Source organism: Mytilus trossulus, chromosome 10 (genome assembly GCF_036588685.1).
Source record: "Mytilus trossulus isolate FHL-02 chromosome 10, PNRI_Mtr1.1.1.hap1, whole genome shotgun sequence".
NCBI classification, from domain to species: Eukaryota; Metazoa; Mollusca; class Bivalvia; order Mytilida; family Mytilidae; genus Mytilus; species Mytilus trossulus.
In genome coordinates, this window is record NC_086382.1 from 41,607,647 (window position 1) to 41,741,995 (window position 134,349).

Sequence of the window (134,349 nt, forward strand, 5' to 3'; positions counted from 1 at the left end):
ATCCTTATGTGTCACTGAAGCTGGAAGCTGTCAGGCCACACAACTAAAGACTACCACAAGATGACAGAAGATATCCTTATGTGTCACTGAAGCTGGATGCTGTCAGGCCATACAACTAAAGACTACCACAAGATGACAGAAGATATCCTTATGTGTCACTGAAGCTGGATGCTGTCAGGCCATACAACTAGAGACTACCACAAGATGACAGAAGATATCCTTATGTGTCACTGAAGCTGGATGCTGTCAGGCCATACAACTAGAGACTACCACAAGATGACAGAATATATCCTTATGTGTCACTGAAGCTGGATGCTGTCGAATCACACAACAGGAGACAGAAGTGATAACCACTCCTACAAGATGACAGAAGTGATCCCTATGTGTTACTGAAGCTGGATGCTGTCAGGCCACACAAACTAGACTCTCACAATACGACATGAGTGGTCAGACTACACCAAATAGATGGAAGTGATACCCTGGATGCTGTGACCCTGTCAGACCACAACAAATAGTGACTCTCATGAGATGACACCAGGGATACCTCTGACATCATCCAATGACTGTATCATAACCTTGTAAAATAACAATAATAAGCAAAATATAATTCAATTTTTATATTATTTCTTTTAACTTTTCAATAAATGGCAATTACATTTTATAAACAATCTACTTCTCTACATATCTATGTAACAGAGTGTTTTGACACAAATAATTTGACATCTTACCTAAATGTATAAATCAGACAAAAAAAGTAACAAATTATACAACCAGAAATATAACATAAAACTTTCTCCTCATTCATTTGATCTATATATGCCACCTTAAAAGACGTTACTGTGGATTCAATATTGTAGGATACCAAATTTACATGGATTTTGTGGATATAGATTAACCACACATTTAACGACATCAGATCATATGCAAATTTGGGCAAAACCCTGAAAATTGGAAACCATGAAAATAAGTGAATCTACAGTATGAGATAACAGATTGGCTCATCTGGTTGTACTTTGACTACTTGTTTTAGAGATATAAGGGAAATTTGTCTGAATTCACATTAGGACAAAATTGTGAAATATATTCCTTGTGAAAATTTAATAATGGTAAAATCAAAATCAGGGACGAAAAAAACAAGAAAAAGTAATTCTGTAAGAGTGTTGGCCCTAGAAATTGTAAAATTTTAAGTCCATGTAAGTTTATTTTACAGTACAATTATCTATACCTAATTGACAGATTTTCCATTCAGTTTCATTAAATATTTCTTGAAAGTAAAATTTGTCAAATGGAAAAACATTAATATATGAGCAAGTAGCCAGGAGTACAAACTATTTATGATGATCTTTGAAAACTTTCAATGGCATTTTAAGATGCAGTGTATACTTATTATACAGGGAGATTCTGTAAGTTTATTTTTCATAGCTGAACATTCTTTTGTTTATATTACTCTATTTTGAATCAACAGCACTACAAAGAATGCAAGCCTCCTCCTTCCTGAAGTTGCATACAACCACAAAGACAGAAGACTTCTACTATTTTGCATTGTTAAATTAACATTCAGTATAACTGTTTTAAAATATTTATAGGTATGCTTTATGACCCTTATTTCCAGCTTATAAATTTTTAGTTTTTAATCCTGAATGCCTAAATGGCTGGAGAAATATATCCTTATAATATACACATATGATTCAAAAGTACATTTACAGAACATTTATTAAAAGGGAGATAATGTTAAAAATCATATGCTAAGTTTTAAATTATCTCCCTTGTTGCAGTTTAAACTTGATACTTTGGTATCTTATTATGATATATTAACTTTTGATTCATATTTTTTTTTCTACATTATATATTTTTACAGTGACACAGTACTACTTTTTAATCTTTATTCCAGTCAAATAGTTATAGTATAACTAATCGCCGTTTTTGAATATCATAATAATATAAGATAACGCGTGACCAAAAGATGCATGGATTAAACGAGTGCGCAGCACAAGTTTAATCCATAGCGGAGTTCGGTTACAAGTTGTCTTATTTTTGATATTCAAATACGGCGATTAGTTATACTTTTTATTACATTGGCTAATGCTGTTTTTTTTATAAAACTAATGTAGAAAATGTAAGGAACTATATGGTTTCTTACGCATTCACAATTTGTTTTGTTCTGAAGTTATCGAGGACTTGACAACGCCTATTGTTGTATGACGTCAGAGAGTGAAATAACCACGTTTATTTCACATGTGAAATTATCGGTTTTTATTTGACTGGGAAAAATGTATTTTATTGCAACCAATGTAATAATGTGTTTTAGCTCATCGTAGTTCATTTTTTTGTACAATAGCAAAATCATTAAGTTGTAAAAAATGATACAATGAAAAATATTAATATCATAATTATAAGTAATTTCTTATTGACAACATATTTGTATGAAGCAACTTCTCTATGCAGGACTTTAGTTATTAAAAATTCTAAATTAAAATATTATATTTCTTTTAATATGTTCCAAAAAAAAATTGGTTGTTGGAATGAAAATAATGTATAATATATCCTAACAGAATCTAATAATCTAGCATCTAACATATATGTGAATGATATGGGGAAAACTTGGCACAAGATCCGTTCATTATACAAATTTACAACCCAATCAAAAATTCATTCATTCACAAAATCTGACTAGCTTCATTCAAGCATCACAACACTTAAACAACAGATAAAAAATCAATATTTATAAAAACATATAAATAATATACATTGTTTTCAGTTTACTAGACAAGTTTCTTTAATATCCAATATTAGGTAATTATTATATTAAGGTCAACTTTGTCTGAGGGAGATTCAACCGAAGTTTCAATACAATGATTTTCCCATGTCAAGTTAGACAGAATGTCTCTATAAATTAATTCCAATACTGTAAAGATACTTAAGATACCTTAATGATGATGACGAGAGGTTTCTTTTTATTTTATGCAATAATGTATTAAATATAAAAGTTATGTTGAATGTTTTAGGCTAAATATATGCAGTGGTATACAGAGAATATCAAATAAATGGATTATAAGTTGAGAAGGAAAACAACGAAAGTGGTGTATTATGTTGATTTTACATCTTACAAATAAATAAATGTTTATTTTTAAAAAGGACTTTAGTCAAATTTAATTTAGAAAATACAACATACACACAATTAAAGCTCTATTACTAGAAATAGTTTATATGATTTTATCTAATAGATCTACTGACTAAAAAAGAACCTTTCAGTTTTAAACTTTTCAATGCTGAACAAAATCTTGAAATCTTTAGTTGTCAAGTTGAAAGAGTGATTTTAACTATTTAGTTACTAAATGTCAGATAGAGAAGATTGATATGATTCAAATTAAAATGGTGTGAGAATATAATTACAGAATTTGAGAAATACTTGTGAACATACTTAATATTATTTGCTGGTATACATATACAAGTTTGATCAAAGGCAGTGACAATTTAGTGATCAATCATTTAACATAAGTATTAGACTTCTTGACAACCTATCCATGATAAAAAAGAAATGATAATGGATAAAATCACCAAATTAAACAGCACATGCAGATGCATACTTATTTTAAAACAAAAGTGTGTGCAGAATAAAGGGAGATAATTCACAAATTTTATTTACTCTTACATTTTTTAAATTTCAAACAAAGAAAAATCTATTTTATTTTTCTACAGAAGCAGCATTATGCAACTGTTAAGGGTCATTGTTGTTTTTTTTGAGTTATAAAAAATGTATGTTTGTGTTTATATAGTGTCATATAAAATTAAGAAGTTATGGTATAATTGCCATTGAAACAACGCTCCACCAACGGCCAACTGACAAAGAAATTAACATGTATAGGTCACTGTACAGCCTTCAACAAGGAGCATAAAAATGTTGATATTACTTTTATTAACAATCAAATATGTTCATACATGTATTACCCTGAGAATTAAACTCTGAAGTTTTAATGTTATCTGGGTTTATATTTGTTTTATGAAAAGTGATGAATTATATGTCATACATATATAATATATGCCAAGAAACAAACACAGTTTTAGAAAACAGAATATTTTTTTTTTAACTTGTTTCTCAAATGAAAAAAAGGTAATTTAACATAATTTCTGTAACACTTAAACAATGCGCTCCTTAAGCTTTCTAACGATTTCCTTAAATTATCCAATCATCTTCTCAGGAATTGACACGGATGACTTACAATGACAAGTAAATGATTCAATGACACAAGATCACAAGAAAGACGGCAAGGTGAGCACATATTTCAAAAAAAATTGTGCATACATGAACAGAAAGAACCCGTTACAATAGAGTGCTAGCACAATAAAAGATTGTGAAAATGTGGGATCTTAATTATACCTCACATTCTTTTTGACAAAACTGTAAACCAACTTATTTTTGTGAGCGATTTTTTTTCTAATTTTTGCAAGGAGAAAATAATTTGTTACTTATATGATTAAACTACAAGAGGAATATTAGAAAATTGTGAAATTAATTAACCACAAAGTGGACTAAAAGGGATAAAACTCCAAATAAAGTATCTGTGAAAAAAAGTTGGTTTACAGTAACAAATATTAACCCTTGACTTTATTAACTAAAAAACGATATGTCTTGTTATTGCAATATGGCACAGGATCTTTTTAAATCAGATGAATAGGTGTAAGTAAATCATTATGGTCAGTTTGAAGCACTTCCTTATTAATCTATTAGTTGACAGCACTTGAAAGTCATCTAACCCTTCCATTTTCGGGAGATCCTGAAAGTGACTTAAATGTATATGAAATAAAAATTTTATATAGTAAAACATTATATGTATAGAAATACATTGTTTTTATAGTTTAAATATCACTTGTACATTTTACAATGATTCTTAACAGAATATGAAAAATTCTTAAGTGATGAGAGGTATAAATAAGTCCTCACAAAATTAACTTTAACCTGGCAAAGTTATATCATGTCAACCTGGCAAAGTTATACCATGTGACAACCTGGCAAAATAATTGTACCATGTGACAACCATAGCAAAGTTGAATCATGTGACAAAATCAATTTGACACTTGATAACATTGCCCACCATTCCCCGGAATAAATAAATAAATATTGAACAACAATAAGTATGATCGTATTCTCAGCTTGCTGTTGTTTGTTTCTGTTCGTCAGAATTTCCTGTGGAATCTAAACCACTATCTACTTCATTGTCCTTTTTATCTGTTTCTAATTCAAAGTTCTGAAAGATAACATTGAACATTAAACATATTTTATATGTTTTTGATTCAGAGCACTTGTTATAGTCAGTTAAACAGATACATACATGTTCATACAGTAAGATATAAAACATTTAAAGATAACAATAAGATAAAATATGTTTTGACCCATGATCTCATATGAACAATTATATTGAAAGTTTGTGCTTTCTTTATAAAATTAATGTAAGAATTCTTTTGAAGAACTTTGTTAATCATTGTTTTGAAATAGATATCTTTTGATTCATTTTATTGAGCTGCTGTCTCACTTATGTATATGTCATATCTTCTTAAATCCATGTTTTCATTAATAACTTAAAACTTGAATACAGCACAAGCTTTTATTTTTGTTATGCCCACTTCTCAGTATAAAATTCTTTATGAAAACAGTTGATATGACTTCATTCTACAACTACACAATTTGATGTGAGTTACTGCATTCAGGTAAAACAGTGAAGAGAAGCTTGAACATGACACAAAGACGAAGATCAAACATTTTATATCTACTCCAGAGAATTTCTTTTAAAAAAAGGGTCGTCTTACTGACTTAAGAAATCCTACATTACCTCTAATTCTCTCATGATTTCATCCATAAAATCTGTTGAGTTATTCTTATATGCAACTGCTGCTCGTATAGCATCTTTAAATAACTGAAAAATATAAGGTTTTACTCTTACTTTTTATGTAAGAAATAAAAGTAATGCTTTTACTAATTATTTAAATGAGACATGATGAACATGAATAATTTAAATGAATGTTTACTTGAAATATTCTGGTGACAACAATGCATATTTTTGAACTAAATTATACAAATTTTATATATCAATGTCAACATCTGGTTTACATTCTTTTCTCCTTTAACAAAGTTTTCTATTTAGATAAACCCATTTTTTTCTTCTAACAACAATTTGAAACATGAAAATAATAAAGTAGGCATATATTTACATGCTTTTAGGAATTATTTTTTTCTAGACGTGTAATTATACACCATATATGTAACCTATTTTGAAATAAACAATGTCTAAATACTGTCTCAATTAGAAATGTAATTGCATCTTCTTTTATATAATCATTTATTCTATTATATTCTTACCCTCACAACATTGGTTCCATCTGACGCAGAACAAAAATAAAATGGCATGTTGTGTTTCTTGGCAAAATTAAATGATTTCGTAGTCACTGACACATCAACTGAAAACACCATTGGAAATTGTAAAAGGTTCTCATAACAACTCATACTGTGGATTCATTATTATTCTTTTGATACCAATTTTTGTGGGTTTTATGGGTTCAGAAGAACCACAAATTCAAATGTCCAACAAATTACAAATTGTATACTTGCTTTGAATGCAGAGACTGGCAAATCCACGAAAATTGTTACCCACGAAAATAAATGAATTAACAGTAAGAGCTTGCTGCTGTAATTTCTAAGAGATCAAAATGTTAAACTAAAAGTGAAAGAAGGTATCTAAGAAAGTAAAGTAACCTACAAGCTGACTATGTAGTACATGTATGAGTTTTGCTCATTATTGAAGACTGTAGAGTTAACTTCACTGAGTTGTTACAGGTTAATTCTACAATGTCTGGTAGAGAGTTGTCTCATTTGCAATCATACCCCATCTTCTTATTATATTTTTAATTTGAACTAGAATGTAAAAAAAAATGGTGCTTGTCATAAAATTTAAAGTTTGTTGAAATTGTTCTGTAGAATTCTGTAAATTTCTAAAATAATATATTCAGGGAGAAGGAAATTGTCTGTTTGTCACCTTATATAAAGGAACTAAACAAACAATCAGCTATTGTGTGTCAGATTTTTTTAATTTAGAAATTGTTGTGAAAAACTAAACTTAATTGATAAATAACAATGATCTTTATTCATACATAACATTGCAGTGATATTGAATGTACAAGTCTATAGATAGAATAAAATAACATGTAATATATAAACAAAAATTTACCATCAATTTTATTGGCAGCACATAAACAGGGTATTTCAGGTCTATATTCTCGTAACTCTTTTAACCAGTTCGGCAGATTCTTATATGTTACTTTTCTTGTTGTATCAAATACCTGCAAGTAGAAATTATTTTGATTATTTAAATGTATCAAGATTTTATCAATCGTTGAAGGCCATACATTGACATATAATGGTTTACTTTCTTTTAAATTTTTATTTGGATGAAGAGTTGTCTCATTGGCACTCACATCACAACTTCCTATATCTACCTACTCTATCTCTGGTCTATACCTTCCATTGTCAAATAAAATGACAAAATTTTCCTTCAGTTATCAGAAAATGTGAGAATTGTTAATAATTCAAGGTCTAGACAAATTTTTTTGGTGGTATAATTTATATCTCGCTGTTTATGCTACCTATTTTTGCCAAAGAAATGAAACATTTATTTATGGAGTTACTTTAATTTGAGACTGACAGAACGAAAAACTTTAAATACATAAAACTTTTTCAAATGCATATAATCAGACTCAATCTGAATTTGCATGAAATACTTACACCAACCAAAAAAATCCACCACAGACTTGTGACAGATTGGAATCAATAAACCACTAGAAAAGTTAAGAGAAGAAGTAGTATACATTTGTACTTACAATTATACAGGCATGTGCTTGATGATAATATGAAGGATGCATGTTGTTAAATCTTTCCTGTCCTGCTGTGTCCCAAAAATCTACAAATTATTCAATATTTTAAAATCTAATTTAAATTAAATGCCTTTGTTCCTTATGTACATGTATATATAATTGAACTCATTTCAATGTGTAGACTTTTCAAGTTAATTTACAAGTCTGAAGAACAGAAGCTTAACTCCTTTACCAAACTATAGAAGCTTAAAATGTAAAATGCATCAATAAGTAGTTCATAAACACAAGGACGTTATACATGGCAAGATAACTACTGTTCTGGAAAAATATGGTCACTGTCTTGTCAAAAATCTTTAGATTCTATAACAGACTGTTGGCTGACCTTGCTTGCTGTAAATGTTTCCACAGAAAGTCCACTAAACATGATTTGGTTGCATAACTACAAAAATGTACTACTACAAAATCATAATTGAATAACAATGAAATACATTTTTTAAATGTTCACTACTCAAGGCAAAATTCAAAGTTGCAAAATAGACTGATAAAATGTAGTCATTTTCATCAGGGAGCCTGCCTGAATATTCAAAACTTTAAAAAAAAAAACTAAAAAAAACAATAAAATATCTATCATTGCATCAAAATACTTACCAACTGAAACTTTTTCTTTATTGACTTCTGTCTCGTAATTGAACAACGTTAATGCAAAGGTAGATAACTGTTGAGGTTTACTAAAATTGTGGTTAAGGACATGAATAATAATTAAACAACTATGTAACTAATAATTAGGAAAACAAGAATTCAGATGTAAACCTATACAGACCTTCATACAGTTATGGTATGGAAACTTCTATATTTGTGAAGATATATTGCTTTTAAAGCACTGTTGTATTGCTGTTACATAGACATATATGTCTTTTGATTGAGTTAAGCCATTTCAATGGATATTTTATAGTGTGTCTGTCTATGTTGTGAAGTTACATTTTTGTTTCAGATAAGGTTGGTACCTATCTTTAACATTTAAACCTGCTGCATTTGTTTGCACCTTTCCTAAAGTCAGGAATCTGATGTTCAGTAGTTGTCATTTGTTGATGTGGTTCATAAGTGTTTCTCATTTTTTATATAGATTAGAACATTGGTTTTCCCGTTTGAATGGTTTTACAGTATTCATTTTTAGGGCCCTTTACAGCTTGTTGTTTGGTGTGAGCCAAGGCTCTTTGTTGAAGACCTTACTTTGACCTATATTGGTTTACTTTTACAAATTGTGACTTGGATTGAGAGTTGTCTCATTGGCACTCATAGCACATCTTATATCTAGATATAATTTTAGCTTTTTATGCTCTGTTGTATTGCTGTCTCAAAGACATATATACATGTATATCTAATCTCATTTATTAAAATCAATTATAGTAAACTTGTTTTGACTGCATTGAACTGTTTACTTGCAGCTGTATGAAGCTTTACATTTTATTAATCTATTAAGGGGTAAATTGATCACAACAAATCTTTCAATGTTTTTCAGTTTGTTGCCTGTAATATTAATGGTTCTTGTTCTTTGAATCTAATGCTTATAAAGGATACTATCCATCCATCAAAAATCTTTCAACTAACCTACAAAAGAAAAAAATTATTAATATAAACAGTTTCTATAGTAAAAATAAAAAAAGTTTAAACTATTCACTTTATGTGCATGTTGAATAGAAATTTGTATTAATAACAGACATAGAACACCCAACATAGTAATAATGGTTATCATTAAATAGAATTTTGATTTTATCATTTACAAAATTTATTCCTATGGTTAGAAAAGAAACTGTTGCAAATAACATCTGATTATTGTCTGAATAAAGATTAAACGAAGATTGTTTCCTACACTCATAATTTATTATTCTTTCCTAAATTTTTAGATTTCTTTTTTGAAAGCCTGTAGAAGATTGTATATTTTTTGTAATACTAACAAACACCAGAAATACATAAGTTATTACTTGGTACTTATTCTAATTTATTCATGCTTAAATTTTGGCATGAAATCTTTTTTGCTGGCTAGAAATTTTTGCACAGTTACAAAGCCTAACCTTATTGTCCTAAGCATAAAATACCAAATGCGGTAAAATTTGGCAAACACGATATTCTAGATAATTTAAATCATAGATTCGAGAATTGTGTCAATCCAAATTTACATAAGTTTCAGAGAAAGACGCACATTGTATTATGGAAATTCTGGGAAACCATTTTGAAATCAAGTAAATATTTGCTCACCTCAAATGAAATAGTATTTTATTTTGTTATTTCTTTTGATATACTATCGTAGGTGGGGCATGATAAGAACTATGATGTCTGATTGATAAATGGATCATTTAACTGATGATTGGCATTTAGATTTTACTGCAATGGTAATTTATTCACAGATATTCAGAGATCTAAAAAAATTAATGTGTACGGTTTGGAAAACTACTTTTTGCTGTAAAAAATGTTCATAGATCATTAATTCTCAGACTGTACACACACATTGCAGACCCATGGCTCATCAGTGACATATCGTAACACACAAACCAGAATTTACATGAAATGACAAGCAAGTTTACCCAAAATATATTGTCTACATAAAATTGGTGGGGGTCTAGTGAAAAATCTGAAGGGTCTATAGGGGTACAAAAAATGATGGTACAAATGCCCAGGATTGATTACTGTGCAAATCACATCATTTGAATTCTAAATGATTTTATAATTAATTCGGGTTATTTCTAATGAATTTGGGTTATTTCTAATGAATTTGGGTCCGTTCACATTAATTCATGATTGCCATTTAATACCTGTTCACCCATTTCTAACTACTAAATATTTACTAAAGATTTTTATTTTTTTAACTTTATTGTAAATGCGATTTTTTCAACTTCCATTCACCACTGTCTGTTCTTGTCATGCTATTAATTTCACATCAAGTTAAGTGCATGCTAAATGTACATTTTCTGTAAAGCACTTTTTTAGGTAATGTATAAATACAGAGACATATAATACAATTGTATTATATGTCTCTGATAAATACAACCAATATTTTAATTCAAAAGTGTTTTATCTTCATATAAAAAAATATTTCTGTGGCGGATTATCATGCACTGGTCATTATTAAGTACTGTCATCTATTTTTACTATCCACATTTCAGGAGAGAGTTCACAAAAAGTGTGATTAAACAAAAAGGGGGATGGTATTTGTGTTTGTAAGTGGTTGTAGGTTAGCAATCAATGACATATACAATCGGTGTTCGTCATCCTAGGCGATTTTTTATTTTTTGTATATGAAAGTAAATGAAATATACTTTGATTTGCCAACAGCACTGTCTCCTAAGCAAATCACTTTGACCTTAGTACAGCCATCATCACCGGCTTTGTCGTAGTCAGGTGCAACATTCGCCATTATCGTTATTGCTGGAATGTGGCGCGAAGCATTCTGGGATATGACATCCGTACTGGAAATCCCCTTTCAATAAACGGCTGTTAAAATACAATATTATTTCTTCCATTTAAACAATTAAAGAATAAACCAAAATAAAAACATGCTTAAAACATAAAGAGTTCATGGAAAAAATCACGACCATAACGCTATCATGCAAGCATTGTTCTCAACACTATAATGGGGGAGAATCCCAAATTTTCTATAAATATTATTCTATTTTTAGAAAACGTCGATTGGTGACGTGAGTTTTCCGTCAACGGGTTTTTCAGTTAGATATTTTTGTAAACTTCCGGCGCGGAAAATTCAAGTTTGCAGCTTTGAAAGTGTTGTTACAGAACACAATGCAGCAGGTTGCAGTGCTCACAATTTATGCACCTGCTGAGGTGTAAGTTAAGACTGATTTTCTCCTATTAGAAATATTGCCTATTTATACAGAAAAATCAAGCGCATTTACAGTTTAGTTTTAGTTTAAACATATTTATTTATCATGTTTATAGTGGATTGGGAAACAAGTTTTGCAACTTATATTAATCCCTTTCCACTTTGCGGGTGCGAGTGCTGCCTTGTAGCGGCATTAGCCTACTCTTTTTCGAAATCTACAAGGGTGTCTTTAACGTGCAAGAGATGTGGCTCTCTCTTAACACGGGTCAGCCATTTATCGTCCCTTTCCGACGGACTATCATCATTTCCTCAAGACCATACTCGCAGATGGTGCCAAAGGAGAGCCGAAAATTGAGTTCCTGAAATTTTCATCCCAAATGGGAATCGAACCAGGAACCTATGTGTTAGTAGTCCGATGCACTAACCATTACACCACGGCTCTCTACATTACACCATGGCATTTACAGTAATATGATATGTAATTTGTAATTGTCAAAAATCAATCTTTATGATAGAAAAATAAAGCAATAGCCAATAAACCTAGTCCAAATAATTATGACGTCTATAGAAGGTATTTTAAGTTTTTGCTTAAATGCCTTCCTGCCATGTAAGGCGTCAAAGAAAAAATATAATAGTCTTTCAAGATGTAATAATTATTTGGACTACAATAAACCTAGTCCAAATATTTACAATGAATTATGATGTCTGGCAAGGTTATTTTTTTATTTCTGAGACGCCTTATTACAGCTACATGTATTATTTCGAAAGAAAAAGAATATTGCCTACTATGCTTATGTTATTTAACACATGGCTTCTAACTCTTTTATTAGTAAAGAACATTCTCAATTTCAGCCAAGGCTTTACATAATTTACGGTTAACCACCTTGGAAGGTTTTGAAAAGTATTCTGAAATAATATTTACAATGAACAAAACTAAAGAGCATTCAAGCCAGTGCACATGATAATTTTTAGAAATGTGAATAAACCTTATCACTAATCTCTGCTGACCCGGCCGCTTGAACTTTTGACACATACAAGAATCACTTTTTCATTGTGGCGTCAGATATTTTGTTTTATGACGTTAAAATTTTACAGGAACTTGTGTGATATCCAGTAAGGGCGAACAAATAGCAATAAGGTGTATATGTCAGTAATGAATGTAAGGAATTCTCATTTTATCATTTCTGTCAAATTTTTAAGATATTTATGGGTTTTTTTGGTGGTGGTTGGTATAAACTTTTTTTTTTAATATATATACCCATGAATTATAGTTATTTGAAATAGGAAATAACCCCTGTTATGTAGTTTCAACAAGATCAAAGTGTTTAATGAAATGTATAAATTTGCTTCAGAGTTATTCCCCTTTACTCAGTTGATTTAAAAGCCATAATATTTTCTATTATGATGAATCATTAAACAGTGATATTCTATAAATTCTTAAACTTGCAAATTATCAATTTTGAAATATGAATTCTTAAATATCATAATTAAATTTGTATTCATTGTAAATTGTTATATTGAGAAAATTTCCAATTCAACAGGTAGATGTAATTTCAGTTTGAAATGACAGGAGTTAGAATCACATTATATAGGTAACAGCTGATAGTATATTGATTATTTACAGGTATGAAGAAAGGAATTCTCATATGACTTATACTGTCAATACTTATACATGAGTATTTATGATTTCATTTTCTAGTTTGTAGATGTGGTGAAATAAAAACAAATCGGAATAGTACATGTATGTGAATTTGACTAAAGAGCTTGTGAAATATAAGGTCAGTATAGTATTTTTTTCTTAGAAGAAATTATGATATTTTCAGTTATCTTCTTTTAAGGGTGTGACACTTTAGTAAAACTGATAGAGTCTAATGAGTCAGTGTTAAATCAATTCCTGACATAATTTGAACTGTATGACAATTAGATGATGATGAATAGCATCCTAATTATGCATCTTACTTCTTATCCAAAATAATGTGAGTACCCTTTTTTTTTAGGGATAGATTTTGATTAGTTTATCACAACCATATTCTTGCAGTAAGCTTGACCATATATAAACTTGTGTGATTTCTAGATGCAGGCATTTATCACTAAAAACCAAGTTTGGCATTAACAGTATATATATTTATAATTAAATTTTGGGCCAGGTGAGCTATTGCCATCATTTTACTTCTGGTGTCTGTCAGTTGTTTGTTAACCTTCTTTTAAAATCTGTTCCTAGACTGAATCAATCAATGGATAGAAATCAAAGTTAGTCTGCTTCATCTTTAGAATATGAAGTTGGGGATTTTCGGTGTGGTTGATCAACCAATAATGTCATTGTGGCTAAAATTAGAACATAGAGGTCATGCAAACAGCATTGTTTTGCTAATATCTAAAAAAAAAATGTATAGATTAGAGAAACAACTACCTCAAAAGAAAATAGTAAGAAGCTCTAAATATTAGATATCAGTTTTGCTATTTAGTAGTTCTTTGAAACTACATATATGGTAAGGTTAAATATAAATTAAAAAGAAAAAATTGGTATGCAACAAAATGTACAATACATGTATATATCTATATGGAAAATTGTTGAAAATCATAATTTACTGTTTTAAAGTATTTGACGTTGAAATATTGTATGTTGACTTCAGCTCATTTTTGTATTCTATGGCATTTTCATGAATACTTTCAGAAGTGAGGCTCAAATTGTTAATGAATGTAAGATCTAACTACCCTTAAAATTTCAGAAAAAATATGTCTAAATGTTTTAGAGTTATTGCCCCTAAAATTTCTTTTCTTCCGAATTTTCATTTTTTTTCCTGTTTGAATTCTATATTCTAGGTTAAAACATCATCAGTGTCAAATGGAGAGCAGGATTTACTGACTCCTTCAGAGCAATTGAGATCCCATTTAAATTTTGTGAATGTTATGTGGATCAGTCATTAGTTTTCATATTAGCTATCCTTCGTCGTCATCCTCCGTCATCGTTAACTTTTTACAAAAATCTTCTCCTCTGAAACTACTGGGCCAAATTAAACAAACTTGGCTGCAATCATCATTGGGGTATACATGTTTAAAAAATGTCCGGTGACCAGGCCAACCAACCAAGATGGCCCCCATGGCTTAAAATAGAACATAGGGGTAAAATGCAGTTTTTGGATTATACATGTAACTCAAAAACCAAAGCATTAAGAGCAAATCTTACAGTGTTAAAATTGTTTATCAGGTCAAGATCTATATATGTGCCCTGTAATTTTCAGTTGAATCGGACAACACGTTGTTGGGTTGCTGCCATTAAATTGGTAATTTTAAGGCTATTTTGCAGTTATTTGTTATTTACTTGAATAGTATTAATGATAAAGATAAACTATAATCAGCAAATATGTTCAGCAAAGTAAGATCTACAAATAAGTTCATATGACCAAAATTGTCAATTGACCCTTAAAAGAGTTATTGCCCTTTTAGGACAATTTTACACAATTTGTTTATCATGTTTTCTAACTTTAAAAAATCTTTTCTTCTAAACTACTGAACCAATTCCAAAAACTGCATTTCAAACCCTTTTTAATAAACATTAAACAAAAACCAAAAAAAATATGATGAAATTGGACACTTAAACTCTTATATGTAAGATAAATACTAAAAAATCAAGGTGAGCAATTCAGGCTCTTGAGAGCCTCTTGTTGTATATGTACTCTACAATTTCATCAAATCTAACAACCTGTTCTGGAGTTGTTGCCCCTTAAATTTTGATATTTTTACTTTTTTAGCAGTATTGGGTTGTCATCTAAAACAACCTAGATTAGAATTGTTGATTGCAATAATCATCAGTAACTCAAAAATAACAAGTAAATGAAAATTAAAGGCCTAATCCTCATTAGAAGATAATTAATTTTTCACTGGTCAGATAAACAATACAGAATGAGACAAGCCTTTTGGTTTTGTAACAAAGGAATACAGTTTCAAAGATGCTTACCTCATAAGCTCTATTTGACATTTGCTAAGTGAAATTTCCCCTTATAAATTTTCATTATTTTAGTATTGTAATTAGTAGATCTCAGAAGAAAAACCTTGCATTGTCTCACAATATAAATATTAGTTCTACATGTACATGGAACAGGATAGTAAAGCTTTGTCAGTGTACACTTTCTAAGCTATATACAAATAAATTTTATATTCAAAGACAATATATATATGGTTAAGACTAATGTCCTGTTGTGCCTATACATATATTTTATTTGAAATAAATGACTGACTTTTGGAGATAGAATCAGTATTGCAGTATTGTGGAATAAAATATGTAAGATATGATCAACCTTTAAGCAGAAGGGCATTATGTGTTACATTTTATTATTGTAATTTTCATGTTAAAGTACTATTTGGTTAAGATATGCATACAGATATAGGTCCTTTCCTTGATTTTCCTTCTTATCCAAGTAATACTTGCCACTGTATGTTTTGCAAACAACTTCTAACTTCGCAAGAGAATATTTTTTTATTTGCTTGAAACTGGACAGTTTTTTAGCGTAACAATCTCATCAAAGGGCAATAACTCTGAAAAGAGATTTTTCTGTGAACTTCACCTTCTTTTTGAAAGACTATAGAGAAACTGTTTATTGCTTTTTTCCACGGCAATGTCAACACTGTAGACACATGACATCATCGTCTTTTTACTCTACTGTCACAGAAAAACATTCTCATAGGAGTACCTTTAAATTGAGAATTATCACATACATGTACAAAGATCAAAGCAAAATTTAAAAAAATAGCGATAACAGTACATACTAATGATAATCCTCTTACAAATAATACAACATGTGTCTGCTATATTGTATATGTATATGATATATATATAGGTTAATTTTAACAACAAGTTTAGATTGAAAACAATGTTCATATCTATAATTGTGTTGGATAAAAACAGCATTTTTTTTATACATGTGCATGCAAAATAAATTTTGTTTGGTAGAGGAGTCTAAATACATTAAAAAGACAACAAAAATGAAAAAGTATATTTTAACACAAGCAGGTCAAACAACGGATGTTCTTAAACCTTGCTGACTGTCGTTGGTGATTGCCAAATAAACAGATCACTAGATGTAACTGAATGGATCTTAATTATTAATTTAATATCAAACAGAAAACAAAAAAATTGGAGAAAAATGCAATACTGCAAACAAAAGGTACAAAAATAAGTAAATGTACACAATAAACTGGTACCATGCATCCTCTCATCATATACTTCAAGAAATTATTTATACATTTGAGTCACTACGACCTACATTTTATATTTTAAAATAGGGTTACACTTTGCATTTAAGTCCAATATTATTATTTCATAGTACATTACATGAAAGATAACTATGATAGATGCTACCAACAGAAATATTGTGTGCGTGACTAACTTGAAGCTTTGGGTTTATTTGAGCATCTCTGATACCCTTTTTGGAACTTGCCTTTACTTAACTTTTGTGTAATACACACATTTCAGGATATTATCTTATTATTATACATGTATTCGTTTATATGTTTCAAATTATACCTTAAGTTAAATTTAAAAATTTATTTTAAATTGATTAAATGATTATAGCATCTTAGTTATATGGATGCTTTTCTTGTTTGTCATGGTTTTCTCAGGGTAAAAAACAAGATAAGTTTCAGATTATGTGCAGTGTAAATCAACACATCATGTACAATGTTTTATGGACCGTTAAAATCATGTCACATATTTTAATATTGAAGCATGATCAGACCATTGATCATACATACTTTGCTTGAAGACATGGGCATCTGGTTTTACAAAATGAGAAGTTTGTCTGTAACACATGGCCTATTATAAGCCTAAAGGAATTTATAAACAGTTAGCTAGATTTTTTAAAGTATAATTTTATCAAAAGTTTATGTTTTTAAGCTATTTTTTTTTTATAATGTTAGTATGTTCGTGGGGGATTTAATGCTTGCTTGTTGTATATAAATATCTGCTCTTATAATGCATAATTTTCATACAAGGAAAACATTATACTTTTGTTCGTCGATGGAACGGACATCCTACTTGTTTTGAAGAGTCTCGTGCACATTGTTTTAAACTGTCAAATGTAAAATAATTACAAAGTTACACCTAATGTTTTGTATGTTTTATTTTGACACTAACATCAATTCATATGTTGTGTAATATGTTTTGTTTTTATGCTAATTTACAAATACATTGAACACAATTATTTTAAAGATGTCATTTTCTGTTTTAAATTTTCTATAATTTGAAATCATACATCTATTTAGACAGGTACATATTGCTTTTTATGGAATATCAATGACTTACTGTTCTTCGGTGGTCTCTGGGTAGGGTGCTTACCTTAGTTGCCGGATATCCTGGGTTCAAACTCCACCTGGGTCAAATCAAAAATGGGGAAAATTAAGGTTAACTCTCTCTGTCTCTCTGGTGCACTTGACTTCAATCTTATTTAATTGACTAGGATTGTCAGTTTTCTTATAGTGGTTTTCTCCAAGCGCTCTTGCTTCCTTCACCAACAAAAACTGGCCGTCACTAAATAGCCTAAATGCAGTGCTTAAAAGTGGCGTTAAAACACCAAAAATCAAATCAATCTGTGACATCACTTTATTTCTGAAAAGTATTTCATATAAGTTTTCATTCATTTTGAAGCCCTTGCTGACTAATCAACAGAGCAGGTTTTTTTTAGTTTGAATGTGCATAGTTGATTGAAATGACATGGATATTTGTTCGTGGTCATATTTGTGTTTTTATTTTCTTCGTTTTTTCCACAACAATGTCTCAGATATTGATTAAGATACAATATATATGCATACAGCCTTGTAATTTATTATGTATGTTAACATTGGAATGACTCACCCTTTAGCATAAACTTAAGGTAACATGACCAAAATTTTATGGTTTATTGTCTTAGAAAATTTCAACTCATAAATCATTTCTAGGATTTAGAGTTACCTTCCCACCAAAAACAATTAGGCCACTATGAGCTACATTACATGCTCTATATAGTATGGGGTAAAAACATAAAAAAATGACAGATTTTTTCATTTTTTGCCTAAGTATGGATCATATCTTGCTATTTCCAACAAAATATATAATAAATGTTCTATATATGTCACACCAAGCTTCTTTTCAAGCTAATGTTGTGAAAAATGACACATTTTTTAAATACAGGAAAGGGGGAAAACTTTTTTAATGTTCACAGAAAGAAAACTTAAAGACAGAATTTTGTAATAGAATATGAGAAGATATTTATCTGTAATAAAATGCTTTTAGAAAATTACAAAAAGGAATGTTATTAATATTTTTATCAGGACATGAAAAGTTATTTTCTGTTATTCGTGATGTTTTTCAATGAAGTGGTCATGCAAACATGCTTGTTTTAAGCCCCTTGTGAATTTCACACGTTTTAAATTACTGTGAGACAAACAATTAAATCAGGGCTATATTCTTTCCTGGTATACTAATACATGTCACCATTACCTGCTTGATTATTTTTACCTTTTGTTATTTAGAGGAAATCAATGGTTTTATGTTAGGTTACCATGGAGATATATTCTAATGAGAATTTCTTTAGTAGAAATTAGTTATAAATAGTGATTTTATGGTATTCATTACAAATATTGAAAACCATTTTAAGAGGTAATTCATTATGTAAATTTTGCTCCAATTACATACTTGAGGTCTTTGGAGATTTTCTTATTATAAAGGTTACTGTAGCCAGTTTTAAGCTAAAACTGGAATCCAGGAAATCAGACCATTCAGGGGTGACACTTAGGGTGCTCATTTCCAAATCCTAAGACCAGCCAGAGTTTTCAAAAAGTGGTGGTTCAAAGTTTTTTTGCCACTGAAATCTTGCAAAGAACCAGGACAATTTTGTTATTTTTGCCAAAAAAATTGATACAAAACATGTAAGAGTGAGGACCAGCAGATTTTCTTCAAAGACCACCAGAAAGAAAAATCATGAACCCCTTAAATCTTGCTTTTTTTGAAAATTTTCACCACATTCCATCTTTTTTTACATTTCTTTTTCAGACCAGACTATTTTTTAATTCCTATATCCCATACACCCCTTTTTACCCTTGAATCCCATACCCTTAAGTGTTGCCCCCTCGTCATTATGCTATTTCTTTTTTTTATTATTATTAAAAAAGACCAGAAAGATATCTGTAATATTTTACCAAATCAAAATATAAATCAAACTAGAAAAACAATTCATGAAAAAACACATTGGTCTTATTGTAACCTATGGGTAGGGTGGAGTCTTTCTACAGGTAACTTAAGGTAAAACAGCTTAGATGGATGGTTTATATATGTAAGGATATACTTCACATTAAACATGATTGATAGAAAAATTGATCATTACCTTGTCTGACCAGAGGTCATTTTAGTAGATTTTTATTAGATTTGTATTTGTTGTTGACCTGATCATAACTGATTTTATTGGGATATTGCTTTAGTAAAGATGGAATTATGTGTATTTTAGAGTTCTTGTTTTTGTTTATGTTTTAAATGCAGAATAAATTTGTGTCAACCATACAGTATTTTCATGAGGTAACCATAATAGAGCATACATCAAAATCAAAACAAGGATTTTACCCAAAAAAAATCACAATAAAGTGTTCTGCTATCAAGCATAAACACACTGCCAATCCAAAAAATTGACATTTTGTGACAATTCAGGATTAGAATGTTGTGATCATAAACATTGATTTTTGTTTATTTTGGTATATTGAATAGTTTACTATGGATCTTTTATTACAACATAACATGCACAGGAAAATATGAATGACGAGACTTAAATTTCAAAACATGAGAGGAGTAATTATCACAATAGATTTGCATATGATTCCATAATTACAATACCATACTGAATGTAATTCTGTTCATCCTATGGTCCTTTCATTTTGACATTAAGTCAATAAAATGCAAAGAAATAAAGGATAAACAAGACTAATTTTTTTTTCATCTTAATTTTTTTATATTTGTTGATATTTTCTTTTGATCGAATTTGTTTTTGTATTTTCCAGATAAACCATTAAGACAAAAGGGCCACTGCAACTTAACATAGTCATACAGTTACCATCATTAGCTGGATGCTTAACTTTTTAGAGAAAAAAGGTACATGTAAATGTTATTTGTTTTTCATAAATACAACCAATTTTACACAAGGGACATAAAAAACCACAATAATATCAATTCGAATGGATAACTAAGTATTACATAAGAGGCAGATCTATTAAGACCAACTGTGATTCTATTTTATCAGTAAAATATAAACAAAAATGAAATATGAGGTAGATATGATGAGATAGATACCAGTCTGCACCAAAAACTTTTTAACTTCTAGTCCGAAGACCAATATTCTGACAACTTTCTTCTTAGTCCAAACAAAGTTTTGCAAAAAATTACTAGTCTGAATGAAATTTTACTAGTCTGGGGCATCAGAGTTAGTGGCTATAACCATATTTTTAAAAATAGCTTATTCAAATCCATGCATGAAATACTTGTCACTGGACATTAAGCAAATCAATATGAATAAAAGGTGGTGTGAGGTATGCATCAGATGGAGCCAACCTAATAACACATTGAGATCACATGATCAGTAACAAATGAAATCTGGAGATGAAAAATACACATAGAGTCTTCATAAAGTAGGTTTGCTTTCCTTAGTATCATTGTTAGCTACATGTATGAGGTTTTTATACCACTTAATTATTAGAATCAAAATTAATTGACCAGATGTGAGAAACCATGTTATAAAACTTCTGCTGTATAATGCAGAAGTTAAACGGTTGATTGGTTGTAGGAAATCACAAACAGGAATAATTAAATGAGAAAAACTGCTTCTCATGCTTCAAATGAACCAATTGTATTTAAAACAAATTTAAAGGAAGAGTTTTTCAAACATAACCAATTTTATTTCCTCTGGAAAATGCACATCAAAATCTGCATTTGTTTGTCTTACATATCACATTTTCAATTGAAAAAATTGCCAAGGTTAAAACTAAGGATTTTTATAGTAAGATCTTAATATAGAAATCCTTGTTTAAAAAACAGAGAAGGGTAGAAGAAACTATAAATTAAAAGTGAGAAATTATACAGCTAGTATACAAGAGTGAAATTAAATATAAACAAGATAACATTCAAGAAGAAGGCATCAAACATAGCGCAAGACATCACATATAGCACAACAATGTCAAACGCTTGATAACTTTTATCATAAGGTCAATAAAATTAGATTGATGACATAAAATAGTGTTTATATCACCCTTTCATTTTCCTTAAGGATCTAATCATATCTGTAGATAATTCCCCCTACTCATACCTGGACATATGCTTGTTACATAGGTCTCAGTTTACCTGTACGACTGGAAGGTAGAAATCTTTGTTATTGTTTCCTGAATAATTCACTAAATACGTTGTGTTTCATGGAAATATACGTGTTATAGTTGTGTTTGATAAGGATTTTATTTCTGATTTTTTGTAACAGGATAAATCACAAAGGAATATTTGATTAATTTGCATTGTTTAAAGTATGGTGAATTGGTGAATAATGATGATGATGGAATAAGAAGATCGAAAAAAAGGTATGTTATAATGTAAATTATGGTTTGTAAATAATTTATTTCCATGAAAATGTAGATCTTATATTAGTATTGCTAAAACAATTAAAAGACTAAAAATGCAACCATTATACATGTATATAAATTACACTCAGTGCAGAAAATGAATGATCTTTTGGGTTTTTTATTTATGCCAGAGTAATTCATAATCTTTTCAAATAGCATTTTGCAAAAGCTATGACTTATAAAAGAACATACAACTCTAATCACAAGGGTTGTAATATTGTTTTGAAAGTGGTTGTATTGGTTTCTGACTTTATTTTGATATACTCATTTTAGGTATATAACAATCTATATAATTTTCAATATTTTTTTTCCGTGTAAATTGAAGTTATTACATTTTATACTGATCATTAAGGAAGAGATTCTAGGGTCTCTTTGCAGTGAATTGCAATTGGGAGTCATTTATTACAATTCGTTTGTTGATTTTTGCACGTAGTTTGTTATCAATAAAATTTTCTGTCACAAAATAATATCAACAATAAAATGTTCCTTATACATGACAAGAATGGTGTTGCCAAAAAAAACTGGTCTGACTAATCATCGGAAAAATTCTAGTACAAATGACACTATTGGTTGCAAAAAAGTGTTAAAAATAATATGTTGATTATAGCGGTGTTTTTATATGGCTCTTGTGAAGGAAAAAAATAAAAGATATAAAGAAATAAATTTCTTCCAAAAAAGCTTTGGGTTAGATTAGTTATTATCAGATGGTGTTTTTTTTCTGGAATCTCAGAAAAGTTTCATATTATCCTTGAAGAAATAAGATCTAAATAAATCCTTGTAACCTGAAAACCTTTCTGATATTAGCAGCTTAGTAATATTTATTTCGTAGAGATCAATTTTTCATCTTTGTGTTTTTTTAATATTCATTTATTAATGATATTTGAAGCTTATTCACCTAAGGGTGAAAGGTTGATTCATATTTGCGAATAAAAGTCATCTTGTCTTTACAAAACATTTTGACAAAGTAAAAGCTTTGATTGACAGTTTTACACCTTATTTTGTAATAAATTTTCTTTATTGACACATAATATAGTAACTTGATGTCCGTGTAGATAATAGCCTTGGAATAGTTGTAAGATGAACTGGTATTTTATTTACAGTCTTCTGGAAGAATGGAATAGTTTACTTGATTCCTCTAATTTGGGTGTGAGAGATGGAAAATTTCCGATTTCTGATTTTTCTAAGCAATCTGATAAAAACCAATCCATCTAAATGTTACAAAACATGCTGTTGATGTTTTGTAATTAATTAACCAGTGATTAATCAGGAAAACATTTTCAATAACTATTACATTGGTAAATTTAACATATTACTTGACATTGATGAAGTAGGAATAAATTGTATAAGAAAACATATTTTTTATAGCTGACTATGCGATATGGGCTTTACTGATTGTTGAAGGTGGTATGGTGACTTATAGTTGTTAATTTTTGTGTCATTTGGTCCCTTGCAGAGTGTTGTCTCATTGGCAATCATACCACAGGTTTTTTTAATTGTCCAAAATGCTATACATTTTTTTATTGTTAAAAAACCACATTGACGTTGATATTTATCTTTATTCCTAACAAACTCTTTAGTATAAGTATTTTAAAGTTAGAATTTCATGATTTTTTTATTGCTAAATATAGCATAGGCACACATCATCATCCACAGTGTCCTGGGGTCCCCCCTTTTTTGTGGGAAAAATTTGGTTGATTATATAGGGAATCACTGAAGCATGACTATAGCAGGTCCCATCTTAAGGCAGTCAGTAGCCCCCCTCCCCCTAATAAAAAGTTCTTGATCTGCCACTGTATAGTGTTAAAATAAATGTAAAGAAGCATATATAAACACTGTTCATAATTTCATAATAAAAATGAATAAAAGTAGATGTTAGAGTTCACCAATGAGACAGCAACCCATTGACACAGACAACCAAAAGACACAAAAAAGTCAACATAGAGTGCTACTATTTCACAGTTAAAGGGGTCTATGTAATGTGTTAAGCTCCAGAACTTCACGTCTCATGTTAACCTTTATACATGGGTTTGAAATGTCAAAGTTAAGAGATAGCTCAAGTATGCTAAAATCTAATACAAATGAAGCATTTTTTTTAATGGCCTGCTAATTATTCATTGAAAACAGAGAAATGAAATAAAAAATCTGTAACAATTTGTGTGGCCTACACACCTTCCTGGATTTACCTTCAATAGGAATGTCTAATTAAAATTTGAAAGCCAATAATGTATAAATATTTGAGGACATAAAAGAATAAGAATAAGCAGTGGCGGATCCAGGGGGAGGGATCGGGAAGTTGGAACCCCCCTCTTTTTTGGACGATCAATTCATTTGAATGGGGACATATAGTTGGACCCCCCCTTTATCCTGGGTTGGGAACACACACACACCTTTTTAAAATGGTTGGATCCGCCCCTGATTAGAATATTTATTATTCCAATCAAGGGCTCTTGATGGGCATCATAACATGTACACATAAAACAATACATCATAATTTGTAACAGAAAAACATATATGACCAAAAGAGACCTTTAAAGATTAACCAAGAAACCATCAAATGCTTGAGATCAAATGTCAACATTGCCTGAGGAAGATGGAACCTTAGTTAACATAGAAAATAAATGAATGTGAAATATTTCAATAAGAGGCTAGAGTTATTTGACAAAAGAAGCTTATCATATGATGTTCTATAGATGAATGTGAAGAAGGGGCTTTAATGATAAAAGTTCTGATTTTTCCAGTTTGTTTATGATAACTTTATAGTTGTGAAGGATATAATTTCAGGCAGTAACTGATAAAATGATATTGTTAAGTAGCTGAAAAGTATAAAGTTATGTAAGGGGAGATTACCCAGCTCTATTTAGAGTTATCTCTGATAAAGGAACATGGTAACATACGTAGATTGTTGGTAGTTTGGACAGTTGTACAGGAATAAAGATCATTCTGATATTACGCTTGTTGATTCAAAATTAAATTTTTCCGACAATGATTTATATGTCTATAAACCTTTGAGTTTTTGAAATTTTTCAGCAATGGTGTCTGTTATTACAATGCCTCTAAAATGCTACTGCTGCAGTTGCTGAACTGATATACTGTAAACCAACTTTATTTTCGCAGATACTTTATTTCGCGTTTTCCCCTTTGTAAACTATTTCGCGGCTATTTAATTTCACGATTTTTTAATTTCTTGATATAAAATTGAGAATGGAAATGGCGAATGTATCAAAGAGACAACAACCCGACCATAGAAAAAACAACAGCGGAAGGTCACCAACATGTCTTTAATGGAACGAGAAATTCCTGCACCAGGAGGCGTCCTTCAGCTAGCCCCTAAACAAATATATACTAGTTCAGTGATAATGAACGCCATACTAATTTCCAAATTGTACACAAGAAACTTAAATTAACATTATAGTTTAATAAGTTTTACATATTCGCGACGATTTATATTCGCGTTAATTTTCTACTCGCAAAAGTCGCGAAAATAAATCGCTCGTGAAAATAAGTTGGTTTACAGTAATCTACAATAGTTCAATGCAATTCCGTTCTATGTAATGGAATTACATTAATTATTTAAATCATCAACAAAACAAAAAATATCCCTAAGTATTGTAGGTCACCAAAATGCACTAGTGTTAAAGTGAAGAAGCCATAAAACTTTTTTAAAGTGTATTACACTCTGGAAATACTCCAAGAAAATAAAAGTGGAATATTTTTCTAACGTTCGCTCTTCTTTCTAGTAAAAGACAGAGATTCGTAAGATTTTGTTTTGCTGAGTTTCAACAACAAAAATTTCATTCCCCATAAAATCAAGTTCTAAACCCTGACGTTCTATATATTTGCTCAAAATTGATATTGTGAAGTGTCTGTATGAAATCAATGGCAATATATATATATATTTTTTTTCAGTTTGAGTAAAATTGCAAGGTCCTTAAAAATAGATGAATTCTTGGTGATTTGATGGGTCAAAGAGCTAAGTGCTTTCCCTAAAGTTTTTATGTCAAATGTTGTAAATGACTATTTTGTACTGTCATGACTTTTTGTCAGTTTTGAGAATAAAATGCACGGCATAGATTAAGCATGTCTGAGGATTAGTGAATTGTACCTATATATGACATTGCATGCTGACTTTATCAGACTTTTCTGAAAACTCTTGTTAAATGCTTATTTATTTCTATTACTGAACTGAGCAACAACCAGTGCAATAGTTGAACTGAATGAACAGTATAATACCTATCGTTTTAATCTAAAGCGGTGGAATTCTTAAGCTTACTCCGCTTACTGTTAGATTGGCGATTTCTTTTGAAGGAAATTCCCTGTTGTCAAATACAAAACAATTTTTACATTTTCACATAAAAATAAATGACCATGTTTACTGTAAATAAATGAAATGTTGTGATATATTGTACTACTTCTAAGGTGATTTACAAAAACACATTAGATGTTTATGTCTTTTAAGGATCAAAAGGCATAAAAAGAGATCAGGGGGCTAATGGTGAGGCTTATCTGGGAGAAATATAGTTCTGAATTTAATGTTAGATTTTACATCACAATAAAATCGAATGCAGCTGTTTGAATAGAATTAATGTATGAGTATCATAGTAAGCAAAAATATTGAATGATTGTCGAGGTAAATGAATGTCCAGTGGCAAATATTGTTTCATACAATGGGACAAGAATAAGTTATGTTGTATATTTAATTACTTTGATCTTCAAAGTAGTTTAGAATGGGTAAAAGACCTGCTCAAATAATAGGATTGTGTGTTGGGTATGCATGGTTTCCTGGGAAGAAATATTATCAGTGCCATGAATAATGTTTTACATACTTTGGTACAAGTATAAATTTTTAGCATTACAAGTACCTGTATGTTAATAAGTTTGATCTTAAAATTTGATGGAATGGGTAACAGACTGGCTCCATAAAACAAGGGTGTGTTAGGTTTGGTCAGAAATATTATGTAATATGCAACTACAATGACATTCTTTCTACATGCACCATGCATTTATAGTGAAAATTTGCTGAAAGAATGTGACAAAGTCTATTTGGAATAACAATTATGTGGAGTTGTTGTGATTATCTACTTCAGGAAATTGTTTTCCTTTCGATATGAATTTAAGATGTTTTGGGTTCTAACTTGAATTTAGTTCCTCCTTCCTTAAGTTTTATGATAAATTGTTGTGAAAGATTGTTTGCAAATGATACTAACTTTAGTAAATTATTTTTCTCCAAAAAACAGTTTTGAGAATAAATTTCAGATGTCTTCTCAGTTCTATAATGTGAATTTGAATCACCTTGACTCATTCTCTTGGAAAGCTGTTGATAATTTTTACTGTTTTTATTTGATCTGTAACTGTATGAATAATATTTCTGCACTGTTGAATTAAAATATTTCCTGTGATATGATTCATATAGGCATTTATGAGACTATTATCTATGTAAATTTCAGTCAGTTTTTCCAGAAAAAATTATTAAGGTTTTTAGTAAGACTTTTTTTCTTTAGGCTACATTTTGATCTTGTATAAATTTTGATAAAAGTTACCTCTAATGAAAGCGACTCAAAACAGGATTTTTGAAATTTCCTCTTACTTTTTTGCTATCATCATTTGACCATCCAACCAGTAAATTTAGAGAACTTATAACATTTGAAATAGCCTACATTTTGAGAAAATTCTGTGTTTAAAGATTTTTTTTAAAGTAAATAATCAATAAACTTCTAAACTGAAAAGAATATTTTAGTAAAAAAATATAATTTTAGCTGAATATTTCAATTTGCCATTGCCAACAATCAAAATAGGACAGTCATATTCGGATTAAGACTAGTTTTCACCTTTCTATCAGGTACATATATGACAGGTATTTTCTCAGAGGTTATCAGCCTCTCAAAGTTCATTTTAAATGTTTTTCAAGTGGACCCCCATATCCAGTATTTTATGCTATTAATCCGTCAGTACTTTTATATTCATACGCCAGTTAAAACCTTGTAACATAGTGATCACTGATAGATTATGACTACTTTGATCTCCTATGGGTTTTGATATGTATACTTAGTTGTTTTATCTGGCAGTATTTCAAAAACTTTTAATGCATTGAAATATGAAGATAGTATGACTTTTGCACCTCCAGTTGTAAAGAGTTAGATTTTATGGTACTTCAAATTTCAGTATATTACATCGATGACTTAAATTCAGTTAAATGCATCGATACAAATTTTTGAAAAGTAAATCCATTAAGAATACTTTATCAGAGTAATATATTGAGAGAGGACCATTTTAAGATTTTCATGCTTTGAAAAGTCCTTAACCAATCTTGGTCAATAAAATTTGGGTAGAACTTACTTCAGGGCCCTAATTGTGTACCTGAAGAGCAATGAGACATTTCTACTAACTGCATGTCAGAGTGGGGATATGACCTTTATAGGGACTGCGGGATCAGGTGTTTTTAAGCTCAGGATTTCGGGATTGACCCTTTCGGGATCTGGGAATTCTATTTTTTTGGAATTTCGGGACCTCGGAATTTCGTGTTTTCATGTCGGGATTTTGGGATTTCATGTTTTTAAGCCTGGGATTTCATTATCAGGACTGATTGTTGGCTGACAATGTTTAAACAAACCAAATTAACAAAACTGCTGTACTTCTTTCACTTTCTCCAAAAAAAAGTAATGTAGCTGAAAATTATAAATTGACTGTATTGTAAGTTTGGCCTGAGAAGTGTAACATTATAAAATATTCAAGACATAAGTTATATGTATACATTGTACATTCATAGATATTCAGAAATGTCCTTTGTTCTTCTGATAGTATTACCCCCATTGGCTGTGATCTTTCAGATTAAATGCTGGATTACCCATCACTAGTGTCTTGATGACTTTGTGATAATAAAAGTATTTACATAAAAATTCATTTAATTTAACATAATTTTTTAACCATGTTAAATATATATGGAATCCAGAGATGTATTGGGGATGAATAATAATATTTAATATGAATGAGTTGAATTCCTGTATTGACAATAATTCTTATGAATATATATCTTTCATGAAAATTACCCTTAGTGTATGTATGACCTGTATTATACATAAAAGAAATACTTTTTTAGGTTACTTTTACAGTGGAAATAACATTGTTGCAATGTGTGTACTGTTTTACCATTTTCAAAGTATGAGCAGAGCGATGTTTAAATATGTTCAGTTTTCATTGTTCGATCTTTTTCACAAATGCTATAAGCAATAGGTTTACTGTGTTGGATTGATGGAATGACTTTTAGGTGTACTTCTCAGTCTGTCAGGTTTCATCTGACCTTGACCTCATGTAAATGGATCATTGACTGAAATGTTTCTGTGATATTTGTAATTAAACCTTTATTTTAAGGCTTTTAACATAAATTCAATGATCAGTTATTCAGACAAGAAGTGTGACTAAATGAATACATTTACATCATTATTTCAATGTACAAAGATGTATTCGATTTCAAAAAGAGCTAAATAAGTTATAGAGGTATGGTAAGATTGACATTAGACAACTATCTACCAGAGATCTAATTGTGTAGATTTTATGCAGGTTTCTGAGAAATATGCTCTCTATGATATTTGACTAGATAAATAAATAATTCATGTCTTTATCACAATCTTCTATGATAATGCTTGCCATTAGGAAAAAAACCTTAAACAACTGAATATGACACTTTTTGGTGGAATTTCTTGATATTGAAAATAAATTTTCTGAATGGTATTATTAGTGGTATCCGTAATTTCTTTTAATGAACGCTTAAAATATGAGAACTATTCTTTGAGGTTAAACTCATTACTAGCACCATGGAGTTTGTGTTGAATAAAATATAGATTTTTTAAACGAAAAAAAAAAGTAAACTAAGTATGATCCATGTTGTGCTGTTATACCACCATTCCAGACAAGGGGGAGAGTTGGACACTTGACAGTGTAAACATTTTGTGTTACAAAATAAAGAGGCATCTTTTTTCTTCAATTTATTTATCTGGAAGTTAGTCAATCCTTAAAACCATCTAAAAGAATGACTAGATCTGTTTCAAAGGGATTAGTACCCACTTTCATCCTGATATGAAATGATAATATAAGTATTTACATATAAAATTTTATTAGCATAAGGTGACTTTCATTATTATGATGCTTAGCTTCCAGGGTATTGTTTACAAGTTATTAATTTATCAAATTGCTGTATCATCAATGGTTGTCCTGAGGGTTTTTCTCTCATACAGACGGATTGAGATTTCTATAGTTTCGCATTATTGTTGATGATAAAGTGTCTTTTGAGAGAGGTGAAAGTTTGAGTTGAGTCTCTTATTAGACTGTGTGCTGAACTTGTTGGGTGACTGTCTGTAACATTTATATGTTTGTGCATCACCCTATCATATGTGTTTGTTTGGTTAATATCTGATTGACTTTTTTGGGGTTCTGTATTTAAAAAAAAATAGACATTGTTTAAAACCTCCCTTTTTTCAAGTGCTTGATGTATCTCAAAACAAGACCAATGACCAATCTTTATTTTGCCTATTAAATTTTGATATATCATACATTTTCTGATTTAAAAAGATTCTTATTGTAAAGATATTGTTCTTTTTTAATAAAACCGTCCTTCAGGGTTAACCAAATTAGATCCAATATTATTTTGATTTTTAACTTTAGGCTAAGAGAAAAAAAATCATACTTTTACAGGTCAAGGCTGAGCTTTCACAAACAGAGAAACCCTAGTTATTTTATAGGAAACAATTTGAATAAATCTCTAGTGGATCTAAAGTAATTCATTACATCAGAGACATAATTGATGTCGTCTGATTATACATGTACTGCAAAATGAACTGGTGCATCATGGGTAATGAATGTTTAACACCTGTTTGCAGTCCCTATGTAACTTTATCTTTTAGTCATGTCGAAAGAGTTACATTATCAATTAGATATTTTAAAGTCAAGAAAATAATTGACCTTTTATGGATCATAAAAAAGCTTACTCAACATTCAATAGAGGTATTTGACTTAAAATGGTCTGCCATTCCATCTAAAGATTCACTTAGTGTAGCGATATTAAGTGAACGAAACATGGGATCCAGTTTATAGCTGACTCTGACATTATGGAACATTGCAATCCTTAAACAGTGAGTTTTTTTCAAATATTGACACTCACGCTTTTTACAGAGGTGAAGAGAGAGGAGCTAATGACCATGAATATGGTAAACTGCATGTGGATTCATTTATTTTTGTATCAATTTTTGTTGATTGAGAAAAACTTGCTTTTTCATGGATATTTGATTTTGTGGTTTAGAAATTTCTGTATACAAAGCCTATGTGATATTTGTAATTAGTTGAACATTTGAATTAGTGGTTAACCTGTACCCATGAAACTTACGAAAAATAGTATCTAATGAATAATAATGAATCCACAGTATAAAAGGTATTTTAGAATACATCATTTGAATTAGATTGATAGCTTTTTGAATGGTCAAATCTTGTGCTAAATATATAGTTATAGAATATAAATCATTCTTAAAGTTCAAGTTAATAAATATAAAGTTATTGTTGGTCTTTTTTTCTATCCAAAAGTGTAAAGAAATGTACAGTTATTTAATAAAAAAAGAATCTGTTATGACTCCAAAAGGTGGAGTTTTCAATTGTAAACTAAAAATATATGCATCAGAAATAGACCTTGTCATCGGAAGAAATATATGGCACAAATTAATTAAATCTGTTCACCTTTGTAAGTCATAAATTTCAGGAAAAAAAAAAATACATGGAAAATATGTTAATATGTAAAAAATTGTATTGATTATTAATTTTACACCTGACTTCGTGATGTAGGTAAATTACTTATCACCAATTAGATATATCAACTAGTATCTCAATTGTTTGTAAAACAATTGAAAGGTCTTTCCTGTAAAAGTGATGTTTTCGTAATGTTCTTAGTACTACCTTTCGTTTGATATACGACAAGCATACCTTCTCAAAATTTTCGCTCTTAACTTCTAATGACCTCATCCGCCTACATTTTTGAGATTGGAAGTATGATATATGTAACATAGAGTAGATGAGCTTTCATTTGATATGCGACAACGCCATGTTCTAGAAAGTTTGATTTTTGCACTTAATAACCCTATTCAACTTATTTTTGGGTTGTGGGAAATTTGATATTTCAAATGTACACATCATGACCTTTCATTTGATATACAACAACCCTACATTAAAAGAAAATTAATTTTTGCACTCAATAACCCCATCCAACCCATTTTTGGGAAACGTCAATTTGAAATTTGAAATGTACGCTTTATGTTCTTTCATTTGATATGCGACAACCTTACCATCTGAGAAATTTGAATTTTTGCACTAAATGACCCCAGCCTTCCACCTGGGATGAAAAAGAGGTTTGAAATTTTCATTTTCAAGTAGAGTTTATTGAGACCTTCAATTTGATATATCAGTTGACCCCATTTGACAAAGTGTAAAAAAAGATGCAATATCGACGATATAAATAGAAGTTATGAAACTTACAAAGTCAATGCAAAACATGAAAATTTCAAATTGATTTTTTTGGTGTTTTTTACAATGAAATGTTTTTGGTATTTGGTTAAGCATATAATTAGGTTAACCTCTTAAATTTCGTAAACATTTCAAGTGTTAAACTAATGTTGATTCAGAAATATATGCCACTGCACGTAAAATTTCGAACTGCATTATTTCTAAAGCGACAATAGATATCTCCGATCTGTTAAAAGGTAAATGATCTACAGTTAAAGGACACCATTATATAAAAAGAATTGGGATGATTTCAAAGTTCACCAGGGTCAAAATTAATCATCAAATATATGATGCAATACCAAACTTGAGAACCAGAAGTCGTGGAGACATGGGACTACCACCATTCAACTCAGCACCACTTGACCTTTCAAATATCACAAGGTCAAGGTCATAGTATACTGTGAAGGTCAGGGTAAAATTTCATCATGACCTGACATTGACCTCAAATTGAAGGTCTTGAATTACTGATCATTTTTGCAGTTTATAGTAGGTTGATATCTGTTACCTTCAAAAAGATATACACAAAATACTATATTTTTAAGAATCATCCAGTTGTAACTTTTGAACAGACAGTCGGACATTTTTGGACTGATCATATAAAATGTAGAGCTTGTCGAGAGGAACAATTTATACGCTGTATGTATGCAGCAAAGTCTTATCGTTTTCCTAATATGTAAGCTTGAAATTGCGGCGTAATTTTTTTTTGCACTTAGTGACCTTTGACCTTGGGTGCATAGTAAAGGTCACATGAATTACAGATTATTGGTGAAGGTCCCAAGTCTCTACGACTTCTGGTTCTCGAAATACAATTTTTCTAAAATTATGTACAATTTTTCAAGGGGAATAACTCCTTATAAGGATTAATAACAAAATGATTGTACATGTTCATTAACATTGCCATCTGTTCTTGTACCTGTTGCTGTTTTCAAATCGATTCTAGCTTGAATACTTTTTGAGAAAAATGTAAAAGAAAGAAATTGATTCAAGGGGACATAACTCTCATAAGGGATGATGAAATCCTTAGCAGCCTCATATGGTAACACATCATGATAAGATCTAGCTATTGTCCAAATAAGGTCATGATATCTTTTAAAACATTTAAGGGGGGCCATGTTGAAAAAAATCAATAAAAGGGAGATAACTTCTAAAGGGGATGATGAAATCCTACAAAAGTTCATCTTGTAAAAGTTCATGATGAGGTCTATCGATGGTCCATATTTGGTCTTGATAACTTCAACAGGAAGGGGAGGACGCCTTGTCAAACAAATGTTGGAAGAAAAAAAAGAAAAAAAAGAAAAAGAAAAAAAAACATTAGAAAAACAATAAGGTCTTTCCTCACGTAGGGGAAAGACCTTAATTAGGTCCCTTTTATTTATGGTATATGTTACCTAATATCACTTTCATTTGAATTAGTCAGCTAACAGAGAGCCACAGGTCATCTGTAATATACACCTGGGATTTTTATCTTTATATCCTCTCACATTTTTATTGCCAATTTTGAGGTGAGGTCAACTTTATAAAATTTGTGGGTGTGTTATGCTATTGGAAAGATGTTCAGATAGGTGTATTGTGATAAAATAGAGAGGGATTGTTTTTGTGGTGCAGGTTTAACATGCTTTGAATCACTAGGATACATGTTGGATATGTACTTTTAACTTGGTACATGATAAGTGTGGGCTTTGATATTTTACATGACAGACAGATAATGTTGTTAAATTGAATGGAATAGGACATAAAATTACGAGTAAGTTGTATTAATTTTGTTTTCTTTCTTTCTTTCTTTGAATTTTGCTTTCTTGTAGAGACTTAAGTGTCTCTAAATTAATATTTTTTAATTTTAACATCATAATGTTCATTATGGTTTTGAACTCTTCTTTTTAAACCAGAACCTTCAATACCGGTATACCATTATTTAGTTTTTTTTTTCTTCAAAATAATAAAACAGAAAAAAATCACTTACGATAAGATATATGTGAATAAGTTAAACCAGTGTTTTAACTCCAGGCTTTATGCATTAATCTGTGGTTAACCATAAAAGCCTGCAAAAGCTCTAAATACATGTACCTACAAAATTTATTTGCACCACCTGAAAATAAAAAAAGGTTCTTTTACATTTCTGTATTTGATTTTGATTTCAAAATCTACATTTTGTTATATTTATATACTATTCATTTACACCTCTCCAAGGCACCTTCAACATTATGTTACTGTAATATGCCCTTTAAAGGACTAGTTTCCTACAAGAATTACCAGGCTCGTAGCCAGGAATTTCCAAGGGGAGGGTTCGTTGGACTCACAAACTTGACTTTAACAGTCACAATTCGAACAGAACATTGACTTTAACAGTGCTTACATGTATTTGTTTTCAAGGGGGTGTTTGTTCAAACCCACCCCCCCCTTGCGAACCTCCCCTGGCTACGGGTATGATTACACCATTCCACAGCACTATTACGTTGTATCCTGTGTAAAATTCTAAATCATGTTACTGTAATATGCCTTCATGTTTAAAGGACTAGTTTCCTAAAAGATGTGTTGTTAGTGTGAAGTTTGTTAAACAAAACTTAGATTAAAAAGAACTAAATTTTTTTTTTTTTAAATAAGTATATACTAGTATATATATTAATGAATTCTATTCTTCCTCTGACAAGGCTTCAATGAGATGAATTAATAAATAAAACACTTTTTTTTTTATTAAAATGACAAAAACATAATTTTTTTCCTGAATTAAATGACAATTTGAAAAATAAATTAAGCGCCAAGCTGTTACAGAGTCACATGCAGTATACATTGCTGTTTAGTATAGGGATTACATAATTTTTCACAAGTTACAAACTTTTTGATTGTTTATCTGTCAAGAAAATAAACAGATGAATTACACATACCATTTACACAGAAACATGGGCTCCATGCTTGTTAAAACCATTAGTCATATATACCATGTTAGGTTAAGCAGTACATTCGTCTGTACTTTCTATTGATAATAGAAATGATGCAAAAAGGGTAAAATTAGTTGTTACCTCTACCAAAGGGATCATTGGCGGATCCTTTGGTTGGTTCCAGGGGTTGGACCCCCCCTTTTTTTTTGGCTGATCAATGCATTTGAATGGGGACGTATAGTTGGAACCACCTCACCCCCTTTGGTCCTGGTTTGGGAACCTCCCCTTTTTAAAATGGCTGGATCCACCCCTGGGGATTGCCTAAACATGCATGAAATATTTGCTACTGGATGTTTAGCAAATAACAATCAATCAATTTACTAAATCAAGGCTGCAAATTTCTTTATGAGACCTTTCCATGTAAGATTATTCTATCAAATTCTTTAGGAGACCAAAGCTATAAAGATTTACACTAAATTGTTAAAACAACATATACATTGCCCTTACTCACTCAAATCATTGCCTTTATCATACCCTTACTTCAACCTTACCATGATTTGTAGACTAACCTTAATCCTGAAATGAACTGAGTTGTTTATGTAAGTCAAACTTTATGGATCACCCATAGCATAACAACTTAAAAGAAAAACTTTGCCTTTGGATATATAAGGCTAAAAACAAATACTGTAAACCAAATTATTTTCGGTAGAGATTTATTTTTGCGACTTTCACAAGTAGAAAAATAACGTGAATTTAAATCGTCGTGAATATGCATCACTTGGATCTTTTCTTATTTAACCACCTCTAGTAAATTAGAAAATCACGAAATTAAATAGCCGCAAAGTGGCCTAGATATGACCAAACGTGAAATTAAGTATCTGCGAAAGTAAGTTGGTTTACAGTACTCTGACAGTATAGAAAAAATCTTTTGATCTTTTGAGATCTTTCCAAATGATGCCCAACAATGGTGGGGATGTAAATTTTTGTGGCATATTTTTCACCCCCCCTCCCCTTTTCCTGGATTTTAGACCCATGCTTCTATGACATAGAGGCAACTCAGCATGCAACACTAGGCAAACTAGGCTATTTATTTGTAATTAACCTATAAACAAGATTGCCCTATACATTCAGCAAATAATTTGACCTATTTTTAATGCCTTCTTTCATGATATAAACTCTTCATAAAGGCGTTTGCCCTGTAAGTATCAAATTTATATTGCGTATAATAGGCTTTTTACATTTTATATGGAGAAAATCAATGCTTCTTTTACTTTCTACTTACAATACAAGGTGACTCTGATGAAAGACAAAGTTTCTGATTTATTGATAAATTTAAGTTTTATATCCGATTGAGATGTTGCTAATTAGGAAGTCTTGTCGCTCAGGAGAAAGGTATTGACTAACACGGAATTCTTGTATTACCTAAAGAATTGATAAATGAATGTCAATGAAACTGTAATAGACCAAATAAGAGTAATGAAAACAAATTTCATGTCTTGTTAAACAAGAAAAGAACCTAAAAGAATTTGGCTATCAGAAAACCGTCATTTTCATTAGATTCTATTTTTGTGTGGTTTATCCCCTGCCCTTGATGGTAGGGGGTATTATGTTTTCTGGTCTCAAACCCGTAGCCAGGGGGGTGCAGAGGGTTCGTAGGAACCCCCTTTGAAAACAAATAAGCACCCCCCCCCCACACACACTATTTAGTATTAATTTTCAGTGCTCCTGAGTAAAAGAATAAAAGAATATGTATTGTTAAAAAATGGTTCCTTATTCGTGTTATTACTCAGTTCCAATGATCATGTATTACAACTGGGTGGAGATTTGTGACTCAGAAGTAAAGGAACTGCTTTTTTATGCTTATGTAGTATTTAGGAGTTATCACGGAAGAATTTGTGTCAACTTATCAAGCCTATTACACCCAATTTTATTATCTGAAACCATTTTGTCCAAAATAATATGTTTATCAGACGCTTAAATTGAAATTGACAACCTAATCTCGAAAATTTAATAAAATCAATTTGTTTTATCAAAATTTATGACTTGATAATTCAGTTCCTTGGCATAAGTATACTTGGTAATCCTTCAACTTTCACATTCACAAATATTGCTTTAAAGTTTACAACTTTTAGGTCCTTATTGAAAAAGTTTCATAAATCTTTCCGGAAAATTGTATTTGTAAACTGAATTTTAATTTATTTACTCTTCAATTCTTCTATGATACAGAATTTAAATTTTGACAAAGTGTATGCTATTTTTTTATAATTGTAAATCAGTTTTTTTGTGATACATGTACTATAGTACACAAGTAGAATGTCCAAAACTATAAATAGAAAAAAATCGCATTTGAAGAAATAAATTGTGGATTCATTTATTTTCCTTGTTACCAATTTTCATGGATAAATCAATTTGTTTATGTTATTTTGCCAAATTTGGCATTCAAGCCTTTAGAAAATATGTATTTCATTGAACATTTAAATTCATGTCTGGTGCATGTATTCCTATGAAATCAACGAAAAATTGCATCTTACAAATAATAATAAATCCACAGTAATTCTGGCTTTTAGTTATCATGGTTATTGGTAACAAATTAAACATCATGAACATCATACTGCACAGCAGATTTAATCTTGTTTAATTGAAATTAAATCAAAAATAGACTTTGTAACAATCTGTTGCAATAAAGATGTGCAACCAGCATTGAAAACGTGTGATGTTTGTAATTACCATGATTATTCAGGAGTTGTAAGTTAATTATTTTGCCCACATGTCTAAACACGAAGGGTGAGATATGTATGTCTGTTTTGGACATGTTGATGAATATATGTCCTTGTGATACATATTGTGGTGCATATTTATAGATATATATGTTCATTATTGTATAAAGGGCATGTCCCACTTTGAGGAAAAACAATATTAGGTTCATGTATTGAACTCCAATTACAACCTAAAGCATAGTTGTGTTAACCAATCTTCTTGCAACTTGGAGATAGATCTATTTAAACAATTTAGTAAAAGGCATCCAAATTACAGTCTTCAGGCTAAAAATTTGAATCCACAAGCCCAAAGCTCAACTTTACCAAATTTTTTGTATGATTCTGTTGGCTTGTAGATAATAATTTCACAACACGGACATCGATTTTACAAGCCATGGCTGCAGGACTTATTATGAACACTGTAATAAAGTTCACTGAGTTCAAAATGAGCTATTTTGGGGTCAAGATATGCTCCATGTTGAAGGCTGTTCTTTGACCTATAATGGTTTACTTTTACAAACTGTGACATGGATGGAGAGTTGTCTCATTGGCACTGACATACCGTATAGCGGGTTATTTTCGCGGGTGTAAAATTCGCGATTTTCATTGAATAAGGTATACGAAAAATTTTGGCGGTTATTATTTTGGCGGATTCTACATTTTAACATTACCTTTGCCTGTACACTTTTAAATTGGCGGAATTTATTTTGGCGACTTTGTTCTATCCGCGAAAATAAGCGAAAATTTACACCCCGCGAAAATAACCCGCTATACGGTATCACATCTTCTTTAAAATATATATGACCATTTTAAAACAGATCTAAGGATGAAATTAAAATAGAATTGAACCTTTGCTATAAAATTATTTAACAGGCCTGTAAATAAGATGTCTCTGAAAAGGGAGGGGGTATTTGAAGTCACAAGGCTCTGGTTTTAAAAGTACCAACACTACTTATAAATAGATATGTTTAGCTGGACTATTGTGTTAAAAGAATTATCTGCTTCTGTCTGAAATGGTTTTCTAGCTGTGTTGAAGACCCATTGGTGGCCTTTGGTTGTTTTTTGCTTTTTGTTCAGGTTGTTATCTTTTTGACAGATTCTCCAGTTCCATTTTGAATTCAAATACTTACTGTACATGCTGTAACTCAATGAAAACAAGAATATTGAAAAATTTATTTCTGGTTAATTATTTCATATAGGAAAACATATATTTACCTAATGGATTCATTGAAAAATAACCAAAAAGAAAACTCTGGTTAAAATGGTAAAAACGGTAAATTTTAACAACAATGAATTTGAGTGAACTAAAATAACAGTAATAAATTATGACAACGTTTTCAAAAACAAAGCTATAGTTATCAAAAAGGACAGGACATATATGTGTTAGGGTCATATTGTACACAATAATCACATTTATGGCGATTTTCTTCCTTGAGGCTTTGTTGATTATTGTCACCATTTTATTGTTTAGTTTGGCAGGGAAAACACTTACAATAGGTAAGATTGTTTGTGTTAGAAATTATCACAAAATTGATGTTATGACATGTAAATGGCTAGACCTGCAATTTATGAGGAATAATTGCTGATAGAGTTGTAATGATCCTTGAATAATCTGGCCATCTGCTCTGATTCTCTGATGCTTCTCACTCGCTAGTCAACCTGCTGGAAAACAATTGATCAGGTTTAGATAAAAGGAAATACTACACATTGCTGATTATGTGCATGTACCCAGTATATGAAATTGTCTTTGGTGACCAGTTTTTAATGAGAAGGTCAAATAAAGGATAATTTGGTAGTGAAAAGGAGATGCTCTGTGTAGAGGAATTTGAGCATGTCTTATTACTGACAATATGTTCTCATCTTCATATGCCTTAGAATATTTCTGAAAACTTTAAAACTTTGAGATGATGAATTTTCTCTATTCAGGTCCAATTACCTTGCCATATTAATGCTTCTAAATGTTCTATTTGAAAAATTATACCTGTCAGTTATATCAATGTATGTTTTGAAAATTTTTGACCATGTTTCAAATGCTGCAGTAGGATCTTATAAAAGTAAATATCTATTTGAAATATTAGAAATTAAGTCTGCATGGAGTTGACTTTGATATCTATTCAGGGTTTAACATGCAGAAGTAAATATTAGATGCATTTTAGGACACATAACATTTTATTTGAATATGAACCTTGCTTTGTTAAAGACTGGCATGCTGAGTTTACTTTTTTACATGCTTGTTTATTTGGTAACAGTCACTGGGGGTCCATTTTCTCTAGGTATTTACATATGTACTTATTGGAAGTTCTGTAGTGCTTAGTGTTTGTAAGTTTTTCCAAGGAGGTGCATGAAGTTTTTAGATGTGTCAATTTATCCATGGTATCTTTGAAGAATGCACATATGAAATTTATAAAATTCATTCCGATTGTTATTTAATGTGAATAATCTTGGATACTTAAATATGAAATTAGTCAAGTTTTAGAGGTAATCTTAAGAGGTCTATAGCCTTCGGTAATGGTAATGTCACCTGGATTAGAAGGAAATTTAAGGAATGTTAATTTGCTATGTGCAGTAGGATCTTATAAAAGTAAATATCTATTTGAAATATTAGAAATTAAGTCTGCATGGAGTTGACTTTGATATCTATAAACATTTCCTTGTATTTTGGATGGACAGTTATTCATTCCTTTTTCAAAATCTGTTTTAGTACAGGACTGATATCACTTGATGTCAGATTACCATCTTTTAGTTGTTTTTAAACCTAATAAAATTGAGAATGGGAATGGGGAATGTGTCAAAGAGACAACAACCCAGCCAAAGAGCAGAAAAGCATGCTTCAGCTGGCTCTAAACTAAAATTTTCTGAAAATGTTTTTGTATTTTATCAGATCTTTTTAACTTAAGTTTTCTGGAGTGATCTTTGAGGAATCATTCAGTGACCATGAAAAACAACCAACTATTTTTTCTACTGTTAAATTAAATTATTGTATGGAAATTATAAACATCAAAGGGGAAAATTATTAGTCAGACAGTTGTTTTTATTTTATCAAGTGTTTAAAAGATTTAAAATAAACAAAATCTGTCTATTTATTGCTAAGTAATAAGGATTCTCTCCTGGATTTCTTGATATTAACTTGCCTGAAGCCATCAATAAATTTCATCTGCTTAGGCATTATTTTAGATTGGTGATTGGATATTTTATTAGTAGAACACACTTTTCTATGGAAATTTCAATTTTACTTCAGAACTGATTTACTAATGAGTTCAGTTTTATGACAAAGCAATATTTTTTTGAAATTTCAATGACACTAATGTATACAGCATAGGAGAAGTACAAGGAAGTAATAATGCAAAAATAAAAAAAGGATCAAGGCTTTGTTATTCCCTTGTATAATTTAGATCTTGGCTTTCAGATGTACACATTAAAAGCCATTATCTTTTATATTTATATTTTCTATGAATCCACTACCAATTTCAGTCTATAAAAGGGGGGTGTTCTCAAATTCTCAAACAAATATAGCTCCATAATAATCTTTAGTATGTGTGCAATCTTTCTGTGAAGTTTGAGGGATTTAATGACTGTAGGAGCTAGAACTGATGACACAAAATGATATACTTTGCACCAATTGCCTGACTACTTACCAAACATCTTAACAGCCCCAAACTATAGGATTGTTTAACACTTTGTGCAACTAGATAATGAGAACAAAATATCATAGAATGCTTGTTACATACATATACATGTTATACAACATATACAGAGATAGGTGGTGTTACCTTTGACAACATTTTATAAATATTGACTAATTTGTATTAGGTCAGTGTCTCGTCAAGTATTTGTCCTTGGGGTCAACTCTATTGGGATATTAGCAGTAACTTGACAAATTACAATTGAAAGTATGTTACTCATGGCAATTTAACATTTTCAGTGATAAAAGTTTTAAAAAAAAAGTAGATTCATCAAGTCCTTGGAGTATTTTACTGTTAAATACAGACAAGTTTTATTTCATTTTGATGCCGCCACTGCAGCAGAGGGGGGCATTCAGGTCTGTTGTTTGAAGCACTAGCTTCAACTTAATTAAGGCAGAGTACAAAATTCTCTTTACCATTAATGGAACAAAGCCAAAATGAATATTTAAGAGTGTGAATAAAATTCATTTGTTCTTAAGCCTTAACTTCAGTGGACTTTCTATTGCTTCATTAGACTCAGTATATGATAGTTCCATTATAAACTTCCAAACTAAATGATAATTTCACAGAATTTGATATTGACTTATATGTACTCGGAAATGGCACTGTAGTTGTCTTGCCATTAATTGATATTAGAAGTAATTCTTACACTTGTGTTGCTGGTCATTAATTAAGGCAATGTGTCATATTTATTATCTGTAGATGTATACCTATAATTATAGTTGTATTCAGTAAGTGTCCCATAAATCATGTTGATAGTATTTTAGTTGATAATATCAGACTTTTCTAGGATAAAGTACATGCATAAAATTACCCTACAATTCCATTCTGTAAATAAAATTGAGAATGGAAATGGGGAATGTGTCAAAGAGACAACAACCCGACCAAATAAAAAACAAAAGCAGAAGGTCACCAACATGTAAAACCTTAATAACATGTTTTCCCTTCTGGTTGTTCTCTCAGAGTAGTCTAGCTTTCTCCACTAATAACAACTGGTCACCATGATAGATTAGATAAGACTGAATAATTGAACACCCTTCGATTTAGCTGTGCTTTGAAGGCCTGTTTTGAGGTTATGAGACATTTCAACCATTTCCATGGTGAAATTTCCCCTAAAATTTAGAATATTGGGGGTTCTGTAAGATAACCTCTAGATCTCTATTGTTGGTGTTCTGGTCTTTTAGGGATTTCTGTTTCATTATGTTTAGCTTTTTTCAATTCATATGGTTATAGTTTCCTGGCACATCTGGTTTGTTACGTAGGATTCCTGAATTTATATATGAATTTATTTGTAAGAATTTTTTGATGCAATGAAGTTTTTTTTCTTACATCCACCTGAAATAGTTTTGGGAAACAGCCCAAATATATGAAATGTTTTACATGTTTAAACTAATGGAAATGCCCTTTTTTGACGATCAATACATTTGAATGGGAACATTTAATTGGAATACCCTCCCTTTATCCAGGGTTTGGACCCCCCTCCCCTTTTTAAATATGACTGGTTTCGGCCCTTGTAAATTCAGAAATTAGAGGTTTTTATTAGCATGAATAATGGAACTGGTTGGTGATCGCATTCTGATATTGAATATATATATCGGTATACAGATTTTTCTTTAATAGCAATAAGTATTCTCATATTTTTGTCCATTCTTCAAAAATCATAATATTTCAGAATTTACTGTTTACACAATGAACTTCCTTGTTTTTATCTGCATTTAAAAAAAGTTTTATATCAAATTAAAATGTCTCAGGTTCTTGTCCCATATGTGTCTCCTCAATCTTAATATACTAATGGTGTATATAAATATTATACATATTTTAATATTTAATGATAGGCATTAAGTAGTGTTTATTAGGACTTTACAGCCTTGTTTATGACTGAAATTAATGATATATTGTGTACAATATTACCGTATATTACATGATGTATAGCAGTAATAAAGCCCTGTTTCGTCTGTATTAGGAATCAGTTATTGTTTTTCATAAAAATTTGCTTACAATGATAAATATTAAACATTATGGATACAATATTGGTTTCTTTTTTTAGGTAATAAGGTATATATTTTCAGAATCACGCTCTGAGTCCATAAAAAATAATAAGATCAATAAAAACAGAAGAAGCTGCCTAAAAAAAGATGTATAAAGTTGATGAAAAAAGAAAGCAATAATACGATAGATTCATTCATATGCATGCCGCAAACAACAGCCTGTCTTGATTTTTCTGCAATGGCTGATATTTTTTCATGAAAAATCTTCTAGTAACTGTTTAAATGAACAACAGCAAAATAACTGATGTTTTTCCTATTGTACATCCACCCCCATCCATATACGTCATATTTTTACTTAAAATTAATTATGAAACAAAAACATTCTGTGCATTACATCAGATATAAATATTTAAATATGTCTTTATCAGAAACACTTTTCTTGAATCGAATCGAAAGAGACATATTTTTAGTACAATCTATTTTGTTTTCAACAAGTTATGTCACAAGATGTTTCCTGTCTCAAACCAGACAAACAGAAAAAATGTCATCTTGTACTGAAATTCTTTTTAAATTCTTTGTACAACAACACAATGTTTATTGTTTGTAATGAAATTTTTAAATTAATTTGTATTTCCAAATTTATATTTTCAGTCACGCCATAATGAGGTGTTATTTGAAATCATAAATTTGTGACAGAACTAGAATGGGATGACAGTAACAATGAGTAAATTTCACACATCACCCACGAGACATTACAACGGAGGACCCCAGGACTATCAAAATGGGGGACTAGATGAGGGAGATGTTAGTTTTATATCGGGTAGTCCAGCACATGGATACAATGACGAGAACCAAACAGGGACTGTTTTTATCAGGATATCTATTCCAGAACTAAAAATTCAGGTAGTAGTACTTTTTAAGTAGCGTGGTGGTGGAAAAATGTATTCCATTTATTATAACTGTATTGTGTATTTCTTGGTTCCTGACAAACAAGAAATAAATACTCAAAAAGAGAGTCACATTTTTTATTGATTCTTTATACGTTTATCTTACAATCACAAATTTAAAACACAACAAACCAACAATACTTTTACAATACCCACTAAGAAAAATAATTCTACAGTACTGTATTGATACAAGAAACAATTTTTGAAGATTAACCCTTGTCCGTCTGTACATCTGTATGTCTAGAAATTAGTTCTCTAACTTAGGTTTGCATTAACAAAATTTCATGAAAATTATACATAATGCAAGTTACCGCAAACCACAGATCAATTTCAATTTGTTTAACATCACTTTTAAATTTCTCTAGTTATGTCCCTTTATAACATTATGTACACGCGGGGCACTATTTGTGTCCCATGGACTCATTTTTTTTTTTTTTTTTTTTTATTATTTGGAAAGAAACTTGGTAGGGACATAAGCATAGTCTTGATAGCTGACCAAATTACCTTGAAATTTATGTCTTTTTATTGTATGCTATATTTTATATAAAAGTCAACTTATCTTTATGTAAGATTATCAAAGTTTGACCGAAAACACCCATTGGACAATAAATCTTTGATCTTCAGAAGTTGACTGGACCCTAAATACATAACTATAAGAAGTATCAAGGTACTGCTAGGACATTACAACCTGGTTGAAAATACTTTCATCAAATCACTTTTTTAATTTTGAACTTGCTACATTCACAAAGGGTCAATATCGGCCCTAAAAAATGTTTACAAAAGTACAGTACCGTATATAGCTGTCATAATCAATTGGTAAAAAAAAATTCTGTCAAATACAAAATTGACATCATAATTGTGCACTTTAATGATATAAATTCTAATTTTGACTAAGTTAAGTTAAAATTCAGATAGTTTTTGCATAGAAGACATTGGCCAACAGCATGAACAGTTATTTTTTTTTTGACATTATACTTTTTTCATTTTTTTTTGTACATCTTTTCATCATAAATATATTTGTCATTTGCCTGATGTTTTTCAGCAGGAAACAAACCTTAAGAAAATCCAAAAATATTATGATTCATGACTTTTGAAACTATTTAAAAGATGATTAATTTTATCTGAAACAAACATGTCATAAAAATAGTCATTCTATTAAAATCTTAATTTGCATATTATGAATTTTAAATATATTTTTTTTTTATACAATAAAACTTTGTCTTATTTAGGCCTTCCTTGTCCTTTTCTGTTGCATTTCAACATTTCCCTTAATGTATCTTGATCAATTCACAGATATGAAGAAATATAATCAATAGTGTCCTTTAAAGGGGTCAAAATCATCTAAAAATAAATTACTGGTTTCTATTGTGTCATACAAATTAATGAAAAAACAACAATCAAAAGTCATGAAAGTGTACATTGTAAAAATAAATGTGTAAATTTAAAAATGTCACAGAAAAAAGTTTGTCTGAATGCATGACCATATTATTAAAGCTGTCAATCATTCTATATTGACATTTTATATCTGGCATTAAATGTCTGGGGCATGGTGGTATTGTTATTGAGCAGTTTAAAAGTAAGATTGGAGGAGACTGTTCTGAAACCTACCTTACAAGGGCTGTATAGCCAGTCAAGGTCATTAAAAACTTCCATCATCATCTGTTTTGAAATAAAAATAAAATATTTTATTTATATTTTTTCAGAAATGTTTACAGTTTGAGCTAGATGAAACAGTATGGCATGCCAAACAAAGATTGCTGACCAACTTTCCAGAGGTACAGGAAGTAAAATGCACTTGCATGAATCATACATGCACTTGTTTATGTGTTTATATTGATCATATTGTAGTCACCATGTTATATAAACAACATGATGTATTGTAATGTTATCTTAGGCCCAATAATTCAATCACTCAACAATAGAATTATATTTCAAGATCTAATAGCAATTTGCAGTACACTGCAGCAAGTTACTAGACCTAAAACTGAATTTCTCATGTAGTTCAAAAACAAACTGACAAAGTCATCGGGGAAAAAAATACAGCCTGAGCAATAGGAACCCCACCAAAAACGGAGGTGATCTCAAAATCTTTAATTTCTTAGCTCAATTTGCAAATTGGGCAAATATGCTTATGTCATCTATTCTTGTCAAATATTTAATATTTTCAGAATTTTTAAACTATTATATAACTTTCCAATTAAAAGAAAAAGAAAATAATGAACATTTAATGCAGGTCATCCTATCTTTATAAATTTAATGCTAAATATAGAAAAATAAGTAATGTGTTATGACAAATGCAGTGATGCAATATGTTGTCTACCAGTTGTTAATGCATTAGTTATTATTTAAACATTATATTACGTTGGAAGAAAGTGGGTGAAATTAACATTGCCTGTAAACATGCTATAAAGTAATATTTCTAATTCACAATTACAATATTTACTTTTGTTATACTCAAAATTGTAAAAATTGATGTTGTTCTTTTATCATCTTTGAAGTATTCTAGTACTGGATATTTATTGAAATAGAATTAATTTCTGGGTAATGTTTCGTAAAACAAATGTATATAGGACATGCAACAATTTCCATAGCATCATTCTGTTTAGTAAGGGGTTTATATGCACTTTAGATTTAGTGCACTTTATTCAGAAATTGTTGTAATGTTTTTATTATTTTGAAATTGCAATCAAAAGGTTTCAAAAAAAAAAAACAATAGTTATATTTGCATGCAAGATTTTTCCGAAAAAAAAAATAACTAATTTCGCCTTGTTTGCCATTATTCAAAATCATATTGATAAATGCATGCAAAAATATGTCTATAAAAAAAAAGATGAATGATTGATAATCTGAAAACTACATATCAGCTAAATCTACTTTTTTGTAACAGAAGTATATTGTATAAAAAACTAAGTTGAGAGAGGCAAGGATTTGTTTATGATTATCAAGAGGGAAACAAGTCTTTAAAATGTTACTTTTAATTGACAATAAAATTGAGAATGAAAATGTGTCAAAGAGACAACAACCTGACCATAGAGAAGACAACAGCAGAAGGTCACCAACAGGTCTTCAATGCAGCAAGAAATTAACGCACACGGAGACGTCCTTCAGCTGGCCCCTAAACAAATATATATACAAGTTCATTGATTATGAAAGCCATACTAAACTCCAAATTGTACACAAGAAACTAAAATTAGAAATAGTACAAGACTAACACAGGCCAGAGGCTCCTGATTTGGGACAGGCGCAAAAATGCGCCCGAGTAAAACATGTTTATGAGATCTCAATCCTCCCCCTATACTTCTAGCCAATGCAGAAAGGTAAACGCATAACAATACGAACATTAAAATTCAGTTCAAGAGAAGTCTGAGTCTGATGACAGAAGATATAACCAAAGAAAATAAACAAAATGACAATAATACATAAATAACATCAGACTACTAGCAGTTAACTGACATGCCAGCTCCAGACTTCAATTAAACTGATTGAAAGATTGTGTCTTCATCATATGATTATCAGGCACAATCCTTCCCATGAGGGTTTCATAACATATATGAGAATAGTTGGTTACCACAAAGATAAAATGTCTTGCTTTATTTTATTGATTCCTAAATGTTTATTTTTCAGGATTTGAGAGACTCGATTAACTATGGTCTGTATATGCCTCCTATGAATGGAAGAGCTGGCAAGTTTCTGGATGAAGAAAGATTTCTTAGTGAATATCCACTACAGGGACCAATAGGATTTCTGGAGGTATACTTCTGCCTAAAAGCATTTCTTTTATACAGAACCATGTCTATCTATATGTCTATCTTTGGTGTCGTCCTATTTTTATAACAACGGCAAAACAAAATTTGGAATCGTACAATGCAATCATGTCATGGTCGGTGTTGTCGAAGTATTGCACAATCCAAATTAAGACAGTATAAAACTTGAATATTGTGTTTACACTTGCACCAACTGTTCAGGGTTGGACATCTTCTGTCGTATCAGTTTGTGCTCTGCAAAGCATTTCATTATATGATTTATAAGTACACTGACATTTGCTAAAGTACATTCCACTCTCTAACAGCTGATCTCTTTCTGTTTACTAGAATATATTTCTAGAAAAACAAATCGTATCTGATAAAATTCAGTTTAATGTTATTCCTATAAGAATTTATAGGTTTGCTTTGTTTGTTTTCTTTGCATGTCACATCAAAGTAAAAGATATCTTCCCTGTAATATGATTGGACTAATCTTTCTGTGAAGATGGGAAAGATGATCAGTGTAACAATGGACAAGATGAAAAGACAACTTATTTTTTTCTTAAAAAAAAAAAACGCTAGACATTCGCAAGAAAGACAGAACATATAATCCTGACCTAAATTTTAAAAAACTCTGATAAAGTCAGAAATTTGATTAATAGTATAGTATAAATCTTAAGGTACAACTACTAAATAAGTTGGTGACATGTTTTTTGTCAGTATTGTAGTAGTAGTAGCCAACATCTTTAGGCTGCTTTAGTATTAGTACACGATTATGTTCAATGTAATCTATTTTAGTTCAGAAAGGTTTTGAGCTGAGAGATCAAAGAAAAATCTGTGCAGTTCATAGAAATTTCTCAAATATCTGTCCGTTAAAGTACAGACAGATAAGTCATTATGTTCTAGATTTTTATACAAAACTGAAAATATTGATTTTCTCATCAATTTAACTTTTCATCACTTTTTTCAACCAATTGTATATGAAATACATTCTCTGAGAGATTAGTTGTTTTGATAAGCAGATAATTAAAAATGCAGTGATAAAATCTATATATTTTTGTTGATCATCTGAATGTAATTATGATGAGAAAATATTGTAACTTTTGCTTTATTTCCTATCAATGCACATGCTAAACACTGAAACTATGAATTCAGAAAAAAAAATCCCTTAATAACAGTTTTGGGTCCATGACCTTGCTAAGTAGTTAATTTATGGTTGTTTATAACCAAAGTATGGGACAACATATGAATTTAAAATGCCATCTGCTGCATCAGAATTAACATAAGCAATTGCATAATGGGATAGAGGGCACTGAACTTCATTGTCATATGATTGTTTATATTGATATGGTAAATCATCTAAAAAAAACATACTATCAACTCATAACAATAAAGCTTAACTCATAAATATGCTAGCACATAACTGAATAGAATAGAAGGGTTTTCTGATGGCAGATTGTTTGATCTGTTTTCCAATAACATAATGTTTTCATGAATAAGAACGTACAGATTAACCCTTGTATGGTTTTATCACCTCAGACCTGAATAAAAACGTACAGATTTACCCTTGTATGATTTTATCACCTCAGACCTGAATAAAAACGTACAGATTTACCCTTGTATGATTTTATCACCTCAGACTTGAATAAGAACGTACAGATTTACCCTTGTATGATTTTATCACCTCAGACCTGAATAAGAACGTACAGATTTACCCTTGTATGATTTTATCACCTCAGACTTGAATAACAATTTTAATAAATGCACAGACAATTGACATTCTTGCGGTAGAAAAATTTTTCACCCAACAATTTATAAAATTTTGATGACATAGACGCTCTACTTTCTTTTGGACCCTAGACAATATAGGTTATTAATAAGACTATTATTAGATGCCTATACAAAACTGCAGATGAAATATTTTCAATATGTACATGTACGATTTTTTTTGTTTCAGTTCAAGCACAAGAAAAGAGTATACAAACTAATGCATGTAAACCCAAGGAAGTTAAAACAGCTACATACCAAAGTAGGTTTTTATTGTTAATAATTTTAGTTTTTTGTGTACAATTTGGAAATTAGTATCGCATTCATTATCACTGAACTAGTATATATTTGTTTACGGGCCAGCTGAATGACGCCTCAGGGTGTTGGAATTTCTCGTTACATTGAAGACCTGTTGGTGACCTTCTGCTGTTGTTTTTTCTATGGTCAGGTTGTTGTCTCTTTGATGCATTCCCCATTTCCAATCTCAATTTTATTTTGTTGGTCAGATGCTCAGTTCTCATATGATTCATAATTTTAACACAAGGCAGAAATTCTACAGCTTTAAGCCACCACTGTAACAGATTGGGTATTAAACATAAATCAAATAGGAATTTGGGTAGCGTCATTTTTGTCTTAAGTTATTTCCCTTTTTAACATTGTATGCAATCGGAGGCATCATCTGTATCCACATGAACACATTCCCCATTTATTTCATAATTATACAAATGCTGTTATTCTTAGCAAAGTTGCATTTCCAAGAAAAGAATGACAACAATTACAGTAACATTAAGGTGGTACCTAACACTACAGGGAGATAACTCTGTGAAATCAGAAGAACATTTTAATGACATTGTGTTCTTAAGGGAATATTAAGCTTCTCAATGATCAAAATAAGTGTTTGTCAAACTGCTATATAACCAGTGTAATTTTTTGATTAAACAGTTGGTTAAATTTTTTTGATTTTTTATTATATTTGTCAAAGGGTCAAAGTTATTACTTTGTCAAAATTTTAAGAAAACTAAACGAGCCAAATTAATTTTAGTTCAGGTATTAGGTACCACCTTAAATGACAGGTGTAAATAAATTATTGTTATATATATCCAGACAGCTCTATAACAATTCTAAGATTTTATTTCTAAGATACCACTATTATGTATAAGTTGACCTATGCTTTAAAGCAATTATTCCAAAAAACATGTGGTATAAATATTTTATTGTAAACTATTCTATTGTATTGATTATCTCTACAGAGTTATCTAAAAAGTTTTCTGGAGTGTGTAAAAAGTGGAAATGTAGAAAAAGTAACAAAAATGACCAACAAGGGGCTGGACCCTAACTTCCATGATCATAGTACAGGGGGTAAGTCTTTTGATATCAGTAATAATAACAGGCATAACATTCAATATGAAATTAGAATTACTCATAAATCAGTCCAAATAAATCATAGTACAAAATGTATAATGATTACTTAAAATGTATTAGTTAGGAAATACTGTGAATTCAGAAATTATTGCAATGTGTTTATTTTTGTGAAAAAGAGCCAGGGTTATAATTGCAATAATTAAAACTCTCATTTTGAAATATAATTTTATTTTATATAAAATAAACCGGATTTTTCTTAATATTGCAAAAATTTTAATTGCATTTTAATCTAAAATGATGAAATCGCAATGATAAAGGCATGGAATAATTTCTGAATTTACAGTAGTTAGGACATAGTAAATTTAACAGGAATTTCTGTTAGTATATTATAAACACATAAAGACATATTTAAGTTTTATTTAACGAAATGATTTCGGCTATGAAAAAAAAGTATTATAATCGAGTATAACTCTTCAACTTCAAATCTTATTTGGCCATTTTAACTGTTTTGTTCAAGTTTAATTGATAGTTTGCTGTAGCTAAAATGTGTGTATTGCATGCAACATTTTATCCCTAGTATCTATGATGAGTTTATCATAGTATTGTTCTGAAAACAAATATAAAACTTATCATTTCTTACAAACTGCATATTTATCTGGTATATGTGAATAATAGTAATGTTTCAAAAATATAAAACATTGTCTTTTCTTATAAACTGCATATAAATCTAGTATATATCTATTTTTAGAAACACCACTTACAATGGCATGTTCGATAAAAGGAGGTAAATGTAGAGAAATAGTCCTGACACTAGTTGGTGGTGGAGGCCATCTTGATTTTAGGAACAAGAAAGGAATGACCGCCTTACATAAAGCTGTGCTGGTCAAAAATCCCACAGCTGTTAAGGTATTGAACTTTTAACCTTTGCAAATAGTATTTTGTAAACAACATTTTTCATTCACTATTTACATATTCCTAAAAGTAAATTCTAAAGAAATGGCTTGATGACATTAATGTATTTATTTACATATCCTTTTGGTAGAATTAAGGCTTCTTTAATGATTAAAATGTGTATTCACCCTTTACAAATGTATTATAGATTGGTCAGATACTTTAATAAAGTAAACTCAAGTCCTTAAATATGAATTCATCAAAATAATATTTTATCATGTAAAGGGAAACAACTCTGCAAAACACTCTATTTTAGGTAAATGCATTCTAAATTTTATGAGAGAAAAAAATCAATGGGCGTCCTGGTGAAAAGTGCTTTCAAACTCAAAGACCTCATTTATTCTTTCCTGGATTATGTCTCAAAGAACTTCTAAATAGCATCTAATTTGTTTTACTACCAAATTTTGTAAATTTAATAATGCAAAAACTGTGATGTGATATGTTTCACAAAATATTTAAAAAAAATGATAGCATTATTTCAACGCAACATTTCCTGAAATGATTAGTTTTAATCTGGCATTTGTGTAAATGTATGTTTATTTTTGTGATGTTTGTAGGACCTTCATTGATTTATCAATGAAGCAAAATTTCATATTTTTTGTTTTAATTTTCAGGTGTTGTTAGATCTTGGTTTGTCACCTAACATGAAGGATGCTAGATGTTTGACACCCCTTTACTATGGTATAGCCCATAATTCAGACCCTGCCATTACAGAAATGTTACTGCAAGAAAGGGCAGTGATAGGCTCTCAGGATGAACAGGGGTGGTATGAAATTCATCATGTAAGTACTTGCAAATATCAAAGAGCTATTAAAAATTAGTTTTCAGTATATCAATTACAGATGAGCCAAATATTTACAGACTCATAAGTATACAGTGAAACCTGACAAAACTGAATCCTGTATAAACGGTGACCTGAAAACCTGTATAACCCAAACATGTTCATAAGCACCATCATATCAAATGATGTGTGTTGTGAACCTGATTAAACCAAACATCAGCCAAAAACAAACAAAATCATAATCCAAAAGAGGTTCAGTTTAAACAGGTTTCACTGTACATTCAACAGGAATTACGATCTACTTACTACCAATCTATTGGTAAGTTATACGATTTTTGTGAAACACAGACATGGTTTTTCCCTTTCTATTTCAAGAAATTTAGCTATTCATGATTGTAAATAAAAAGTATCCTGCATTCATATTATAGATGTAATGGAGTAACGTACATGAGACTTTAAGATGAATATTGATATTTCAGGCATGTAAAGAAGGACTGTTGCAGCATTTGGAACATCTCTTGTTTTATGGTGCTGACATGGATGTTCAGAATGCAGGTGGAAATACAGCTATCCACATTTGTGCTATAAATAATCAGGTAAATTTTTAGAAAAAGCATATGACTTATATTAAATTAGTCAAGATGGTCAGTGTGAAATCTTTTATTCCTTTCATCTTTTTTGCCTTTGTTTTCTCGTTTGAATTGTTTTACATTGTCTAATCGGGGCCTTTTATAGCTGACTATTTGGTATGGGCTTTGCTCATTGTTGAAAGCCGTACAGTGACCTATAGTTGTTAATGTCTATGTCATTTTGGTCTCTTGTGGATTGTTGTCTCATTGGCAATCATACCACATCTTCTTTTTTATATAGTGAACAGCAGTACCCCCAAAAATGGACAGTCTACACCAACCACCACCACTTGACCCCTCCATAGAAATATATAAATAACTTGACCTTGCATGGACTGTAACGTGTCTTAAAGGGAAAACAAAACATGCCATAATATGAGCTGTGTTGGATAGAAATCGATATTATGCAAGGCATGATACCTGTACATGTATAAGACTCTGATTGAGATAGGAACATTCAAAAACAAAATGAAAAATTTTTTTTTTTAGCTGTTTTGTAGATTTTCTCATACATATAACAGCATAATTTTCAAACAGTTGCATGCTTTCCATTGCGATTTTATCAATCAGAAATAGATGTATTGATATTCAACGGAATTTGATGAGACTGTCATCAAAGTGAGAGGGTTAGCGCTATAAAACCAGGTTTAATCCGCCATTTTCTACATTTGAAAATGCCTGTACCAAGTCAGGAATATGACAGTTCTTTTCCATTCGTTTTTGATGCGTTTTGTTATTTGATTTTGCCATGTGATTATGGACTTTCCGAATTGATTTTCCTCTAAGCTCAGTATTTTTGTGATTTTACTTTTTACATAATGTGGATTTCTATCCAACACAGCTAATATGTTGATGAATGTTGGAACTATTCTTTTATATATCAAATTAAATTATATTCTAATGGGTTTTGATTAACTGTTAAATAAAAAATCTCCACACAATGAATAGATTTGTAATATAATTGATATATTTCAGGAATCTTGCCTTCGTGTTCTTTTATTCCGTGGTGCTAATAAAGATATACAAAACTACCAGAACCAGTCAGCTTTCCAGGTGGCAGTTATATCTGGGAACCAGGGCATTGCAGATATACTCCATAAACATAAGTCAGATGATATAGGTATGTTTTAAAAACCATGAGTATATGAATGTAATTTTACACTGATGTTTCTACTACTGTAAATCATTTTTAGAGATGAATGCATGCATGCATTTATGATTGCAATATTTTAAAGAAGGGACAAAAATACAAGATTTGTATTTGCAATTTCAGAAAAATTTGCTTATTTATATATGATTGCCAGTTCTTATTATTGTAAAACTCACCCTGTTACTTTATTGGCATTTAAAGTAATTCGCAATAAATTCTGAATTGACAGTAGTTACAATAGACTGCAAGTTTTTGATACATTTTAACAACACTCATTCCAATACCACAATTATTTCCTAATGCATTTCTTTAAGACAATAAATGCAAATTAAAAAAAGTCCCACCTGCTCTTTTTCAATAATTTTTCTACAGTGTGTTGTACTTCTTTTGGGACAAATTATATCAAAATTATAGAAAACTTCATCGGCTCTAACTCAAAATATGGACAATTTTATGTTAAGGTGTCTTAAAATCTTTTGACAGCTTCCGAAGTGCTGATTTTAAAACTTTTTCAACTGGACCAAATCACTACTTTACTTTAAAATTCATTACCCAAATTTTTTGACAGTGTCATTTCATCCCTTGTCTTACTATTTGAGGCATAAAACATGGAAAAATACATTTGGAAGGGGTATAAAAATAATTGTCAAGTAACACACTGCCCACACTAGGGACTACATTCGAGAACAACAAAAATCAAGGACGACAATTGTGGTCTTGGACCCCATGAAGAAAATTTAACTGTCATCTGACACTTACCGAAACACATGTATTTAAAGGTGCTTTAAATTTTTGTTTTGCATCCATGTTTAAATATTTAAAAAAAAAATTAAAAAAATGTCTATGTTATTACTTATATAGTCATGTTAATACTGTAAGATTGTTTTCAATTAATAATATTTGAACCCATAATGATTGAATATTTGATAACTTTCATACTTATGCTATTTCAGTGCAATATCGTGAAGTTCCAAAATATTCTGTGAGAAGACGGGATTCTGTTGCTTCGGCAGCCATGTTTGCTCTGTCAAGAAGTCGTAGTGATCCCAGAATAAACCTCATCATGGCAGAAGGCCGATATATCAGTCCATCAAACTCTACTCAAAGTTTTTCACATTTAGACAATATTTCATCCCCATCAAGAGACTACAGCACAGACTCACCAAGGTCTATGAGTATTTCCAGTACCAGTTCAGGACCAGGTAGGGATTTGAATATGTATATCCTTGTCAATTGTAGAGGGTTGAGGATTAGAAAAGTATAAATTTCATTAAGCTTGCATTTTCACAGGTCTGATGTGGCTTTAAAAGCTTGATGCAATATTATTTTTACAGTTAAATATTTCCTTATTTGCCGCAGTTTCCGAGAGCTTTCATTTGTATCTACTGATTTAACATTTTATCATTGAAAATGTTGAGAGAAATGTAAAGTAGCTTAGAAAAAGGTAACAATTTCTTTTAATTTGTAACAGCTGATTCAACACTAGTGTATTTTAAAGACAGAGATTGTTTTCTAAATCAAATTGAGTTATCTCCCCTTATGTTTTTTTTTTCTTTTGATATATTTATTATGTGTATTTACATGTTATTTAAAAAGAAATATTGGAAAGAATTTTGATTTAGACCTAATTAGTAATTGAAAATTTTATGTTCTTGCATTTTCAGTTTCACACTGACAACAGTTTTAATACATTAAATTTTAGTCTGCAAATTCCACAAAGTTGTTCTTGTGTATTTTTTTGTATCTGTCCATTGATATTTAATAAAATTTAATGTATTTATGATTCATTCAAGAAATTGAATTGGTGTATGATTAATTTTGTTTTGACGTGAATGATTATATTTTGTTTGTTTATTACTCTCTCCAAATCCAAAGCAGGTTATGATTCACATTTGTCCTTTTCTGAGAATGATGGAATATATCAACGACCACAAAGTATATGTCTCCCAGGATTTAATGGAAGTGTTCGTAGCCTCACTCATATAAACAGTATATTCAATAGACAAAAAATGTTCCAAAGCCATAGCACCTCATTCATTCCAGAGAGGCCAAATACTATTAGTGCCGCATTTTCTGCTAGACTTGGAATTAATAACGCTAGGAGACGATTGTCAGAAGTTTTTGACAATGATCATGTGACTAGAAATTATGCAAATAATTGGTACAATATTAGTGCAGAACAGATTCCATATTCTACCACTTATTACAAACCTAACATTGAAAAATCGTCTATGTGTAGTTCGTCATCAGACAATTTAAAGGAGTTGGATGTAGAATGGAATTATACAAATGGAATTAAATATTTTGACGATAAAATAAAGGAAGTGGATGTAATTTTGAATAAACAATCGTCACCCGATAAAGAGAGTGATACCTCTAGCGTTGTTTCAGCCAGATGGAGGCCATATGACCAATACGCTGTGAAACTTGATAATACATCAAGTGAAAGTCATGAATCAAACCGACCTAAAAAAAATTCTCAGTTGGTGACGCGACCAAGAATTCCAAGACGCCTGTCCCTGATTAATGAGGAGCAGTACCTGAGTCTTATCAATAAAGATGATAGTATTTTTATCTGTGTTGTGGCGTATGAAGCCAAATATCCAGATGAGTTATCCATGAAGAAAGGAGAAATAATTGAAGGTTTCCAGCTTGTTTGTTTGACATTTATTGCATGAGCATGGAGTTTATTTTATGACTTTATGTAGCATATTCTATTGTCTTGCTTTTGAAACCCTCCATATTTTTAGTTAGAAGAAAGGGGGTATAGATTTGCTAGGCATTCATTCATCTTTTTCTCCTGTTTTCTAAAAACTGCAGTGATTTGATTTCCTATAGTTCAAATTAATTTGCAAAGGTGAATAATTTATAACCATAATAAGGACAAACTGGTTTGAGTTTTATCATAACTGATATTTTTGGGTATTTTCCCATATGACTTCCTGTTAATGGTCTATTTGTTGTCTTACACTTTTGAAAAGTATTTGATAGTGAAATAAGAAGACCAAAACACAGAAGAGAATCCAGGGATCCTCCTTTTTTTTTTACAATCAATATTGATGCATTTGAACGCAGACATATACCCCCTTATAAAAATGGCTGGATCTGCTCCTGAAAACTGTACTGTAGCATGTAAGAACAAATGATTTAGACACTTCTTAGGCATCGGTTTAATATATCTGTACTGTCTGATAAGTAGGCATCACCATTTTGACAAAATAGTACATATTGATAATGTTATTTTAGAATAGTTAAAAATTTAGAGTTCCTGGCAAAGAGAACTTTTTATTATCAGTACGTTTTGGATAAAATTCATGTCTGAAAACAAAAATGTTTTAGTTTGCCTTCTCTGATGAAAAAAATGCAAAGAGTTTTTAATATGCAAGACTATAGAATATGCAAAACAAAACCACATCACTTATTTGGATTGTTCATATATATTTGTTATTATATTTCAGCATTATGATTGTAGCATGAAAGATATTTGTTATGTTCATACAAGTGTTAATATTTTGGTCTTCTTTTATGTAAAGCAACATAGGGAATGGGGGAGGGCAACATTTGGGTTATGTTTATAGACTAGGGCTAAGCCCTCAAAGGCTGCTTCCTATTTTAAAACATTTCCTTATTACTTAAAGGAAGGCCATTAATTTAGTTTTCAGTACTGCAACAAAGTATGGAATATGAGATTTTCAGAGAATCATGGTTTTTTTTTGTTTTTTTTCACAGGTTTTTGATGGTAAATAATTCACAAAGTAGTATTTTTTTGCACTTGAAACACTAAAATCTTATTTTCATATTTGCTTAAGTGATATATGTGTTATCTAAGTATATGAATTTGATGAAGTATCATTAGGTACTGTTTTTCATGGAGTTTTTTTTTCTTTGTAAACATGATTATGTTTATTTCAAACATGTCAATGTTGACCAGGGAAAAGGAAAACAAATTTTACAAATAATGACAATATACTGTCTCATCTATGAAATTTGGTATATAGATAATAACAATTATTGAATAAGTACATTAAAATTTCAGTAGCTTGACTAGAAATTGACTTGTTTTGTGTTCTATCATTGGTTTTAGGGCATCATATTTATGAATCCAAGTATGACTTAAAAGACTGTACTTTGACCTATTACAGTTTATATTTACAAATTGTGACTTGTGACATACCACATCTTCATATACCTCATATGTGGAAATAACTCATTTAGTAACATGTCTCATTGAGTTTACATTTCTTTTGAGGATTCCCCTCAAAATAAACTTATATGGTTTTTAGTGTTGCTGTTTTCTTACTGTAAATGTGAATGACTTTTTAGTTTGAAATTTTCTCAATTTTAGTGTCTTTAATTTTTGCACTAATTGTTGCCAGATCAGTGACAAAGCTTCAAATGCCAGTTTTAATACCACAACCTATCCGATCCTAGGTCAACCTCCTTATATCAAAAGGAATTAGAAAAATTACCATGAAATATTTGCCACTGGATGTTAAGCAACCACCAATCAATCAGTCATATTTAAGTTAAACTACTGAAAATTGACTGTACAGTGTAAATTCATGTTAATATGTTTGTACGACTATAATCTAATTGTACCATATGTAAATTTAACAGTACATGTATATATAAATCATACAATTATATTTTAGAGCTTGTGCTTGTATGTCTGTTTAAAGAGCTTGTTAACATATTAATATAAATCTAAGTGTGACCCTCAATTTTAACCTTGCTAGAATATATTAATTGAGTGCACCCTAAATATTAACATTTTATGTCTTGATTATTCAATGTAGCCCTGAAAACTAACAGAGCTTTATATTTTGCATTTAATGCTGTCCTGTGCAATCCATACTGTTTATAGAAATGAAATTCTGCAAAGTGTCAAAATGTTCCATATGAATATTTCTTAACCTGTAATGTACGAATATGTATATATATTATTATTAGGAATGAAAATTGAAACAGTATGATGTGTGTCAGTGTGAATTTTCCCTTGAGATCAGTTTACGATTACAGTATAAAAATACCTTGTTTGTAATATAAAAATAAAACAATGTGGTATGATTACCAATGAGACAAATCCCCTCAAGGAACCAAATGATATAAAAAAAAATACTGCTAAAGGTCACTGTACATCTTTCAACAATGAGAAAAACTCAAATGTAAAAAAAAATGTGAGTCTGAATTATGTACAAAACAATGAACGAAAAACCAAATATGATATATCTTAACAAACAACAACCATTCAATTACAAATGAATTACAGGCTCCTGGCTTGGGACAGGGTTATACAGAATGTGGTGTGGTCAAACTACATAACCAGTTCAAGCCAGTTCTTGTGAACACCAATACAAGCAGTCAGTTCTCCCTCAGTTTAGATAAGATCTCTTCAAATATGAAAATTCTTGATGATAAACACAACTAAAACCATAAAATGTTTAAGGAAATTTGAAACAGCCATAAATATGGAAAGGATACATTTAAGATATTGAACCCATGTTATAGTTATATTCTTAGAAATACCGAATATATTGAACCATCATCTCATGTATTGCTGGTCTTCACCTATTTGCAAGGTCTTCCATGATGACACCTAACGGCAAGTTAAGGAGGTTTTCTTGTGTAAACTATAACATGTAAAATATTGATATTGATAATTACCGGTCTTAATGGATACAATCTAGGTTTTACTGTGTAACTTTTCATCACATGGTATGCTTAAAATATCAAAACATCAAATTCAGTAGTGATTGTTCTGTTTGACATTGCAAATAATGATGTTTTGGTTTTGGTTTCTTCATTTTCTATACCATTTTAGCTGTGGTCTCATGGATGTCCATGCCACATCTTCTTGTCTTTTATAAATCATTTTTATATTTTTAGTTGTGGGTACTGGAGACAATGGAATGTGGGAAGGTCGAGCCAATGGACAGGAAGGATTTTTCCCTTATCATCATGTACAGGAAGTCAGACTGAGGAAAGGTTAGTATACAAATTATTTCCCCTTCACTTGGGATTGTGGGAAGGTTACGCTATTTGACAGAAAAGTACTCTTTTATTACCAAATACTCATTAACTGGTTTTTTTTTTTATTGTTAGGTTGCTATTCGTTGATGTATACATGTTTACCCAACATTTACTTTTATTCTTGACAAAACAAAGCTGGAACTATTGAAAATCAAATTAGCCATTATTAATTATTTTTTTTATTTGGAGATGATGTGATGCCACATAATTTATAGATGTATGTATTATATTTAAAAGAAGCAAAGATACTTTTATAAAAAAAAAGTCTGTTTTATCTATTTGCAATTGGAAAATTTCATTGAAAAACATTGTTTTCCTTCTCACGCAAATTATAAAAACATAGCTTGAGGCAAATATTTCCAAAAGTTAAAACAATTAACTGGTCATAAGATTGTTTTACGATCGGAAAAAGAAGAAAATGTAAAGTAACATTCACCACATGACCTGAGTTTGATTCATATAGCCTGCTTCAAAAAGATTTTAACTATCCCCCCTCTAGCAACTGTGTTACATCCTTAAATTATGTGTGTAAAATGAGCTTTGTCTATCATGACATGATGTTAAACAAGCTTTTTGTTGATGGAGGACTGTTCAATAATAATATTGTATATCAACAAGTTCAAAATAGTGGGCAGTGAAAAATATAATTTGTTCGTTGTACATGATAACTCATGTCTGGTGGCACGTAATATTCACACGTAATCTTATAGGATTTGACAAGATTACGGGATGTTGGTCAATTTCATACAATTTTTTGACAGTGTACACCAAAACAGTGTCTGACCTATGAAATTAAACATTTATTTCTTCCTAACATTCTGTATGGAAAAGTAAGACTACAGAAAGATAATTTTTTCCATTTGGAATTACAAAACGGAAGGACATCTATTAACCATGCAGTGTAAAATATGGATATATACAAATTATAAGTTTAGATTTTTATTTGAGGAAAAGTGATAGTAAATTGTGATTATAACTTTTGAATTTACATGTAAAAATGTGGAGAGAACATTCATATCATAGACATTTTGTTTATATATCTACAGCCGGTTCCTGTGGGGATATTTTACGGGAGACCACTTTACAAAGAAATACCTTGGCATCAATAGTTCATACATACAGGTAGGTGGAAGGTCAATTGGTGGAGGTAGAATACCATAAAATAGCATAAAAAAGGGGGGTATGAGAAGGCAAATGCTATTTCCGATGGAACAAACAAATTTACAGAGGTTGTGTTTGGTACTAATGAAAAATTGGTATATTTTGCTCTGTGTTGAAGGTATAACTGTGATTTTGTGATGATGAACAGCAATGAAAGTGCTGTTCCTTTAACTTTGTGTTTTTTGCTGTGCAAGTACTGATTTTGTGTCATGGATGGATATCTCATACTCTTTATTTTTCTATAAATCTTTCTTTGCCTTTTGAAATGATACTGCAAAAATCAATTGACTAAGGAATATTTCTAAAGTAATCTTGTGCATGTTGTGTAAGATTTAAGTTTTGAAATTTTGATTATTGAAGGTGAAGTAACTTTTTTAACAACAGTTCAACTTGTTTTGTGTAAAAGACTGTTATTTTCTAATATGCCACAGTTGAAAGAAAAAATTATATGTTCTACTATCTCATAATTGTTGGACCACAAGTCTGTTTGATCTGCGAAATTAAATGTTGAAAAGTTAACTGCAATCAAGTTGAATCAACCAATTAGATTTCAGCTTCATTTCAGTTGATTGATTAAAATAGTTAGAATATAATCACTTCCTTGAGTCTTTTCCTAATTCCCTACATTTCATTTAGCTTCTGCATCCTTCCTTACATGTGAAGGAAATTACTTTTGTTTGTAATCATATTATGAGGAACTAGGGATGACTTCAAATGATTGTTCTGTTTAACTGATTTTTAAAACAGAAACTATAAATAGAATGCAGAGCATTTGTAGATTTAGAATTTATATAAGGCAACTTAAGTTAGTAAAGCAAAAATGGATACCAAGTGCTTTTTAAGGTTCTATTTTTATATTTTAATACATTTTTCTAAGGTGTTATTATTTAGAAGTTTAAGGTTAACTGGTTTTTGAAAATCAGTTGTTGTTTACAATGAAAGGTTCTGTCCTTGAACTTTGTTCAATGTCATTTGATAAAGATCAGTCGCTATTAATAACTGATACATGTTGAATTGATGACATTTGGGAATGTTTATTGGGAAATTGAATAAATTGTTTAAGAAAGTAACAAAAAGAATTTTTGAAGAATTTCAGTCCATGTTGAATTTTTTTGTGCAAATATGTATGGCCATAATTTTAGAAAATATTAAAGAATGCATTAACAAAGAAAAAGGGAAAAATAGATAGTCTTAATTAAATCTATGGAATTTTAATATTACTGGTAATATAAAAATTCTTGAAGAGGCCTAGCTATTGAATGAGCCATTCCCTATATTGTTGAAAGTGTCTATATCATTAATAATACAAGTATATTGTCATGATTTGACCATGTTGGTTATCAGATATATTTTCACCTCTAGGTATATTACTGTATTTTATCACTATAATCTTTACCTATATCAATAGAGAGATAAATAGGTCTATATTGTTATCACCTGTTTAAACATTCCAGATGTTTTAGAGATTAATTATGATACCTGGTCTCTTCTTAGTCAAATAGAGTTATCTCTCTTTGAACATTCATATCTTGTCCTATATTTAATTCAGAAATAGTTTTACTTTCCTTTGATATAGATTTGATATTTAAATGAAATGAAGATTTTAAGAAATGAAAATACTGTCAAAGGGGAGTAAACTTTATTGTTAATGTAATTGAATTTTATGTATGGGGACCTAAGTTGTTAATTTGGGGGTCATTTGGTCTCTTGTGGAGAATTGTCTCATTGGCAATCATACCTCTTCTTCTTACTGTTATATATATGAATTTTGTGTGAATTTTGGAATATAAGGAAAAAAATACATAAGTGACTTGCGCCTTTTTCATGGGTTGCATAAATGTGACTGTCCTAAGCTTTGGTCAGAAGTAAGAATGAGAAAGGATTCCTGGCAGTGGATTGAAGATTGTCTCTTGACATCTGTAACTCAACTTGACAAGCTCAATTAAAGAAAGTTTCAACTAAATATCATTAATAGATTCTTTAAAGTACTATAGTAACAACTGAAAGATAGATGTTTATGATGTTAAGTCATATTTGTACAAAACAGTATAAGAAAATAACAGTTCAGGAAAATGTATTCCCAAATGCCTTTAGGTTATAAACTGACACTAAATTTTAAAGTGTTATCTTCAGATATCTATTGGCAAATCATGTTTAATCTGATTAATCATAAATAAAACTTTGGTTTATCTATTATTTAAAAAGGTTAATAATCATAAATAAGTGCTCAAAATATCAAACACTAAATTTTGTTTTCTCCAAAAGATATTTTTAATACATACTATAGAATGAAGTTATTTTAAAGGATATCTGCTACTAAAACTTAAAATGATAACAGTTTCATATTAGCTCAATAGACAAGGTCTTTTTTTTTTAATATAACTGTAAGGAAATGAATAATTGTTCAACTATATGAAAGTATATAAGAAATGAATAAAAAATCATGATATTTTACAAGGAGTGAATTTGTGATGTTGGTATTTTAATTTCATTGTCTCTGAGAAATAAATAGGTTGGTTTGGATAAAAATTCATGCATAGCCTATGGGAGGCAGAGGGATTACAAGTTAAAACATCTATAAATCATAAAAATTCATGACTTCATTCATTCATATCAAAGGTAAATATGATGGGAAAATCTTTACGCTTATAATAGTAATTTTTATAATTCAATTCACATCTGAGTAATAATGGAATTTCATTGATTGATTCTATTTAGATTTGATGGGATTGTTTGATTAACATGTGACGTATGACCTCAGTTTATTTTTATAAGTTTTCATCGTTTATGATTTATTTGCTTTAGTGGTTTATAATATCTTGACAGTTTTATATGTTTATTTATATACCATGGCCTTTGATCACAGTTACCATGTTAAATATTGGCTGACAAAGCACTATATGGAAGATTTAATTATTAGTTTAAGTTATGAAATAGATAAATTTGATTAAGTTACTTTGTTGAAATATTTAGCATATTAAATTTTGATGAGGTACTTTAAAAATGAAATAAAAAACATTCCATAACAAGTGACCGAAAAAGTAAATTTTGTCACATAAAAAAGTTTAAATCAATTATTCATGATGAACTTTATGTTGAAATGTATATAAAAAAAACAAAGCTTAGCCGATTTAAAAGCAATTCCTAAGGCTTTTAAGACTTGACTCTAAAAATATTTTCTTATGTAGCAGTGTTATATTAAGGTGTAAATGATTTTAGAAACCAGTGCCTGTGTTGTAGTCCAACGTCTCATTAGCAGAGTTAATGTAGCAAACAGTCTTTTTAAGGCTATAGGAAATGGATTTTTAAATATTTCCATTATTGTTCTGATATGATCACCCAATTATTAGAATTACAGTTCTGCAGCTAAAGAACAATTCTATGCTGTTTTTCAATACTAAGTCACTCTGTCTCGGATTAGTTATACATGTAGTGAAAGTGTTTTTCATTTGATTTCTTTAGTAACAATTTTACATATTTCATGAAATTTTCAAATTAAATTTCCTGAACTTTTGGAAAATGAATTTAGAAATACATGTAGCAGCTATTGTTTTTCTTCCCTTTAAGGATTAATGAAAAATGCGTGATAAGACCCCTTCTTATCCAAGTTTTAGTTACTTTTATCATGTCAAATATGTATTCCTCATACCTGAAGATAACTTTGTCGATCACTCACCGATGACAATAAGGTTTGATTAATCATTGTAAGGCTATCAGTAGTAATCAATAGTTCATGCAGGGGATTCAAATTGATTGCATTATCAACTCATACAAAACATCATAGAAAATAAATTAGAATTTCTTGCTGAAAGCATTAGCTGCACCATTAAGAACATGAATAAGAATTTGATGTCTGAAGATAGCATGTTGTTGAATCATGTACAGAAATAGAACACAATTATGTAAGAATTATGGATATAAAATATGTAACCGGTTGCAGAATAAAAGTTAAAAAAGTTTTGTTGAATATTGATATTTAATAGATATCTGACTTTGTTAACACCTAAAGAGTTTAAGCAAAATGGGAAATACAACCCTTTTTACCCTTTAAAGAAAACAGAAAAGAAAGGGTCAAAGGTCTTTAATTAGGTTTGGGTGTAGATGTAACTCATAATAAAGGTAAAAACAGTACATGGAACTTAACAAATTCAAGGTTTTGAGGTTTGTGAACAGTTCAAGAGAATTTGACATTATGGTATCCTGGCATATCTGACTGTTACAATTTGGTCTTTGTGCTGTGAGCTGAAAAAGGGCTTGAAAACAGATTAAACAGCTTGTATTACATGTGAAAATCATGTGAGGTTGCAATTGTAGCCTTCAGCTAAGTAGGAGGAGGGATTTCTAGTCTTTCTACAAGCCTTCCACTAGTTCTCACATTATTCCCATACGACCTTTTCTTCCTAATTTAACAATTAAAGTACCATGACCCTAAACATGAAAAATGTCTATATTCACTGTTTTGTTAACAGTAATGAAATCTTTTGTTTCATTTAAATATCGCTTTGAAATGAACACCTTAACCACTGCTTTGTTTATATTTAAATTACAAATCTGATGTTTTCATAACTAATTCTCAAAGCTGTTCAAATAACATGGTATATGAATTAGGTCAATAAGAGCCGACATAAACCTAGGATAAATATATCCCTTAATGGGATTATACCCCATATTGGATTTTAAAAAGACAAATATTATGTTTTTAAAAATAATATATACTTATTTTTCGGTCATTTGAAATGAAAACTATTGTTATATGGAATTTAAAAGGTTGATATGAGTAACTTTTGAACAATTGAATATTAATATCAAGATTTAACAACGAGTAGCCACAAGAATTTGTTTAACAGTTTTTTTTATGGGATATCTTATATTTCATCGCTTAATTAAACCTGCTTCCATTTACAAATTGTGACAATTCATATTGATTTTGTTGATTAATTTTGAATGAAATTGTTTGGATATTTAATGTTGACACCTTCAGGGCTTCGATATTGGAACTTTTGTTCTGCATACAGTTTGTTCAGTCTCTTGGAACAGTGGTGGAAAAATTGCACAAGTAACATTCATTTTTCATGAGGCTCCGTGATTAAAAACATACCTATATGCTGGTACATGTATCCACGATAATGGTTTTTGTAATAGACTGAACAATGATGCATTTATGAGGCAATATACAGTAATAATTGAGGATTGTGTTGGAACGTAGCCATTTAAAAGAATAGAAAATTCATATCTAAGAGAGGAAAAATGTAACAGTTTGTTTGCAGAGCTTTTGATCAAGTTTATACAGGAGTTTTTATAAATTTATGATAGTCTTGGAGTGTCGCTACTTATCTTACGACTGGTAACAGCTAATTGACAGGTCAATTGATGTTTTAAATATTACGATACTGAAGTATTGTTTTTTATTCATAATAAAGTCGCTGCTGTCAAATTTCAAATTTCGCTCTTTGACTTGAAGCTTAACTGAAAATTCAAAGTTTTGAAATATCAATGAGAAAGGATTTTCGAGAAAAACGTCAACAACTTGGATGCATTTTTATTTGGATAGACTATTTGAGGGGGAAATATTTATACCATGTTTGCTGTGACCAGTTTTATCAGCAATTAAACATGTTGACATGCATAATATTTACTTTGTAACAGTTGTAAACCTGGATCAATTAATGGAAGATTTGTCATGCTTTTAACGTAATCTGTCAGTCTTCTGCAGTAGGATTGTGTGACGTTCTTAAGAAACACCTAAGATATCCTAAAATACTAGCCACGTCATATGGAATCAGACTTGGAATCGAAAGATCTAGAAATATACGGGGCCATAAAAAGTAAATATTATGAAGTGAAAATTGAAACTTTTTAAATTTGATAGCTGTGCGAAAGTTTCAGAATTTTTTTTCAAATGAAATAAATTGTGATATATACAACAGTTTCATGTAGTGAAAGATCTATGGAATAAGTGAAAATTGGACAATTAAGTTTATTTGACTCTAAAAACAACTTTAAACAGAAGTTTTACATTAAGGTAAAGGTCTTTTGAAACAACATATTTAAATTCTGTCATGTTTCGTCTTAATTTGTCAATAATTAATTCACAATTAAATTTGGAATTAATGAAAGGAAATTGGTTAAGATAAATTATTTAGGGTATTGACAAACAAGATAAATTAGTAAATGTGAATAATTCAGAATTTTGACTGGTATAAATATCCATTATTTTATAAGTTTCAAGTATAAACACATGGTATTGTTTGTCACACCTGTGTAAAAGAAAAAAACCAGCAGGAACATTGTTTGAACAAAATTTCAAAAAGAAATTGGAAATTTATGGAAATTTAATCAATTATAAGTCTCTTTTTACGTAGATTTTGATTAAAAAATCAATTATTGAGAAGATAAGAAATTCTTAAAGGATATTTTGTGTGACCTAAGACATTGAAGACGATATTTTTCTTGTCCAACGATTCGTTATATTGACAAATCAATATTATGATTGAACGAAACAATGGATCTGTGTTAAGTTATTATTAACACCTTGCTATTGTCTGGCTCACCTGAATGTTTGGAATGGTAAAATCAATTTAAATGCATGTGTTGATATTGGGGATTGTAACTATTTAAATTAAGCACCATTATGACTCAGAATAGAGACCCAAAGAAACAACAGGCAATGTCAAATGGCCATTTAAGTGCTCCGCCAACTGTAAGTGGGAGGAAATTACCTGATTTCGGGTTAAAGAAATTCATAGCACTACCACCGGGATTTAAAATAAAATCACCAGGAACTGACCAAGACTGCAATTTACCTAGGAAACCAGTACCTATCAAAGCTGTCCCCCTAGGCTTAGATGGTCGCACTCCAGTGACCACAGACTACAATGGGGAGATTAATTCATTCTTTACTCAACCTGAACCAGGTAACAACAAACTGACTACCTTTAATAGAAGAACAGATAGTATTTCTTCCATTGATAGTATAGCAAGCAGTGGTTTCTCTGACTTCTCATTAGATAGTAATACAGGGAGTGAGAGAAGAGGGCGATATAGGAAAAGATCACAGTCAACACCACCTGATATTGGGAGACAGTCAAGATCTTCACCTGTAGATCGTAAAATTGTACAGAAGATAAAGACAGAATATAATCAAATATTGAATCAGTTACAAAAGGGGAATTTAAATCCTAAAAATCAGAATAATAATAACGTTAAAAAAGTGTCCTCGAACGGTGGAAATAATAACGGATTCCATTCCATTGAGGACTTCAGTGACACATCATTGGATTCACTAGATTTAAATGATTCAACCGACTGGGATGTAACATTTAGCCATCAATCAGTTCCGATTACAGGTAACCACTTAGGACAGAACGATAATCCCACGGGGCAAACAACTAATATTATGCATCCTCAATATCTTACCTTACCTAGGAACTTTTTATCTACTAGTGGTGGTACTGAACTTAGGGTTCATAAAATGGACAGTGTAAATAGACCTGTGTCGTCTGCTCATATGAATGGGGGTATGTACAGAAATAATGGGTTAGTCGTTTACAAACCCTTGAATTCGGGTGAATTTATTATGGTTGGAAATCACCCTGAAGATTCACATGGCATGATGCCAGCGACTAGGGTACCTTTGACAGATAATCGTCAAAGTAATCTATACAAATCTAGAGGACTATCTTCCAGTATGCCTACATTACTGAATCCTAAAGTTAAAGTGGATAAAAAATTATTAAAGGAGATTAAAAGGCGTGAAAAAGAAGAAAAGAAATTATTCGAAAAAGAGGAAAAAAGGAGAAGAGAGGAAGAGAAAAAGAGACTTCAGGAAGAGAAGAAAAGGAGGAAATCAATTCTAAAAGAGCAGAAAAAAATAGAAAAATTGGGAGATAAAAATAGGACGTTACCAAAGAATTGGGCATATGTGAATAAACCTATAGAGAGTGTATACCAAAGACCACATTCACATTCCAGACCCAAGTTATCACTTTCAGCAGTCCCTATTGATTTTGAGGATGGACCATCAGTATTACAGAGGTCTGTTCCTCCTCCTAATCAACCTCCACCGCCTCCTCCTCAAATGCTGCAGTCCAATACTGCAGCTAAGGCTTTATATACTAGTGCTCCGGATTTATTAAGATTGGAACAAGTTTATGGTGCTACTATTCGTGGACCTTCTCATTATAGTCGGAAACGTAATGTGCCAAATCAAGGACCTGTATATGTCTTTAATCAGTCACAACCTAATTTTGTAAGGTAGGTTGTCTTTAAACTGAAATTAGGTATTGAAGAAAGGGGGGGGGGCTGATATTTATCCCATTTACTTGACAATTAGTTTAATTATCAATTATAGTAAGGTTTTGGAGAAGAGTTGTAAGAAATAAATGACTTGAAGGGTAAAGTTGAGTTTTCCAAGGAGAATAATGTCAAAGGAAACAGTCAAGTTAAGCTTTTGAGGTGGAACGGTCAAATCAAACTTTTGAGATGAGTTGTCAATTGAAAAATTGGAAGGTCCAACCCTCTCATTCATTCTTCAAACAGATCAAAACCTGCCACCTGTTTATGATACTGTGTCTTCTTTTTGACATTAAGTATAACATCTTATTCAAATTTATATATTTTTATGACTGTTTATGGTAATTTTATTATCATGTTAATTCTTCCTGGTCAGGCCATTAATTTAAAAAAAAAAATCTCTTTAGGGGACATGCTTTAATGAAAACTTACAAAAGTAGTTTATTATCTCTTGTATGCTTTTAATAATTCCTTTTAAAAACATCTAGATTTTAAGTACATATTTAGATTATTTACCTAAGGTTTTCTATATAAACATGTAAAGGTCGAATTATTTATTAGAAAAGAAGCAAATTTTGACACTGAGTGAAATTATTGATAAAATATTTATTTTGTGTATGCATTTTTTAAAATGTAAAGTGTACCGTTATGGATTTTTTTCTTGGCAGTTATTAGTAAAATGTGTCATAAGTTCTATTTAATTATTTGTTCTTAAAATTGAAATTAGTCATTGATCTAATTTAGGGAATGGGTTTTTTGCTTGTTTACCATTAAAAGATTATCACACCTATAAACAAATGATGACTAAATTTGATTAAAGATTTCTTTGTAAATTGATCTTTCCCAAAATTACCGGTTATGTAGGATTAACAACATTTCTTGACCAATATAAATATTGTATAAAGGTTCAGAGACAAATATTTGTCAAAGTCAATCAATAAATCTTCTATCCACAGGTCTTAACACCTGTCAATAGGATCTATGACTCCTTCAGGTAAAAATGAGGTTACAAAGGGGTCAAATCAGTTAAGCTGATACATATTTTTGTTGACATACAAGTGTTTTATCATGTTGAATGAGACAGATTCTTCTTCATGCAAATTTCATAGAGTTTAAGTAAATATACATAAAATTATCTACAAAAGTGATATCTTTGAGCAATTTAGACAAATAAGAACGAAAAATTGGTTTAATTTACAGTAATATCTCTTTTTTCTTAAACATTGTGTATTTGGTTGACATTGATTGTTTTCATCTACCATCATATTTCCCACCTTAACCTTAAAATGTATAAGATTTGTATTGAGATTTTTAAAATGAATCAGTTATCTGGGCCCTCATTCAGATACCTCATTTTAACATTATTGCTAAGGATCAGGAGAAGATAACCCATCTATCATATAATGACATCTAATTGGCCCTTAAGTGCACTGTTTGTATGACCTGGTCATAACTTGTCATAGTTATGTATTATTTATGCAATATATGGAAATTTATGTAACCAAAAACAACAAGGAAAGTCAAACATGCACATGTACTTGTTTGTGTGAATTTTTAGGGATCACATGTTAGCACATTAGCCATATTTTCAGAATTTAGTTCTTACCTTTTGAAGAAATTTTAAATTGACATGAAAGTTTCAGTTTAATTTAGGTCAAGGAATTAGTTTTTAGGTTACTTGGCTATGATATGCTCACTATGCTTTTGGATATTAGCAATATCCCCTATATTATTAAAGTCATAATCACATAATTTATTGGCTGTTTCTATGATACACATCATTTGGTCTCTGATAGACACTTGATTTAATCACACAACATCTTCTTATTTTTATATTGAAGACTGCTGTGTGACAGTGTTTCCAATACACATTGGGGAAATTCTTGGTGTTAAAAGAACCCTCACAACAACTCTTTGAGGGGTTCTTACGTGACCTGTTGCAAGGCAAAATTTCTGTCCCTATTCAACTTTCTGTTTTTTCCAGGGGCCATTGAATTCTCACCCTTAATTCTAGTTGACCCACTCTGAAGAATCCTATATTGCATAATTGCTGCATTGTTTATATGTTCTCATCCAGAATATATATCAAATATATGTATTTTCCATTTGACGTTAAATAAACAGTAATTAACCATTCACATGGGCACAATTGATTGTAGATAAGGCCATGCAATCCTTATTTACGTATAGGACTAAAAGCTCTAGATGGTAGGTTTTTGAAAGCTTGAACCGGATTTCAGATCTTTTTATTCGAGCTTAGATATAAAATCTATAGGTAATGAGCTTCATATGCTCAACATTTATGGAAAAGTGCTTTACCAGGCTTTTAATGTGGCGAATCCAGGGGGGATTGTTGCAACATCCCGTTCCCCCTTTTAAAAATGATCTATGTTGTTGAACAGGAACATCATGGTTGGAACACCTTAGCTTAAAAATTTCTGGCATCAACCTGACCCTTATTTTAGTAATCTTCTGCTACACTGTAAGACAAGTAAAATTCTAAATGAATGTCTTTTCGTTGTTACCAAATGCAAGTCAGATGTGTTTAAGGCAGACTATTTGCATTATCTGTTTTGTAAGTTTTCCAATTTCTAATGATACCCTTTTATATTCCACATTATCTTTTGAAGCAAACATATTTGTTGTGAAAAAAAATGTCGCCAATTTGTTTTTTCAATAATTCTTAGCAATTTTGTCATGAAATTCTTGAACAAAACCAGCTGTAGGTGTAAGACACATAAAACTATCAGATGTGTTGAAGACAAATGACTAACAATTTTTTTTTAAACTTTAATTTACCCATCAGTTATAAACAAAATAAATGAATATTAAGTGGCATTTTATCAGATCGTCTCATTAAATTTATAAACATGTAGTAGTTTTCTCCTAACTGTTTTGAGCCTTAAAGGCATTACAACATATTTGTGTTCAGCCTACTGTGTAATGTTATGTGATCACTTTAATTGACTGGTTTGGCAGAGGTTGAGGAAATTTGAAAAATGTTATAAAATTTTAAGAAAATAACACCAAAAAGGAATTTGTTAAAGTTCTGAAATTGTGGTTTTAAAATGATTATTTATTCTTAAACGTTTGCTAACTGTCTTTTTCAATCTTTTATGAAATATTGTATGAGGTCAATACAATTCCATTCCTCAAAGTTGTTGGTTCTTAGTTTTATCTCACTTAAATAAACAGTTTCTGTAGTACTTCTATAGGCAAGCAGAAGCAGATTTATGGGGTGGCCCAGAATGCCCCTCTTTTTTGTGTTTGACTATATAGGGAATCACTGAAGCATGAGTGGAGCTTGACCCCTCTTGAGCAGTCTGTGGGCTTGACTTTTGAAAATATCTGGATTCGCCACTCACATTAGACTTCCATTTCACCCCAACTAACCTGAATAATTTGCTTGTTCTGGCAATTAGAGGGATTCAAAAAGAAGCCTTTCTGTTTTATATTTGAGCTAATCAAAATTTGCCTCTTTCTTACCAAAAAAAGCATTCAATTCACCATTTCTTGGTCATATCCATTTACAATCTTATAATTGAATTAAGAAGTCATAAATTAGAGTTAACATGAATATAAAGGAGACATATGAAGTCCAGCAAACAGACATCAACCCAACAACACAGAAAACGAAAGATATCTTTTGTATGATAATATTTTTGATTCCATATATTTTTGTTGGCATATTTGGAACTCTGAATGACAATGCAAAATTGTATAATCATGGTATAATATGTCTGAATCATTGCTATTATATCTATTGGAATTTGGAATACATAAGTATCATAGTTATTTTAGTTTCAATGTTGTCCATTATAATGATTAGCAGTTATATTTATTGGTGACAATTGCTGCATATTTCAGTGTGTATGTAAACATTTACCTTGAAATGCTCTAGATTTCTGACCAATGGAAATTAATGTTAAGTGGATATTTTGTTTAGTGAAGACATTCAAATGAATTTGATAATGTTACTGGAAATTTAAGAACAAAATTATGTGTTTCTCTGTAGGTAATGCTGTTCTGCATCATCTAGTAGTTCAATAAATAAGGAAAGACATGTCATGAAAATTAGTTTTTGTTATTACATGTAGTCAATAATTCGTTTACATGAAAAATTGATCAATTATTCACAAGATAATTTAAGATTGAAAACCCTGTCATCAAAGTACAAATGCTAATTTCTTGAGGTTTCTATTTGTTTACTTCAAACAAGCATGAATCATTTTCTATGGTAAAACCTTTCCGCACTAATTGGTGTTTATGCTGCGAACCAGTTTAAAGTGATTTTCTTTAGTTTTTCAAATTGTAGGGGATTCAAATTGAATTTTCAAGTGAGTGGCCCTTATTTAGAAACTCATAGGTCCTGTATAACCATAACTGAAAGGAGATCCAAGACTTAGGTATATCAAAAATCAGTGGTTCCCTGCCAGCAATGACAAGTATCACATCTGGTACCCATGCTAATTTGAACCTCTGGATTTGTTAACCAAACACCTGACTATTCTAAACAAATTATTCAGTCTAAAAGGGGGTAAGGGTTCACTGTTGGCAGTCAGTTGAAATGAAAAGTATTGGTATGGAACATATTCCTTGTACTAGGTAGTCTCATGGATATTTCATTACTTGGTGAACTCTTTGAATTCACATGGGAAATTGAGTTTACAAATATACTTGTTATTAAAAAATCTTCTTGACAGATCTTACTGGTGTGTTTGCGTTCACTATGTAACTTGCACTATATACAACTATCATCTCTGAGAACAGTCCTTGTTGACTTGTGTACCGGTAATTAGATTAACTGTGAAAGTTACAAGTTGGGTCTTTTAATAAAAATATAGTCCAAATGGCTTCCAGTCCTTCCTGGCGCTGTATTCTGAGTGCATTGTGGTTTTGTGGTGATACATATCCATTAGGGATGTTCTATTGGCGAAGCTATATGTGTAATGTATCTATGTTTGTAGAACATTTTATAACAACATGCAATTGTAAGAAGAAAGACTTGTGTAAATTGTGTAAATTGGAACCTATAGATAAACATTATTTAATGTATTTGTCTCAGATGTTATTCAAGACAATAGAATATAAGTAAGTTCTATATTTTAATAATGTGGATTCATTTAATTTTGTGGGTATCAATTTTCGTTGATTGAGGAAAACTTGCATTTCGTGAATATTTATTTTGGGTTTTTGCCAGTATCTACATACAAAGCCTATAGAAAACAAGCATTTCGTTGAACATTTGAATTGATGGTTAATCTGTACTCACGAAAACCACGAAAATTGGTATACAACGAATAATAATTACACAGCAGGATTCTAACTGCTGTAAGGTCCGTAGATGGCCTGTTGCAAGGCAAAATTTCTGTCCCTATCAAATATACCCTCATTTTCCAGTGGCAGTCCAAATTTCCCCGACCATCATCCCAGATAGCCTCTATTATTTCAAGACCTACCTATAGTATTTATTGTGAACTTGTTCTCGTCCTGAATATGCATGAAATGTTTGCCACTGGACGTTAAGCAACCAACAATCAATCAATGTAACTGCTGTAGTCAATATGATTGATTGATAAGTGAGTGTTTAACCATGATGGTAGTAAATGGTTTCACAACAAAGTGGAGTCCATGCATGTCTAATAAGATTTGTATTATGATTTATTTTTGTTCAACACTTGGACTGTGCTCATTTTAGCTTTACTTTGTAATAAGGGTTGAGCTTAGGGTTAGGTTTAGGCTAGGGTTTGTTCAAGTAAAGGTAAGGTTTTAGGAATAGGACCAAGTGCCCGTGTATGGGAAGGTATTGATATGAGATAGTTTTAGGGTTGAGCTTAGGGTTAGGTTAGGTTAGGGTTTGTTCTAGTAAGGGTAAGGTTTTAGGAATGGGGCCAAGTGCCCGTGTATGGGAAGGTATAGATATGAGATAGTTTTAGGGTTGAGCTTAGGGTTAGGTTAGGTTAGAGTTTCTTCAAGTAAGGGTAAGGTTTTAGGGATAGGGCCAAGTGTCTGTGTATGGGAAGGTATAGATATGAGATAGTTTTAGGATTAAGATTATTTTAGTATAGCCCTAAATGTGTTGGGTCCCTTTAAGTAAATGAAGGAAGAATTTAGTGTGTACAATAAGGAAGATGATTTAGCAATTACTTAAAGTATATATAGGGGAATATACAAATAATTAGGTTTATAGATTCTTAAAATACTTGAAATAAAAATCTTCTACTCAAGTAGAATTTACACTCTCATTATAGTACAATATTTTATTCTTTTATCTCTGCTCAAACAATATCGTCAACTTTATATATTTATGGCTTTGAGATTCAAATATGTTTTCATCAACAGTTTAGTACTCCTTTTTTTTAAATATAATTTCCAAAAGAGGTTACATAAAAATGACATATCTGATATATTGTCTCTTTAACACATTATAGATGTGTTATTTATTCACCACCATTTATCAATGTTACATACATAAGTCTTATACTAAGTTACAAATTTTCCTGTTGCTAAAATCTTGTAAGGAATGATAATGGTAAAAGGGATTGCCTTGGACATCTATGTACACATTGATAATGCCCACGGTGTTTGGAATGTCATTTAACAATAGTTTTTTTTATCGTTGAAACAGATTCTCAACAAACTTGATAATGAGGTCACAAAATAATGAACGGAAACATAAATATTGCATCGCATTGAAAAAACGCCAATGTTTTGGTTAACAGTGGTTTAAGTATTTAAACAATAATGTCATTGCCACCTCTTCATTGTAACAAAGAATATTTTAGACCATGATCAAGATGATAAATATTTAAAATATCTGAATACAAATTATGAATAGAGGGTGATCTCTTAAAAATATGTCACTGATAATGACAGTACAGATGCCATTGTCCGCGGACAACAAACCCCGACTACCAAATCATGACCTGTTCTGGGGGTCATATCATATTGCCTCAAATTTTGAATACAATAAGAAATTTAAATATTTTAACTTCATAACCTGCTTAGTGTGTTTTTTCAGTGTTATCATTGTTAACTGGCACAGTTTTATTTTGGTGTCTTTTGTTATTTTGCCATGTGAGGAATTTTGGTTTTAAAGCTGAAATGAATTTTTAATTTGTATTCGTTTCAGATATTTGCTTACTTTAAAGATTCTATAGACTTCTTTTCGAATCACAACTTTTCCCTAATATTATATGAACATAATTGGTGATGTATACCAAAGGAAATAGGTCACTAATAGTTGCACATGACCACAAGCTAAATTTCATGTTAACCCAGCTTAAAATAGCTAGTCTGGGGAAATTTCATTGTATGAATGCCAGTGAAAGAATATGGTCAAATAGACTTTTAATCAACTTCAGGACAACAACATCTAACACAAATTACCCGATTAGTTTCAAATGTGCATTCCAAGATAAATATCAATAAATTATTCATTTTTTTTCTTTGAATCTTTTATTGACTTTTGGTTTTGTTTTTCATTTCCATCAATTTTTAATAAACATTTGAATGAACAGGCAGACTTCATGTGGTATTGAATTTTTTTATCGATTTCTGTTTGAATATTCTGAAAATATTTGAATAGAAAATTACTGTAAACTTTAATGCATTATATATTTCTTAAGATATTTTAAATGCATAAAAAATATTCGGCTATACAAATTGTTTTCCTAATCTTATAAGTTTAAAGCTTATAAGCTACTAGTTCAAAAGACTGGATTTGTATGGAGTAATATACCCTAAAGTCTGTAATAATTCTATTATTAACATTGCGAATAGAATGCCAGGTTTAAATCTATAATTTTGTATGGACTTGAATAGAATACCGGTAAAAGACAAAGGGATACATTGATGGTTTTGAATCTTTTTCGAAGATATTAGCAATTTAAAATGTTAACACACATTATGTTTTGACGATGATGACACTTTGTCTTTGTTTTTGGGTGATCAAATCTCAAAGAGCGTACAATTTGAATGTTAATTAAGTGCAAAATGTAGTTGTAAATAGACGTGGAGCATGTTCTAGCATTTGTAATGTGTTATGTACATTATGGGCCAAAAAAGATGAATTGACATAAAAATAATGGATTGGTAACTTAATTTATCACTATAATGGAAGGAAATAGACTATTCTTCGTACATGTTCCTGTACGGATGTACAAGTTTAATAAACACAAAAAGAAGCCGGTTAAAATGAAAAATGTGATTCTTGTGAGGAGAGTATTTCAGGCACCTAGGCCGTCAACTGTCCATGTTTCACAGTCAACTGTCAAAGTTTCACGGTAAGATAACAAGGGGAACAACTTAAGGTCTGAATACACAGGAATATATAAAAGTACCAAGCATAATAAAAATTCTTTCATTGCTGTGGCAGATTTAGAATAGAGGGAGTAAGCCCCTTTGAGCCCCAAAATATGAAAAAAACTCTTGTTCCTCATGATTCATATGGTTTTATAGCATCAAATAGTCCAGTATCTATTACGTTTTTGGAATAAAGGCTGTATAAAAAAAAGTCTTGCCTCTGCCTCTGCATGTGATGTTTTAAGATATACAAATGCATCAATTTTGTACAGTTTAAGGGTGTAGCTTTTCTTTACCCCCAAGAGTGTCTACAACATTTAAAAAGATTTACAAAAGTATTTACACATGTGATTTTGAGCTTTTATTTGTACTTTCAATGCAGTTGAGCAAGTACATTCACTTTCCATTTAAACATGGACCTCTTTTCTTAAACCTTGTGTATGTTTTGGATTTATCAACAAAATCAGTCTTATCTATGGTATGTCCCACAAAATCTGTTTGGCAAGGTTAACATTTAACAAAGAACTAAAACCTTGTAAATTATTTCTACCTTTGGTTATACAAGGTAGCTGTCACTCTCAGGTTGTACAACTTAGTCTAAGTTTACTTTTTGAAGTGTCATTCTAAAGCATGTGTGAAGATAAATTTCTTTTTTGAATGACAGTTGATTGTTTAATCAAAATGTCCTGTCAGGTGTGAATTATAAATAGACATTAAAACATGAAGGGTGTGCTTGTTTGGTGTATTATGTTGTGGTATTGGTGGCAAGAGTTCAGATGATACAGATGTCTTTTGCAGAAAGGTCGATTGGTCATACGTTTAAACATGCTTGAAGACCGTACTTTGACCTTTAATGGTTTACTTTTACAAATAGAAGAGTTGTCTCATTGGCACTCATACCAACTCTACTTATATCTGTTTATACTGGAAATTAAAAAAAAATATGGTACAACCCATTTTCTGTCCTAAAGGAGCTCTGTAAAAATTCAAAATGACTGAGAGTCAATTTATTACTTATCTCAAACTTGTTGAAATCCTTTTCTCAGTAGAGATAGAAGGGGTCTTATTAGAATTCTTTTATGATCAGAAAACAACTGAATTGCATAATTGCAGTTCAGGTCAAATTGTTTCTGAATGGTTTGTTTTTCTCTCAATTATTTACATCTTGACATTTTTTCAATTCTTTACTCAATCATTATGACTGAGGTTAAACTTGTTCTCTGTAAAATATAATGTGTCTTGATCTAAGATTCATCTAGTATGATGTTGTATGAATTTGTGAGTAGCAATTTGGCTCATTGTTTTGCTGAATTGAATGTACTGGCTTAGGCTTAATGGAAAAGAGTGTCACACTAATCTGTAGCATTGATAAGTTGGGAGAAACCTTGTGTAGGAAATGTGTAATCTTGTTGACACGGAATGTTAAGGGTGAGTGTGTAGTATTTTACACCTGTCTGAATCAACAACCTTTAAAAGTTAATGATATTTACCAAATTTGGTAAAACAAACAACCTGCCTTTTCAAACAATGTGGTTATGTTACGCAACACAATATCGTAATAGAGTGATTAATACCTAGTTTAATTTGTTTACTCTAAGGATAGGTGAAAGTGATAAAAAAAAAAGCAAGAAAGTGTTCGTCTTGAACAACGATACAGTTATTTAACTTTTACGTAAATTAACCGCAAATGTTTGTGGTACAATTTAAGCAAATAATGTGCAATCATTACACTTCAAAGTAAAATACTGATGTCAAAAGGTGCAGTTACAAACGTATGCATGTACGTTTATCCCTGATTATACTGATTCCCTGTTACGGACGTCAACATGTGGGAATATACAAGATTTTCCGTGATAATTGTCAAAGTTTTATGTCAACTAATTAATTTTTGTTTTGGATATTGCATGTTTACCCTTGCCTTTTACTTGTTTTAAAGGTCATCATATAAGGATGCACTGTAAAAAAACATGGATATTTTAAATTCTTTTTTTATTTTGAATAAAAGTAAAATGAAACGGAAATCAATAAACATAAATTAAAATTTTCATTATGTAATCAGCACAATTGTAAGTTGTCAATATCAAAGAAATGAATTCCTGAAGCTCTGAAGCGAAAAAATTATTTTTAAATTTCCCTATATGGCCAATCGTTTATTACTATTAATCAGGGTAGTTATTGATAAGTAGTTATGATTAACCAATAGATTCATGATTAAATTATTACATTAATTACCGTATCCAGGTGTACATCTATAAATATCAACAATCACATGGTCGTCATTGTTTGTAAATATTGATCTATTTATGTTTTGAATAGGTCGTCTTGCTTTAACATTTATTCATACTTTTTCATTGTTAATAATTGATTCATACAAGATTTTGTAATCTTCTGAAGTCATATTGAGGAAGGTCGATGGGCAAAAATTAACGCCCTGATTTGTCATCATTAGGGAAAACCAATACAATGATTTTTGACAAAGAATCCAAGTTTTCAGTGCCATCTTTTAACTTTAACTTCCTGTATAAGTGTATAAGTTAATTAAATCATCTGCTTTTTTTTTGTGACTGTAAATATATAAAGAGGTAAAATTGGATATAATCTTAATCAATCTCTAGTTTCAAAGCTATGAGGGAAAAGAATGAACTAATATGGTCATTTAAAAATTGGTAACATTGTATACAGACCCTCTATACAAGGAGGAAAATAAAAATAGTTAGCTTGACCAAAGAACAAATATATATTTTGTTTAAGAAATACAAATATGTTTCTTTATCAAAACCACAATTATTGGTGGACATGTTGACTTGAAAGTCATAATTTTATTTTCTTATCACATTAGCTGAGTTCTCATTCTGATATGCATGTAACATTTGCCACTGGACATGAAACACAAATTCATCAGCTTAAAATTCATGAGAACCAAAATGACAATGGTCATTTATCAATAATACATAATGGACAACTTGCTGACCATAACATTATGTTTTAATACCTAAGGTGTTGGGGACAATGATTGAGTATTTATTTCCTTGTTATTATTGTCTGTTTTATATTCACATTTATTACTGTCGTCTGCCCGTCAAGTCTGTAATCTCATTACACTAATGTCGTCTTCTGTCTGTCAGCTAATTGCTTGGGTTGTTTGAGTTTACATGAAAAGAAGGAAAATAGGTTTTATTTATAAAAATGCACACAAAGCAAAATGTTATGTACTACTGTTGGTGAAGTTTATCCAAACTTTCAATTGCAGCTCATTATTTGCATATTGTTCAACTGTTTTTTTTCTTTTTAGTTGAACAAAGCACCAGTTTTGATTTGAGGTTCAGGTTGATCAGCCTTTTTGAGGATTTTGTAAAATCTGTTGTTTGTCTTTTCTCTGCCATTTCTCAGCCTCTAGTTGACTTATGGGTTTTGATTCTTTGGTATCCCTCCCCTATTTTAATTGGAATCCTTAAGATGAATGTACCATTTGCCACTGGATATTGAGCAGCCATCATAAATCAAACTAACTTTTGAAATGTTGTCAAAATTCATTATTTTACTTTTACTGGTTTCATAATACCCAAATGGATCGAACTTGACCTTCATCATTTATGTTGAAACAGATTTTTGTAAAGCCCTGAAACAGGAATAAAAAGCGACATCTTTAAAAACATTATTTTTTTGTTTGTTCAAGAATTGTAAACAAAAATCATTTCCTTGTATATTTGCCCCAATTTTTGTGGGTTAAAATATATGAGCATATCATTCTTGTAGTTTGGTTAAAACTGGTTTGTCTGTTATTCTTTGAGATTTGATATGCTTGTGAGTCAATATTTAGAATGAAGTGGATTTTAAACCAAAAGTGCTATTTTTAGGGTTTAAAAAAACTTTACGTCTTTTCTTTCTCACCCATTTCTGAAAATTAGTGTTCTGTTTATTGACATTGTCCATTTTTACTGTGATAGAGAATTTCTTGAGACTTTTTATTTCACTGAAGCTCCTTATAAACATAGGGTTTATTAGTACAACAATGTATTTAGTAACAAATAAATGTGAGGTCACATGTAACATATTTACATGTATAGAGATAATGGGACCATACACATAAACCATGTAAACTATAAGCTGGTGTATCATACATCCAGCTCAAACAGGTTCTAGGAACTATCTTACAGTGACATGTTTTTGATTTTGGTCTAATTTTTAGTCCTCAGCTGCTCACTTTTACTTTAAAACAAAGATAAGCCATACAAGTGATGTTCTTTGCTTTTGGTTTTGGTCATGTGCAATCAACACTTTTGTGGATTGGTACTCCCATATTTCCTGTTTTGCCATGTTTGTTTTTCAAATCAAACATTTGCAAGCATATACATTGAACTAATTTAGAAGTGTGATTGAGTGAATTAAAATTTAGTGGGTCCATTTAACCACATAATATGCTTGTTTTGCAGTGTCTTGCTAAAAAAAAAATGATAGAAAATGATTTGAAATGACAGGTAATAAAGATTTGACAAAACGCACTTTTAAAGGGAAACATTTAATTTAATTTAACAAAGAGAAAACTCAAAGTATACCATTTACGTCATTTGTCTAATTTAATCGTCCATTTTGCATATCATATGATTAGATTAGAATAGTCGAAGTCCATGTCAAGAGTTATGGTGATTAGATATATTTCCCTTCATCTCTGTAGCTTCTGATCTTTGCAGAGTTAACCAATTGGATCATTGACCACAATCTGTGCCTTTTGTCTTTTGGGATATTCAGACATATTTTGGAAGTTTATATTTCTAAAAAAGGATAAAAAAAAATACGTCGAATTGAGGATAAAATGATAATTTAGATCAAAATGAGATTATGACCTCGCTAAGAGAAAGTAGAAGTTTGTAAAATGGTTTCTTTGACATAAAGAGGAAGTACAAAAAAGGAAATGTTTAGAAAAAAATTACTTAAAAAAAGTGCAACTTTGCGGTTGGTGACAGTACGACCTGTCAGGACAACATCTCTATCAAAGTAAGTCATTGGAAAGCAAGGTCAGATACTCTTTTAATGTGTCAGTATGGTTCACTTGCAATCCTGTAATTTTTTATTCATATCAGAAAAACTTAAAAACATTACTTCCTTATGATTACAATAAACCTCCATTTTCTACTACTGTTAAACAGAAGCAATTTTTGACACGTAAAGAAAATATACATTTTGTTTGTAGGGGAGTTAGATAAAACTTGACCAAGGACTCTTTTAAAATCTCATAAAAGTCTCTGTTAGTTTTGAGCCATTACATATTAAAGCTTTCATAATCTATTTTAAGTAACATTGATATTGGTTAATATCTGATTGAGTTGCTTGAAAAATGTCTTAGTTTGTGAGAGACAGAGTGGGAAAGTCATTATGTCCTCATGCTTTGGTCTCTGGTCTCTGGTGTATATTTGTCTCAGATGTAATTTCATGCTACTTAACTTCTTTTTTACTTAGAGTTTTACAGTTGGTTCTTATGTTGTTTCATGATTATAAGTGACTAGATATGTTCTAGTGGAATGTACTACACATACAAAATTAAGGCAAATGTAAAGTGTTTCAGTTCAAATATAAATTGTAATTACTTAAAACATAAGTAGAAAACATAAAATGTTCTTAAAATTGTATATCTGCCTTATCAGAGAACCTCAGTTATAGCATAATAAAGAATTCCTCGTGGAACCACAATTGATATCAAATCATGCCATACATAGATATAGGTCAACTATCAGATTTAAGTCAGTTCATTGAAGAAACCAAAACAAACAAAATGTCCATTTACTTGGTTGCTGTTTCTTTAAAATTTCATATAATATTTATGAATATTCCAAGGATGTTTTTCTTAAACTGTTTTAAATTTTGATTTTTGTAAGAAGTGTATTTAAGGTAAATGCCAATGAGACAGCATAAAAAAGACATGTAGTGGGTTCAACATTGGATTATCAGTGATAAAATGTGTCTATATATGTCAAATGTTTGTCAATGTAAGACTAGGATATTTGGGAATGAATTCAGTAGAGACTACCAAGACTAAAAACACCAGATTTATGTACTAGAAAATATTAAAATCAGTATAATCAGCAACTAGCGGGTTTCCTGGCTTATGACTGGCACACTTTAACATGTGAAGCATCCCAGCCTTTTAGTCTTATTAAAGGGAGCATACTTCTCACCACATCTTTTTATATGTATGAATGATTTATTGTCACATTTTTTTGTGTGTAAATGATAAAACTATGATGTACTTATAATTTGATATTGATCTTTTGCAGTGATTATGCTCCTAGAACTGTAGTATTACAAAGAGGACCAGAGGGCTATGGCTTTATTCTCAGAGGAGCTAAATGTAAGTACTGGCAAGCTCAGGGTTTGTCTTGCAGTGAAATGAAAAATGTGACATTATGAAGAACAAAATATCTTATTAAGACATAAATGGTACTTTTAAGTAAAACATAACATATTAATTGAGCAAACAATTTGCACAAAAATAATTGTCTGCAACCATCATGAATTATCAAGCCATGTTTTACAATTTTTTACGCATTTTTTTGCATTAAACTATTGCCTGTGACTATACATGTAAATGCAAATGATGTTATGATAAATTAAATTAAATACACATTAATAATAAACAAGTACACAAATAAAACAATGTAATTAAGTGTATGATAAATTAGGCATATGGTAATTAGGAGATCATCCTTTTAGTCCATGAAAAATGATATCCTGTCTGAAAAGGATGTCTTTGTCAGGCGTGGCAACCTTAAAAAGAGTTTAGTCCTCTTATATTTCGTAACTTGAATGCATAAAATTTAACTTATTATCTCTGTTCCGTAATTCAAGTATCAAAAACCCCAAAGCATGCACATGGTACATGTTTTGTTGTAATTGAGATAGGTTATTTACACTAAAGGACAATAATTGATGATAGTGACACTATTCATGACTGAAATGTTTAAAGTCAGTGCAAAATCATCAGTTCAAATTTTACACGTTGATATGAATTGTGATAAAGTATATTTATAACAGTTCACATCTAATGTAAACTGAAGTTCATTGCTTTAAAGGTTTTTCGTTGCAGAACGTTTGGAGCCATTTCAATTGAATACTAATTTTATACAATTTATTATGTAAATGAGACAGCAAGCTAAATACATATTGGCATTTTATAGGCAAAAATGTAGCTAAGGTATTTTATATTTTTTTCTGATCGATCAGTTTATTTTTTTATAACAATCATCATGTTCATCTCTACCTGATCAAAGTTCATATTGTCTATTGTCCTTGCAGTTCTCTAGATTTTTCCATCATGAAGGCACATAAAGAGAAGTGCTGAAGGATTATTTTCAAGCAAACTCTTTTCTATTGCTGTCTTAAATAAGTTTTCATGTTGAGTTGTCATTATTCACAGAGTAACTTTAAAAAAAAAAAGAAAAACTTTAGAACTGCTCAACGCAAGGTTAAAAATTATCATGAAAACACTTTTCTTTTCAATTTTCCTGCATGAATTTACTTACCCTCTCTAGTAAGCCTCTTAAACAGGTGAACATGACTGATGAAGGGATATAAAAAGAGCATGAATTTTTGGCAATTCATCTAAAAAATAGGTCAATACTAGTCTACTCATGGTCTAAGAATTTGTGTAAGAAACAAATTGCACCTCTGCATCTTTTGTTATATGACTTATGTGCATCCTATGCCGTTAAATTTTCAATATTTAGGGCAGTTTTGAGTTTGAGAAATGTTGTGTCACACAAAATGATGTATCGAATTAAAAATTTTCATGTCAATTTTCTGTTTTTATTTCCCAGTTTGAAATAAAAAGGATATAACAGAATTGGGTTAAAAATTCCAGAATTCATGAATAAAAGTTAAATACCATGCTTCACACAATGAAAGTATTATACTAGCCTAGTTTACTCAAAAAAAGTGTTTTTTATATTTTTAAATGATACAGGTTGTATTGACATTTTTTCACCACACTCTGTGTTTAATTCATTACACATACCCTAGATAATGATATACCCTACCACATTCATTCAACCTCACAACAATAAAGATAGTGCAAAAAAGAAATATTTAATTATGTAAAAACACCTGCATATAGACCAAAATTATATTCAATTTATAATGTGACTGTTGATCATTCAAATTTTCTAAGTCACTAAGTGCTCATAAGTCAAATATTATAATCGTGTTTCTGAAAATAGTTGATATGCAATCTTGCGAATAGACAATCATCAATTTTGTAACGTCCCTCCATCTGATAGCTTAGATTTAAACTTTCTAAGTCACCAAGTGCTTATAAGTCAAATACTACAATCTGGATTCTGAAAATAGTTGATACGCAATCTTGCGAATAGACAATCATCCATTTTGTAACGTCCCTCCATCAGATAGCTTGGATTTAAACTTAATTACATATGACATTGATACTGATCTGTACAGTTTGAGAACATTTAAGGACCAAACACCAAAATCGTAAGAAATATAATCAGCCCTTGTTCATTTTACGTAATGCATCAGAGATACATGATCTTGTTCACTTTGTTTTGGACAGATTTTATTGCCCTGTTTACTTTACAATCTTTGTTTCGGGTGGAATTTTAAGCCTCTTTCACTAAAATTTTGCACCCTTGCCAATAAAAATAAAAATTTATTTACTTAATGTGAGTCTTCTCAAGTGAGAAATTGGATTTGTTAAAATAAATCTGAAACATGATCGGTACAATGTGTTATCAAATTGTCTATGTATTTGCATTGTAAAGAAAAAGTCTTGTTGATATACTCTAAACACTGAAAACCAAATCTCCAGTAACATGATATCAAATACCTCGCTAAATTGCATTGTAATGTATGAATTACATTGGTACATGTATTTACTTTATATTAAAAGTTTCAAAAATGTAGGTTTTCATGATGTCCGGCAATTTAATCCTATAATTAAGAGTACTCAAAGGCTGTCAGATCGGGGTATTTATCTAATCATGGAAGTATTATTTTGTCTATGTTACTTCCATGGTCTAATTATGTATGTTCCCTATTGCCTCGAGGTTAAACAGAGGTCGATTAAGAAAATAGTTATGTGGTGAATATTTAAATCATGTAGTAAAAGATTTTGTAATCTCTTTTTAAATGTTGTTTCAATTGACTTTACGAAGTGATAAGTGTAGATTTAAAGGTGTGATAGAAAAGTGATATGCAGCCTTTACCTTGAAAAAATATTTGACCGAATTCAGCCTCTTTTTTTTTCGGTTACATTTTCCGAAATTTAATGATAAATCTGTCCAGTTTCTATGCTAGTTTCATTTTCTAAAAATTAACGCCAATTTGTCCAGATTCTATGCGTAAAAGTTTAATGTACAATATAGGATCTGATGAATCTGAAATGCTGACATAAGAGTAAAGTTTTGCTACTACAGGATAAATAACATTGATCTTTCATAAACAGTTTGGCAAAAAGGAGTATTTAATGAATGAATTTGTGCTTAAATATTTGAAGGTTAAAAACAAAGTACATGTAATTAGTTTTTGATTTCGTCTCTCGACCCATTCACATAGACATCTGCGTTAAAAAGTTTTTCTTTTGCAAATTTGTTAGTGGAAACATCTTGATTTCGTAGTTAAAAGATCATTGTGAATTTAAACCTTAGATAAACAATACACTTTAAGAAGAAAAAAATAGATTGAGATCTTTTTCATGTCTTCACATAATGGAAAAGTCATTTCACGACCAGAATTCCTGTGAACAAATGGGGTGTTAAATTTCTTTTAGACGATAAAAAAATTCACTTGACCTCATTATTTTGAGTGTTTTATAATGTGTCAGGACAGCTGTGTTCTTTTTTTGAATGAAAAATTCTTGATTTAAAAATTTAGCCAAAAATATAATGTCCTTTTGATGTAATTGTATGTGGCAAAATACACTTCAAAACTTATGAGGGATTTAAAACGCACGAAAAGTTTGATTGTTGCTTTATTGTTATGCTATTAAACTTATATAGGTTCTAAAGATGGGGTTTTCACTGAGCCTTAGGTATTTGTTACGTACATATTTGGTCATTGAACTGGCTATATGTTCAGGAATCCAAATATATAAAATTTGAACTTATTTAATGGGTTGATATCCTCTGTTGAAGACTTACTTTATTGTTCGAGGTACAATGTATACACATAAAAGAGAAAAAGAATAAGTTATTGGTCTTAGCTTTATTGTGTATTCAAGGTTTATGTGGCTGCTAAACTTTATTCACATTGTTCGTACGGGTTTATTCATGACCAAAGGCCAAAGAGATATTTTCTCTAACTCAATAATGGCCCTTAAAGCCTTTGGGTACAAGTATAAAGCCATATATAAATTTTATATAATTTCCACAAAGATTATCGAAAAAAGATTGAGGGTAAACATGATTGAAAAAGCAACCGTACAACAAAGGCTAACAAAAAATAATGATTTTCCATTTTGGATTTATTGTACTAGTTATTGTTCTTTTATGTACTTTTTGTAGTCCTTTGAGTTTAAGGATGTTCGCTGCTCAGTTTCAAAATAAATAACTTTTCATAACACTAGTGTATATTGATAGAAGATGAATTTAGGAATAAAAAAAGCAAAAAAATATATAGGGGTCCATGTGCTTGTTTTCGAGATATTAGCCATTCAAATTTTGGCGGGAAAAATTATCTCTCTTGACTTTTCATAGCTTTATCATTGACCAGTTAAAGTTCTCAAAAACTATCAAAAAATAAATAAAAATTTATAAAACTTACACAAATTGCTTATAATTATACATTGAAAAGATTTATAAAAAAAAATATTGGGGTTCATGGGCAAAATTGTTTAAGGCATTGATATGGATAAAACCAGAGGATTTCGAAAATCTGACAAAAACTCCAAAACATGACAAGCAAACATCCTTAAAAGGGGTGGTTGCAGAACCAAAGAAACAAGTTTACCCAGAAAGATGTTGATGTACCTGTCCCCATTCAGTGTGTTCATGTTTTTGGCAGATTTTTCATAGTGTCTGTTTAATTCATTCACAACTTTTTTAAGTCTTAAGTTTATTGTGTTTGTTGCTATCTCAGAGATATCTTCCCCAGGTATTTTTTATTCATCTTTTTTCTGCAAAGTCCAATATTTTATTTTATGTTCAAACTTGAAAATTGTTGAGGTTGGCAGTATCTACTAGTACTATATAAAGTACTTATTTTTGTATTGTCAGGACTATATTACTTATCATTGTTTAAGACAGCAAGGCAATAAATTACAATTTAACTACCTTCTTTAAACTATTTATGTTAGAATTGGACACACCTTGTTTATTTTACCATTTTATACATATAAACCTAATGGCTGTTTGTTTAAAATGTGTCCAGTCATAACTATTGTCCAGACCAAGTGGGAGTCTGAGGGGTATACTGAGACAGTATATGAAAGCGTCATAGCCTGAGGGGTATACTGATACAGTATATGAAAGCGTCATAGCCTGGGTGGTATACTGAGACAGTATATGAAAGCGTCATAGCCTGGGTGGTATACTGAGACAGTATATGAAAGCGTCATAGCCTGGGTGGTATACTGAGACAGTATATGAAAGCGTCATAGCCTGAGGGGTATACTGAGACAGTATATGAAAGCATCATAGCCTGGGTGGTATACTGAGACAGTATATGAAAGCGTCATAGCCTGGTTGGTATACTGAGACAGTATATGAAAGCGTCATAGCCTGGTTGGTATACTTAGACAGTATATAAAAGCGTCATAGCCTGAGGGGTATACTGAGACAGTATATGAAAGCGTCATAGCCTGGTTGGTATACTGAGACAGTATATGAAAGCTTCATAGCCTGGTTGGTATACTTAGACAGTATATAAAAGCGTCATAGCCTGAGGGGTATACTGAGACAGTATATGAAAGCGTCATAGCCTGGTTGGTATACTGAGACAGTATATGAAAGCGTCATAGCCTGGTTGGTATACTTAGACAGTATATAAAAGCGTCATAGCCTGAGGGGTATACTGAGACAGTATATGAAAGCGTCATAGCCTGAGGGGTATACTGAGACAGTATATGAAAGCGTCATAGCCTGGTTGGTATACTGAGACAGTATATAAAAGCATCATAGCCTGGTTGGTATACTTAGACAGTATATGAAAGCGTCATAGCCTGGTTGGTATACTGAGACAGTATATAAAAGCATCATAGCCTGGTTGGTATACTTAGACAGTATATGAAAGCGTCATGGCCTGGTTGGTATACTGAGACAGTATATAAAAGCATCATAGCCTGGTCGGTATACTGAGACAGTATATGAAAGCGTCATAGCCTGGTTGGTATACTGAGACAGTATATAAAAGCATCATAGCCTGGTCGGTATACTGAGACAGTATATGAAAGCGTCATAGCCTGGTTGGTATACTGAGACAGTATATAAAAGCATCATAGCCTGGTTGGTATACTTAGACAGTATATGAAAGCGTCATAGCCTGGTTGGTATACTGAGACAGTATATAAAAGCATCATAGCCTGGTTGGTATACTTAGACAGTATATGAAAGCGTCATAGCCTGGTTGGTATACTGAGACAGTATATAAAAGCATCATAGCCTGGTTGGTATACTTAGACAGTATATGAAAGCGTCATAGCCTGGTTGGTATACTGAGACAGTATATAAAAGCATCATAGCCTGGTCGGTATACTGAGACAGTATATGAAAGCGTCATAGCCTGGTTGGTATACTGAGACAGTATATAAAAGCATCATAGCCTGGTCGGTATACTGAGACAGTATATGAAAGCGTCATAGCCTGGTTGGTATACTGAGACAGTATATAAAAGCATCATAGCCTGGTTGGTATACTTAGACAGTATATGAAAGCGTCATAAGACACTTGGTCAACCTAGTAACACCTGTCTCTCATTTACATTTACACTAGGCTCAAGACCACAATTAATGACCCTGCTTTTTGTTGTCGTCTCTCATCTAGAAAGTTTTTGTATATTTGGTTAGCTATAAACATAAAACTATTCAATATATGTGGCTTACATTTACATAGTTTAGTAAATGGTCCATTTACATGTAGTAGTTACTTCAGTAATCAATTATTTAGCAGATATAAAACTCATTTTTATTTGATGGGTTATCTTTGCAATCCACTTTACTGATTAAATACAGTCATTGAAAATTGTTCCATGTCAGTGTTTTCATAGAAGGTTTTGGGGATAATTGACCCTATGCAGTGATTTTGACCACCATCATTCAAATTTTGAGACCCATTTATGACCATTATCCTTTCTGTCCAAACTTTTGACATGGTAATTCACAAAGTACCAATAATTACTGTCCATATATCAAAATATAAGTTAAAAATATAGTATATATACCAATACACATAATTAACGGCGCCTGGTGATGTTTCATAGATTGACCGGTTTCGGTCCAAACAGGCCCTTCATCAGTACACCTTTCCTATATTGCCTATCAATACATAAGTTAATTTGCACACATTTTGGTATGATATAATTGGTGCATTGAAAATTTAATTGGCAATGAGTCATTAAGAGAGACCTGTACATATTTTGTCCAACCTTTGAACTTTGACACTTTCTCCCATTTTAAAGTGTAGTATATTATCAATCAAGTAGACAGAAGTGTTTATGATGTGACCCCTCTGAGTTGACCTTTACTTATAAACAACAAATTCACAGTAATTTTTTTAAGGGACACAAAAACACAACTGTCAATAGGCTGATTGATGCCCTTCCCCCTTTTTGGGGATTTGATCATACTTGTATTTTAGATCTTTTAGTGACATGACCTGACTGAGCTAAATTTGTCATCAATAAGATGTTTCATTCCCCTTTTTTCTTACATGGCATCATATTACATTCATGTACTCGCATGGTTGACAGTGATAGAAATGTCATTTAAATTTATGTATATACTTAGCATAATTGTTTGAACTCTATCAGTTTAAAAAAAAATCTTTATTCATACTACATGTATAAATTTTTGCCTTCAAATTCCTTATATGATATGTATATTACAAAATAACAAAGCTCCATTATGGGCATTCTAATCTGATATTAGGCCTATACAGGATTCTTTTCACAAAACAGATATTTTCAAGGTCACAGATTTTGACAAATTGCTTGCAATTGCAAATTTTGTATAAAATCACTGCATATACTTATTCACTTCATAAAGATATTTCATATTCCATTTTACATTTTACATCAACAATGATCTGAAGATTATTCTCCTGTTTGGACCCTTATATCTTAATTACCTTTTAGCACAACAAGTTGATTTGTAAAACATGATATTACCACAAATGTTTGATTATAAGTAATCTTTTCATTTGTAAACCTGAATTCCTAATTTCGCCTTTCTTTGACCCTCTGAAATTGATATTCATTCATCTGTAATGTCAAAGAAATGATATATGTCTTAAAATTTTAAATATTTTTTTAAAGAATATTTAATAGTGCTTGATGCTTTAAATAAGTCTTTTGACTCTCTCTATTCATATGAAATGTAGAATCGGATTAAAAAGTTTTTATTTATTCGTTTTTGACTCAATAGAACATATTTTTCTTTGAATTGGACAAACAGCATGAAGGGTGGACAGTGTTTTGTCTTCTTTGAGTTTTAATCTTCCTTGTATATTTTTAATTTTAAATCTTCACAATGATGTGAAGTTTGCATAATGTTGACTTGTACAAACTGGACTATAATGAAATATAAGAAACTAAAAACAACATGTTATAACAATTTGTTTAAGGATTTTTTTAATCTAGTTCAGATTGTTGAAAAAACTGACATGAACATGTTTTAACAGTTTTGCTTTAATAATCTTAAAGTTTTAACAACTTGATATAGTTGAAAAAAACATTTGAGCTTATGTTTACGTAGAAAAAAGACTGACTTAGTCTTGCAACTAGAAAAATTTGTGTATTTTTTATGGATTAGAAGTACACTATGTACAAGGGAAAAAATTCGTAGTAAAAAGACTGTGACTTAGTTTTGCAAATAGGAAAATTAGTGTATTTTTACGGATTACAAGTACATTGTACATGAAAAATCAATTAAACTTAACAATTTTATATTCAACAAATATATATTTCAACTTTTAAACAGATGTAAGAACATCTGAATCAACGTAAAATCTATAACACGACAGATTCTACGAGACAACTTTAAATCAACAAACGGCGGGCAACAGATGTCACAAGCTAAATTTGTAGTTCATTGGATAAAAAGCATTGATTTGTGGCTATTTTATATAGATGTGACTTCATTTTATGTACTTACTTTACGAAATTTGTAAAAACAAAATGGGAAATGTCATAAAATCAGGAAGGATTATAAAGCATAAAAATCGTTACGATACCAGAAAAGGTAATTAGGTTTTATGATACAGATCACTAGAGTTTTCAGAAGTTCTTACAACAATTTTTTTTTAGCCTTGATTTTGTGGATAATGCTTTTTTAAAAGGTTGAAGAATTTTCAGGAAAAATGTAGATCATTTGAACACAGGAAATATCTTGAAGTCTCTGCTAAGGCTTGATTGGTTGGGGATAGTAACTGACAGTTAGTCTTCACAGAAAATACAACACAATTTGAAATTTACTAGAGATTGTCCATAGATATTCTGAGAGCATCAGTTTTGGTCATTGGACCATATCATTTTGAGAAAACATAAAGAACATTATCCAGATTGCGTCATCATAACATGTTGTGATAAATTGTTGAAAACTTCAGCTGAAAGTATGAAAACATAATACTTTGAAATGAACATTGGTTTAATTGAACATTTTTCTTTTTCAGCACAAAGTACAAGAAATGGAGAGCTTGATTTCCACCCTACACCAGAGTTCCCTGCCTTACAATATTTGGACAGTGTGGACCCAAGCAGTCGCGCAGATAGAGCAGGTTTAAAACCTGGGGATTTTATATTAGAGGTAATACATTAAACAGAATGCCCATGTTTACATTCCTAATAGTAAATAAGTTTCTTAATAAAGTTATATTGTTAACATATCAAAACATAAGAACTAATACCAAACAGACATCACATGACATCATCTTTATTTTCAATTTATTAATCTTAATAAAGCACTATGAAACATTGGTAAGAGGGTTACACGAATATTTATCTGTGAGATGGACTGATCTAAATATTTTATAGATAATTCATTGATATATAAAAAAGAGGCCATTTAAGGAGATCTATTGAATTATAATATTATAATTCAATACTTCAATGAAACTCTAGAAAATTATAAACGTCACTTTAAAAAATTTACAAGTTATAACTACCAAGGTGTTTAATGGAAATGTTCACAGTTTTGTATATGAATTGATGTCACCGTTGTCTGAAAACGGAAACAATGTAAACCTATAGATAAATCATACAAAGTGTATTTCACAAATTTTGAAATACCAATGTGATATCTGTTATTGATTAAACAGTTTGGTATTGATTTATCAGTATGTGAAGTGTTTGTTTTAAGGGTGTTCTTTATGTAGATCTGATCCCCTACTGTCATGACAGAACGATGATGCGTTTTTCAGGATTTAAATCACAAAATTGTTTCTTCTGATTTATTGTCAGTAGCGACTAAAGGGGTTAGTTAGGTCCAGAGAAGGTCCACTTTGTCCAGACTTATTAAAAGTGTTAATCTTTGTTTCCTTTGAGTTGTTTTATGTGTTCTTACTTGAAAGAGAATTTAAGCAATTATATATAACCTGACAAAAGTTTTAGGCTTGACCATTCAAAGACTTTGGTCTAAATTGGCCAGCATACTTGGACTTGGATTTTTTTATTTTATTTGCCTTGAGGTTTGGTACATTGGTAATCCCCTTTCAATAGTGGATACATTTTTTTTTCTGTACAAATTTTTGTTATTTAAAAAAAATTGCGTGCATTTTTCTTGGATGCTTAATTTTGTGGTTTTGACAAATTCTTCTTTCAAGCCCATTGTGGTAAATTTGTATTGTGTTGAACACTTTATATCAAAAGTAACAGAAACTGAAACCAGGCAACAAATACAGCGTAATGTTCTTAGTTCACCTATACCTACAATACCCACTAAATAAATCTTGGAATGATAATAACCACATTGTTTCCATAGTGCAGTAGTGTGGTAGTGTAATGTGTGTATCACTCAAGATGTAATTGGCAGTCATGATCAAATTAAAAGTTTTTGTATCAAATATTTGGTTAAAAACTGCAATGTGCATTCCATAAGATCTTTGGACAAAATTAAGTAAATTCCAATGGTTTGTCCTAGTTGTTCTAATTCAGATATGTAATAGTTTTAAGTTAGAAAGTGAGAGTGGCTTTCCTTTAAGCTAACATCCTGAAGCAACCCCCAGAATGCTGATTAATTTGTTGAAATAATTTTAATTTGGTAGAAATTTTCATTATCTAGGCCTTAACAATAGTGAAACTAACACGGAAATTCCTTTAAGAGAGTGAAATTGGTTATTACGTGGGATTTTATCATTGTGAAGATTGTTTCAATTAGTTTTATTGTTCCAATTGAAAAGATTTGACCTGAATTTGGGGTCACATGTGTATAAAATATGTTCATGGATGTGATCAGACTTGTCCTTTAGGCATTGATAACACAGAGGAAAATATTGTTTTATCTTAGTACAATAATGTGAACGCTTAGTGGTTAGGGTATGGAAAATGAAATGGTCCATTATATATTCTGTACTATAGTCTAATTGCACAGGTCATAAAAAGTCAATAAATTTAAAACATCCTGGCCATAAAAAGTCTAAAAACATGATCTTGAATACTTTAGTAAAATACAGAAGTAGGTTAAGCATAAAAAGGGTGTGAGGAAGAATTTTTCAAGGTGTTTTAAGTACGTAAAACATTTGAAGAAGTTGTAACATTACATTATTTTCATTGTTTTATGATTTTTTATTCATTACATTAAATTATATGGGCTACCATAGAGACCCAACATATGCAATTCTTTTAAAAATTGTCCATATATAATCTGCTGTAATTATAGATTATCGTTGGTCATCTCAACAAGATTGATTTTCTTGCTTGAGCATGTTCCGTGAAAGTGAGAAAAGCGATTGAGGAAAATTTTGTAAAATAGCAATAATATTAAATATCTCTAAATTCCTAAGTAGAAAGATGTACAAAACAGAAAATGCAAAAAAAAAAATCAGCTCTACAAAAGGATTTCTGTGATCTTATCATTTATTTTAAAATTAACTTCTATTTTTAGATAAATGGTGAAAATGTGGTCCGTGCATCGCATGACCGAGTGGTACAGGTTATACGTAACTCTGGAGATACCCTGGCTATGAAGGTAGTGACAGTAAGACCTCAACAGAACCCAGTAAATTGGCAACATATAGATGGTACAATGACGCTGCCATCAAGAGCTACCAGTAGTGCAAGTGCTGCTAGTAAAAAACAAGGTCAGTGCCAGATATGAAAAAAACACAGAGAACTAAACAAACACATGTTTTCTGCTACTTGGTCGGGTTGTTGTCTCTTTGACACATTCCCCATTTCGATTCTCAATTTAACATGACTACTAAGTTTACATTTATTTTCATAAGTGCTTTTTCTGTTGATTGACGGGGAAAATACATTTTGTTGCATATTTAAATGGTGGTATGAACACAATCTACATTCATGACTGTAGATGACATGTTTTTTATTGAAATCTTGAATTGTAAGTAAACCTTTAAAAGCAGACAAAATAATTATGGATCTGCAGTATATCAAATGCCTTAAAAATAAAAGAAAATTAAAAAAATGATTACTACAAACATTTTTAATAATTTCACAAGTTTGTGCCAAAAACATGTTTACACAAAAATAAAAACTCTTTTGATGTGAAGACCACATAAATAATGAGATTGAATGCTAATGCCTTACAAAAAGATTAGGAAGACCTGTACACAGTACACCAACTCATAATCTTTAAAATCTTGAACAATAACTTTTTTCTGGATTAAAAAGATTTCACTAATAAATTCCCCATCTTGTTTGAAATGACAACAAATGGAAGTTTTTAACGACCTTGACTGGCTATACAGCCCTTGCACGGTCAGGATTTGAAATGAAAATGATTTTCACATTTTATATCTTTATTTCCAGCACCCCAGCCACCACGAAGAGACCCAAGGACTTCACTTTCGAAAGAGAAGGGTAGACAGATAGCAGAGGGACTGAGTGAATTAGGTAAAAACAGTTAAAAAATCCCTAACTTCAGTATGGATGAGGATTTTTTTTTTTTTATATAATTTTGACAAATTGTAGTAAACCTTATTGCACCAGTCAGTTTTTTGTGGGGAAATAAGCTGCTCATTGTTGAAGGCCGTACAGTGACCTATAAATGTTAATGTTTGTGTCATTTTGGTCTTTTGTGGATAGTTGTCTCATTGGCAATCATACCACATCTTCTTTTTTATATTAAACAAATATTCTCCATTTTCCATTAAATAGATTTTGTCTTCACTTTATATAGAGAAGGGAAACAATGCTGTGGTAGTCTGAGGTTAACAACTTTATAAGCATTATCAAACACTTTCTTCTATATATAAATTTTACTACTGCAGTTAAGATAGTTTATTATCTTACCACACCTAATTGTCAAGGCTAACACATCCCTAACATGAATACATTCTTTTTGACAGGCATTGAGGAACAGAGTACAAATGACAATGTTAAACAACCCTCTGGTGAAGGTGCAATTTTTTCTTATTGATATTGTCAAAGTAGCTTTGTTTTGCTTTTAATGCACTGTTGTATTTTTTTTTTTTCATGTTGGCTTTTTCCTACTTTTTGTTTCTTTTATTTCATTGTATTTGTTCATGTTCTTTTTTTTTTCTCTGATCACAAATTTAATGCCTGCTTCAGTCAGAGCTTCAGAAATCACGCCGTTATGAATACTAACAACACACAAATTCTTAAACTGTAAAGACCAAAAAAATGAGTTTAAGAAATTTAAAAATAAAGACTTTTGAACGACATATGTTTCATATTTCTTTTTACAATAAATGTTATTAAAGACACGTCAAATTGCTTATTTAATTACAAAGTCAAGGAAATAAAATGACATACAGTAAACATTAATGGGCTTTAACATTTCTTTTATTAAATCAGATAAACAGAGTTATAACAAATAAAAAGAACACATAAGAATGCCTTTAATGTTATTTTTAGATTTTTCCCATAATTTTTTATTGACCCCTCTGTGTTTTCTGCACCTATTTTCCCTTTCATTTTCATGAAATTGAATGAAAGAACAAAATAATTGTAATGCATCCCTTAAAGTAAAATTCCTAATATTTATGCATGAAATTATTAAATTTATTGCTTTCTTCTGTATGTTACAAGTAATGCTTATGAAGTCTTCTGTATCATGATTGGTCTTTTAATATTGCAATGAATGTAAATTTGCCTGATATTAAATTTCAAAAACATATATTTCAACTGTGCTTATAAATGAAATGTTAAGAAATCAGTTTATATTTTCTCTCCAATAGCCATGGCACATGAGCTTTTATGTACCAGGCATAATCAAGGACAAGCTTCTGTTTAATGATTTAAATGTTAATACTACATAACCATTGATTAATTAATATTTATATGTCCATCTGTGCATGTAACTGTTGGTTAGGTTGAAAACAAATAAGCATGTACAATGAGGTTCAGTGTTAGAAAATGCTACTAAAAAATGACATGGTCTGGAACAGTAAAGTATAATGTTGCAACTGCTATTCAGAGCATTACTTGCAATAAATCTATTGTCTCTGAGGCCATCAGAACAATCATTAAACTTTAGCCAGTTTAGAACTGATTGCTGTGAATTTGCACAAATACATTTTTCTTTAGTCTCACATGTAGTCTGTGATATCTAAATAAACAAAATGTTGTTATGTCAGATGCTCTGATTCAGATTTAGGAGATAACTGTATTGTATTTTAAGCTTCGACAGCATCAATTGGGGATTTGATGGTCGCAAATTGAGTTTACTGGCGACGCATTAGTGGAGACAGTTAAAGGGTATTTGCTACCATCAAATCCCCAATTGATGCCGTCAGAGCCTTAAAATCAATATTGTTTTCTCCATTCTAATAAAACTGACAGAAAAAAAACGTTAAAACATGTCTTTAAAATTTGTCATATGCCTTCTGTGCTTGCGTGTAAGTGACGTTATCCAATCAAAATGAATGTAACAAAAGTTGTTGCATTAAAATTAAGATTTGAAAGTGTTTATGTTGCATGTTTACACAGGGATGTCAGGTGCATGAGAAATATTAAATATGGATGATCCAACCAAATCAAAATAAAGAAAAGAAATCTTCTTGTCAAATATTTAATGAAATTTTATTTTCTATAAGCATGTAACTCAAAACTGAATAGACATATTGACACAGGTATGCTAATTTATATACGCCTATAAATGCTATATCACATTTAAAAAGAATTGACATCCTTGTTCCTGGACATAAGAAACTTTTTTAGAGACAAATTCAGCTAAATACCAAAAAATTAGATATGTCTATGCTGTTCTGTAACTGCTATCTAGGCCAGACCATTATTTTGCTTCTTGTCAGGTTTTCAACAATGGTATTTTGTATTTGAAATTGATTATGAATTAAAATTTGTACATTTAAAACATTTCATTAACCATATCATTCTTTTTTTTCCAGATCAGCTAGATTTAGCCTTGGCAGAATTTGAAAGAGAAAACTTAGAACAACATAATGTAACAACTGAACAGAAAACAGCATCCATCAGAGCAAAACATGCATCAAAACGTGTCTCATGTGTGGATTTATCAAACATCGAAGGATACGATTCAGAAAAAAGTGACCATAGAAGTCCGTCAGAAAGAATTATACATAAATACAATAATGAACGTAAACAGAGTGCTATGGAACGATCACAAAGTACGCCTGATCTGTCCGACAAAAAGCCAGAGCCTGTATATGCAACACCTGTAGTACCAGGTTCTGCAGGTGTTCAACGTAGAAATGACGGAACTTATGTGTATGCTGTTCCAGAAGACAGTCTTTCAATGAAAAGTTCAACTTCAACTTCAGAAAGACCAAAGGGTCCACCACCGCCCCCACCTGGAGCTCTTGGGTTTAAAAGACCTGCTCCAGGTGTGCCGAAAGATGAAGTAGTTGTTCAGCCAGCAAACGCTGAAATGGTGTCTATAAACACAATAGGAAGTAGGACTTCATTGTATGCTAGACCAGAAAAGATTTCAACAGCTCCTCAAGATGATTTCGAATCAAGTTTTCGACCTGGTGCTTCAGCTAAAATGACTGATGAACCTAAAGTTAAATCAAAGGCTCATCAAAGAAATTCTAGTCTTACTTCCACAAACTCTGGAGGAAGTCGCCAAAGTGACGACAAACACAGTGTATCTTTTGCCGAGGATAAAGTGTTAGACAATGCTAAAACATATCTTCAAAAACATCCAAATGCAAAACTGCTTGTTACAGCAGATGTACATTCTAATGTGAAGAAACAGACAGGCAAATATGAGCCAGAACCTGATTATGACATTGAGGATGACAAGGTCAAAAGTAAAGTTACTGTAATTTCCATTGGTGATAGAAAAACAACTGATTCAGAAATGAAAAGATATTCTGTTCGTTCAGACATTCCAGCTGGTAACATTCCACCTCCGCCATCTGAACCAGCTCCAACTCCACCAACAAAAACAATAGCACCAGCTCAGACAACTGTAAAGTCTGCAGCTCCACAGCCAGCTAAAGCAGGAGCTACTCTGCCATCTGCGGCAAAATCTGCTGCTCCTAAACCTCCTTCGCCAAAATCTAAAACACCATCTCCAAAGGTAGAGCAGAAAATAGTTACACAAAAGAAGGAGGAAGTAAAAATTGAAAATATACCGTCTGCTCCCGCAGCGCCTCCAATGCCACCAGCAGCACCTCCACCACCACCTGCTCCACCACTGCCACCAGCTGAGCCACCTGCTCCTCCCCTTCCAAAATCAGTACCTCCAGCTTTGGAAAAAGCCAAGCAAAATAATACAACACCTCAAGGTATTGAGACTAATGATCTATTAGCTGCTGTTAGAAAACGTCAACAAAGGATGGATATAGAAGGACCAAAAATTTCAGCCTTACCTGAAAGTAAGGATGGACCTCAAAAGGATGACAATCAAGCAGCCATTATAGCAGCCGTTGCTAGGCGAAGAAGAATGCTTGAAGAAAAAGGAGACTCATCAGTTATTGATGCCATAGAAACAAAGCTACAAAAAACTAAGAAATTACAGTCAGCAAAATTAGCATTCTCCAGTGATAATATTGGGAAAACTCCAGAAATGAAACCAAAAGTGACAAAACCAGTGGAGCCTAAAGCTAGTGTAAATGATCTTAAATCAACAATGGAAAGACAACCTCCTAAGGTTGATATAAAACCAATGAAAAGTGTTGCAGTGAAAGGAAAGGAGCCAACAAAAATTATGAGTACAGTAAACGGAGGTGCTGTCAAAACACCTGTTAAATTGGAGGTAAAAACAGACACCAAAATAACTGATTCTAGCAAGCCAATTATTACAAGCACACCAAAAACTGAAAATAAGGAGAATTCTGTCAGTTCGCCTCGTGGCACTGACTATGTAGCTTTAGCTGAAAAAGCTCGCCAAGATTACTTGCAGAAAAAAGCAAGTCAGACTTCACTTCGTGTAACTGCAACAAACAATTCACCAAAAACGGTCAGTAAACCTGCAGACAGGTCAAAGTCTCCAGCAAAAACAATACCAACATCACCATTAATAGCTCAGAGTACAACAAATACTACAAAAGTACCGATTAGAGATCAAAATAAAAACATTATAACTACGGGTGTCCCTAATGACAGGACCAAAGTGTTTAGTTCTGTAAGTCAAATACCAAATGGTAATGTGAAAAACATGTCATCCAAAAATAAGGACAATGGTGTTTCATCCTTAAAACCCACAAAGGATATAGATGTGATTGGTCAAAATAAAACTTCTATTAAAGACAGAATAGCCAGTATAAATAAGACTGAACAATCCAAGGTAAACATGAATGGTAAAGTTTCAAATGAAAAATTGAGTGTGAAAGGGGTAACTGTGGAAAGTTCAGGAACGGACAAATCTTCTTTGCCGCCACCTCCTGAGTTTGGAGATTCTGTGCAACTTGAAATAATTCCTCCGCCAATGGGATTTGATAGCGGAAGTAACTATAGTGATATATCTAGACAAAGTTCTGTATTTAATCAGGAGGACAATGAGAGTTTAGTTTCTTCTGTGTCAACTGTTTCTACTTTATCAGACGATCAAGCCGATTCTGGATATGGTCGACAGCGCCATAACTATGAGGAATTAATAGCCCCTCCACCCCCTGGTTTTGGGGATTTGAACTCAAATCAGGGCTATGACACAATTCCATCAGTCATTCCACCTCCACCAAGCTTTGGGGAGGAAAAACGTGATTTAATGAACAAATCCAGACAAGTGACGAAACCTTTTGGTTCCAAGTCTGTTGATAACTGGCAATGTCTTGACGTACTTGATTGGTTAGACAGTTTAAAATTATCGCAATATAAGACAAGCTTTCAACAAAAGTGCATTGACGGTAAAAGGTTGCAAAATCTTACCCGGAATGATTATTTGGACTTGGGAGTAACGCAAGTTGGTCATCGCATGAACTTAGAACGATCAATTAAGAAACTGAATTTACCTAAAAATGTTGTCTCATCTAGTCACTTGTGATTTTATAATTTCATCCAGAATCATTCATTTGTATAATAGTTAACATATTTGAAAATTTTCAGAGCACAATGACTTTGAACTTAATGAGTGCTACAATATTTATCTATATAAACTTATCATATGTTACAACGAAAAAAAAACTGTTACCATGAAAAAAGCATGGTATCATTTGGTATGAATTAAAATGAAAAACATTTTGCCTAGAAATCAGACACATTTACTTTTCAAGTATTTAAGAATTTTAAATTGTACTCATTTTAAAACTTCTGTTGATGTGTGACAACAACAAAAATATACATATTAAGCAGTTTTCATGATTGGACTGTGGAATAAATGCTTGAATGGACTATTTTATGAAAGAAGGAATCTGGTGTAAGGAAGGTTGTGATGTAAAACAACATAAGTTGTTGAAAAAATCTGTGATTTTTAATTTAAATTTGAAGTCTTCCATAAGGTTGTAATTATATCTTTTAAGGCATATATATTTTTTTCGTTTTAAGTAATTAAATGTGTGCCAATTTAGATACATAGTCTGGTGACTCTGGGCAATTTTATTTTTCACATTTGTCTTATTATAAACAGTTTTAATGTTTAATCTCTATATTTATTATTGTTTTCCATAATCATTTTAAAAACAAACTAGTCTGTCAGAATAAGATTATTTTCTAATGAATATTAGATAGTGGGAAATACATTTCATCGTACATCCTGAACTTTATCAGATGAGTGCTTTTGGTATTTGATTTTACTGATACTTATTTATTTGTAAATTATTATTTTTGGAGATGCACTCCATTTTTTTTTATCAACACAGCCATATCTATTCTCAATATCATGTAGTTTTTTGTTTGAAAAATACATGAAATGTTTCTCAGTAAGTGTTAATAAATTTTGTTTCCCCAAGAACAGTTATCTTTTATTTGCTTCTTGGCGAATTTTGTAATTTTGTTACTAAAAATCTCAAAATTTAGACAGAATATATATATTGTTCATTATTAGATTAATATTTTCATGCAATCAGTATTTTTCTTTTAATTTTACCTCAAACATGGGAATACTCATATTTCAAGAAATTTTATTGATCATAATAAATTATTGGACAAAATCCTTCTGTATGAGGGGAGATAACTCTAATTTTGTTGATCATTACTATTGGACAACATCCTTCTGTATGAGGGGAGATAACTTGAGTGTCATTGTTATCTAGATAGCATTATTTAGAATTAGGGAAGAATAAAGACATTTTAAACTAGCATTAGGACAGATAATAACACTAGTCTTGAAAGGTTCAAAATAGAACTGGATTTTTAAACTCTCTCTATTTTGTTTTAAGACACAATGTCTAGGAAAAAGCATTATTAGTTATATTTTGAAGAGCAAGTATTTTCCTTGTTTTGTTTCCAGGTTTTAGTTTTTTCCTGTGATACATTTTTTTCATATCATTATTTCATACTGGACCATATACAGTATGCTGGCAATCATTTTGTACCAATATTGCTTCACTACATTAGTAGTCCAAATATAGTATGATTTGTAATTTTAACTTATTGAGTGGCGTATGTACTGGTTTATGTACAGTGCTTTTGTGAAATTATTATAAAAACATTTTTTATTGATGAAATTCAAAATACTAGCATGATTCAAGACTAGTGCATGTGTTGTTATTATAGAATGTCATCCACATATAAAAGTTGCCATTTCATCTAAATTTCAGAGGCATTTCCATAGTTCAGTAATCTCAATATTAAAAATAAGAAGATTTTCAGATAGAAATTATGTTTTCAATAAATATTAAAAGCAAACAAAATTGATTTTTGCATTTGAAAATATTTAATTGATATATTGATATTTTTCTATTTCCTTGAAAATTTTCATATTATTAAAAAAAAATCTCTCCATTTTTATTAAAAAAAATATTTTCTAGAGTCAATTATGAACATTTCATCAATTGTAAAACAGTCCATTGCATAAATACTTGCATTCTTTATGCTAAGTGTGACTTATTCATTCTCATTTTCATAGATAACTAGAGTGCAAATTATGTACCTACATATATATTTGGATTTAAAAAATGTTTACTACTTGAAACTTATTATTGTTTTTGTTATAACTAATTGATTATTGTATTCAAAGATGATAAAAAATATATTTAATTATACATAATGTGTTTCATGTATGGCCATTAGTTAGTAGTTCTATATAGATTAAAGTTGGCCCTCACAAGCTGCAACTTGTAAATACAGCTGGTTCACAAACCACGTCCTTTGGGGAGGAACTAAATAGTCATACAATATTTGTTATGTTTACCTGAAAGTTTTGAAATATGATCCCATGTTCCAATTCCATTGGAACTTCTGTTAGGTGGAACAAATATACGTTGAAAGTATGAAGAGTTGAATTAAATTGGCAAAAAGAAAAAACATAAAAAGTAAGGGTGGAAAAATCTTCAATCATAGTCCTTAAGTTCTAAGAAAATGGTTATCCTGAATATGGATGAAATATTTGTACTGGACATTAAGTAACCAACAATCAATCAATTTAAGGAAACAATGACATTTTCCTGAAAATCATTTATTTTGACATTTGCCAAAAACATTTGTTTAGTATAGGATTTTCATTAAACTTGAGCTTCATATTAAAAAGTGGTACAATTTATTTAGCAAACGGAGTTACCATGTGTTTAAGAAGTTACTATGTGTAAAAGCACTTACTATATGTAAAAGGAGTTACTATGTGTAAAAAGAATTACTATGTGTAAAAGGAATTACTGTGTGTAAAAGGTGTAACTATGTGTTAAAGGAATTACTGTGTGTAAAAGGAATTACTATGTGTAAAAAGAGATACCAATACAAGGAAACATTCAAAAGAGGTGTGGAGAGAAACAGACAACATTACGACAAAAAAGGAAACACAATGAAAAGATACAAGTTCACAACACTCTACAAAGAAAACTAAAAAAAGACTGCACACAACACCAATTTCATCAAAACCTGCTTCCCTAGCATCATCTGTCTTACTGCCGCACCCAGAAGTTACATTACCTATTTTATACTAGTATCTCAATTGTTTGTAAAACAATTGAAAGGTCTTTCCTGTAAAAGTGATGCTTTCATAATGTACTTTGTACGACCTTTCGTTTGATATACGACAAGCATACCTTCTGAAACTTTTTACTTTTATCACTTAATGACCTCATCCGCCTACATTTTTGAGATCGGAATTATTATATATGTAACATAGAGTAGATGAGCTTTCATTTGATATGCGACAACGCCATATTCTAGAAAGTTTGATTTTTGCACTCAATAACCCTATCTTACTAATTTTTGGAGGTCAGGAATTTGCTATTTGAAATGTACACATCATGACCTTTCATTTGATATACAACAACCCTACCTTAAAAGAACATTTATTTTTTGCACTCAATGACCCCATCCAACTCATTTTTGGGAGACGTCAATTTGAAATTTGAAATGTTCGCTTTATGTTCTTTCATTTGATATGCGACAACCTTACCATCTGAGAAATTTGAATGTTTGCACTAAATGACCCCACCCGTCTCCCTTGGATGAAAAGGGGGTTTCAAATTTTCATTTTTAAGTAGAGTTTATTAAGACCTTCAATTTGATATATCAGATGACCCCATTTGACAAAGTGCAAATAATGATGCAATATCAACTATATAAATAGAAATTATGAAACTTACAAAGTCAATGCAAAACATGAAAATTTCAAATTGAATTTTTGGTGTTTTTTTCCATGGAATGTTTTTGGTATTTGGTCAAACATATAACTATGTCAACCTCTTCAATTTCTTAAACATTTTAAGTGGTAAGCTCTTGATGATTCAGAAATACATGCCTCCGCTCGCAAAACTTAAAACTGCATTATCTCTAAAACGACAATAGATATCTCAAATCTGTTAAATAATAAATGATCTACAGTTAAAGGACAACATTATAGAAAAAGAATTAAGACAATTTTAAAGTTCACTAAGGTCACAATTAATCATCAAATATATGATGCAATACAAAACTTGAGAACCGGAAGTCGTAAAGACATGGGACTATCACCATTCAACTCAGGACCACTTGACCTTTTAAATATCACAAGTTCAAGGTCATAGTATAATGTGAAGGTCAAGGTGAAATTTCATCATGACCTGACATTGACCTCAAATTGAAGGTCTTGAATTACTGATCATCTTTTCAGTTTATAGTAGGTTGATATCTGTTACCTTTAAAAAGATATACACAAAATACTATACTTTTAATAATCATCCTGTTGTAACTTTTGAACAGACGGTCGGACATTTTTGGGCTTATTATATAAAATGTAGAGTTCGTCGAGAGGAACATTTTATACGCTGTATGTAGGCAGCAAAGTCTTATCGTTTTCCTAATATGTAAGCTTGAAATTGCAGCGTAATTTTTTTTTTGCACTCTGTTACCTTTGACCTTGGGTGCATATTGAAGGTCACATGAATTAAAGATTATTGGTGAAGGTCCCAAGTCTCTACGACTTCCAGTTCTTGAAATAGATTTTTTCTAAAATTGTATACAATTTTTCAAGGGGAATAACTCCTTATAAGGGTTAATAACAAAATGATTGTATATGTTCATTAACATTGCCATCTGTTCCTGTACATGTTGCCGTTTTCAAATCGATTCTATCTCTAACATTTTTTGAGAAATGATCAAAGGAAAGAAATTGTTTCAAGGGCAAATAACTCTCAAAGGGGATGATGAAATTCTATGCAGCCTCATATGGTAATACATCATGATGAGATGTACCTATTGTCCAAATAAGATCATGATATCTTTAAAAACAACGAGGGGGGGCCATGTTGAAAAAAATCAATAAAAGGGAGATAACTTCTAAAGGGGATGATGAAATCCTACACAGCCTCATCTGGTAATACTTCATAATGAGGTCTACCGATGGTCCATATTTGGTTTTGATTACTCCAATAGAAACGAGGGGAGGCCATGTAAAACAAATGCTGGATGAAAAAAAAAAAAAAAAAAAAAAAAAACTAGTATCTCAATTGTTTGTAAAACAATTGAAAGGTCTTTCCTGTAAAAGTGATGTTTTCGTTATGTTCTTTGTACGACCTTTCGTTTGATATACGACAAGCATACCTTCTGAAACTTTTCGCTTTTTACACTTAATGACCTCATCCGCCTTCATTTTTGAGATCGGAAGTATGATATATGAAACACATAGTAGATGAGCTTTCATTTGATATGCGACAACGCCAAGTTCTAAAAAGTTTAAATTTTGCACTTAATAACCCCATCCAACCAATTTTTGGAGGTTGGGAATTTGATATTTCAAATGTACACATCATGACCTTTCATTTGATATACAACAACCCTATTGTAAAAGAAATTATTTTTTTTGCACTCAATGACCCCATCCAACTAATTTTTGGGGGACGTCAATTTGAAATTTGAAATGTACGCTTTATGTTCTTTCATTTGATATGCGACAACCTTACCATCTGAGAAATTTGAATTTTTGCACTAAATGACCCCATCCTTCCACCTGGGATGAAAAAGAGGTTTAAAATTTTCATTTTTAAGTAGAGTTTATTTGGACCTTCAATTTGATATATCAGATGACCCCATTTGACAAAGTGCAAAAAATGATGCAATATCAACTATATAAATAGAAGTTATGAAACTCACAAAGTCAATGCAAAACATGAAAATTTCAAATTTATTTTTGGGTGTTTTTTTTCCATGGAATGTTTTTGGTATTTGGTTAAACATATAACTATGTCAATCTCTTCAATTTCTTAAACATTTTAAGTGGTTAGCTGTTGTTGTTTCAGAAATACTTGCCGCCGCTCGAAAAATTTCAAACTGCATTATCTCTAAAACGACAATAGATATCTCAAATCTGTTAAATGGTAAATGATCTGCAGTTAAAGGACAACACTATAGAAAAAGAAATGGGACAATTTCAAAGTTCACCAAGGTCACAATTAATCATCAAATATATGATGCAATACCGAACTTAAGAACCGGAAGCCGTGGAGACATGGGACTACCACCATTCAACTCAGGACCACTTGACCTTTCAAATATCACAAGGTCAAGGTCATAGTATACTGTGAAGGTCAAGGTGAAATTTCATCATGACCTGACATTGACCTCAAATTGAAGGTCTTGAATTACTGATCATATTTTCAGTTTATAGTAGGTTGATATCTGTTACCTTTAAAAAGATATACACAAAATACTATACTTTTATTAATCATCCTGTTGTAACTTTTGAACAGACCGTCGGACATTTTTGGGCTTATTATATAAAATGTAGAGTTCGTCGAGAGGAATATTTTATACGCTGTATGTAGGCAGCAAAGTCTTATCGTTTTCCTAATATGTAAGCTTGAAATTGCAGCGTAATTTTTTTTTGCACTCTTTGACCTTTGACCTTGGGTGCATATTGAAGGTCACATGAATTAAAGATTATTGGTGAAGGTCCCAAGTCTCTACGACTTCCAGTTCTTGAAATAGATTTTTTCTAAAATTGTATACAATTTTTCAAGGGGAATAACTCCTTATAAGGGTTAATAACAAAATGATTGTATATGTTCATTAACATTGCCATCTGTTCCTGTACATGTTGCCGTTTTCAAATCGATTCTATCTCTAACATTTTTTGAGAAATGAGCAAAGGAAAGAAATTGTTTCAAGGGGAAATAACTCTCAAAGGGGATGATGAAATTCTATGCAGCCTCATATGGTAATACATCATGATGAGATGTACCTATTGTCCAAATAAGATCATGATATCTTTAAAAACAACGAGGGGGGGCCATGTTGAAAAAAATCAATAAAAGGGAGATAACTTCTAAAGGGGATGATGAAATCCTACACAGCCTCATCTGGTAATACTTCATAATGAGGTCTACCGATGGTCAATATTTGGTTTTGATAACTCCAATAGAAACGAGGGGAGGCCATGTCAAACAAATGCTGGATGAAAAAAAAAAAAAAAAAAAAAAAAAAAAAAAAAAAACTAGTATCTCAATTGTTTGTAAAACAATTGAAAGGTCTTTCCTGTAAAAGTGATGCTTTCATAATGTACTTTGTACGACCTTTCGTTTGATATACGACAAGCATACCTTCTGAAACTTTTTACTTTTATCCCTTAATGACCTCATCCGCCTACATTTTTGAGATCGGAATTATTATATATGTAACATAGAGTAGATGAGCTTCCATTTGATATGCGACAACGCCATATTCTAGAAAGTTTGATTTTTGCACTCAATAACCCTATCTTTCTAATTTTTGAAGGTCAGGAATTTGCTATTTGAAATGTACACATCATGACCTTTCATTTGATATACAACAACCCTACCTTAAAAGAACATTTATTTTTTGCACTCAATGACCCCATCCAACTCATTTTTGGGAGACGTCAATTTGAAATTTGAAATGTTCGCTTTATGTTCTTTCATTTGATATGCGACAACCTTACCATCTGAGAAATTTGAATGTTTGCACTAAATGACCCCACCCGTCTCCCTTGGATGAAAAGGGGGTTTCAAATTTTCATTTTTAAGTAGAGTTTATTAAGACCTTCAATTTGATATATCAGATGACCCCATTTGACAAAGTGCAAATAATGATGCAATATCAACTATATAAATAGAAATTATGAAACTTACAAAGTCAATGCAAAACATGAAAATTTCAAATTGAATTTTTATGTGTTTTTTTAAATGGAATGTTTTTGGTATTTTGTCAAACATATAACTATGTCAACCTCTTCAATTTCTTAAACATTTTTCGTGGTAAGCTCTTGATGATTCAGAAATACATGCCTCCGCTCGCAAAACTTAAAACTGCATTATCTCTAAAACGACAATAGATATCTCAAATCTGTTAAATGATAAATGATCTACAGTTAAAGGACAACATTATAGAAAAAGAATTAAGACAATTTTAAAGTTCACTAAGGTCACAATTAATCATCAAATATATGATGCAATACAAAACTTGAGAACCGGAAGTCGTAAAGACATGGGACTATCACCATTCAACTCAGGACCACTTGACCTTTTAAATATCACAAGGTCAAGGTCATAGTATAATGTGAAGGTCAAGGTGAAATTTCATCATGACCTGACATTGACCTCAAATTGAAGGTCTTGAACTACTGATCATCTTTTAAGTTTATAGTAGGTTGATATCTGTTACCTTTAAAAAGATATACACAAAATACTATACTTTTAATAATCATCCCGTTGTAACTTTTGAACAGACGGTCGGACATTTTTGGGCTTATTATATAAATTGTAGAGTTCGTCGAGAGGAACATTTTATACGCTGTATGTAGGCAGCAAAGTCTTATCGTTTTCCTAATATGTAAGCTTGAAATTGCAGCGTAATTTTTTTTGCACTCTGTGACCTTTGACCTTGGGTGCATATTGAAGGTCACATGAATTAAAGATTATTGGTGAAGGTCCCAAGTCTCTACGACTTCCAGTTCTTGCAATAGATTTTTTCTAAAATTGTATACAATTTTTCAAGGGGAATAACTCCTTATAAGGGTTAATAACAAAATGATTGTATATGTTCATTAACATTGCCATCTGTTCCTGTACATGTTGCCGTTTTCAAATCGATTCTATCTCTAACATTTTTTTAGAAATGAGCAAAGGAAAGAAATTGTTTCAAGGAGAAATAACTCTCAAAGGGGATGATGAAATTCTATGCAGCCTCATATGGTAATACATCATGATGAGATGTACCTATTGTCCAAATAAGATCATGATATCTTTAAAAACAACGAGGGGGGGTCATGTTGAAAAAAATCAATAAAAGGGAGATAACTTCTAAAGGGGATGATGAAATCCTACACAGCCTCATCTGGTAATACTTCATAATGAGGTCTACCGATGGTCCATATTTGGTTTTGATAACTCCAATAGAAACGAGGGGAGGCCATGTCAAACAAATGCTGGAAGATGTTTGTAAAACAATTGAAAGGTCTTTCCTGTAAAAGTGATGTTTTCGTAATGTTCTTTGTACGACCTTTCGTTCGATATACGACAAGCATACCTTCTGTAACTTTTCGCTTTTTACACTTAATGACCTCATCCGCCTACATTTTTTAGATCGGAAGTATGATATATGTAACACAGGGTAGATGAGCTTTCATTTGATATGCGACAACGCCATGTTTTAAAAAGTTTGATTGTTGCACTTAATAACCTCATCCAACCAATTTTTGGAGGTTGGGAATTTGATATTTCAAATGTATACATCATGACCTTTCATTTGATATACAACAACCCTATCGTAAAAGAAAATTTATTTTTTGCACTCAATGACCCCATCCAACCAATTTTTGGGGGACGTCAATTTGAAATTTGAAATGTACGCTTTATGTTCTTTCATTTGATATGCGACAACCTTACCATTTGAGAAATTTGAATGTTTGCACTAAATGACCCCACCCTTCCCCCTGGGATGAAAAGGGGGGTTAAAATTTTCATTTTTTAAGTAGAGTTTATTAAGACCTTCAATTTGATATATCAGATGACCCCATTTGACAAAGTGCAAATAATGATGCAATATCAACTATATAAATAGAAGTTATGAAACTTACAAAGTCAATGCAAAACATGAAAATTTCAAATTGATTTTTTGGTGTTTTTTTCCATGGAATGTTTTTGGTATTTGGTCAAACACATAACTATGTCCACCTCTTCAATTTCTAAAACCTTTTTCGTGGTAAGCTCTTGATGATTCAGAAATACATGCCTCCGCTCGCAAAACTTCAAACTGCATTATCTCTAAAACGACAATAGATATCTCAAATCTGTTAAATGATAAATGATCTACAGTTGAAGGACAACATTATAGAAAAAGAATGTGGACAATTTCAAAGTTCACCAAGGTCACAATTAATCATCAAATATATAATGCAATACAAAACTTGAGAACCGGAAGTCGTAGAGACATGGGACTATCACCATTCAACTCAAGACCACTTGACCTTTCAAATGTCACAAGGTCAAGGTCATAGTATAATGTGAAGGTCAAGGTGAAATTTCATCATGACCTGACATTGACCTCAAATTGAAGGTCTTGAACTACTGATCATCTTTGCTGTTTATAGTAGGTTGATATCTGTTACCTTTAAAAAGATATACACACAATACTATACTTTTAAGAATCATCCCGTCGTAACTTTTGAACAGACAGTCGGAATCTTTTGAGCTCAGTGTATAAAATGTAGAGCTCGTCGAGAGGAACATTTTATACACTGTAAGTATGCAGCAAACTCTTATCGTTTTCTTAATATGCAAGCTTGAAATTGCAGCGTAATTTTTTTTTGCACTTGGTGACCTTTGACCTTGGGTGCAAATTAAAGGTCACATGAACTTAAGATTATTGGTGTAGGTCCCAAGTCTTTACGACTTCCGGTTCTCGAGATACAATTTTTCAAAAATTGTGTATATTTTTTCAAGGGAAATATCTCCTTATAAGGGTTAACAACTAAATGATTGTATATGTTTATTATCATTGCCATTTGGTCTTGTACATGTTGCCGTTTTCAAATCGAATCTATCTTGAATACTTTTTGATAAAAATGTAAAAGAAAGAAATTGCTTCAAGGGGACGTAACTCTCATAGGGAATGATGAAATCCTTAGCAGCCTCATATGGTAACACATCATGATGAGATCTAACTTTTGTCCAAATAAGGTCATGATATCTTTTAAAACATTTAAGGGGGGCCATGTTGAAAAAAATCAATAAAAGGGAGATAACTTCTAAAGGGGATGATGAAATCCTACAAAAGTTCATCTGGTAAAAGTTCATGATGAGGTCTATCAAAGATCCATATTTGGTATTGATAACTTCAACAGAAAGGGGATGAGGCCTTGTCAAACAAATGTTGGAAGAAAAAAAAGAAAAAAAAGAAAAACTAGTATCTCAATTGTTTGTAAAACAATTGAAAGGTCTTTCCTGTAAAAGTGATGTTTTCGTATTGTAATTTGTACGACCTTTCGTTTGATATAAGACAGCATACCTTCTGAAACTTTTCGCTTTTTACACTTAATGACCTCATCCGCCTACATTTTTGAGATCGGAATTATGATACATGGAACAGAGTAGATGAGCTTTCTTTTGATATGCGACAACACCATGTTCTAAAAAGTTTGATTTTTGCACTTAATAACCCTATCCAACTAATTTTTGGAGGTCGGGAATTTGATATATCAAATGTACACATCATGACCTTTCATTTGATATACAACAACCCTACCTTAAAAGAAAATTTATTTTTTGCACTCAATGACCCCATCCAACCAATTTTTTGGAGACGTCAATTTGAAATTTGAAATGTACGCTTTATGTTCTTTCATTTGATATGCAACAACCTTACCATCTGAGAAATTTGAATGTTTGCACTAAATGACCCCACCCGTCCCCCTGGGATGAAAAGGAGGTTTAAAATTTTCATTTTTAGGTAGAGTTTATTGAGACCTTCAATTTGATATATCAGATGACCCCATTTGACAAAGTGCAAATAATGATGCAATATCAACTATATAAATAGAAGTTATGAAACTTACAAAGTCAATGCAAAACTTGAAAATTTCAAATTGATTTTTTGGTGTTTTTTTCCATGGAATGTTTTTGGTATTTGGTCAAACATATAACTATGTCAACCTCTTCAATTTCTAAGACATTTTAAGTGGTGAACTCTTGATGATTCAGAAATACATGCCTCCGCTCGCAAAACTTCAAACTGCATTATCTCTAAAAGGACTATAGATATTTCAAATATGTTAAATGATAAACGATATACAGTTGAACAACAACATTATAGAAAAAGAATTGGGACAATTTCAAAGTTCATAAAGGTCACAATTTATCATCAAATATATGATGCAATACTAAACTTAAGAACCGGAAGTCGTAGAAACATGGGACTAGCATCATTCAACTCAGGACCACTTAACCTTTCAACTATCACAAGGTCAAGGTCATAGTATACTGTGAAGGTCAAGGTGAAATTTCATCATGACCTGACATTGACCTCAAATTGAAGGTCTCGAACTACTGATCATCTTTGCAGTTTATAGTAGGTTGATATCTGTTACCTTTAAAAAGATATTCACACAATACTATACTTTTAAGAATCATCCCGTTGTAACTTTTGAACAGACGGTCGGACATTTTTGGGCTTATTGTATAAAATGTAGAGCTTGTCGAGAAGAACATTTCATACGCTGTATGTATGCAGCAAAGTCTTATCGTTTTCCTAATATGTAAGCTTGAAATTGCAGCGTAATTTTTGTTTGCACTCGGTGACCTTTGACCTTGGGTGCATATTAAAGGTCATATGAATTTAAGATTATTGGTGAAGGTTACAAGTCTCTATGACTTCCGGTTCTCGAATATAAATTTTTGAAAATATATTTTTAATTTCTAAAGGGAAATAACTCCTTATAAGGGTTAATAACAAATAAATTGTTTATGTTTATAAACATTGCCATCTGTTCTAATACATGCTGTCATTTTCAATTAAATTCTATCTCTAATACTTTTTGAAAAAAATGCAAATAAAAGAAATTGATTCAAGGGGATATAACTCTCAAAGTAGATGATGAAATCCTATGCAGCCTCATATGGTAATACATTATGATGAGATCTACCTTTTGTCCAAATAAAGTCGTGATATCTTTTAACACATTTTGGGGGGACCATGTTGAAAAAAATCAACAAAAGGGAGATAACTTCTTAAGGGGAAGGTGAAATCCTACAAAAGTTCATCTGGTAAAAGTTCATGTTGAGGTCTATTGATGGTTTAATTTTGGTATTGATAACTCCAATAGAAGCGGTAGGAGGGCGAGCCAAACAAATGCTGGAAGAAAAAAAAGAAAAAAAAACATTAGAAAAACAATAAGGTCTTTCCTCACGGAGAGGAAAGACCTTAAAAACATGCGAAAAACAATAAGGTCTTTCCTCGGGAAGAGGAAAGACCTTAAAAAACTAGTATCTCAATTGTTTGTAAAACAATTGAAAGGTCTTTCCTGTAAAAGTGATGTTTTCGTAATGTTCTTTGTACGACCTTTCGTTCGATATACGACAAGCATACCTTCTGTAACTTTTCGCTTTTTACACTTAATGACCTCATCCGCCTACATTTTTTAGATCGGAAGTATGATATATGTAACACAGGGTAGATGAGCTTTCATTTGATATGCGACAACCCCATGTTTTAAAAAGTTTGATTTTTGCACTTAATAACCTCATCCAACCAATTTTTGGAGGTTGGGAATTTGATATTTCAAATGTATACATCATGACCTTTCATTTGATATACAACAACCCTATCGTAAAAGAAAATTTATTTTTTGCACTCAATGACCCCATCCAACCAATTTTTGGGGAACGTCAATTTGAAATTTGAAATGTACGCTTTATGTTCTTTCATTTGATATGCGACAACCTTACCATCTGAGAAATTTGAATGTTTGCACTAAATGACCCCACCCTTCCCCCTGGGATGAAAAAGAGGTTTAAAATTTTCATTTTTAAGTAGAGTTTATTGAGACCTTCAATTTGATATATCAGATGACCCCATTTGACAAAGTGCAAATAATGATGCAATATCAACTATATAAATAGAAGTTATGAAACTTACAAAGTCAATGCAAAACATGAAAATTTCAAATTGATTTTTTGGTGTTTTTTTCCATGGAATGTTTTTGGTATTTGGTCAAACACATAACTATGTCAACCTCTTCAATTTCTAAAACATTTTTCGTGGTAAGCTCTTGATGATTCAGAAATACATGCCTCCGCTCGCAAAAATTCAAACTGCATTATTTCTAACACGACAATAGATATCTCAAATCTGTTAAATGATAAATGATCTACAGTTGAAAGACAACATTATAGAAAAAGAATGTGGACAATTTCAAAGTTCACCAAGGTCACAATTAATCATCAAATATATGATGCAATACAAAACTTGAGAACCGGAAGTCGTAGAGACATGGGACTATCACCATTCAACTCAGGACCACTTGACCTTTCAAATGTCACAAGGTCAAGGTCATAGTATAATGTGAAGGTCAAGGTGAAATTTCATCATGACCTGACATTGACCTCAAATTGAAGGTCTTGAACTACTGATCATCTTTGCAGTTTATAGTAGGTTGATATCTGTTACCTTTAAAAAGATATACACACAATACTATACTTTTAAGAATCATCCCGTCGTAACTTTTGAACAGACAGTCGGAATCTTTTGAGCTCAGTATATAAAATGTAGAGCTCGTCGAGAGGAACATTTTATACACTGTAAGTATGCAGCAAACTCTTATCGTTTTCTTAATATGCAAGCTTGAAATTGCAGCGTAATTTTTTTTTGCACTTGGTGACCTTTGACCTTGTGTGCAAATTGAAGGTCACATGAACTTAAGATTATTGGTGTAGGTCCCAAGTTTTTACGACTTCCGGTTCTCGAGATACAATTTTTCAAAAATTGTGTATATTTTTTCAAGGGAAATAACTCCTTATAAGGGTTAAAAACAAAATGATTGTATATGTTTATTATCATTGTTATTTGGTCTTGTACATGTTGCCGTTTTCAAATCGATTCTATCTTGAATACTTTTTGAGAAAAATGTAAAAGAAAGAAATTGCTTCAAGGGGACGTAACTCTCATAGGGAATGATGAAATCCTTAGCAGCCTCAAATGGTAACACATCATGATGAGATCTAACTTTTGTCCAAATAAGGTCATGATATCTTTTAAAACATTTAAGGGGGGCCATGTTGAAAAAAATCAATAAAAGGGAGATAACTTCTAAAGGGGATGATGAAATCCTACAAAAGTTCATCTGGTAAAAGTTCATGATGAGGTCTATCAATGATCCATATTTGGTCTTGATAACTTCAACAGAAAGGGGATGAGGCCTTGTCAAACAAATGTTGGAAGAAAAAAAAGAAAAAGAAACTAGTATCTCAATTGTTTGTAGAACAATTGAAAGGTCTTTCCTGTAAAAGTGATGTTTTCGTATTGTACTTTGTTTGACCTTTCGTTTGATAAACGACAAGCATACCTTCTGAAACTTTTCGCTTTTTACACTTAATGACCTTATCCGCCTACATTTTTGAGATAGGATTATAATATATGGAACAGAGAAGATGAGCTTTCATTTGATATGCGACAACACCATGTCCTAGAAAGTTTGATTTTTGCACTTAATTACCCTATCCAACTAATTTTTGGAGGTCGGGAATTTGATATTTCAAATGTACACATCATTACCTTTCATTTGATATACAACAACCTTACCTTAAAAGAACATTCAATTTTTGCACTCAATGACCTCATCCAACCCATTTTTGGGAGACCTCAATTTGAAATTTGAAATGTACGCTTTATGTTCTTTCATTTGATATGCGACAACCTTACCATCTGAGAAATTTGAATGTTTGCACTAAATGACCCCACCCGTCCCCCTGGGATGAAAAGGGGGTTTAAAATTTTCATTTTTAAGTAGAGTTTATTAAGACCTTCAATTTGATATATCAGATGACCCCATTTGACAAAGTGCAAATAATGATGCAATATCAACTATATAAATAGAAGTTATGAAACTTACAAAGTCAATGCAAAACTTGAAAATTTCAAATTGATTTTTTGGTGTTTTTTAAAACGGAATGTTTTTGGTATTTGGTCAAACATATAACTATGTCAACCTATTCAATTTCTAAAACATTTTAAGTGATAAGCTCTTGATGATTCAGAAATACATGCCTCCGCTCGCAAAACTTCAAACTGCATTATCTCTAAAACGACAATAGATATCTCAAATCTGTTAAATGGTAACTGATCTACAGATAAAGGACAACATTATAGAAAAAGAATTGGGACAATTTCAAAGTTCACCAAGGTCACAATTAATCATCAAATATATGATGCAATACCAAACTTGAGAACCGGAAGTCGTAGAGACATGGGATTACCACCATTCAACTCAGGACCACTTGACCTTTTGAATATCACAAGGTCAAGGTCATAGTATAATGTGGAGGTCAAGGTGAAATGTCATCATGACCTGACATTGACCTCAAATTGAAGGTCTGGAATTACTGATCATCTTTGCAGTTTATAGTAGATTGATATCTGTTACCTTTAAAAAGATATACACAAAATACTATACTTTTAAGAATCATCCCGTTGTAACTTTTGAACAGACGGTCGGACATTTTTGGGCTTAGTATGTAAAATGTAGAGCTCGTCGAGAGGAACAAATTATACGCTGTATGTATGCAGCAAAGTCTTATCGTTTTACTAATATGTAAGCTTGAAATTGCAGCGTAATTTTTTTTTGCACTCAGTGACCTTTGACCTTGATTGTATATTAAAGGTCACATGAATTAAAGATTATTGGTGAAGGTCCCCAGTCTCTACGACTTCTGGTTCTCGAAATACAGTTTTTCTAAAATTATGTACATTTTTTCAAGTGGAATAACTCCTTAAAAGGGTTAATAACAAAACGAGTGTACATGTTTATTAGCATTGCCATCTGTTCATGTACATGTTGCCGTTTTCAAATCGATTTTATCTCTTATAATTTATGTGAAAAATGCAAAAGAAAGAAATTGTTTCAAGGGGATATAACTCTCATAGGGGACGCTGAAATCTTAATCAGCCTCACATGGTAATACATCATTATGAGATCTACATAATGTCCAATTAAGGTCATGATATCTTTAAAACCAACGAGGGGGGGTCATGTTGAAAAAAATCAATAAAAGGAAGATAACTCCTAAAGGGGATGATGAAATCCTTGACAGGGTCATTTGGTAATACATCTTGGTGAGGTCTAGCTATGGTACATATTTGGTCCTAATAACTTCAACAGAAACAAGAGGCGGGCATGTCAAAAAAATGTTGGAAGAAAAAAAGGAAAAAAAAGAAAAAAAAACATTAGAAAAACTAGTATCTCAATTGTTTGTAAAACAATTGAAAGGTCTTTCCTGTAAAAGTGATGTTTTCGTAATGTTCTTTGTACGACCTTTCGTTCGATATACGACAAGCATACCTTCTGTAACTTTTCGCTTTTTACACTTAATGACCTCATCCGCCTACATTTTTTAGATCGGAAGTATGATATATGTAACACAGGGTAGATGAGCTTTCATTTGATATGCGACAACGCCATGTTTTAAAAAGTTTGATTTTTGCACTTAATAACCTCATCCAACCAATTTTTGGAGGTTGGGAATTTGATATTTCAAATGTATACATCATGACCTTTCATTTGATATACAACAACCCTATCGTAAAAGAAAATTTATTTTTTGCACTCAATGACCCCATCCAACCAATTTTTGGGGGACGTCAATTTGAAATTTGAAATGTACGCTTTATGTTCTTTCATTTGATATGCGACAACCTTACCATCTGAGAAATTTGAATGTTTGCACTAAATGACCCCACCCTTCCCCCTGGGATGAAAAGGGGGTTTAAAATTTTCATTTTTTAAGTAGAGTTTATTAAGACCTTCAATTTGATATATCAGATGACCCCATTTGACAAAGTGCAAATAATGATGCAATATCAACTAGTATATAAATAGAAGTTATGAAACTTACAAAGTCAATGCAAAACATGAAAATTTCAAATTGATTTTTTGGTGTTTTATTCCATGGAATGTTTTTGGTATTTGGTCAAACACATAACTATGTCAACCTCTTCAATTTCTAAAACATTTTTCGTGGTAAGCTCTTGATGATTCAGAAATACATGCCTCCGCTCGCAAAACTTCAAACTGCATTATCTCTAAAACGACAATAGATATCTCAAATCTGTTAAATGATAAATGATCTACAGTTGAAGGACAACATTATAGAAAAAGAATGTGGACAATTTCAAAGTTCACCAAGGTCACAATTAATCATCAATTATATGATGCAATACAAAACTTGAGAACCGGAAGTCGTAGAGACATGGGACTATCACCATTCAACTCAGGACCACTTGACCTTTCAAATGTCACAAGGTCAAGGTCATAGTATAATGTGAAGGTCAAGGTGAAATTTCATCATGACCTGACATTGACCTCAAATTGAAGGTCTTGAACTACTGATCATCTTTGCAGTTTATAGTAGGTTGATATCTGTTACCTTTAAAAAGATATACACATAATACTATACTTTTAAGAATCATCCCGTCGTAACTTTTGAACAGACAGTCGGAATCTTTTGAGCTCAGTGTATAAAATGTAGAGCTCGTCGAGAGGAACATTTTATACACTGTAAGTATGCAGCAAACTCTTATCGTTTTCTTAATATGCAAGCTTGAAATTGCAGCGTAATTTTTTTTTGCACTTGGTGACCTTTGACCTTGGGTGCAAATTAAAGGTCACATGAACTTAAGATTATTGGTGTAGGTCCCAAGTCTTTACGACTTCCGGTTCTCGAGATACAATTTTTCAAAAATTGTGTATATTTTTTCAAGGGAAATAGCTCCTTATAAGGGTTAACAACAAAATGATTGTATATGTTTATTATCATTGCCATTTGGTCTTGTACATGTTGCCGTTTTCAAATCGATTCTATCTTGAATACTTTTTGAGAAAAATGTAAAAGAAAGAAATTGCTTCAAGGGGACGTAACTCTCATAGGGAATGATGAAATCCTTAGCAGCCTCATATGGTAACACATCATGATGAGATCTAACTTTTGTCCAAATAAGGTCATGATATCTTTTAAAACATTTAAGGGGGGGCATGTTGAAAAAAATCAATAAAAGGGAGATAACTTCTAAAGGGGATGATGAAATCCTACAAAAGTTCATCTGGTAAAAGTTCATGATGAGGTCTATCAATGATCCATATTTGGTATTGATAACTTCAACAGAAAGGGGATGAGGCCTTGTCAAACAAATGTTGGAAGAAAAAAAAGAAAAAAAAGAAAAAAAAAAAACATTAGAAAAACAATAAGGTCTTTCCTCGCGGAGAGGAAAGACCTTAACAATAAGGTCTTTCCTCACGTAGGGGAAAGACCTTAAAAACATGCGAAAAACAATAAGGTCTTTCCTCACGGAGAGGAAAGACCTTAATAATTGTAAACATCAATTTACAAAGCATTTAAATATACCACTGAATATTCATAATCGGATTATTTGTCAGCCTGCGACAAAAGTAAAGAATACAAGGCATAGGGATCACTTTCAGACAAATGTTTTCACCTGTCCTAAGTCAGGAACTTGTAGTTCAGTGGTTGAATTTGTTGGATTGGTTCATAAATGTTTCTTGTTTGTCGGGTTTTTTTTATTCAGATTAGTGACAGTTTGCCAAGTTTTCCTGTTTGAATGGTTTACACTAGTCATTGTTGTGCCCTTTCTAGCTTGCTGTTCAGCGTGAGCCAAGTCTCCGTATTGAAGGCCATAATTTGACCTACTTGTATAATGGTTTACTTTTTACTAAATGTGTCTTGTCTACCTTATCATTTCCACTTATAACTTTTTTCAAAATACGTTACAAAATTGGGGGATTACACAATGTGATGTAAAGGTCAATGAATCATAACAGTTTTGACGTAAATTGATAGCCTTTTGGTCAGATGAGCTGAAACCGGTTCAATTTTTAATTGCTTCTAAGATGATTTGCATCAAGCAATATACATACTCATTTTCACCAGCATAATGAACAATAATATTAAATATTCTGGTTGGGTCACATTCAGAATAAGTATATTTAAAAGTACTTTTGATGCATTGATTATAGTTTATGATTTGCCGCCATGATCAAGGCCGTAATTACCCTTGAGGCAAGTGAGGCAATTGCCTCACTAAAATTTTGACACTGATTATTTTTTTTATATATATATATATCAATATAATAATCATTTGTTGTTCTGTCTCAACCTTGATTTCTATAACTTGTCTTCATTCCTTTTACTATTCTTCCTGGATATAACTCAGCATCTCAGCTGGTGATGTTTCTCGATTACATTAACCTAGTAACAATACTCATCATGGCTCTAGTTAAAAACAGGCTCTTGCAGAAAAGGGAAAAGTGACACTGGAGGTAAAAAAGGAGTAAAGTAGTTTTTTTGTGAACAGAGTCTGAGTATTGCATATAACTTCATTAGTACAATTCAAAAACGATAAGTACTGGTCTTCGGAAGGGGGCAGTCCTGTCTTCGTTTTCATTTCACGAACTTTAAACTTTCTTTTTACGGATAAATAAAATATAAATAATATGAAACATAGATATAGGAAGATGTGGTGTGAGTGCCAATGAGACAACTCTCCATCCAAATAACAATTTAAAAATTAAACCATTATAGGTTAGAGTACGGCCTTCAACACGGAGCCTTGGCTCACACCGAACAACAAGCTATAAAGGGCCCCAAAATTACTAGTGTAAAACCATTCAAACGGGAAAACCAACGGTCTAATCTATATAAACAAAATGCATGGTTAGTTTTTGTTGATGTTTCTTTAACCTTACTGAAAAATTGAAAGAATATCCCATATTTCAATTTGATATTATTTAGGAATGGTTGAACCTTTGACACAAGATTTTGTCTACTTATCCAGGACTATGGAATTTCGTTTCTTTATAATCGGGGTTTCGGAATTGTAAACCCCCTAACTCCTAAATTTATAGATCCTGGAACTAAAATACCACCAACTATTTCCAGAAATAATTTGAAATTACGGACCTACATTGTAAACGTCAAAAACTCCATTCCAATTTCCCCTGTACCCATATCAGATATACTTACTCTATAGATAGAATCATATACCTGTATCTTATCTCATTCTATCCCTAGTTTGTCTACTCTTTGTCAGCATAAAAGCGAGTTTAATATTTTGTAACTGCGACTGTATGATGGTGCTTACATGAAAGCTTAATTCCCTTTTGCAAACAAAACTGTTACTTCCGATGCTGCTACCGAATTGCTGATGGAGAAGGAATTGGAAGAAGACATTGATCATTGTGTTGATGATAATGTGCGCATGCTACCTTTAGAAACACAGACTGCCATGAAACGACTGAAAACTTGGAAAAGAGCATGCATGAGTGGCGAGAGATTGTGCGGTCTTGCCATGCTCCATGTTCATCGCGATAAGGATATCAGCAGACCAAATTATAATTCTGAAATGATTTGACTGAACCGGCAATAGAAAAATTTGGAAAACTCTACTGAATCGATGTTTGTTCTATGTTCTGGCAGCAGACTGAAATCAGTGTTATTTGGATGATTATCTTACATATAAATTTAAATAAAGTTTTAAAAAATTTGTTGTTAGTAAAAGTCTTAAAATATGAAAAATTTATATTAAAAGTGTCCAAATTCAAAACATTATCAAGCTCTCTAAAAATGCCTAGAATGCATGATTTTGCACCATTCATTTTATACCCTCCAAAAAAAATCCCCTCAAGTCTTGTGTTTATCAAGATGTACTTATACATAAATCTTTGTCCTAGACAATATATATTTGTGTGCTATTATAATTTATGCATTTAAAAAAGAGGCAAAGTATACAGTCAACAAACACCTCAAATTGGCAAGGGTTTTGCCGTCGACTGTCTGGTCATATATCGAAAGAAATATTTTCCAATTGAATATTGTAGAATTTATGAGACTGATTTTTGGTGTCAATGAGTCAACTTAGGAATTGACGTTTTGTTCACCCAATGACAATGTGGGACCGTTATTCTGTCATGTTTATATGATTTCCTTCCGCTGTCAACAAGTTGTATCAATAAAAACAAGTGATAAGCAGTTGTTGTTTATATTTTCATACATTATTCCTTGAGTGCTATCATATATTAAGTCGACAGCATTTTTTTTTTACAGCCGTATAAATTATAATGGCATGCCGTTGTCGTCGACATCGTAGTCGCCACCCCCTGAAAAATAATCAAAAGTTGTGAAGAATGATAAACTGACGAATGCTGTCCCCAAGCTTGATACCTTCGCTCGACCAGCTTTGTGACATATTCATCGATCTATTGCACCATTTCGATATCTATTCATAACTATATTTATGTTTGTATCGCCTATATATGGTCATCGGATATCGTCATCGGAGGTCAACTCGATACTTAATTTATTAGATGGCGTCTTGACTTAATAAAAATACACACGTCACGAAGCTACATATAATAATGCACATGCCCTATAAATTGTCTATTTAGACTTTTTTTTAAATTTGGATAAATGTTCAGTTAACATTATTTTTAAATGATATATGCAAATTTGAGTCAAATCGGTGAACACGAATTTGACCGCTATAGTGTCCTTCGAACGAAATGAATGAGCGGACCGGAAGAACGATATAATCTACGTATACAAGACGTGTAGGGTATACTGTGTCATACGTCAATGAGTCAACAACAACAAACAAAAAGACAACTACGTTTTGAATTAAATATTTATCACTTTTCTTCAAGATATTTCAATCATTGCTACACTGCTCTGTCGATTGATCCAGCACTTTAACTTCAATTTCAACGCTTCTCGGAGTTTTACACTCATAACTATATAGATCATAAAGTTTGATGCACATCCAAAAATCATTGACAGTTTTAAAATTTCAGTTAGGAGCTTAAAATGATTCAAACTTATGTTAATATGTCCCCAGATTATGTTTAGTCTGTAGTTCATTGGTTCACTGTAAGGGGTAGACCCTAATATCAAAAACGGAAGGTTTGAAACAAGTTCCTCAAATTTTGAAGTATATAAGCAGTCCGAGTTTAAAGAAATATTAAAAAACACATCCATAAATATGTCTTCAGCTACTCCATTACAGTATAAAGTTATGGAAGTCCTTATCATCAGTTGTTTTATCATAGTATCTTGTGAAGACGCGATCTTCTCAAATGCCTCGTATAGCTGATCATAACGATTTGCGGGCATTATGTTTTTCCTATTCAAAAAGAAATCGAACCCCTTTACATTCAAAAGTTTATTCGCATATAAATCTGCATTCCTTCTCAGTTTTAAAGGTGATTTGAAAATTAAATTTTGTATTTGAAACTTTCCTATAGAGACATTTGCTACGATATCAGTGACCCATCTCCAATCTGACGGAAGTTCGTCGAGTCCAGATACACAGGTCCAATCTTTGTTAAACTTCGCCTTCTCTCTTTGCTGTGCTTCGCTAATAAGATTTTCTGACAGCCCCTCACCACATGATAACGACTGGCGGTAAATTTCTGTTTTAACTTTGTTCAAAGCAATATCTCCCTTGTCCAGGTCTGATCGATATGTCTTAAATAATGATACGTTGATATACAATCTTGGAACTTCTGAGAGTAGAAAAACTACCATTACGCAAAGAGTCAATATAAAGGACCTCTTTGTTGACATTGACACGTGCCTAGAAGTATTTCCAGTGCTCTTCAATCGGTAGAGAGTGACACTTATACAAAACGTGGAAAACAGCATTGCTGTTACAGCAATAATCAAAATGCTTGTGAACAGAATTGGATAATATGTCAAGACATACTTTTGTATATATTCGTGAGGTTCCGATACCAGGCATTCGTCTTCTTTTCCTTGCGTTAAAGTGACAACGAACAATTTTGGAATATTTATAATGATAGAAACAATGAAAAACATAACACAAACTATGGCAGATTTTTTTACATCAAGTTTCGTAATATTGGTCCTGTGTCGTATAAAACATACTATTAACTTTTGTAATCCAAGACAAGTCGTCAATAATATAGACACGAGATGGAACATGTCTGAAAGACCGGATAAACAGTAATGCAACAAACAATATGGAAACTTTAATCCAACTAGCTTTTTTGTCTCCTCTATAGAGACACGAAGTTCGTTTTTAATCTGATATAAGATATTTTCTGTGCCAGAAATCCCAATGTCTTTATAATTTAATGAAAACAGAGGCTCAAAGCCATAAGTACACAGCGCTGTTAACCCATCCGCCACTGCCAGTCCCTGCATAATTACCGTGGTAGGTGTGCGTACCCTTCTATCAAATAAAGTCACAAAGATTAGGGTATTCATTACTATTGATAGATATGAAATTGTTGGTCCAGCTACAATATTCATCCAATACGGACTTCGAGCATAAAGTGTGAAAAACATTCGAAGAGTCTACTACTAATAAACAACATTAATGACTAGATCACTTAAAAAGTTAAAAAGTTAAAATAATTTCAAGTATGTGTGTCCTGAGTAGGGATCATCTCAGAAGTTTAAGTTGTGATGAAAAATGTAAATAAACTCATCATAGATACTAGGATTGAAATTTTATATGTACGCCCGAGACGCGCGTATTTTGTCTTCGAAAGACTCATCAGTGACGCTCAAATTAAAAATGTTAAAAATAGAATGAAGTACGAAGTTGAAGAGTATTGAAGGCCAAATATTCCTCAAAGTTTTGCCAAATACACGTACACTCTACAGCTAAAGGCAAGCCCCTGCAAAAAAAAAAATCACGGTATTTTGAATTAGACGTCACTCACTTTATCATAGGTTGATCTATGAGGGCTTTGGGGTCCCGCCCCCTTTCCTGTAAAAAGGGGTCGATTATAGATTTTATCACTGAGGCATCACTGTAGCGGGCCCCTATTATGACAGTCAGTGCATCCCCACCACTTTTTTTTATAAAAAAGTTTTGGGTCCGCCACTTTCTATTATTTATTTATATATGTGTATGCTAATTGGAAACATAGGGTATACGACAGTGAGGCAGACTAAATGTCGTTGATTTTTAGTGGAAGAAGACGTCAAGTCTTCTGAAGACTTACGGGGCTGACCATTGACATTGAGTCTCCGTATGCCGCATTCATTTCGTGTATTTCAATTTCAAAACAACTTAAGATTCCTGGCACCGATTTTTACACATGATTAGGCATCTGAATCATTTAATTTGTAAATTATGATTGTAAAACAATCACTATCTTAAATATGACCCTTTTATTTATGTAAATTATTAGATTTCATCTCGTCATCATGAACATTATTTGTTTACTTGTAACAGGATGTTTTAACTGTAGATATTTGTATTACGCATGCGTGAATTTGGAATCGGGACAACTCGCCCTGTTTACAAGTTCGCCCTTGAAGTTACGAATTTGCAATCCTGCAGACAAGAAGATTTTGTTTTTATATAAATAAAAAGGATATATAAAGTGTTGTCTTTATTCATGGTTTTCCTTTGTCATGTGAATTAGATGCCCTTCGTAACATACATATGAACCTCCCGACGGGAGTACAAAACTCCCGTTTTCAGGGGTCTCCTCCCGTCCTCCCGTTTAGGAGAAAAAATCCCGTGTATGAAATATTTCATGAATGAAAATTTTCAGACGCCATATTTGATCATTTCTTACTACTGTACGGGTGTAATTGACACCTGTGTTAAATTTTACCTGAACATCAAAAAAGATGTATAATTATATGGCTTCACTTGACAGCTTGGGTGTCAAACATACTGGTAATCAACGATGTTTACCTCCGGCTAACTGCCGTTGTGTTATCAAAACGATGTGTATTGGGAATATTGAAATACTTTTTTGTTACTTCCCTTTGTTTTATCCTGTTTTCAGTTATTTTGCTTTTAAAAATGTAAATTGTTAAAAGACTATAAATGATTAATATTTTAATCAAATAATCATAAAAGGATGTTGATTAAATGAATTTAAATGATTTTGGACAAATAAAAAAAATAAAATTTATTAATTATTTTAGCAATCTAGACCTCCTTTCAAGGATTAAATTGAAGTTTATATCATAAATTTGTTTATTACTGATTAGAAGCCAATATACAATAGTAATTAGATATGAATAAAGATAAAAAAAAAAGATTAATTACTAGTAGCGAGATATTGTATCTTCAGAAGAAGGAATTTACTTAAAAATTTAAACAGTAATGTTGATCTTATTAGATTATTTAAATACACTGTAAAACACTATATAACTTACCTGTATGAATATTTGTGTGATGCAAGATGTATGAGAAATATTTTTGAGAAACACTTTTTAAAGAATAATATTCTGGTACAAGAAACCGAAGGTGTAATAACATTTAATTTCTAAATATTGTGCTGATTATATATGATTATACTTAAAAACATTGCCTTGTGATATTTTGTGTAATATGTAATATATCTGTTGTATATATATGTTGAAGAATTGAATAAAGATAAAAAAAAAAAAAAAAGATTAATTACTAGTAAAATCTTGAAATATAAATTAGTAAATGTTAGTATAGATTAGATTTTATTGTGTAAGCTAAGAAATAGCAAGACATTTTACACTGTTTTTAAGTCTTTTTAAGCTTTCTACAAATATGACTTTCATAATGCTTTTAAAAACAGTACTAGTGTTAGTGTAAGTTATTTTTTTAAATTAATTTACGATGTTGCAAATATACATGTGGAGCTTATTTCTTTCTTATTTGTCTATACATTTACAAATGATAAGGAGATGGAGACATGAACAAAAATATATACAGATAAGATATATAAATATAATGATTCATTTGCAAGCAGTGAACAATCAATTGTCAAAAAAAAAAAAAAAAAAAAGAAACAGATTCTTCTTATTATTTTATTTTATTCAAATTGAGAGGCAATAAGGGAACTATAAACATTACAATTTGATGGAAATTTGAAGAAAAAACACAATTTCTACATCATTTGGTTACATTTACGACAAAATTTATGTCGATAAAAAAACATGACGTTTTGACCATTCAGTACTTAATAGATGCATAGTTCTTGGGGAAAAGTTTCACCAAATAATATGAATATAAATGATTTTTTTTGTGCTCATTTTTTACAGTGGGTTGTGATGATCTTCCAGTTAGGTTACCCTCATTTGGAGTGTTGTTCCCAATCTGTTAAAGGTTCATTTTGTGCATAATTCAAAATTGGAAATTTCAACAAGGATCTAATATTCTTAATCTGGAAAATAAACCCTGGTCTGCTAGCTTCATGTATATTTTTTTCTACCGATTTAATATATAACTAGAATCATGCAAACAGACTTAAGGAAAAGGCATGTAAGTTCATCATACAAATATGACACTTTTTCTAGACAATCCAGATCTTGCAAAATACGTCGCTTAAAATTGTAACCTTTAAAATTGTTGTTGTGCAGTAAAAACCCATATGGGAACTTTCAAAAGTTGGCGAGTACTAGTATGTAACAAGTCTTACTATTTTTATGCTCCATTTATGGGCAATATGTTTTCTAGTCTGTCCGTCCGTCCTGCTTCTGGTTATAAAGTTTATGGTCGAGGTAGTTTTTGATGAAGTTGAAATCCAATCAACTTGAAACTTAGTACACATGTGTTCCTCTTGATATGATCTTCTTAATTTTACTGCCAAATTAAAGATTTTACCTAATTTTCATAGTCAACTGAACATAGAAAATGATTGTACGGATGGGAAATCCATGTACTTATGACCTTTTCTTGTTTGAAGAAAAAAAATACATTTTAACGATAATGGAACAAAGCAACTTGGGTAAGTGGGGCTGCTTTTATGGTAATTCAAGTTACCTTTTATTCACCTTCTTCCACCTCAGAGCTATCAGCTCTTTGATTTAACAAGGTTTCAAAATAAATTACAACACCACCTTACATTTTCACGAATCCGCCCTTTCAAGTGCATGTATGTCGGTATGTCAACAACTCATTCAATAGTTCGGGAAACGAATATTCTGACCTATATAATTATTATATCTAACTATACAATTACTAAGAAATGTTCTTCGTAGTAGTGAGTCATTTCATTTGAGAGGTTCAATTTCTTCCTTGTCACACTTCTACTTGACATGCTTAATTCCGTCGATTCAAACTGAAATAATCGTTTGATCTAATCATTTGATCTAAGTGGAGCGCTTGAATAAAATTGTTTATTTAGAATATATTTTGTATTTTCTTTTTTTTCAATTAATAAATCGCACAAAATGCTAACATGAGTATGATATGAATGCTTTTATATTCAAAAGCTACATCGTCTTAGAGTTAACAAAAACAAGATGCCCGTCTATCGTGATAATATGCTCAGACATATTTTAATATGTAAAAACTAAACGGTACCAGCTGCATCATACAAAGCAATCTAATTATAAGCCGATCTGTCATCGATCCGACGCTACATATCAGACTGAAATTGAAACGATGAGAGATCGGTCTTTGTCGAGCCTGCGACTTTTGTCGCAAAAGCGAGACATAGCGATTCTATTTTCCGTCGTTGGCGTCCTCAAATATTCACTCTGTGGTTAAAAAATTTAAACCTTTAATGAATTTCTTAAACTATTCTAGATTAATACCAATATTGGACAAAAGCTTCAATATGATGAAAAGCTAGTATCTACAAGGGAAATTTGTAAAATTTTATTTCCTGTTTTTCCGTATAATTATACTTGTAAATGGACTTAAATTTTCGTCCAGTTAACATTTTTTTAAAAGTTGGAGTTTTAAAAGCAAGTATTAGAGTCATAAACCACTCTGGAATTCGACCAGACTTCTAAATACAATCAAAAGATAGTATATAGAGGAAAGATTTTAATAATTTGTTTCCGTATATTTGTTGAGCCTGCGACTAAAACTGCGAGGATAGACACCTGGGTTCCGCGTAACCATTGCTTATTTTCAATTATATATGCCTGTATTATATACAGATATGAGAAGATGTGGTATGAGTGCCAATGAGAAAACTCTCCATTTATGCATCCACAATTATAAAAATTAAACCATTATAGGTCAAAGTACGGTCTTCAACACCGGAGCCTTGGCTCACACCGAACTGGAAGCTATAAAGAGCCCCCAAAAAATACCAGTGTTTAACAGGTCACACGGGAAAAACAACGGTTTAATCTTTATAAAAACGAGAAACGAGAAACACGTATGAACCCCATCAACAAACGACAACTATATTGAACATCAGATTCCTGACTTAGGACAGGTTGTCACGGAATAGAATTTCCTTCATAATATAAGTTCCAAAAGGGAAAAAAAAAATATTATGGAATAGTATTTCCACAGGAATATATATTACAGAATATGTTTCTAACGGAATAAATGGTATAGAATATTTGTTCCAACAGGAATAGACATTATGAACAATAGATCGTGATGTTTATAAGAAAGTTTCCATTGGTATTTCTGTTAGGTGGAATAAATATATGTTGACAAACAATTGCAGCGGGTTTAAACGTGTTAATGGTACCAAACCTTCACCCTTACCTGAAACAATAGTGTAACATCACAACATAGAAAGACATCGTGGCTATAAAATATCAATTGAAATGGGTTAACTCAGTCAAATCAAAAGACATATTAACACAAGTGAACATACACTGAACGAATACATTTGATCTATGATACAATGTTAATACAAAATTAATAAAATAAAATAAGGGATGGATGGATAATTAAAGTTACAGTAGTACACCGTAGTATTATATCTATTTTGTTTTTTGAAAAATAAAGTATCAGGATTAAGCTTGCATAAAAGATCATAAAATGGTTCTTAAAGCTGTTGAGTAGTTAGCCGGACACTAACTTCACTTAAAATGACATCATCTTTACGCAAAGTTGTTCTCTTAAATCTGAAAAAAAAGTTTGACCAGAATCAAAATTTTGGTTATATCTACAGCCTTTGAACATATAAAAACACACAGCATATATATATACTAAACAGGATTCAATTCGAAATCTGTAATATGTGTTATCCTGCTTGGTCTGATTAACATATAATTGGATAGCCGGAAGATGATACCTTAGCCTGAAAGGGGTAATAAAATACAACAATAGATTAAAACAGCTCTATAGGCCTGTAAATGGCAAAAAACGTCGGAAAATAAGTTATTGAGTAACTAAAGGAGGGAAAAAGGATACCGAAGGAACAGTTAAACTTTATTTTGATTCGGCATATCAGTGACAAACATATAAGCTCCAAGTAATGAGCTTTTCGCGGAAATGACAAAAAACACAACAGAAATTCAAAACTAAAGATTGGACAACACAAACTAAATAAAAAGTATCCAATTTTGATGAATTTCCCGTATTTCATCAATTTTTACCTTTTTTTTGGCTATTATCATGAAAAAAAATCACAGTTCTACATCAAGTTAAACTTTTTTTCATACTTACAATTATTAAAAAAATAATAAGCTATTAGAAAAATTATTTGACTCCCTAGTTGTGCCTATTGCTCTATACGGTAGTGAAGTATGGGGAATAGGCAAACAGCACAGGGATTCAGATCCCTTTGAACACTTGCAGTATAAATTCATTAAAGAAATTC

The 134,349-nt window shown here is 31.2% G+C and overlaps 2 protein-coding genes across 10 annotated transcripts; one reads left to right on the plus strand and one right to left on the minus strand.

Annotated features, from left to right (window-relative positions):
* Window positions 1-602: 602 nt before the first annotated feature.
* On the minus strand, window positions 603-11,316 carry LOC134687368 (rab-like protein 2A). The gene is made up of 8 exons (XM_063547609.1): window positions 11,178-11,316; window positions 9,442-9,471; window positions 8,512-8,591; window positions 7,870-7,949; window positions 7,221-7,332; window positions 6,356-6,453; window positions 5,829-5,912; window positions 603-5,246 (listed from the first exon to the last, which is right to left on the minus strand). Exons 1-8 carry the CDS (start codon window positions 11,273-11,275, stop codon window positions 5,148-5,150), a joined length of 681 nt encoding a protein of 226 aa, XP_063403679.1. The 5' UTR covers window positions 11,276-11,316; the 3' UTR covers window positions 603-5,147.
* A 280-nt stretch (window positions 11,317-11,596) lies between these two features.
* On the plus strand, window positions 11,597-105,956 carry LOC134687369 (SH3 and multiple ankyrin repeat domains protein 2-like). Of its 9 annotated transcripts, none has more exons than XM_063547610.1 (22): window positions 11,597-11,699; window positions 13,395-13,473; window positions 20,717-20,807; window positions 22,180-22,276; window positions 44,809-45,063; window positions 46,808-46,879; window positions 48,729-48,854; window positions 50,805-50,876; window positions 51,865-51,973; window positions 52,725-52,882; window positions 53,542-53,709; window positions 54,188-54,304; window positions 55,313-55,457; window positions 56,441-56,689; window positions 57,363-58,130; window positions 61,374-61,472; window positions 62,564-62,639; window positions 85,547-85,620; window positions 95,102-95,235; window positions 97,531-97,726; window positions 98,415-98,498; window positions 100,976-105,956. In XM_063547610.1, the coding sequence occupies exons 5-22, from the start codon at window positions 44,866-44,868 to the stop codon at window positions 104,035-104,037; spliced, it is 5,907 nt and encodes a 1,968-aa protein (XP_063403680.1). In that variant the 5' UTR covers window positions 11,597-11,699; window positions 13,395-13,473; window positions 20,717-20,807; window positions 22,180-22,276; window positions 44,809-44,865; the 3' UTR covers window positions 104,038-105,956. The 9 variants fall into 9 exon arrangements, with proteins under 9 accessions (XP_063403680.1, XP_063403686.1, XP_063403685.1 ...); XM_063547616.1 differs by having other exon boundaries at window positions 57,366-58,130; XM_063547615.1 differs by having other exon boundaries at window positions 44,809-45,060.
* Window positions 105,957-134,349: the final 28,393 nt, after the last annotated feature.

Bases quoted from the DNA above. Each gene is read 5' to 3' on its own strand.
- LOC134687368 (XM_063547609.1), bottom strand. From the start codon at position 11,275: ATGGCGAATGTTGCACCTGACTACGACAAAGCCGGTGATGATGGCTGT. The intron at 8,592-9,441 runs GTATCCTTTATA...CCACAATTTTAG, and splicing joins AGATTTTTGATGGATGGATA to TAAACCTCAACAGTTATCTA. The intron at 7,333-7,869 runs GTAAGTACAAAT...TTCTACTTGCAG, and splicing joins AAGCACATGCCTGTATAATT to GTATTTGATACAACAAGAAA.
- LOC134687369 (XM_063547610.1), top strand. From the start codon at position 44,866: ATGACAGTAACAATGAGTAAATTTCACACATCACCCACGAGACATTAC. The intron at 45,064-46,807 runs GTAGTACTTTTT...ATATTTTTTCAG, and splicing joins CAGAACTAAAAATTCAGGTA to AAATGTTTACAGTTTGAGCT. The intron at 95,236-97,530 runs GTAATACATTAA...TTCTATTTTTAG, and splicing joins CTGGGGATTTTATATTAGAG to ATAAATGGTGAAAATGTGGT.